At 36.3% G+C, this 144,179-nt stretch overlaps 3 protein-coding genes across 4 annotated transcripts; 2 read left to right on the top strand and 1 right to left on the bottom strand.

Annotated features, from left to right (window-relative positions):
• Nucleotides 1-10,402: 10,402 nt before the first annotated feature.
• On the top strand, nt 10,403-10,925 carry LOC112309359 (large ribosomal subunit protein eL21-like). The gene has a single exon (XM_045199559.3). The coding sequence runs from the start codon at nt 10,430-10,432 to the stop codon at nt 10,910-10,912; it is 483 nt and encodes a 160-aa protein (XP_045055494.2). The 5' UTR covers nt 10,403-10,429; the 3' UTR covers nt 10,913-10,925.
• A 19,618-nt stretch (nt 10,926-30,543) lies between these two features.
• On the bottom strand, nt 30,544-104,039 carry CTH (cystathionine gamma-lyase). Of its 2 annotated transcripts, none has more exons than XM_053921752.1 (13): nt 104,035-104,039; nt 51,618-51,792; nt 48,723-48,804; nt 48,118-48,213; nt 45,937-46,046; nt 43,502-43,633; nt 39,819-39,876; nt 39,278-39,355; nt 38,008-38,160; nt 36,209-36,330; nt 34,806-34,858; nt 31,404-31,542; nt 30,544-31,122 (listed from the first exon to the last, which is right to left on the bottom strand). In XM_053921752.1, exons 2-13 carry the CDS (start codon nt 51,783-51,785, stop codon nt 31,102-31,104), a joined length of 1,212 nt encoding a protein of 403 aa, XP_053777727.1. In that variant the 5' UTR covers nt 51,786-51,792; nt 104,035-104,039; the 3' UTR covers nt 30,544-31,101. The 2 variants fall into 2 exon arrangements, with proteins under 2 accessions (XP_053777727.1, XP_024421356.3); XM_024565588.3 differs by lacking the exon at nt 104,035-104,039 and adding an exon at nt 51,907-52,207 and having other exon boundaries at nt 51,618-51,791.
• Nucleotides 67,323-140,316, top strand: ANKRD13C (ankyrin repeat domain 13C). The gene is made up of 13 exons (XM_024565387.4): nt 67,323-68,437; nt 85,048-85,089; nt 92,618-92,722; nt 99,248-99,333; nt 100,442-100,487; nt 105,546-105,612; nt 109,749-109,893; nt 115,517-115,648; nt 118,803-118,964; nt 123,919-123,998; nt 127,902-128,000; nt 130,607-130,707; nt 138,049-140,316. Exons 1-13 carry the CDS (start codon nt 67,993-67,995, stop codon nt 138,177-138,179), a joined length of 1,641 nt encoding a protein of 546 aa, XP_024421155.1. The 5' UTR covers nt 67,323-67,992; the 3' UTR covers nt 138,180-140,316.
• The last annotated feature ends 3,863 nt before the right edge of the window (nt 140,317-144,179 follow it).

The raw sequence follows: 144,179 nt of genomic DNA, 5'->3' as shown, positions 1-144,179 counted from the left end.
TGAGTGCAGTGTGAAGACATCTGGATAACATCTTTTCATCATAACCAGCAACCCAGTTATGAGCAGAAGGAAATCCTTAGGGCAGGAAGTCCCAAAGAGGCTCTGAGAGAAAAGGGGCTGTGTAAGAAAGTGATGTGCCAGTGGAGAGAAATGCAAGAAAAATGTTGCAGAGGTAGAATGAGTAGAATTTGAAGATTATTTGAATACGTCTGTGGTGATAGAAACGAGGAAGGCTAAGTGAGTTAAGGTCAAACATCGCGTGCCTATTTCTTGCCTATTTCAACTTGAGTGTATATTTTTTGATGGGAGGAACTCTCTCAAATGTTTACATGCACAGTTTGCTACCCAATAAATATGAGTTCAATTAACCAAAGGAATCAATAAGTCTGCCATGCTAGCTGCCACCAGCCTCGTCTACAAGGAATTCCCTTATCTAAATCTAGAACCTACGAACTCCTAGGCAGGGACAACAGTGAGGCGATTGCCGGCCCAGGGAGGTGGGGGCAGGGGACGGTTGGAGATGAAAAAAGGTATAGGGGGATAAATGGTGATGGAAATCAATCAATCAGTCTAGATCTTAAGCTGTGAGGCACTTTCAGCATTGCTCCCATTTTGCGTACAAACCAACACTTGACAAAAGTGCCCAGATGACGAAAACTGGAAAATCAATCGACTCACAGTTTTATGAGGGAATGTGCTGATCCTTCTTTGTGTTATTATTAATCATTAGAGTTAATTGGGCGGTTCTCAAACTTCAGTGGGTATAAAATCGCCAGGAGGATATTTAAAAACACGGACTGCTAGCCCCGGAGTTTCTGATTCAGCTGGTCAGAAAAAGAGTCCAGAAATCACTTTGAGAATCACTGTCTTAGGAGGATGTTTCCAAAACATTGACTGATTATAAAAATCACCTACAATACTTATTAAAAATATAGCATCCCGGGCCCTGCCTCAATCTCCTGAATCAGAGATCTCATGGGAGGCATGCAGGAGTATGTATTTTTTTAAAGTGCTCCACATGATTCTTATACTCAGCCAAGTTTGGGAAACACACTGCCTTAAAGCATCTTTAGGAGGGTACTATTATTCTTATTTTACAGAGAGAAAAAGAGACTTAACAAGCTTTCATACTAATATACGGCAAATCCTGAACCCTTCCACTAGAGGGCTTATGCCATTGTGTTGGCTCAACGTAAAATGTTTCTTATAGGAAAGTACTGTGAGCATCTTGGTAACAGGAATTTTAGCTTATTTATCTTAGTGTCTCTAAAACCTGGTACTATGCACACTGAACACATAGTGAGAACCACACCTTGTAAAATAATGGTATGCCTACATAATTTTTTTTTAAAAAAGCAGCTAACAAACAGATTTAAATTAAAAAAAACACACACACAAAAAAACCCAGTCAGGTCAAACAACCACAAAATGGAGGAAGGGACAAATGAATTGACTAGAAAGTTAATGAAAAATTCTCAACTCAGTAACTCCTAGTAAGCAGTGAAAAATATAGATATTGACTTTGATACCAGGAAGGCATTTTACTATGTATTTTATACCTGGTTTGATATTTACCATAAAAAGGTATTATCTAGTTATGAAAAGCCTTAAAAGTGCCTTAAAAATTGTTACTAGATATTCCAAGATTTTCAGAAAATGAAGTATCACTGTTTGCATCAGGGTTATTACATACACAAAGGTCCTTAAAATGTTTTCCTCTGAAATGCTCCACAATTAGGTTGAATGGCTTTTTTAATATGCAGTATTTTAAACTATTTGATTATAAACCTATGTAAATAATAATGGCTAGCATTAGTCACTCCATAGCAGTAACACCAGGCCATCTGGGTCTGCAATTCATAAGCTTCACCACAGTGGCATGCCGTCCTCTGTATGTGCATAAAAAACTGATAGCCTCACGTAATTTATTTGAGTATCGCATCTCCAGTTGTTATTATTTGCAATACTAGAGGCAGATTCTAGATGGAAGGGGGAATATAGGAAGAATAATTGCTAAAAGAATGATCTCTCAGAGAAAGAAGAGCTAAATTTGGACCATACTTAAGCAAACAAAGAAGGGACAAGTGGCCACAACAGTTATAGGGACAGGAAACTGGCTGCCAGTTATTGTTCAGAGAGCAGTTTCACCGGGACAAGCAAATTCTGCCAAACTGTGCTGAAATTTTTCTCAATACAAGGCTCTCTGCAATGTCCCCCTGAGGATCTAGTCAAAGGCTCGTGTTCCTGGCAGTTTGGTGGATACTGATTTTTGGTGTTCGGCCCCACGTTCGCCCTCGGGTTACAGAATTTCAGCGTAACTTTAAATCACTGCCTCTCCATGCAGCGGAAAATCTGAAAGGACTCAGATGAACCTGAGAAAACACTAAATGTCCAAACCCACTGTGCTTCTCTTGCCGAGCAAACCTTGCTCCCATTCCTTCTCCTGCCTGAAGACCCTGAAATGACTCCACCTAGAAGGTGACAGTTCTCTCCAGTCTCTGATTTCCTGACTGAAACACACTCACGTGGGTAGAATGACATTTTAATAATAATAATAACAACAAATTGTGTTAGTTTTACAATGCTGGGTACACAACACAGTCATAATAAATATTTGTTGAATGAATAAACATAGACTTAGAGTATCAAATTCAGACTCTGGTAAGTCATATTATAGCAAGAATCTAATAGGCCCCGATACTTTCTTTATAACTTTGTTTTTCTATGACTGATCTGATTGAAGACATGATAATTATGCCACATTTATAAATGTTGTATCCCCTCTGTTCTGAACAACAAACTCTTCACTTTCAATTAATTAAAATAAGAAAGAAGAAAGATCTTCCTAATACAAGAAAAGCCCTAAAGTAAAATTAATTCTACCTACAGCTGCTTTACATTTTCTAAGATAATTTTATCAAAGTAATATGTGAATATAGTTTAAAAATAAAACAGGATCAGAAGTCTCATAAAGAAAAGTAACTGTATATTATATTTTATCTCTCCCCACCTGTTCACCTTGCTCTCTAAGAGGAAACACTTAAGTCCTTTCACTTTCATTTTGGTAGTGCCCATCAAATCCCAAAATATTCTTAGCCAGCTATTTTTTTATTTAGCTAGTTTACCTTTTATTTATACACTACTATATTGTATGGGTATTTAGATCTCTTCTCCCACCATCCAGCTATTCTCTGTCTCTCTCCCAACACAGTTATATAAAGTTATTGTTAAAATTGTTAACCTCTGTTTACTCTTTTAGGAATTTCTAAGCCAAGAACTTTACAATGATTACATTTCCTTTCCTGTATAGATTTCCTAGCACTCTCTCACTGTTTTTGTCCTTCAAAAAATTTAATTTTTATAGTAATCTCCTTTTTTTTAAGTTCAGCGGAGCAGATCCTCTATGAAATCTCTATTTTTTCCAGAGACCTTTTGTCTCGAAGTCTTTATGTTCCTGCTGCGAACCAGGCTGTGGGTCAGACTTAGCTCATGACCATCATTCTCTGGATTTTCTCAGACTGGGCTTCTGGGTCCATTCTTCCTCCTGTTCATTTATTTCTTCCTTTTACTAGAGTATGTTCTCATCAAACTTCATTGAAAAATAAAAATCATACAGGGGAGATACACTTTTGCATTCCTAATAATGTATTTGCTGTACCCCTCCACTGGAATTATAATTTGACTACATATAGAATACTTGGTTGAAAGTCATTTTCCTCAAACCTCTGACAATTATATCACTGCTGTATCACTAGCGCATCCTAGAGTAATTACTGGTACACACTTGGCACTCAGTAAATATTTGTTTATGTATGAATGAATGGATGAGATACTTTTTCAAAAGTCTTTTTAATTATCTTATGTTTCCCTCCATATTTCTGTCTTTTTCTCTTTCATTGTTGAAACCACCCTTATCACCACAAAATATGAATATATACTGATTTTTTGCCTGTTCATATTTTTAAAAGAGGCTTTGAAAATGCTGACTTGAAGGTACTGTGTATATGAGTGCTTCTCAAAATATGGTCCTTGGCATCACCTGGGAACTTGCTAAAAGGGCAAATTCTCTGGCTTTGTCCCATCCTTAGTGAATCAGCAACTCTGAAGATGGGATGGGGCCAAGAAATGTTTTTACAAACCCTGCAGGTGATCCTAATGCACACAAAAGTTTGCAAAGCACCGAGGCGAGACAAAGACTGGCGCCCATTGCTGTTGGGAGACTGGGCAGGGAGTGAGCAGGCACACGGAGAGATCTTTTCTGGGGCACTGTTTACTTTCTTCTGCAGGGAATCCTGGGTCTCTTGCCCAGAGAGCAGATACCTAACTGCTCTTGTTCTGCTGATGGCTGAGAACAGGACAGTGACCCAGTGATCAGTGGTCTGATTTGATACCAAGCTGAACAAAGTGACTCTCAGATCTCTAGAACGGCTGAAATTTTTGAACAAGGAGCCATTGTTCCAATTCCCTAACAGAACCGACTGTTTGGGCCAGGAATTCAGTTTCCTGTATCTCCTTTCTTAGACATATATCCTTTCCGTAAACTCTCATCACCTGAGGTCACCTGACTGTTTCTCTGTTCTTTCTACCTTCAAGTTTAAAATTATAAACATTTTGTCAAATATACACTATTTGGATTACTTGCAACTCAAAAAACTAAGCAGGTAGGGCATAAACTCAAAAAACAAAATTCCAGCTCTTCATTTTAGAGTACATTTGTACATTTCTTTCAAAGACCACTAGATGGCACTTTCTGCTCTGCTTATAATCACTACTCAGTACTTTCCTTTGGGACAAATCTTTAATGGAGTTAATTCCCTTAGCCTCTGGCGGCACCTCTTGGAGATCTGGTGAGAAAATGGTTGCATCTTGGTGACTCAGTTAGTCTTTGGTGATTCGTCCGTCAGTTTTGCTGTACGAGTAAAGAGATGAATAGTATCTTGTAATTATTCACCATTCTGCCACAAGTTCCATCCATTTTTACTTTGCCCAGCAAGCAATCTAAATGCTAAATTCCAAATTCAACAAAATACAATATAATTTTCTTAATCTAGTATTTCAGTAAAATGTTACTAACCTTGCCTCCCTGAGGATATTTCCCCCCTTGCAGTAGGGTCCAATAAAATGAAGTTCAAAAGTTAACGACGTTTCCTACACATAAAGCCTTCTAGTCCCATGCAGCGTAGTAACAAAGATCCTTTGGGTTATATAGAAAATGTGCTCCTATACGTTTAAGTAACGTGTAAATCAATATTTCATTGATCATTAGCACATTTCTTTTTTCTTATTTCCCTAGGTATCTAAATTTTACTGATCCTTTAAGAATTAGCTCAAAAAAAAAAAAAAAAGAAATGATTCAGTTCATGCTCCACCACCTCTGACAAACCTTTACCAAAACATCCCTCTAGCCTAAGCTGAGTTAGAGTCCCTCCTCAGGACTCTGCATACTTCTCACAAGACACTAACCACACTGTCTTAGAATTATCTTTTTTTTTGCCCTGGCTGGTGTGGCTCAGCAGATTGAATACGAGCCTGTGAACCAACAGGTTGCTGGTTTGATTCCAGCTGGAGGCACTTGCCCGGGTTGCTAGCCCGGTCCCTGGTTGGGGTGAATGCGAGAGGCCACCAATAGGTGCTTCTCTCACAGATCAATGCTTCCCTCACTTTCTCCCTCCCTGACCCCCTCTCTAAAAGTAAATAAATAGATCAATTTTAAAAGATTTATCTTTTCATGAGTTATACCCTCCTGAAAGAACAGAGCTCTGTTGTAGCCATTTCTGGACCCTGCATCTGTAGCACACAGTGGGGTGCCTGGTTCAATTTTCATTGTTATGCAATACAGGTCTTCAATTATTTGATCAGAAAAACTATTTGATCCTTTAACGTCTTTTTTTTTAAGAAGTCAGCAATCCAGTTAACTCATGAAGTATATTGCAAAGCAATATTGCTTAAAATAGGGTGCTAGTAGGAAGGAAAAAACTGGAATGGTAGAGATGGCCAGAAACTGAGCTACGTGACAGGTCATTTGGTTGCTTCCTGTCCTCTGCAATGTCATGGAGTCTCTTAAAATATGTGAGTTAGGTCATTTTAGATTTTTACTTAAAACCCTCACCTTATGTCACTAATTTATATCTTACTTAAATGACATATATTTTCATAACATGGAACAGTACAAAACACCCACACAGTTGCTACAGTTTTCCAAAAATTCAACTGCGTGAAAAGGCCAGACATACAAATTATAGTCACTAACATACAAATTATCACCCAGTTGTAACTTCACATGGTGAAATATAAATGTGTTTTTTTTATATTTAAATGTCAGCAAGTTATCTATTATTGGATTTGGGGATTTGAACTATGTTTAGAGAAATGAATAAAGACATTCTAAGCAGAGGTGGTAAAACCTGATCTCAGTAGAAAAAAAGGAACTTTACATTCACTTTTTTTAACATCTCAGAGGATGAACTATGACAAAAGTGACCACATGACTAAATACAAAGAGAAAATATTAACGACCCCAACTATGTCTTTTCAGGCGAAAAATGGTGAGCCTGTCTGAAGACAAGACATTAACCAGTCTTCTTGTTCTGCCAGATAAATTCTTGTTTTCAGTGTATAAAAGTGTACGGAAGTGACCCAGAAAAGACCCTCTCGCTGGACCGTGGCCGGCTTCCCGCCTCTCGTGCTGGCTCCCAGGCAGCCTGCCAGCAACGCTAGACAAGAAGCAGAACTGAACCGGAGAGAAAAGAAAATGAAGAATGTGACTGATCAGGACTTCTGCTTACAGGAAACCTGCCTTCTCAACAGCGTGTCCGGCATGAACCTGCAAAGAGTAAAACTATAAAATAAAATAAACTCCTTACTTGTTTTCAATCATGTCTTCACTAAGAGACTTAAATAGGCAAAATTAAATACTATTTTATTTCATTTCCCTGCATCACGCTGTTCGGAGGGGAAGCAATGGGTGGTATAATCCCCATTCTGGGGTGGATCTCCGTCTCCTGAATGACAGGGGAAGCTAAGTCAGTTAGTTATAGGAATCAGAAAGCCACGGGGTTCGAGTCCCAGTGACGACATGACTTTGAGACTTGGGCAAGTCATTCTATGAACTTTCCTATCTCCTGAAATAGTAATGATAGGGATAACTACTTCACAGTACTGCCACATGAGTCAGAAAGGTAATATTAATAACAGCCAAAATTTATAACCTTGGAACAGATACCCAGAGGGTAATTATTCATTGAGAGTTGGAATCATAATCTACTCTAATTAGTTTAGTCAAGAGAACTCTTTGACAACAGGCTTTCTTTTTGGAGAACAGGAAAAAAAAAGGGGGGGGAGGAGAGAAGAAAAAGGCCTGATTGGATGCAGTCATAAATCTTACTAATGTACCCAAAAAAGGTGGTCATAGTTCAGCAACCAAAGTCGGAAAGAGCCAGTGTTTTCTCAGGGAAGAATAGGATTAACAGAAGATCTGGGCTTTCTACTCAAAATGTGTGCCATCACGTGAGCATTCCTGAAACCTGGCTTATAAATTTTCTTCAAAAGGTCTTCAGCCTCACCCTCTAGTCACCTCTACCATCCATGGATGTTACCATGTTGACAATTCTTATCTACACTTATTGATATTTAATGACAAGTTGAAAATCTATATAACCGTTTTAACAAATTTTTGTACAATTTCCCAGAAATTTCAATTTGATTTTAAATCTTGTGATTAAACAAAATGTATATATTTGTTAAAGATAACTTCATTTAATTTATGATAAATGTTTGTAACAGAAAATTGAACTATTTTAATAACTAAACTCAGTTTTGTGTTGATTAATCCACCATTTTATACCCATTCTAAAAGTTTCCTTGAAAATAGAAAATATATAACTGCATATTCTATAGGTTACTGCATTTTTCCCAGTAACCTACTTGAAATTAAAGAGTACCACTAGAGAGTACTAATTCAAGACTCCAAGATGGTTGCAGGGTAAGTGGAAATTACACTCACCACCTCCCAGCACCAAACCAGAACCCTGTCCAAGTGGACCCGGAACCAACACAACCAGTGGTGAGCTTCAGACCACACCAGAGCTCCACCCAACTAACCACAAAAGCAGCACACCCAAAAGGAGATCCCAGCAGGCAACAGAACCTGCTGGAAATAACTCCACCTCAGGGTGCAACCCCTACACAGCAGTTCATATTCTGTGATACAGGTCTATTCTTACAGTTAGTCACTTGAGGGCTAACCCCTCTCATTAACAAGTCAACAGCATTCAAAACTCAACTACACCAGGAAAGTGCACAAACCCATACAACAGACATTCCTGGAGCGCCTAGCTCAGGTAACCTGGAAATGGCTCCACCAAGCCCATCAAGACACCTCAAACATAAAACTCCCAGACAAGTTTGGGAGTCTTAGCAAATCTGCCTGATACATAGAAACACACACAAAAAGTCAGACAAAGTGGAGAGACAAAGACACATGCCCCAAATTAAGGAACAAAAGAAATCCCCAGAAAATGAATTAAATGAAATGTATCAGATACAAAGTTCAAAACAATGGTTACGAGGATGCTCAAGGACCTTAAGGGAAGAATGGATGATCTCAGTGAGAACTTAAAGAGACAGTAAACATAAAAAAACAACAACAACATAGAAATCATTTTAAATGAGTTTAAATGATTTAGACCAAAAGGAGGAGGAGGAGGTAGAGCAAGAGTAGGAGGAGGGGGAGAGGGAGGAGGAAGAGAAGAGAAAGAGGAAGAAGAAGAAGGAGAAGAGGGGGGTGCTGGAGGAAGAGGAAGAGGAAGAGGCAGAGGAGGAGGAAGGAGAACAAGAAGAGGAAAAAGAAGGGGAAGAAGGAGAAATACACTTTAAAGAATGAAATGTTGGCCCTGGCTGGTGTAGCTCAGTGGATTGAGCACTGGCCTTTGAACCAAAGGGTCACCAGTTTGATTTCCAGTCAGGGCACATTCCTGGGTTGCAGGCCAGATCCCCAATAGGAGGCATGCAAGAGGCAACCACACATTGACGTTTCTCTCCCTCTCTTTCTCCTTCCCTTTCCCTCTCTCTAAAAATAAACAAAATCTTTTAAAAATAAATTAAGAACAATTGCTTCATTTAACTGTGATTTGTTTTCTAAATTTCTTCTCTATTACTTAGCACCTGGCACAAGAAAGTGCCCAATTACTGTCTGCTGAAATATAAAACTTTCAGGAAATTTCATTTTGAGGAGACAATCTTTAAAACCTCTTCTCTTCCTTACAAATTTTCCAAACTGTCCAAAACTCAATTCAATAGTACCTTCTGTAAGAACACTTCTCTAATTCTTCCAAACACAGGCAATCACTTCCTCTAAAGGACTCTCCTAATACACCATTTATATCTCTAGTATGCATCTAAATATTATACACATTATAATTACTCATTTATCAATAGCTGTCTGTGTTCCCAAATTTAGACATTCCTTTAAAGCAACAATTATGCCTTGTTTATCACAGTAGCTTCAACTCCCAGAGAGCCTGGTTATTAGAGGGATTATATAAGTATTTGAGGACAAGGAGGAAGGGAGGGAGGGCACAAACGAAAAGCTGGGCCTCGGTGATGTTCCCTGTCGCAGGAAGTCTGCAGGAGCACTCACACGACCCCACATACTCCCACCGCACTGCTAAGCAGGCATATATGGATGGCGATTTTTGTCTTGCTTATTGTTTTATCTCTAACTTGTGGTAGTTAAGAGTTTAATAAATATTTATTGAATGAATGAAGAAAAGGCGTTGGCCCTACACAAAAGATTGATAAGTTGAATGTACATTTATAAGTTAAAATGTTTACTAAATGAACATTTTTAAATGATTACCTGCTTTCAAAAGCTTTCTTGATAAATCAAACATTTATGCAAGTATCTGTCTTTTGTGTTCAAAGCACTGTATTCCTCTCAGAAGAAGTACATACTGTTCATTGCCTTAAAGGAATGCCTAACTAATAAGCAATGGCCTCATTTCAGTGTAAAAGCCACCAGTGTAGTCAGGCCCTTGGTTACCAGATTCAAAGGCACGGGGTGTTTGGGGTGTACGGATCTTTATGCAGTGAATCAACAAACAGAATTCTTGCTCCTGCCTTCAGGGCAACTGGAACCATTGCCCAGATCTGGCGGGGTGAGCAAGCGGCAGGGGGACAGATCTGGATAATTGGCTCAGGCGCTCAATTTGATTTACTTTGACCTGGAGGCATTATTTGTATATTTGTTTGGTTGCCAAAGAGCTTTGGGCAATGAAGTCTGTCAGTTACAAAGTATGAGGTGAAGGAAGAAAAGCAAAACTATTCTATCTTCAATTAGAGCATCATAGAAAGTAAAATTATAAAATGTTTATATTCCATTAAAAATATTTGACAATAAGCCTGAACCGCCATCCTCCAGTAATTCACCAAAATGACTAACACAAAGGGAAAGAGGAGAGGTACCTGTTATATGTTCTCTAGGCCTTTTAGAAAACATGGAGTTGTTCCTTTGGCTACATACATGCGAATCTACAAGAAAGGTGACATTGTAGACAGCAAGGGAATGGGCACTGTTCAGAAAGGAATGCCCCACAAATGTTACCATGGAAAACCTGGAAGAGTCTACAGTGTTACCCAGCATGCGGTGGGCATTGTCGTAAACAAACAAGTTAAGGGCAAGATTCTTGCCAAGAGAATTAATGTACGAATTGAGCGTATTAAGCACTCAAAGAGTCGAGATAGCTTCCTGAAACGTGTGAAGGAAAATGATCAAAAAAAGAAGGAAGCCAAAGAGAAAGGTACCTGGGTTCAACTGAAGCGGCAGCCTGCTCCACGCAGAGAAGCACACTTGGTGAGAACTAATGGAAAGGGACCTGAGCTGTTGGAACCCATTCCCTATGAATTCATGGCATGATAAGTGTGAAAAAAATAAAAGACTTTTATACTGATTAAAACAAAATTTTTGACAATAGATAAAATACTGAATAATTCTATCATTTTATAGCATGAAGAGATAATTGTGAAATATAATGTATCCATTTAACCAGGGTTAAATATTTATAATAAAAATGTAAATCACCCATGTGCTGAAGTTCACTTTTTGGCCCTTTCATTTCAAAATAAATCACCTGATTCTATAAATCTATATTTATTGTTACTGTTGGGTGTGAATGCAGAAAAATAATGCCATTAACTGGACAGAAAATATTTGCCAAGGCATTTCTCACCTATTAGGAAAGACAGAAAGCTAGTATAAAGGGAGATGTAAATGATTCTTAAATATTTGGAAACATCTTCACTATATGCATATTAAAACTATAATAAGATAGCATTTTTCATCTATCAAATGATAAAAATTTTGGTAAGTCCCTGTGTTGGCAAGTATTGGGGAAAGAGGCACTTCCATTCCTTGCGGGTATGAGTACATATTAATACACAACATTCACAGAAGACAGTTGGGCAATATCTCTCAAAATTAAAAAGCACGTAGCCTTTAGCCTAGCTAATATCGCCTGGTCAGTATTGTACTTTAAGATGATGTTTACTGGGAACAAATGCCAGTCACACAAAAGTCCCTTTTCTTAATAGAGTATCTTCTATCAATGTAATTATATGAATATGAGAACCCATCAAATGTAAACTTTAAACTATGATAAATATCGTTGAGATCAAAGTTTTCAAATTGTATCTTTTGTCATTTGGTCTATAAATTGTCATCAGATGTGTCCATTTTTTTTCCTTAAGTGACCTAGCAACCGCACTTGAAAAAAAGAGACAATACTAACCTATAACTATACAATACTGAACCCAAAATGTTTTATTTATCTTTATTCCTTTAGTGCCTAGTACAGACATAACACATATGAGGATTTCATTTCAGGTTTGATAAATTAATCTAGACACTGAATAGATTTAAGAAAAACTAGGGAACTACTGTTGGCAAGACTTTTTAATCTCATGACATCAGTGATTTTACACAGGGGCAGCAGGGGCAATTTTTGATTCAGAATCTAAGCAGAATTCACCAAAGCAAATTTAAAATAAGTCCCCTATAAATACAGCATGAGGAACAAAAACTCGTAACATCAGAAAATCACTTTTATGCATTAATGCAAATTAAAGACAGCCCGGGGTTTGCTGAAAATATTAAAGAAGAAATATCCTTGTGGAAAAGACTGTTCATATAGCCCTGACACTTAAAGACTGCATTTTAACTAAGTGCATAATCAGACTGGCTTGGTCATAGGAGTCCTAAAGAAGGAAACTGAGAGATTATGTTATGTGAGACAAGACATACAAAGCATGGGAAGCATGGGACATACAGAACAGAATAAAGATAGGGAAAAATGGAAACTATTTTTCTGCTCCAATAGATAATGGACATCACTAGATCCTTAGCAAAGGGAGTTGGGGGATTATTTCTGCAATCACTGGGAATCCTTTAAAGTCTGTTATATGTAAGTACATGGGGTAAACACTGCTTGTTACAACATTGTGGATTTATTTATTTCCAACAAGTCATTTTATTATTTTTATAAGTCCCCAGTTGGAGATGACAAAATAGTACAAGACTCCTGGCTATGTGGTTTCAATGAGAAAAGAGGCTACCTTGCATAATTCTCTTGTAATAAAGCCTAATTCAGTTTCAAAAGGCAATACATGATATTAATGTAGATTATTCCAAAGTGTTTTCTTTGAAAAATTAGACATGACGGATGCTCCCTGGCATTGGGTAAAGGAGGAAGGGTCAAGGGAGAAGATGGAGTGTGACTTCCATGGTTCACAACATGCGAACTATGGGCTTCACTTGGAAGCTGATGAAGCATCTGTGCTTATTAGAGATAAAGATTTGCTGCAGGAGAGAAGCCTCTTGAACGTCAACATGGTATGTTTCAAATTTACTGGATGCAGGAAAGCATTTTTCATATAATGTTAAATAACACCGAAAAACCTAATATTTCACAGAAGCTTTGGAAGAGTGCACTACTTTATGATAGTTAGAGATAAGGAGTAAGGTCCTTAGAATGTAATCAGATCCCAATAAACAGGAACTATTTTATCCCACCCCATATGACAAGCCTATTAAAGACAGAGACGGACAGTTAAATAACTAATATGCAGGAAGAAGAATATAATTTGAAACATACTGACTAGAAGGACTTCTTGAAAAGTTTATCTTCAAGAGTTTGGTCAAGGAGAAACACTACCTTGTACTGCTAAACAAATCAGAGGAGTAGGGAAACATGGAATGGCTCATGGAAGGGAACAAGACTTGAGTCATGTGGTTTCAGAAGGCACAATCTCAGCAAAAAGGCTTTAAAGCCAGAGAAGATGTTCAAGCCCCAGTAGGAAGTTTCCTGAAATAAGAACAGGTATAGAGTTAAGAATTGTGGTGTCGAGGAGCAACTGTTTTATGACATGACTGTGACTGTGACAGCTCCCAGACCCTCATTTAGATCCAGTTAGATCTGAGAAGAACAGAGATGGCTTCCTGTAAATGTCCTCAGAAACTGTCCAACATCTCCACTCTGCCCCAGATGCCTGCCACGTGGCTCAGAGGATCTCCACACCGTCTTGCAGCCTCCCAAGAAGCACCTCATATGTACGCCTCTTTCTTCGGTCTCTTGGCCCCAGGAAGTGTTACCTAACTCGTGTGTAGGGGAGATCATTGCAGAAATTAATTCCATTATACAAATATATATTAATAAACTGAACTTATGTCCCAGTTTGCACTGAATACCTCAGCATAACAACAAATAGCTTCCACTTTTACTCTCAAAAGTGTTTCAATTTGGGACCCCCTATCTACTGAACTCCTACCAGGTGTCATGTATACTAAGCAGTAACAAAATTAAAAAAAAATAGTGTGTGCCTTTCTATCAAAAAAAAAAAAAGTGAACAACCTAATTATAGAGGAAAGAATAGTATATCTGAAACAATCTGAAAACAATAAAATAATGTCTAGCACAGCAAATAAATTGCAGGAATAAAGCAGCAAGGGGAGAGGGTAGAATGCACTAGCATATTGTGGAGGCAAACCGACAAGCTGGTACCTAGACCCCAAACTTGACTCACTGTGTCCTTGAATGAAAAAGGTGTGTATACAGAGGTAACCTATTGGCCCCATACCCGCGACCTTCAGGCTGCCTCTGCGGCAAGGAAACTTAAACTACATCGCTCAATGGAACCTCAGTTTTTAAAGCCTGTTTCTTGTTATTAGAGTCCAGCAGTCCCAGCCTTCTTTGGTACCACGGACCGGTTTTGTGGAAGACCTGGGGTGGGGGGTGGGGTGGGGGGTAGACAGGAGGCGGAGCTCAGGTGAGCTTTGCTTGTGGGCCAGTTCCTAACAGGCCATGGACTGGTACCGGCTGAGACCCCGGGTTTGAAGACCTCTGTTATTAGATGATCAGATACTGCTTCTACATCAAATGTACCCCAAGTATAAACCAGGACCTCCTACAGTCTCTTCCAGAGCACAAGTGTACATAATTTAGGATTTTATTTATTTCCCCCAAACCGTTTAATTACCAGAAGAGAGCATGTTTTTGACACTCGGAAACCAAACTGTAGGACTGTTTTGCTCCGGGAACCCTTTCCCTGTCTAGGGGAGCCTCTGGCTCTTGGTGTCTGCTTCATTTTTTAGCATTTCAGCGGTCACTTGCTTAACATCAGCACCCTAAGTTCAATTTGTTCCCAGTTGCTCTTAGAGGTTTAACTATGGGAGGATTCTTAGAAAGTAATTCATTTTAACAAGTCTTCGTTCTGAGGCAAGCCACGGAAAAGCAGTTATGTGCTCATAAAAGCAGACTTTATTTAACGTCTGTGAAATATGGTGACCCAGGAGAGCACGGCACAGAACTCCACGGTGGATTCCAGAGGAAAGACACGATCCTACGCGAACATCCCCTCTGAGCAGCAGCCCTACTGAAGAAAAGAGCCCTTTTAGGTGGGTGCTTCACACTGCTTTTCACTAACTTCACACAGCAACTTTAAAGCCCTTCTCTGTCTGGAGTAATTATCTCCCATTTGCAGAGCAGTACACACAGATCTCACGGTCCCCCCGGCCATCTCGATGTGTACACTGGACAGCACTTCATGTGGCACCAGAAACAAGTTCCTCATTCAGCCAATGAGGGAAAAGGGGGAATATTTCAATTAAATCGCTGCATAAAAAGCTGTCCTTGGTGTTGGCATGTTATTTACTCAACAGTGACCCAAGAGCCTAAGTACAGCCTGCAATTAAAAGACAGTGCTAAGACAATAAACTAATAAAATGAACAAAACTGTGACTTGTGCAGCCTTCAACACTAATATTGTGTAACAAACCACTTGGTTCTTCATATAATACTGTATTTTGCTGTGTATAATACACTCCCATGCCTAATGTGCACTCATGTTTTTGGCCCAAACTTTCAGGAAAAAATTCTTTCATTTTAATTTTTTAATTCAATTATTTATTTATTTATATTTAGAAACAAAATCAATTATTGTTTTCCAAGGCATTATTTTGTGTACAGATATCATTATTACTTTCTAGAGTTACACTGTTAATGCATAGGCATGAATAAAAAATTGAAAACATTTGTATAGATACAGAATTAGTACCACCCATGTGTAATGTGCATCCTTACTTTTCCCTCAAAAATGTGGGCAAAAAGTGCATATTATACATGACAAAATATGGTAACTCCTGGTTGTAAAACAAAGTATAATATATAATATTTTATTTAAGGCAATAGACTTAAAATACATTACTTTAAAGTATTTTTAAAGAACAAATGATAAAATCTGAAAGGATTTCTAGGATCTCATCTAGTTCTAACATATAATCTTTTACATAAGGGTTTTGATCATTGTTGTGTATGTAGCCTGCTAAAAGGCATGAGAAGTATGTGGTGGCCCTTAACCATTGCGAATTGACTTTCTTAAGATTTCTAGTTTTTATTTTTAACTATTCAGTATACTATTTCAGTATACATTTAATTCTAGGAATAATTGCTAAATTTCTGCCACCATTTCTTTCAGGTGGAACAGATTTGAAATCAGCAAGAATTAACTATACACAGAAGTTTTCCCCAATAGATTGTTTTAATTAATTCTAATTTTTAATCAAAATGTTACATTTACATCTTTTTTTTTAGGTTCGTGCAATGCCAAAGGCTTATAAAAACGACAGAACAGTTCTGTGTTTCCCTAGCCTGCTGCTTTTCTTGTCCTGTTTGCAGTTTTCAGTTTCTTCATATTTACTTTTTTTTCTATCTTTGGCTGGCCTTCTTCCCTTTATTTCTCCAATGTTCTTATCAGGTTTTCCTGGGAGCTTTCAAAGCTTTAAATAGTATGTATGTCTCACTATCTCTTAACTCATATCTTAAAGGTTACTAACTTTCTAATATGGTAAATGATTTTACTCACCTTCTGTACCTTCTACTCCTGCCAATTATTCTATTCTCATTCTCTCTCTCTTTCTCTCTCTCTCTCTCTCTCTCATTTAAACCCAAATTCAGAAGTTTCATTATTACAATTATTCACCACTGCTGAATCACCTTAAGCATTATAATTACATTTCCTTCCTTTGTAAATTTGTGTTTCCAGAGGTTGATGATAGCCTCATCTTTTTATTTGTTTTATTTCCAACACACTCCAGCAGCTCTGTAAAATGCCTTGCAATACAATTTTCAATTCAAGCAATACTGCCAGATAATTTCTCAATTCCATTGTTTTGCCAGAGACAGCCCCCCTGCTAACCCAGGACGTCCTGCTCCAGTCCAGACTGTTATTCCAGTCATCCGTTATCTTGGGGGTCCCTTTTGCTGGCATCTTGAAAATTTCCTTCACCTCTCTTGGTTTGGGTCTGCTGCTTCCTAAATCCACAAGCTTTTTTTTTTTTTTTGCCTTTGTTTACTCCCTTATTTTGTTGAAAATGTATTTTTCAGTATCTTCCTTAGAAAGAAGGTATAGGAGAGGAAGGTTTGGGAGTTTACATATCTGACAATGGTTTTCTTCCACTATAAAACCTAATAATCTGTTATATATAAAATATGTCTTTTGTCTTTCAAATTCCTGTTGAGATGTCTGGTGTTATGCTATTTTGGGATGCCATCCTTTAAAAGTAAACTTTTTTCTCTTTAGAAAATTTTGGAGTTGTTTTGTTTGTTTGTTTGTTTTCTGGTATTGAAATGCCATGATGATTAACCATAGAAAAAGTCTGTCATTATTTTTTGTGCTAGAAATTTGGTGGAGTTTTTCAATCTGGAGCCATATGTTTTCAATTCTAGGAAATTTTCCAGCAATATCTAATTGATAATTCCTTTCTATTTATTCTAGAATTTATGGTAATAAGATGTTAAACCTCCAGAAATAAGGTTATCTTTATTCTATATTATTTTGTTTCTAATTAATGAGCGACATAGTTTTATTTTCTATCTAAAGATAATGTCTTTAATTTTTTGGTGTTTTTGTTGTTCTCTGCATTATCTCTGCTTCCTCCAATGATTTTCTTGTTTTCTGTTGTTTTGTTTTGACATCTCGTGCTGAAATCTTTACTCACGTATCTAGTGTTCCTTAGCTATCAATTTCAGGATCAGCAAATGTTGATCCATAAATCTAGTTCACGTTCTGTTTTTATAAAAACCTTGGTTTCACTTTCTCCAGAGATGAACTCGCCAGGGTCCTGTAGGAGCGAAGAGGTATAGTAACCTGATTAGCTAGCATGGGTGAAGAGGCCAGGTTAATCTAACTGCTCCTTTTACAGACTGTTAAATAATGCCCACTTTGAGCCTCTTTACATAGCACTGTACGAACATTCTGGAGTATCTGATATCTTCACTTCTTAAAGATTTTTCAGGTTTCTGCAGGGAAAATTAACTTGCTTGTCCAAAGGGAGATGGCTGTCCCCTCTGGAGGTGAAAAGTTCACCAATACTTACCTTTTTGGGCTTTGGAGAGCCTGAGGAAATGTCAGCTACACAACCAAGAGTTGGCTTAGGTGCTAAAATTACTGTCTTAAGGAACCCAACTCAGGATCAATACACCCTGCAATGCAAAAATTTCCTAGAGGCATCTTTACTGACTGAAGACAGACCCCATGAAGGTGAGTAAAGGTAGAGAAATAAAAATTCTAAAGATAACCTGGATGAAAACATCTGGTAGTGATGTTGCCAAATATAATCTAGAGTGTAATTATATGTCTGCTTGTTGACTTTTGAGAACTCCAGGTAATGTTTTTGTCTGCCACTGCAGCAAAGATGTCACTGACCTGGCCTGGCTGGTGTGGCTCATTTGCTTGAAGTGTTGTCCTGTAATCGAAGGGTTGTGGTTCGATTCCTGGTCAGGGTTGTGGTTCGATTCACGTTCGACACCCTGTGCAGGCACATGTGGGAGGCAACCATCTGATGCTTCTCTCCCGCAATGATGTTTCTCTCTCTCTCTTCTACGCTCCCTTCCTCTCTCTCTAAAAGCAATGAAAAAAAAAATGTCTTGGGTGATGATAAAAAAATACAAGCTGTCACTAACGACATTACAAGTAGCCCAGAGTATGTCCAGAGGAATGAGTTTCTACTTAGGTAGAAATCTCTTCTGCTTTCAGCCTGACTTGGACTGATTTTAGAGAGGCCGTGGTAATATTTGAAAATAGGTAGAATACCTAACCCAATTCTGCAAAGACTGATTTATGCTTAATAAATCCCACATTCTAGTTTAAAAACTACTCTGAGCTCAGGAAGACAGGCTTCATATCATGTAAGCGTTCTGCCCTAATTTTAGTTCCAGCTGGCCATGAGATGGAGGAAAGTGAGCAACAGAGAGGAAAAACAGACCAAGAGAAACACAGAGAGATGAAGAGATAGAAAAATTAAATTAATAAAAGATACACCTCTCATGAAATAGAGTAATCATAGACCTTCATTTAAAGACAATTTATTTTTTTAATTTCTAAATACCTTAATAGAAAAATAAGACAAGGCCCTTGCTCACCTAAGGCCTAGAATGAAAACATGAAGTGTATACATGTAATCCAAGTAATATGGGATCACAGAGGAGAGAAATTATTTCCAGCTAAAAAGACCAGAGATGACTTATAGGGGGATGGTTTGAGCTGGCTTGTAAAGGGTGGATTAGTTCACAGATAGTAATAAAAACAAGTTATGAAAATTCTGATTCAAAGAAAAGCAGTGCTTCTAGCAGATGAAGAGATATTTCAATTCTGAGGCTCTCAATGTATTAAAAAGTAAAGAAATGCAAAAATATAAGGTTATAAAAATGTGGTTCATTTTAAATATTCAATTCTGTATTGTTATGTCATTGTTACATTTTGGAACAGCATTAAAAGTTTAAATTTCAAACCCTTTTTGAATAAAACGTCCCTAGGACAAATGGTCATTTTGGCTTCCCACCATCACTTGCTCTCCAAATGGACTTTGGGATACAAAACAAAAGAAGACAAAATTATAACGTATGTTCAGAGGAAATAAGTGTGATCTTAATTACAGAAATATACAAGACAGGTTAGGTGGGTTTTGTCCCTCCTAAACCTTTAAGAAATGTTTAAGGAGGTTCTTTTAGGATAAAGAAAGCACACAAAATGTGATTTTTAAAAAATAGTTTAAAAGCATCTCTCTCCTTCATGAATCACTACCCTTATCAACTGCAGTAATAATGTATCTTCTCAGTACACTGTCTAATAGACTTTCTCCCACATCAGTTGTGATTCTCCAGCAAGAGCAAAAATTACTAAAGCATGATGTGACTTCGAGTGGCAGCAGAAACACCAGATCCTCTCTCTTCTGAGGGGCAGATTGAGAGAAGAAACAGCGCTCTGAGGGAAGAAGCTCATCTTCAACAACAAAAACATTCAGTAAAATCAGTGTAGATGCCAAAACTGACTGTTCCTAAAAATCACTATTTTATGTTTTATAAACCCAGTTTCTACTCACTACATTGCACACAAAATTCACCAGTCCCCCCCCAGCTTGTTCCCTATGAATATGTGCTCAGAAATAATCATAGCATTTTAGATGATGTTCACGAACCAATCAGCTTATCAGGCAAAGAAATTAGCAAATATATATTTATTTCTTTAGGTCTTAGAAGAGAACTGGTTGAAAAACACTAGGCAAGAAACTGTCAAAGGAACTGGAAGTGAGAGAGAACCAGCAGAACCTCAACAACTACAAAAAAAGCTCTGAAATAAATGAGGCGAAGCTTTTTCAGGATAAAAACAAATAAAAATGGAGATCCCTGAGTACTATCTGAATGATGTCTTATCTGATGTTCTATACACACAGGCATCATTTCAAAGTACAGATGAAGTCACAAGTAGTCTATATTTTGTTAGCTTAAGTATTTAAGTAATACAGAATGAAAGCGCTATTTGTTAGCTTATAGAGGATTTATAATTAGTGGTCGTTTTTCACGATGTTATTTTTCCCCATTAATGGAGGGGAGGAAGAAAGACTGGTGCCAGTGTCAAGACCCTCCTAATACAAGTAAGTTTTTCTAATAAATAGAGTTTAAATTACAAACATGTACCGTCAACTGATGGTCACTAGCACCAATCCCAATACCAACAGGAATCCCCAAGTTGGGGTGTGGTGAAGAAGGAAACCACGTGGTGCAAAGAGCTCAACAGTAATACAGCATGGCTGTGAGAACAGTACTGCTGTGGAACAGCTGCGCGGTACTACAGCATAGCCTTGAGAACAGCAGGCCACGGAACAGTTCAATTTTAAAGTGGCGAGGCTGTGAAAACAGCACAGCAGTGAGGCTTCTCCAGGGGCCAGTGGGGACCACGCGGCCCTGGGGGCTTTGGTGTTTCCCCTCCAACTTGGGAACCTGTCTTCGGTGTAAAGTGTGCTCCCCACATCCTAAGGGAGCTGGCTTATATAGACAGAAGTTCCCACCCCTGGTGCCTGATTGATCATAATAGAGACACTCTGATTGGTCAGAACTGCAAAACTTCAATGGGGAGGGGGGGAGAGCCTCAGTCCTATTGGTTGAAATCACACTCCAGGAACTCCTTTCTAAGGGCTGGCTCAGAGGGCAGGAAAGCAGTGCCGGCAGGCAGCTCAGTGCAAAGGCTGGCAGCCTAGCACAGGGGTGTCTCCAGAAGTACAGTTTGCGTGATATGCCCCTGTGCAGAAGTGATTGCTAGGCTCTGTTTTTAAAAACTGCTGCCCAGTTGTCCACTGGGAGCCCTTCTTAATAGGTGTCTTTTATTTCTCAGGGTTCACAGTACCATATGTTAGTCTCCTTTTGGGAACTTACCTGTTAGGCCTGTCTGTATTGGAAAGATTTATTTACTATCCCCCTCAGTGTATCTTAATAAGCTCTACCACGGCCAGTGATGGTACCTAATAGGTTCCAGAGAAAAATATGTGTTGATCAGAAGACACTCGAGACAACGCCCTTGATGATTGTGACATGTTAATTGCCAAAGGCCCCCAATCATTTACCCATTCCCCGTATCCTTACCCCTTGTAACGTGACTTTCAGCTCTTCCCATGGAAAGGGTGGAGTCTATTTCCCCACTCCTTGAATGTGGGCTACGCTTGTAACTTGCTTCAGTCACTAGAATGCATTGAAAGTGATGCTCTGTCACTCTGGGCCACGGCCTGAAGAGGTGTTTTGTGCTCCTACTTAGCACCCTGCCACTGCTCAGCCAGCAAGCCTGGGCTAGCCTCATGAGTGATGAGACATTTGTGAAAGGTAGAACTAACGCTGGGTAAAAAATTAAACAAAAATATGCCAGCTATGGATAAAATTTGGGTTTGAGGAAATAAAAGTGAGAATTAAGAAAAGTAAAGAGAATATGACATTGGTATATTACCTTGCATTTATTTACAAACCATCATCTTAGACATTTTTGAGGGAATTTGAACAGAGGGGGTTCATATTTGCTATAATTACTTTGTATAAATCAACTTAGTAGACTTTGTGAATATTTTAGTTATTTGATTTCCCCTTTTATATATTAAGTATGATCTCTTAAATAAATTATCTGGGAAAATGATTAAAACAAGGCAGAAGGAAAAAGGAAAAAAAAAACAGATTCCTAAAGTAATCTCTCCTGGCAACTGAGGAGGATATGTTTATCTAGACACAAACTTACTGACTCTACAATCTTGTGGAATATAATTGCTGAGAACTTCAGTGAAATATGTCTCAGTGGGTTGTTTTCTCTGAAGTTAGGGACATTTTTGTTAAGGAGTACCCCTCATTTCCACTCTGAGTTCATTGTAGCTTCCTCTTTCTGACACTATATTAATGAAACTCTGGGCATTAGACTAGAAGTACTTGAAGGCTTACCAAGGATTATTGATAAATCTTTTTTTAAAACAAGTAACCAAGAAAACACATTATCACAATTTCCAGCAACTTCCAAAACATTACCAGTTTGAAAAAGTCAAAAGTCAGAAGAGAAAAGGGTTTTGAAGTATCTTTTGCAATAGCAAAGCAAAAATGTATTCAAATTTGGCTATAACTGATGTGGGGCATGTTAAGGCAAGATACATACTTCTCTCCTATAGATTTTCCCTACACTGGAAGGAAAAAGAATCTACATAACTGTTTACACAGCCTTGGTGGAGGCTTGGAAACAAGAGCAGAGTTCTAGACAGAGCGGGGAATGGGCTCTGGTATTGGATCTACCCTAAGTGGCTACGTGACCACTTTCAAGTCCCTTCTCAAAACCATGTGCTCTTTCAATAATGAGTTCTTCTGTCATTTTTTTAAAAGCAACAATATAATTCTAGTACTAATTGTCACTGTTTGGGGACATATCTGAAATTGTGCCAAGCTCTTTAAAGTAAGTATTTTATCAGTTATTGTTCAAAATAATACTGGGAAGTAGGTACCATTATTATCCCTGTTTTAGCAATAAAGAAACAGAGCTTAAGTAATTTGCCTAAAGTTGCTTGTGAAAAATAACCAGGATTCAAAATTCAAGCCATATGGCTCCAACGTCCATACTCATAACTCTATTCTGTATTTGAAAAAAAGTATAATGTACTCTAGAGATAATATGTTAAAGTTAATCTAAAGTATACTTCACAGCTTTACAAAATATGTGATCTCACAAGTTAATGTAATCATAGTTCATAAACACTCACGTGCACATGATGATGGACCACATATACAGCAGGGGTCCCATAGGATGACAATGGAGCTGACAAATCAGTGATGCTGTAAGGTCGGGGCGCAGGCATTGCTCATGTGTTTGTGGTCCTGAGGGTGTAGACAAAGAGACCGCTCTGCCGGTCGTATGGAAGTATAGCATGGACAACTAGGAGTAGTACATAATACTTGATAATGAGAATAAATGACTATCTTACTGGTTTATGTATTTAGTATAATATACTTTTATCATTAATTTATAGTGTGTTCTTTCCACTTACCTAAAAAAAAGTTTTCTATAAAATGGTAAACCACGTTATACCAGCAGCAACCTCACACATATCGTGTTTCCAACATCTCTTGATTGCATCATTTTCTCTTGTGCTTGATTGAATCTCTTGTTGTTTTGGACAGGGACATGCTCTGCAGGTTTGTAACCTAGGAGCAATAGGCCATACCATACAGCCTAGGTGTGCAGTAGACTACCATCTCGGTATGTGTAAATATAGTCTACGGGGCTTGCATCACAAAATCGCCTAATGATGCTTTTCTCAGAACGTATCCTCATCATTAAGCAGCACATGGCTGTAATTATATTAAAACTGCACTTAGAACAATTTTTCTCCCCTTCTATATTGCTGATAATACATTTTTCCAGCAGCTTGGTAAATGGGGTAGTGGAGGACTGTACAAATCTGAAGGTTCTAATTTTTCCTCTTCACATGTACTGTTTCTGCCATGAATTTAGAAAATCTGGCCTCTGGCATCCAAGTTAAAAAATCAAGCTTATTATTTCAGACTCGCTATTTTAAAATTTGTGTCTAATCGCGGGAAACCAAGGTGCTGCCTCTGCAAAAGCCCTGCCTTGTTTTTGTTTATTATGAATTTCCATAAAATAAGAAAATGTCAAAATGGGAAGTTTGTGGGAGGCGGAATAGTGCCCCGTCCCCGCCCCAACAAAGATGTTCTTGTGCTAATCTTCAGAACCCATGATTATGTGACTTTACATGGTAAAAGGAACTTTGCAGATATGATTAAGGTCAAGGGCCTTGGGATACGAGATCATCCGCACTTTCAAGTTCAACCTAATCATATGAGCTCTTAAAAGTAAAGTACCTTTTCTAACTAAATCAGAGAGATATGCTAAAAAAAATTAATAAACAGAAGAGGAGAAATTCAAAGCAAGAGAGGGACTCGCACTGTTCGAGACTTTGAAGATGGAGAAAGGAGGCCGTGAGCCAAGGAATGCGGCAGCCTCTGACAGCCAGCAAGAAAATGGGAATTTTAGTCCTACAACCAGAAAGAACTGAATTCTCCCAAACTACCCAAGCAAGGAAGGAAATAGATCCTCCCTTAGATCCTTCAGAGAGAACATAGCCTGGCTGATCGTTTCTTGATTTTACTCCAGCAAGACTCACACACACATACACACACACACACACACACACACACACACACACCCTATGTGTTTTATTTCTCTGGAGAACCTTAATACAGTATTACACCTATAAGTATGGTAATATTTTTACATATAACTTGTAAAAACAAAAATATAAAGATATATAAAATTTCATTACTCACTATAAGTACATTTTTTCTTCTCTTTAATATTAGATGGGATGCTTTAAGCTAATAAGAGCAGCAGTAACAAGACAACAAAATAAAAACTGGTTTAAAAAAAAGAAAAAAAAGAGGAGGTAGAGGAGGCAGTAGGAGAAGGAGGAGAAGAGAAGAAGACATGTACCGGCTTGTGTGACTCACATGTACTGGCATAGATCTAGCCTCCAAGATAACTAGGCCCAGATCTTAAAAATATCAGCAAGGCCCCGGCTCTGCCCCTGTCTCAGAGATGTTCCTCCACGGTTTCGTTCGCACACAGGTGTTGCTGTTGTGGTGCGAGGTGGCTGCAGCAGTTCCACCTTACATACTTTCAGACTCAGACCATAGGGAATGAAAATGCATCTTTTCTGGTCATTCTCATAACAGTTCTTGGATTCACTGAAAGTGGTCTGGCTTAGGTCAGGTGTTTACCCTGAACGATCACTGTGGCAAGGAGACAGATGTGTTGATTAGTTTAGGTTTAATCTGAGCTCACCCCTAGAGCTCCCTGCAAAACCAGCAATCAGTAATAGAGGCAGGGAAGCTTTCCACAGGGTATACGTTGCCTGAAGAAGGTCAAACGGGTGCCAGGCAGCCAGAACAAGAGATGGTCACTCAGATTGCTTCACAAAATCACTCATTGCAATTTGGTTAGTTTGGCTTTTAGAAAAGCTATTCAATTTTCAAGAATCAAAAATATAAGAGGATACGTGGAATTTAATATTTTTCCCATGCTAAAAACTCATCCATAATGAAGAATTTATAATAGTTAATTTCCCATTTTGTCTCCTTTAAAACAAGAACAATTCCACACCCTTCCACCATATTACAAGGATCATTATTGTTTTTTGGTGGTGATTAAACTTTCAAACTTGCTTTCTATTTTCAAAATACTCTGTGATCATTGTATTAGCCACCATGTATGGGCCAGCCAGATCCTCTGGCATCTTTCTCATATTCAATTTTTTAAAAAATCCTCACACCAGTTGGTTGAAGCAGCTTGTGGTAAGCTAAAATGAAAACCACATCCCATTTTCCTTCAACCAGGATAACCAGTGTTCTACCAAGTAACAGCAGCAGAGTGCTCTAAATTAAAACACACCAGAAGTTGGATGGATAGTTTTTACTTGTCATGATTCCAACATTCAAAACACTGTATGTATAATTAAGAGAAAGGACTCGAAGGCATACAGACAGAAATTTCCCAATGCTTGTTGCTGAGCCGCAGGGACAGCTAACAGTGACTGAGCACCTGCCGCGCGGGTTCTTTGCATGCCTTACATGTCACTAATTCTCATGATAACTCCAAGACATAAACACTTATTATCTCAATTTACTTAGCATGACAGATATTGAAGCTTACAGCATTTAAATTATGTTGCTCAAAACATGGCTGGTGAGCACCTGTGCTGGGTTTTGAACTAAGAAAATTTGGTTTCCGGTTTGCTGGAAATAATGGAAGCCTATTTTGTTTAAAAAAAAAAAATCTCCTTCCAAATCCCTAATTCTCTAGAACAAAATCATTTTTGCAAAAAGAAAACAGTGTGAAGGAAGGAAGAAAGGAAGGAGGGAGGAAGGAATTTCATCATACTCTAATAATTGCACTGTAACCATGTTTAGTTTTTTGGATTAGCTTGGAGGTTGTTAGCTGTGGATGGACGAGGCATGACTTGTTACTTACAGTGAATGCTGTAGCACACAGCGGATGCTATAGTTGGCTTCAGGTCCCCTTTACCAGGTCAGGGCACCCACCCACACTTCTCCAGAAAAATTGCCATCAGCTAGCTAGATCCACTTCACCAGGGGGGTTCCCCAAATTCTCACCAACCACCACCACCTTCCCTGCCCCTCCCCAGCCCCAGTCCATAACTACTGACTGAATAATACAGAACTTTAAAGGCCATCCTCTTTGCCCCTACTCTGTAGGGTATTTATGTGGGAGACCAACCCTTGAGGAGCAGACCAAGACTAGACTTTGCTGGATTATTCATCAAAATGAAATAAGCAATATAAATAAAACATATGTCCATCTTATAGAGTCGCTATCTCATTCCCTTTCCAAACTAGAAAATAGGGTTTTCATTATGATGGCCTCGATCACATAACAATAACTCACAGTTTTTAGAAAGCAGATTTCTAGTCTGCTTAAAAATTCTGTTCTAGACTAAGAATGGTGCACTGGAACAATGAAAGGAGAGATCAGAAGGCTAGATGTACTCCTGGTTTTGCCAGTCGTTTTTATTAGCTGTGTGATACGGTGCAGTCACATAACCACTCAGAAATCTTCTTTCCTTCTCTGTAGATGGTGGATTGTATTTGAACCTTCTTACTCAACAGGTAGGTATGAGAACATGGAGCTAATTTAAAAAATTAGGTCTGGACTTTTTTCTAATCGCAGAAATGAGACATAAAGTATTGTAACACTAGTAGTGAACTCGGAAGTCTCTAGGCTGCATGTCTTCGGTCAGAGGCACACTCCCTGAAAGACCAAGAGTGTTTGCAGCATCTGATAGTTCTCAGTGGAACACATTTAAACTGATTTTGGCAGCTGCAAGTCAATATTGAATCAAAAGTGAATATTAAAAATATACATATAGCAATCTTTTCTTTAATTTTCTATTTCTATCCTAAGTTATTATATTTTTAATGTATTTTTTTCTTAGTTTGTAGTTATATTATGAAGCAAACAGAGTCCGTGGAGATAGAAAAAGTTTTTTATTACTTACTTGCCTTTGGATCATTTCTAAGACAAGTCTTCTCATTTTGAATAATAATAGTTTTGTTATCTCTTGATGACTTTTAGTTTAATCATTTACCACATTTTAAATTTTTCTTGACATTGACCTAAGAGATTTCTTGTGAAACATTTTTGTTCTCTTTTGTTTTATTTCTGAAGTGCATTTTATAAGCTTTATTTCCTTTTCCCTGAAATTTTCTTCAGGTCCACCTGAATAATAAAGCAGTCATATTACTTTCATGTCTTAAAATTTTGGGCATTAGATTTCCATCTTTGTGTAAAATAAATTTGTAGCTCCCAACTGTTTCCTTGGTCCTCTGTGGAATTCAGGTCATTTAACTTACTCTGTTGTTAAAAAATAAAAACAAAATATGTTTTAATTTTAACAAAACAATATTCCAAATTTTATTGTTGCATTTGTATTTTACCTTTTATATCTCAGAGCTAGTAGTTTTGGCACAAAATTCCAAAATAATGGAACATCTCCACTTCACCTATAATACAAGTCATTAAAAAACTAACAAAAAAGTACAAAGAAGAGTACAGCCCCACTTATTTTATTATGTAACTTGGAAAGTGGCTGGAAGTCAGCTATTAATAAGCTTAGGTATAAAAAAATACATGCATAAATTGAGTCGCCAGAAAAATGAGCTTGTTGTACTTTCCTGGCTCCATAAGGTTTTCTCTTAAACGTCACCTCTCTGTATAAAATAAACTTGGTGCTGTGTGTTACTTAAAATAATAAACACTGACTTTGGTGTGAGATATTAATTTCATTCAGAATTTCAACAGTACACATAGAAAACACAAGGGTAGAAGGAAATTTTGAATAATGAGCCATAAAAACCAACTCAGTTAACATAGCTTCCTGTAACTTCACGTAACCTGACTAAGAACACGGCAGTCCCTTTATGTCCCCTCTACAAAGGCAGATGCACTACAAATGGGCGGTGCCGTGCTTAAAAACTGAAGCATCATCTTGGTGTGAACTCTGCTAATGGAGAGAGACATGCTTGAAGATGACCAAAAACTGCGGATAAACTTCATAAATCCCGATGAACATAATGGTGCCTTCTCAGGCAGTCAGGAACAGTGCCCAGAACAGGGCTGTGATGGTTAATTTTATGTGTCATCACCTTGGCTAGGCTATGGTACCCTGGCTATTTGTTCAAACACCAGCCTAGGTGTTGCTGTGAAGGCATGTTTTAGATGTGATTAACACTTAAATCAGTAGACTCTGAGTAAAGGAGGCAAGTCTTTATAGTGTTTGGGCCTCATCTAATTAATCAATTGAAGGCCTTAAGAGCAAAGCTTAAGGCTTCCCAAAGGAAAAGCAATTCTGCCTTAAGACTGAAACAACTCTTTCAGGAATTTTCAGCCTTCCCCATAGATTTCAGACTTACCAGCCCCTACAGTCACGAGACAATTCCTTAAAATCAATCTCTCTCTCTATATATATACATATATGTACATATGTATATATGCCTATGTATTGAATATATATACATATACCTACATGTACACACATATACTATTGGTTGTTTCCCTCGAGAACACTAACAGAATAGTAGCTACTTACTGCTCACCAGAACCTCTGAGACTGAATATGCAAATGGACAATGGATAGACCACATATAAAACTAGAGCTTTGACCCGCAATCTAAAGCAACCTACTCAGAAAACAAACACCTTCATCTACAATAAACAGCCCAGGAAGCCAGCCTTTTAGAAATCAATCTTGCTAGAAACCTATTGCTATCTCTAGTGACAATCTAGGAAATTAAATCACTTCCATAACCATCAGCCCCAAATGGCCAGGACTTGATTAATAATTGACTGCTTTCCTAATTTTTGTCCCTGCTTTTGAACAAGGATCAACCATCAACTCTAAAGAGCCAAATATGTACCCGTAACCAATCACATAGGATGCCCCTCCTCCAATTAGCCTGCCTACAACTTCCCAAATGCCTGAAGTCTGATCAGGGTGTATCTGAAGCCTTCCATTTTTTACACAATATAGCTTTTCCACTCCTCCGTCTGCCTTTCGTGTTTACTTTTTTTTTTTAAGCATTTCTAACAGTGATTTAATGTTACCCATTTGAGAGTCATCTGATAGTTTTAAATAGGGAAATTTTAGTTTCTCATCCATATCAACAGATATTACCATTTCTATAATTCCTTATGTTCTGCTTGCCTTTGAGTCTCTGTCAAAACACAAGTAACAGTAGCTGACTCCCTTGCAAGCTCAGAATAAACGCCTCTGCTTTTCTCATTTGGCTGGTCTTTTGTTTATTTCCACAGCCCTAAGGTCCATAGATGGCAAGAAATCAGGCCCACCAGAAGCCATTGTTATATATGACCTGCTTCAAATGCCGCTACCTACAGACAGAATTTCCACACTCTACAGATATAACTCAGAATGTGGGCAATACACATAATTCAGAATGTATATTAGTATGAATTCCCCTCTTTCGCAGCACTATTATTAATCAAGTTCAATATGCTGTTTTTAAAACTGAAACACGTGATAGCAAACAAATAACTGAAAGCTTTTCATATAAAACAACTTTTAAAATGGAATTATTTGACCTATGAGTTATTGACAATGACTTGCTATGCGCTTAAACTATGAGACTCTGCATTAAGAATTTCTTTCTTTAGCCTCACATCTGTTTCAGAAAAAACCTAAAAGGTATTATTTCTCTCTGTAAAAGTGGATTTTGACCTGCCATGTACAGAATTTACATCTATATCTGCAAACACTGTTTGGATTTAATAGTCATACAATTGAATTTATAAAAATTAACTTAGGTGGGGGTGACTGAGACCTCTAAGAACTAAGAATTAAAAGGGCCCTGGTCCTGACTCTTGAGGATCAGTAGGGTGGGTGTCATCACACCAACTGAAAGGCAGCCAGTTCAAATCCCAGTTGAGGCACATGGCTGGGTTACAGGCCAGGTTCCCTGGTTTCGGTGTGCAAGGGGCAACCAACAGGCAACTTGTTTCCCTCCCTCCCCCATGTCTAAAAATAAATAAATAAAATATTTAAAAGGGCGCAGGAATACAAGTTAATTTCCATAATGCAGAAATATCACAACAGAATGCATTTGATAATTAGATTTATTTTTTTTAAATAGTAAACATAACCTTAAATCGGTAGAATTTCACAATAGACTTTACAAGCATTTGATTTTTGGCTTATAACAATTAGGAGCAAACCATTGCTTTAAGAGCCATCTTCAACAATATGGAAAAATCACACTTGATTTAAAAACATTCATTTAATAATTTAAATTCTCGAGAAAACACCAAAAGTGAATTATCGCCATACTGTAAACATGATCAATATAAATCTTAAGCTATGAAAAAAAATAGCATGATCCCAAGAAGCAACCCAAATTTTACCTCCTTAAGAGGCAAATGGGTACCAAAATTAACAAAAAGATATTAACAGAATTCACCTGTCAATGACAATACAGGAAAGAGGAAACTGTTTTCAACAGGGATGATCCCTGGAGGATTATAGCTGTGAAAGGTAATGAGGTGCCTTAAAATTTTCGCTTGAAAATTCTGCAAAAGTTCATTCGTGGTCTCTTCAGTTATTCAGATTTGATGATCTCTCAGGAAGCAACTTCTAATAGCAGTTCTGGTACGCTAGGCTCAACGTGCATTTGGAGGATGCTGTAGGAACAGTGCACAAGAAAAGTAGGTTAGTAAACATGCTGGCAATAACTTCACCTCCTCTCTAAGGACTCTTTCCTGAACACTATCACCTTTTAAATCTGGACTTTGACTGAGTTCCCTGCACATTTATACAACTTGTTTATTGTAGGAAGAGAAGAGAACACCTTTAAAAGCATTCATAGCGAGCCCTCCCTTTATAAATATAGTGATCCCCCCCCAAGTTTAAGCACATATCCTCATACACACACACCCACAAACACTAAAGTACTAAAACTTACTGCTGCCTTCAAAGCTTGATCTAAATCTTCCAATAGGTCTTCTTCATCCTCCAAGCCCACAGAGAGCCGAACCAGCGTGTCACTGATCCCAAGGGCATGCCTGTGGCTCTCAGGCACTGATGCATGGGTCATAATTGCCCTGGAAGGAAGAGTGAGCGAATTTTTTATCACTATATCCTATCAGTGGAGCCATATTTGTCTCATAAGTTGCGGTTATCTTAAATTTTTTTCTACTTTAAGTATCAAATTCTTCATGTGCCTATAATTTTTCACAGACAAAAAGCAGGAAATTGTTAATACTATGTTTTCTAGTCATTATTTTAACTGAAATCCGAGATCCTTTATCAATTTTATACCACCAGTAAAGTACACTCAGTCCAGACACTGAAGGTGCCAGTCAAGCACCCCCATGCAGGAGGGACAGACGTAGCCCCCTGGGTGTGCAATTTTAACACATTGCCTGAAATCACATACCCTGTGAGTAACCAGCTGGACTTACAAGAGGCCTCTTAGGCCAAAAGCTGGCCAGAATTAATTTCCTCTGGATCAATGAATCAATCCTGAATTAGGCTTTCTGAGGCAGATCTGGAAAAGGCAACCCAAGGTCACTAGTAACAGCCAGTGTGCGTTAGGAATTCCAGCACACGACCCAGCTGTAAAGGTAGAGCCCCTACCATGGATCAGGCACTATGGAATTGGGAAACCAAGAAGAGTGAGATATTTTCTTTACCCTAGATAACAAAGCCAAGAGCTAAAGACCATGATAATTCACAAAACAGAATAATTAACAGCAAATGCCAAATCCATACATACACAACAAGGACTGCCAGAGTTCGGAGGAGGGAGAAATCTCTGCGGGCTGACGTGTCCTGGAAGAGCTTACAGTCTTTCCGAGCCCTGACACATGCATCGCCACCAACACTCGGCCTGTCCCTGCACACTACCAGCAAAATCAACACCTAAGCTGCTTTCTCCCATCTCAATTCAGACCCATGGAAAGAAAATCTCAGTCATGGTCAAAATAAATGGATTTATTTTATCACTCTAATGGAGTTTTACCCACAAACATCCTCCTTAAAAGGTTCTGCCTTTTCAGGCTCTTAATCCCTTTAAAAAGCATGCACAGGTAGAAATAACTTAGGCCCCTGAGACCATATGACTTGGATATGAACCTCAGCCCCTCCACATACTAGCTGTGTGGACTTGTAAAACTTACCTGTCCTCAGAGTAGATTTCCTTATCTGACATAACAGTAGCTATCACTTACTGTGTGCCTAACGTGAGACAGGTACTCTAGGCCATTTATGTGCATAATTCATTTTTAATGGATGAAAATTGTATATAATATGTATCTCAAAAGTTTGTCACAGTCATTAACAAAAGGAACATACAAAAAGCACTTGCAAGTATTTGGAATGTACTTGGAATGTAGTAATGTAGGAGGTGGCTCATAAAAAATAACTCATAATGGTAGTCAACATTTTATTGGGCACTTAATATGAGTCAAGGCATTAATCTAGGAATTATTTTTCCTCATGTTCTCACAACAACCCTAAGAGCTGGGCCCAGTATTATCCACATTTTACAACTGGGAAAACTGAGGTTGAGAGAAGGTAGGTAAATTTTCTAAGGTCACAAAATTAATACATGTTTTCAGGCTGGGAGACCAGCCCAGTGCATAGTGGCTCTGCTTGCTTCCTCCCTCCCTCCCTTATTGCAATGCTGCACTAGTTGCAGCCAAGTCGGGAGACACAGAAAGGAGGGTGATAGAACAGACAAGCTCTGACCTAAATTCATTTGTCTACCGGCATCGGGGTTATGGCCTCGCTGGAGCTCCTGAGGACCAAGCAACTTTAAACCAAATCCCTAATCAAGTCAGGAGAGGTTTATTTTAAAAGCTGGCCTTAAAGTGACACACAGTTCATTACTATGAAAAATAATGCAATTTCCTGTGCTGAGTGTGCCCTCTTGTGCATCCAGACTTGCTAGCAGGCATTTCCTTGAAAGACTAACAAAACCTATAGACGTTACCTTAATTATCTGAATCATTATTTGGGCATCATATTTTTTTTAACTTTGTGGAACTTCCCGACTCTCCCCAGAAATGGTAAACTACTGTGAGATAGCAGAAAATGTGCCTAAATTTTGGTAATCCCTCCGCACAATGCTTCCAGAACATAGTTATTCCAGAAAATGTTTATAGAAATAAAAAGACAAAACATACCATGTGCACTTAGTACAGTTAGAGATTATTAGGTGGCCTGACTGGTGTGGTTCAGTGGGCTGGGCACCGACGCGCAAACTGAAAAGTCACTGGTTTGATCCCTGGTCAGGACACATGCCTGGGCTGCTGGCCAGGTCCCCAGTGAGACAACCAATCAATATTTCTCTCACACACGGATGTTTCCCTGCCTCTCTTTCTCCCTCCCTTCCCCTCTCTCTAAAAATAAATGAATAAAATCTTTAAAAAAAAAATTAGGTAATGCTGTTGATTGACCCCCTGCAATAATTAAAATATACGGTCACAGTAACATATAATGAAGCCGGGATATAGTTCAGGAATGTTTGATGGGACAAGCACTCAATAAATAATAATCATTATTAAGCCCATTTTATAGATTAAAAAAATTGAAGCTCAAAGTTTAAGTAATGGATAGAACAGACTCAAATCCAGATCCAGGCTGCTTTTAGCTCCCCTCACTGCAAAGCCTGAAGCCTAACATATTCCCATGTGACATTTGAGTAATCATCGGCAAAACCTTCTGAGTGTATTTCCTTGTCTGTAAAATAACATGCTATACTGTCTAATCTTAGGCTGCTTTATTCCAATATCCTCTGATGCTTTAACAGAATTAAGTTAACGGATTGGGTCAGATGGTGAAGGTCTAGGAGTAACAAGTTATATTTGAGGTTTACCTTGCAATCATGGAGCCATTCAAGGTCCAACAGAAAGAAAATGTACGTGATAATAACCAGTTGCGTCCTTTTCTGACAATCAAGGCACGGAGGTGTTTCATCAGAGACACATTCCCCGTTTGCCAGGGAGCCTTGAAATTAGCCCTTCCGGCACAGTCTCCAACCTCCCTTCCAGGGCGGAACGGGATAAAACAAGTAGGCCTGGGCCAAGGACCAGAAAGCCTGCCAGACAACTACTGCTGGAATCTCCTCCAGACCGAACAGGGGTAGGAGCAAAACTGGGGAGGACCCTGGTCAGTAGCCCCCGTTAGATTTCATCGGGATCTCCACTCTGTTGAGTTAGAATCTGTTCTGATCAGATAGTACCATGCTGTTGTGATCATTAAATATCTTGAACTACTTCTGGTATTGTCATACTCCTTTTCCAAATGATCATTATAGCTAACATCAAAATTAAAATAGGAAGAGAAAGAAAAATATACTTACGGAAGTTCAGCAAGACTCTCATATCCACCCAAGCTCTCAGCCAGAGTAAATAACTATGGCAAAGAAAATGTTAATTTAGATTTTCCACTGAAACAAAAATACAAAAATCTAAAAATAAATGTTTTTCACAAAATGGCCCCGGGACAGAGTGTGAAACATAGCGATTATGAATAAACTGTAAATTGGGCAAGAAAGAGAAAAAAATGAGAATAAAATCTGTAACAATGATTTTATTAATTAGACATATCATGTGTAAACTTTTAAAACATTAAAAGTTCATAAAGGCAAATCTCCTATACCTTCCTAATTTGGCCCTATAATTAAGTAATCCTGAACATGAGTTCTAAAGCTTCGGAATTACTACATTTGAGACCTAGCTCTGTGGTTACACTTTAAGTAAAAATATCTGAATGTCTAAACACTTACTCATTAGTATATATAACTTATTAAATTAATATATCCATTTAACTCCCCCCCCCAGAATAGAAGAAAAAAAGAACTCAGTTTTTGTATTCAGTGTTATAGTATCATAGAATTTTATAACTATTTAAAAAATTACTCTCACAGTCATATTCAATTAAATATACACTACTATCTTCCTGATTTTAGAAGTAAACAAATTTTAGACACCAGTGGGGCTTTGATTCACCTGGTAGCATCCTATTTAGACCTAGAGTATTTAAAATTCAGAGTGCACTGCGTGAGGTCAATGCAACCTCAGCATGGGGTTACACAGACCTCTCTCCCAGGACCCCTGAGAACTTCCTGCCACAGTGAAATTCAGACGCACGCCTCCCTTCCCTCACCCCAGGCAGATGCAGCCTGGGAGGCGCAGGGTGTGAAAAGCCATTCTTAGGCTGGATTTCAGCTTAGATGAGTGCATTACACTAAAGACACCCTACTTTGAGGTCTCATATAATATTTCCTTTGGAAAGGGGGTTTACTTTTGAATAAATTTGAAACCAATGCACTAGAACATTCTATCTCTCACAAATTGATGGCAGTATCTGGAGAGTTAAATAAATGAACATATCAGGTATCTGCTACCATACCAAAGTCATTTTCTAACCCAAATCACACATGATGGAGAGACTGGTGGGTGTGACTTGCAGGTCCCAAACCATTAATTTAGAGATAATGAACTGCTATGCCTTTCCTCAACAATTTACAAAACCAAATGGTTGTTACGGAAGAGTCATGGAAATTTAAAGTACAGCACAGGGAATACAGCCCATAATATTCTAATTACTATGTATGGTGTCAGATGGGTTGGTTTGATCACTTAGTAGGTTATGTAATATCTAATCACTGGGGTGTTCACCAGAAACTAATAAAATAATGTATGTCAACTGTAATTGATAAGTAAAAATGATTTTAAATGGAGAAAGAAGAAGAAAGTTTACCTTCAGGTTTTTGAGGAAAGTCTCGGCATGCTGAAGAGCGCCCTTAATGTAAAAGGTGACCATCCCAGGGCACCCCGTGCACTGACGCTGGCCCAGCTCATACTGAGGGTGAGAGGGCAGCCCTGTAACAAAGCCTCATTTTAGGATCAAACATGTAATTTCAAAACAAAGAAAAAAACCACTGCTTGCTTAAGTAAACTACAAATAAGCCTAATGATGAGCTCTGCACCACCCGACCGTCACAGCCGGGTGCTTGTTCTGGCTCCTGTCTCATCTCTCTAGTTTCCTTGCGACCTGTCTTTACTACGCTCTCCACACTCTGGCCACACTGGCTTCCTTTACTCCAGCAGTACCAAACGCTGTTTTCATCCCAGGGCCTTTTCTCCTGCTGTTCTATAACCCGGAATGTTCTCCACACTGACTGCCCTACCCCTTGCCAATTATATCCTTCTGTATTGTCTTACTTAATATCTGTCATATTCACCAGCCTAGTTCCCTGAGAAAATCAATGGTTTGTTGATCATTGGATTCCAGTTCCTAGTACAAAGCTTGATCCACAGCTGGCAATTAATGTTTAATGAATGAATCTGAAATGCCTTGTCCAAGCCTTGTAAACCAGTGTTACCTAGTCTTTAGGTCACAGCTCAAAACGTTCTTCCCTGCCTTCATTCAAAATATACACTTTTTTACCTAGGGTACATATAGGGTATTTAATCTCCTTTGTACAGAGCGAGGCAAAAGTAAGTTTACAGTTGTTCCTATGGAAATAATACAATAATTAATAAACGATCAGAATAAACTGTTTCAAGTACTCACTACTGTAAAACTACTTTTGCCCTGTCCTGTATTTCTGTCTTGGCTTATTAAAGTTATTTGAGGGTAGGGATCAGGCTTGTTTCTCCTGTATACCCAAGCCTATGTGGCTAGATACCTAAAAGAGATTAAAATAAATATTTACTTTAGACCACCACAATTTAAAAGACTGCTAAAATGAATTCAAACAGTAACATGTAAGTCTGGTAATTCCACATGAGTGTTTCTACAGGTTGTGAGATGTGAAGGAATTCAAAAAGGAAGTAAGAGAGCGTTTGGGGGAATTTTGGTACTAGGTATCAAGTCACAAATTAGGATGTATCAAGTTACAATCTAAGTTCGATAAAAGAGCTAATGCAGAATAGTAGACTAGCAAGGTTATGTGCAAATCAACTGGAAACTCGAACGTTGCAATCTCGGAATAGGTACAACAAACCTGCAAGCTAAAAACCAGCACAGGAATATCTAATGCAGTGATTTCCAACCAGCGTTGTTGAAAGAATTTTTAAAACATGCTTTAAATCCTGTACCTGATTATCTAGTTGGGGGCACTGACCTCTTTTTCCCTTAGATTGTCAAATAAAAAATGACAACAACCAACACAACAATAGCCACCCAGTGTGAATGAATCAAAATTTTACCTATTTTTTTGTCAGATTGGCAAAGGTACATTTTTTGGTGTGCTGCAGAATTTTAGTAATCTGGGCCATGAGATGAAAAAAGTTGAAAATTGCTAGCCTAATGCATAAGACTAATTTCTTACCATCCAAGCATCCAGTACCCTATGGGCAACACAAGGCCGGAGACCACGTGTATCTTCTTCACCACCAGACCCTCCACAGAGCCTGACACATGGCCATGTTCGTTAGTGAATGGCAAAAAAATATATGAAGCACCTAACTCACAAATAAATGTTACAGACACAGGATGCTTAGGATAACCCTTACAACCCGAAGAATATGTGCTTAGAAATCAGATTAACATACCAGGATAAATAACCTTTTCTACCAGAGGATTTGATTCCAGAAACTGAGCAACTGCCATTCCATTTTCAAAATGCTTCTTCATTCGGACTTGGAGAGTCTTCAGACCTCGATTGCAGAGGTAACAGTCAAAAGGAGAGGGGACCGCTCCAAGAGCTGAAAAATAAACATATCCTGGGTTAGTGTGAAGGTAAGAACCCACAAACTTCTCTGACCCCTCTTTTTCATTAGAGTGTCTCTGAGAAGCCAGCTACAAAACCCAATGCTTGAGCTTTTCTTTTTTGGGGGGGGTGGGGAGAAGGGATTAATATAGCAAATCAGAAGCATGAAAATGAAGCATCAAATATGCTCAGAGAAATGGGCTTTAAAATGAAAGGGAAAATGATTATCTTGAACCTATGCATAAACACAGCAACTTTTGGAAGATGAACATAAATAGTCCTTTCTATAAGATGACATACTGCGCATAGCTGAAACTTGCATTTCTTTGAAAAGTATTACGATATAGAGGGAAAAAAGCAGTCCAGCTCCTTTAATTACTGAATGTTCTACTGACATTCTTTTAGCTTTAATCTAAAGCAGGCTATGACTTTACATGCTACCAGGAAATGGAGCGCACTCCTACTTTTCATAATAAATGAAACATATCAAGCATCAAGTTTGGTTTTCCCTCCTTTTGATATTTCAATACTGATTTCCTAGAAGGGCATTAGTATCCCTAATTATGTTTGTATCTTATGTGTCTGTCAAACTGCAATAATTGATCAAAGTCTCTCTAAATAACTCCTATCTATACTGAGATAACTAAACAATCTCAACAGGAAGTGATGTATAGACATCTGTTCAAAAGTACAAGTTTATATCTTAAGTGCTATTTAAAATTCAATACAATTCCAGATATAAAAATATAATACAAGAAAACCATTGCATCAATGTTTGGGTTTTTTTTTTTAAAGAAAATATCCTCATTAAGTCTTGAAGCTAAAAATTCACTTGGGCTGAACCTTACAATCAAAATTAACATGGACTTGAAAAATAACGAAGCTCATCTTTTGTGCCATGTTGTGAAGCCCTGTTGTGCTAAACCACACCCCTTATAACCCAGTTTTCCCACTTTCCTCTAAATAGTCCATTTTTTACCTCTGTTTGTCATTTCTTTCTAAATTAGTAGAATGCTATTATTTCACAATATTTAGTGGAAACACAAATATTAAGTATAGCCCCTGTATAGCCCCTCAAGAGCATAAAATAACCCAGACCTTTTAATACTTACAATTTTGCAAGAATCGAAGCCTATCATGGAGGCTTTCAGAATTAACAGACACTAAGCCCATTACAACATCGCTGTGGCCTAAAACAAAACAAAAACTGTTAAAAACAATGTATGTTTTTTCATCAATTTATAATTTCTAAAATATGACTTTCACTTGAAAAGCTCAAGAATAAGCTCAAGAATAAAAATCCTATAGAATAAGTTTAAATAAACTTTATACAATTTGACAATAGCAAAAGCCATACTTAAAATAAGAAACTGAAAATCATATAAAAAGTAAACATTTCTTTTTAAGCTGTAAGCAGGATAAAAGTATAATCTCTTATAGTAAATTTTAATCTGCTTATAAATCATGAGCATACTTTTGTTTGCTACAAATAAAATCTTATTTTTAATCAAAGTATAATTCTTTTACTTTCTATAAGGGCCACAGAGAAAATCTGAATAATAATAGAATTAAAAGACCAAAATGTCAAGCCCTCCGCTCCTTTCATCGATCCATGGAAGAGAACATTCAAAGTACAGACTCTGCATGTCTTACCATTCATATACTTTGTTGCTGAGTACATGCAAATGTCAGCTCCCAGAGCCAAAGGTCGCTGAAAAGAACAAATGTTTTTATTTTAAATAAGAAGTCACTTGCAAATATTCTTCATTACTTGCCTATTTGCTATTATAACTACCATTCTTATTCTAATTTTTAAAAAATACATACACCTTAAAATTTTCCAGGATCTCTGATATAATCATTCCCCTTCCACCCTCCCCCAAATAAAAATACAAAGTATTGGATCCAATAGTCAATCCAACAGCACAAATCTTTGTAGGAATAGCAGATAAACTCAGGTCAGCAGGTCTTCTGAAACTTTCTTTAGAGTTGCTGACTGGCCCCTAAATTTATGACCTACAACAGAAATGTTGGTATTCTTATGATTCAGTAGTCATATAAAATAACTGACATAAACACTCCCCAATTGTTATGTCAAGTAAGATAAAACTAACCTCTTAGATTTTCAATCATTAAAACCTGACAATATATGGTGCTTATGCACTTGGTTTGCCATGACCTTGACCCTTAATTACTCTTTTAGTATATTAGTTTTGCCAAGTTTCATTCACTTATAAAGAAATTTGATTGGATTTTTTTCCTCACTGGAGATAGTCCTGCAGATTAATCCTTTAGTCTTAATTCATCTTTGCTGCAATCACCTTATCACTAAACAATATACTATCAATATCTTTCCATTTATATTTTCTTTAAAATAAGTGATGAGGTCAAACTAGATGATGTCTAAGGTCTCTTCCAGGACGAATATTCTGTAAACTCTTTGGTGGAAAGAAAAACCAGTAACTAACCTCTGCTGATCTCATCATGTGCCAAGAACCATGTAAAATACTTTACATAAGCCAGTGAAGCACTGTGCAAAATGCAGGGTCCAGTAGAAGTGAAGCTTGTCTGAGTGTGGTTGGAAGGGCACGGGAATGTCTCACAGGAGATGGACAGCAATTTGAACATTTTACCTAAAATGTCATATGGTGTTCTTGAGTGTCATAGTGTTAGTTATAGAATTACATGCTTGTGATTTTGTAATAAAAGGTTTTGTATCCCTGGCTGGCATGGCTCAGTGGATTAAGTGCCAGCCTGAGAAATGAAAAGTTGCCAGTTCAATTCCCAGTTGGGCACACACCTGCACTGGGGGCCAGGTCCCCAGCTGGGGGCATGCGAGAGGCAACCTATAGATGTTATCTCTCTCATATCAATATTTCTCTCCCTTTCTTTCTCCCTTCCTTCCCCTCTTTCTCAAAATAAATAAATAAAATCTTTTTTTAAAAAAGATTTTGTAATAAAAAGAGAAGCATTATTTGTGCCAGATCCTGTATTTCACCTAACTCAGTAAAATCAGTACTTTTACGATTCTAACTGTACAGATGAGGAAAAGGAACAAAGAAAAATAAAAGATTACTCAAATTTTTTAAAAAACTGGTAGAGCCAGGACTCACGCCCAGACTGCCTGAATCCAAAGGCTCTGCTCTGAAATGTTATGCTCATAACTCTGCCCATTTTGCCTTTTGTGAGACTCACAGAAGATCCAGAAGACAAAAGTCAGGCAAGAAAGAGAATATATCCAGTTTAATGAGGATAAAACAGTGAGGGGACCACGTCAGAAGATGTACTCTGTGGGATCAATACATGTGTTTGCCTAGGAACAATACATGTGGCTCTGATTAATTCAGCTGGAATGAATCCAGGTTGAAATAAAGCAACTTGTCATCCCTGTCATAAGCAATGCGATGTGGGCTTCAGGAAGGTAGAAAAACTGGACCTACTCTAGTAATGGTAATAGGAGGAAAAGGGCCAAGCCTGATGAGTAACAAGCTATAAGAATTCACGCCATCTCTTACAGGACTCACTGTGTCTCAATCCTATGCTGTGTGAACTGGCCTACTGTCAGGGGTACATGGACTAAGAAACTGAGATAAAGAATCTGAGAAGGAAAATCACCTGTGACAAATAGCTAATGCTAGCAGATTTTCACTCAGAAACAGACTACCTTATTGGGTTTTCTCTCACAACATGATACAAGAAGCAGCTAAAGATACAGTCAACACTCTATTGCGGTGGTCCATACCCCCAGATTCAACCAACCATGGATGGAAAATATTTGTAAAAAGAGTTACACCATTGCTGACAGGTACTATGTAGTTAGGCCTGAACTGGTTGCGTCTGTACTGAACATGTATAGACTTTTTTCTTGTCATTATTCCCTAAACAATATAGTATAACAACTACTTACATGGCATTTTCATTGTATTAGGTATTTTAAATGACCTAGAGATGAATTAAAGTATACAAGGCGAAGTGCATGAGTTATACACAAATATCACGCCATTAATATAAGATACTTGAGCATCTGTGGACTTTGGTATCCAGAGGGGTTCTTGAAACCAATCCCCTTGGATACCAAGGGACAACTGCATATATCATGGAGGCAGTGGCCCATGAAGCTATCTGAAGGCAATACCCTTCCTTCAGCCAGGAAGAGTATTTTAGGAAAGGAGAATAAAACATGGTAATGCCTTCTGCCTTCTGAATAAAATGAAGGAAGGTGAAGGACAGGCTTATAAATTACCAGAAAGTCAGCCAGTAACCCCAAGGCAGAAGCCTGGGCAGACTTCACACACCCGAAACAGAGGGAGGGAAATGTAAACGACTGAGCTTGTAACCATGGGCCTAATTGAAGAGCTGAAGAAAATGAGCAGAGGTTTCAGGAACTCTGTAATGAAGGTGAACTACGGGAAGTTTAATAAGAATGACCACAACGTACAGGCAGGAAGGAAAGAGCAGGGAGAAGGTAACGCCTAATGAGGAAAGGAAACAAAGTTAGGCTGCGCAGAGGAAAGAGAGGGAAACTGAGGAGAGGGTGGGACAGACAACTATTCGATTACAGAGATCCCAAAACTACCAACAGCAGCAAAATAGAAGAGAAAGGAAGAAGAATCTAGAAAAAAAAAGTAGGAGAAAAAAAGGAAAGACATGAAAGATAAATGGGAAGCTTTGGGGATGGGGAAAGATGTATGTAGAGGCATAGTTGGAGAAAAAGATAGTTTAGGAGGAGCACTCTAAATACTTATAGCTACAATGTGAAACATACAGTAGAAATTCATAATACAAATAAGGCAAAGGGCTATGCATAAAGGGTTATGCACAATCTATAGGTGCTGAGGGAAGAGAAACAGAAAGAAGGGAGAGAAATGCAGAATAATATGTGTGACATACACTGAGATGTCACTGAGTACAGATTTTCTTTTCCTTTTACTTGGAAGGTTGGTCAGATAAAACCATATTAGGGATGACTGAAAAAATAATATTACTAACTTGTAACCAGCACATAAACAATCAAGTCTCTACATGTGCAAGGCACTGACAGATACAATCACAAAATAAGGCCACATCTTCAGAGAGTTTTCATCCTAAGAAAACCTAAAAGCTTTAATTAAGACAACATTTAAAACCCAGAAAGTCCCATACAAGATATTAACCTAAGGAAAAGAAGGACCTGTTCACATTAAAATCAATTTCACACTCATAAAATCTAACCATAGTTACTGTTAGACATTAGAATTATAATTGGGTCTTTTCTACCACTGGTTAATATCTTTACAACCCGATTACAGTTGTCTGTGTAGTCCACTAATCATACCAACAATTTTATTTGCATTTACCTGGAAATATGCCGACATAAAAGTGTTGTCCACGACCAAAATAATGTCTCCGTGTTTATGGACGGTATGTGCACAGGCTTCAATGTCAATCATCTTCAGGATAGGGTTTGTTGGCGTTTCAACCCAAACAAGCTAAAATGATTCAGTAAATTATAAGAGTTTATGAAAAACACTGTACAAACATACATCTCACATCTTGTAACTGTCTGAGAGGATCTATCAGGAGAGCCTGGATGATGAAGTTGAAAGGTTCCAATCTGAATCTGAGCCCCCATAAATTTCTGAGAGGTCACAGCTAAGTAACTTGCCCTCTATAGTCCTCAAACTCTTCTTCTGTACATTGGGGTTGGTAATATTTACCTGATAGAGCTGTTGTAAGGATCAAATGAGATAATATGCATAAAAGCAGAAGAGTAGGCAAATTAATTATTGTAATTATTTTCCATAACAAAAGATGATGTATTCCAAAGACATAATTCAGTGTCTGGAAATTTTATCCTCAAAGATAACATATCTAAGGTATTTTTATTACCAAGAATTTTTATTAAAGAGAACTATCTCTAAGATGCCAAAAATATCCTCCATATTAACTTAAGTAATGCCAGATGCACGAGAAATTATAAAATGAGTGCCCAAGACCTGAAGAACATGGGTTTTAGAGTAAAGAAGAAAAGCAACACACACACACACACACACAGCACAAAACCCAGCTTCAGCTCACTTGAGAGAGAGAGAGCACCACACACATCTACACTCCAAACTCTGGCACGATTCAGGCACAGTGCGTGCTCGACAGCTATTGAAAAACAAAAGAAAAAAGAAAAAAGAATTCCGTTTGTTCAACAAGGTGGCACTGTATTGAATGACATTATCTATTGATTTCTTCTTAAAAGTTAATATTTCTTTTTTATTACATAATAAATGGGCAAAAACCCTAGAGATTTACTGGAGAAAAGATAAGGTAGTTAAAGTAATGTACATTGTAAAAGAATTGAATTATTTAAAGAATCTATAAAAATTATTTATGGGTTAGTATTTATTACTCCCATTCATTATTAAAATAATAATAATAATAATTAGCCCTGATTGGTGTGGCTCAGTGGGTTGAGTGTCAGCCTGCAAACCAAAAGGTCACCAGTTTGATTCCTTGTTGGGGCACATGCCTAGGTTGCAGGCCAAGTACCTGGTTGTGGGTGGAGAGAGACAACCCACTGATGTTTGTCTCACATATCAACGTTTCTCTCCGCCTCTTTCTCCCTCCCTTCCCCCCTCTCTAAAAATAAATAAATAAAATCTCTAAAAATAATAATTCAAATAAAAATAAGTAAATAAATACAAAGTAGATTTACAGGCAAAAAAATAAATGCCTAGTAGATTCACATGCAAAAAATCTACATTTTCAGGGGGAATAATATTAATTCAAGTCCCTAAAGAGACACTACCTAAAGTTCTGCTGACAAGGATTAATATACTCACTATTTGCTTTCCTTCCTTAGAAAGACAGACCAGCTATTTTAACAAGTATCTTTTCTCCCAAGAAAGATTTCAAAAAAAAACCCAAACAAGTCCCTTTGAAAATAAACCTTATTCAGTCAAAGTTCACCTTGGTGTTAATCTTTAATATATTTGTATGAAAAAAATTTTCACTTTTTAGCAGTCACTTCAATACAATCTTGAGTACAATTCAAAACTTTTAATCATTAGCAAAAAGTTGGAAAGGGCTGACTTAAAAAAGAACTGGTCCTTCTTTCACCCATGCAGAATTTAAATGAGGTCCCAAGAAAGAATATCACATATGCCATTCACCAAGGCACAAAACCCCTTCCGGTGGCACACAAGCTTCCCAGGATGGAGGCTAAAGATTGCTAGTGGCCCATTCTTTACTTCTTTTATTTTGCTGAAGTATCCCGTAAAACCCTTAAAAAGCCACTATACTTAGGGTTCAGGGGGCTTGGCAAGCTTCCTTTTCTGTAACCCAATTTCTGTGATGACTTCTGTTACCAATACTAGCTTAGTAATGCAGTTAAGAATTGTGTGCTTTTGCTCACAAAACGTTTTAACAGTTATCATGCACTGGGAACTGTACTAAGCATTCCATACGCTTTATCTCATTTAATTCACACAACCACCTTTCTGTAAAACAGATACAATTATCCCCATTTTGTAAATGAAGAAATTGAGACTTTGTTTAAATTATTTGCCAGTAATCACATACCAACTACAATTCAGAATTAGACTTTGAAACCCACTCTGAAATTTATGCATCTAATTGTTATGCTATAATACTAAGGAGACACTGGAGCTATTTTATTCTTGTTGATGGTTCCCAATGGCTTTTAATAAAATTTGTTATTCAAAAAATTATGTCCCCTGTTAAACAGAAATGATGAACACAAAACATCAAAGGGAAAAAGACAAAACTGATAACTGAATACCTTGGTTTTTGGTGTAATGGCTTCCTCTAGTAGTTCAGTTTTGGAACAGTCAACAAAAGAAATCTTTAATCCAAATTCAGATGCCACCTTATTGAAGTACCTGTTTGTACCTGAGACAGAAGAGAATCAGATGAAATGGAAAGGACATTGTGTTAAGAAAATTCATTCCTTATAATCATTAAGAATGTTAATGAGCCCTGGCTGGTGTGGCTCAGTGGACTGAGTGCCAGCCTGCAAACTGAAAGGTTGCTGGTTTGATTCCCGGTCAGGGCACATGCCTGAGTTGTGGGCCAGATCCCCAGTTGGGCGTCTGTGAGAGACAATGGATCCACGCTTCCCTCGCATATCATTGATGTTTCTCTGCTCTCTTCCTCCCTCCTTTCCCCTCTCTCTAAAAATAAATACATAAAATCTTTTTTAAAAAAAGAACAGTAATGATTATACCTTATTGATAAAATCACCGTAAAAATATAATGAAGTGTCAATTGCCAAGAAAAATACAACTAAGAGCAATTCTACTTCAGTTAAATACTTTGGCTATTACATATTGTAAAGAATATAAGGTTGGCTTTTTTTAAAAAAAGGTAGAGAGTCAAATAAAACATACTTGATATCTACAGCAAGTGGCATGAAGCAGAAATTGTTTCTCAAAACACACAATCTCTACTCTTCAAATATTAAGGGACATGCTCCACAAAACATCAGTATCTTTTTTAACAATTTCTTCCTATTACTCAAATCTAAAAGAAATGAACCAATGTCAATGAACAATGTCAATTGTTCAAAATGAATTTCAATCTGATTATACTTTGGTTATAGAAAAAAATGGTTATTATTCTGTGTACTTTCTCAATATTTTTGTTATGTGGTTCTGAAAGCTTTAATAGAAAAATGAGACAATGTAAATCAAGCTAGAGTTTATAGTGAAATAACATAAATCATTTATCGTAGTATAATTTCTTTTATAAGTACTGTTCTGGAATTTGATTTTTACATGTGCAAAATTTAAAGGGAAAACTGCTATTATTAATAGTTAACCAAAAGCAAACAAATACTCTGAACTTTTACACTGAACTTCTGATGTTACACAGAGACTGAACTTACCGCATTTTTTGGACTATAAGATACACTTACCCCCCCAAATTTGGGAGGAAATGGGGGTGTGTCTTATAGTCTGAAAAATACAGTAAATAACACAAGATTGAAAACTAGTATAAACAATTGTTACAAATCAACAGCAAGTTTCAAGATTTCATGCTATTTTTGCCATGAGGTTTTCATAATGCATTATAAAAGTAACAAAACGTTTGAGATTTTATTATTTCAATTCAACAAACTATAATAGGGACCTAAGACAAAATATACAGCCCTTCGTAATTTCTGATCTGTGAGTTCCTGACAGATTAAGTCTTTATTCAAATAGGATAATAATATTCTAGAAATCACATTTTAATTATTTGGAAGCATTAGGAATATACATGTATATTTGCCAAAAAAAATGTTGCTATTGTTTTGAACACAAAAATGAGTCTTGCTTAAGGTAGGACAATCTGTCTTCTTTACCTACCCACTCGCCACTTTAAGTAGCATTTAAACTCTTTAGAATGAAAGTTCTTAAATTTGGATCAATTGACCCACTTCAAGGGGTTGGCCCCCTTGACCCTAAAATTAAAATCATAAATGTTGGGTGTCATCTTAAATAAACTTTTTGGAGGAAGGGGTACATAACTTTCAAAAGATTTTCAAAATGTTCCCTAAAACCAAAAAGGGGGAAAGGGTAAAGGGGATGGGTAGAGTTAAGCTATTTTGAAAGTGACCTGGGTTACAAAAGTTAATCTTCATTGCTGGTCAAAATTTTAAATTATACTAGAACATTCTCCCTTTAAACACTGTCTTCCCTAGAGCAAAATATGTCTGAAAGTTGAACAAGCCCTACATCCTCATTCCAACAGCTTAAATAAAATTATTATTCTTCAGCCTCTCATACAAGCTGTTCCGAACATGGACCTGAGCATCGACGCTCCTCTCTGACCAAGTCTGAGCCAGCTTGGAGGTATCCATTATACCTCCAAAAGATAATAAATAATCAATAATCTTGGCAACATTGTTAATATAATTTAGGACCCACTTTATTATCTTTAAATATCAGTTGACAAAACAACAATGCGAGAGGTCACCTACCTCCATATACATCATCCATGCAAATAATTTGGTCTCCTGCTTTTAAGAGATGGGTAATAGTCATAGTGGCTGCTAAACCTGAAGCAAAGGCCAAACCTAAAATAAAAACCAAGTTGGAGTAAACCAAAAGGTCAGGCCAATAGGAAAAAAACACCTACAGTATTCACTTGCATTACTTTATGTCCCTCTCTCTGCTAATAGGACAGTCATCACTGCTGAGTCACCAGAAGTCCCCTGATGAATACCTTTACAAAACCCCTTTTCCATTTCAAAGACAAAATATATATATATATATATATATATATATATATATATATATATATATATGTAGGCCCATGTAGATATCTATATCTACATGAATATCAAATGGAAAAATCTGCCATTTTGCCTCTATTCATATTTATCTTTACCTAATAATTATACATATGCATAGTTTACCAGCTGTGGGACATTGGGCAAACAATTCAGTGTTTTAATAAAATAACAGTTTTGAACTAGCTCATCCTTTTTTCATTCCGGTTCTACATTCCGTGCTTCTGTGATTTTCTCTGTACATATAAGGATAGATTCCAGACTTCACAAACTTTGAATTGGAAATCACTTACTGTACTTAGCCCCATCCAGTGCTGCCACAGCTTTTTCCAGGCAATTCCTGGTGGGGTTTCCAGAACGGCTATATTCAAAACCCTGAAGAAAAGAAGTCAGAGTTCATTCTAAGAAATTTAAGTTTATTATCAGGCTCATAATAGAGACTACTCCACAACTATGGGTTCATTCTACTAAAATGAATTTCTATTATTTATTTATGACATGTCTTGCATTACAGGCATAACTGTACAGTGGTGTGGAGAGGCTCTGAAGTCAGCCAAACTGAATTAGAATTCTTTATCTGTCATTTATGCGCTACATGCCAAAAGGTAAGTTACTTAACATTTCCCAGAGTCGATCTCAATATCCTAAATGAGAATAAGATACAGATATCTAATTCATAAAATTATTGTGATGATAAAAAGAGATAATATATAATAAGCACTCTTCACGGTGCCTAGCACGTACTAACTGCTAGATAACTGGGTGTTTTCACTACTAGCATTATTATTGTTAGATTTACCTTCCTACCCATAACCTGGGGACATCAAGAAAAGGGGATCATCTGAGACAAGAGTTAAGCTAATTCTAACCTGTATTTCATTTCCTAATAAGTGATGCAAATTCTGTTTAGTTTCCAACAAGAAGCTATGAACGGATTCTACAAATGCTCAAGGATCAGATCTTGGCTCTATAGAAGTGACTCAAAAAATAGAGTTATTCTCGGCAAAGCATATCCACACATTACTTTTTAAAGTTTTGCATTGTTCTGTTTACTTGTGTGGTACCATGCTAGCTGTGTTCATCCAGTCATTTATTCAATCCTCATGATCCCTTTGAGGAAATAAAGCTAGATACAGTAGGGAATGTCACAGCCAGAACTCAAACCCAGGATTTACACATTGAGGAAAAATCCTATCATTTTCTGCCCTCCAGTCCCTCATCTCCAGCCTCCCCACACCACCACCCTCCCTACTATGGCACATAACAAAACACAACCATGCTTTACACCTTCATTTCTGAATCAGGAGCTCCCAGAATATTTATTTGTTTTGTATGCTTGTTTGTTTTTGACAAACTGAGTAGACATATTCTGTAGGGCTCCAGATAGTCTCATCTCTCCACACCATCATCTACTTGATGTGACCTGCAGTTGTACTCACCAGACAGGAAAAAAAAAAAAACCTGGTTGAATTCATGTGGCTACTACCACAGAAAGGTACCCCGTGCTTCTGCAAATATTAACTGTAAAGATTTAATGTTGTTGTGGGGGGGGGCAGGGAGCAGGGGGAGAAGTATATTTTAGAGGTAAATTCTTACCCTCTGGCCCCTTCAATAACTTTCCAAATGGAAATGGAGAATTAGATGCTTCTCATTCAGCTCCTCAAATTCTCTTTAGTGCTCTTATTTTATAAAGGTATTAAGAGGAGTTTATGGATTTTACCATCCCTGCTGGCTCTCTGAAAACATTGATTGATACCATAGCTACATGGTTAACTTTTGTGCTGAAGCTCCAGCAGCCACACATTCACAGAACCCTGCACCAGGAACCAGTCACATGCTTGGAAGACAGGATGTGCGTACACATATTGATTCCAAAATACGGTAGCTAGAGGTATCCTAAAACAATTGTAGAAATGCCCTTAGAACTCTACCTGACAACACCAAGGGTTAAGTCTAAAAGAATTTTCTTCAACTTAATATTACATACGTGCAAAAGAGGTTTTTAAAGTTCAGTCAAGGTTTAAGACCTACAAATTTCATTTAACTAACTTTTTCCTGAACCTCAGAAAGTTAATACTCCAAGATCTATCAAGTATGCTACACAAATGAGAAAAGGTATGCGATTAACAAAGAGGGCTCTCATAAGCCCTACATGTCATTTATCTATGACTCTGGGTCAGTTCCTTTTCTATAAAAAGTGTGTAATACCTGTCCTACCTCTAACCTGGTTGTTTTGAGGATCAAATGAAAAAATTGTAAATGTGAACACTATGCAATACCAAACTACTGACCACTTATAATGTACCATGCAGTTTAACATACATACCGACAGCTTATGTGGTAGGTACTATTATCAACCCCATTTACACAGAATCAGCCTGAGGCTTGAATAGGTTCAATAACTTTGCTTAAGGTCACCCAGTTCAGAAGAGGTGGTGTCAGAATTCAAGCCTAGGTCCTCTGACTACATGATTGGTGCTTTTAATCACTAAGCCACACTGCTTAAATGATGCAATGACTTGGGTTATTGCTAGCATTATTGAAGTAGAGCACAATGTAGCCTAATGCGTAAAAGCAGGGTTCCAGAACAGGGCTGGAATTCCAGTTCCACCACTTACTAGCCCTGTGGCCTTGGGCTTCTTGTCCCTAAATCTCAGTTTTTTCATAAGAAAAATGAGAACCTAGTTCAGACTAGGGCTGTAGTCAGGATTATCTGAGACTACACATGATACAGCACAGGAAAGTATGTATTTAGCACATGGCAAGTACTCACCAACTATTAATAATAGAATACAGCTTTGGGGATGATCTTGATTCTGAGTTATGAAACCCTTAATTTTTATCCGAATCACTTTATTTTTATCATTGTTATTGCTTAAAGAAATCAAGGAAGTTATGACCCTCAGCTATAAACTGCAAATTTGCCAGAATCTCATGAATTTCAGTCCAAATCTAGATGGCAACTTGAACAGACTGTTCCTTCTAGTCCTGCTTATCAAAAGAAATATGATCACTGGACCATCCAATAAAAAGCCTTATTGCCAGGAGGATTACGGGTGTAGCAAACATCCTTCCGGCTGCCTTCCTGATGTGTATGCCATTTTATAAGTTACTTGGGTTCCTTTTCAATTTGTAAACCATCTCTTTTCCCGCCCAACCCTGGACCGCCCCAGAGAGACCCAGCTCACCGAGTGCTTGCCGGGAGCCCCTTGTTTGAACGTGGTGGACATGGAGATGGGGGTCACTACAGCTCGGGAGGTCCATTGCTCTGGTTCCTGGCCCGCATGGATGGCCTGCGTGGCGAAATGTTGGAAGCTAGGCAGGAAACCGTGAGGGGAGACGTCTTTTTTCTGCATGCTAAGCTGCGAAGAAAGGAGAGAGGAAAACAGCGAGGATGATACAACTAGGAAACTGGTGCGTGAGGACGTGAAAGAGACTCAGAAGAATCAGGCGGAAGACAGCTAAAGAAACGCCTACCACCGGCAGCCAGCAGACCCCAGCCGGACGCCGGGACTCTTGCAGAGACTTTAGCGGCCTGGGAGGGATGTGATCCTCTTGGGGCGGAGCCAGCACGACCCAATGAGTGGAAAGCCTGACGCGGCCCCCGCTTCTCATAGGCTGAAAGTGGAGGCGTTGCTGGAGAGCGTCGCCGGGTCCGCCCTTCCCGGTGTAGATTGTGGCTTGTTGCGGGAGTCCGCGTTTCCACGCGGTGTGTCCCTGCAGGCAAAATTCAGCAGTCCCTGCCCTGAGGAAGCGGCCTTGCTTGTTCCTGTGAACCCCCTCGGGCATTGGTGTGACGTCGGACCACGGGTTCGCGGAAAACGTAGACAAAAGCTGGCTTAATGTTGAAACCTAGTAATCTATATATAGGCCGTACAAATAGCCTCCTCTCACTGCAGCCTTTGCCCTTGACCTTCCCCACCACCCAACCCCCTAGCCCCAGCACAATTTGTCCTGAGGGTGGGGCTGATGGGCGCCAGTGACCGAGTGGAGATTGTTTACAAAAACCGTGGCCAATTCTGTGAAGTTTGTAGCTTGGATTTTCTTTAGCCAAAGTCAGCGTGCCTTTTAAGGTACACTGTAGATTCCGTAATGACCCAGTACTTGCCAGGACTGAAACAAGAGAAAGGGTCTCCAAGCGAATTTCTGACAGCCTCCTAACAGCTGTTCACCCTTGACCCTTTTTTCAAGCATCATTATCTTCTTTTGAAGTACCCAGAAAAACTCTCCCCGGTGGAAAAGTCTGGCTTTGAAAAAGTTATTGGAACTTCAAATCCTTATCAAAAATCTCTTTTTAACAAAATCGACACACAATTGACAGCAACATTCTTGTAGGAGAAAGGAAACAGTCCCTTGGAGCTATGTTCACCACTCACCTGCAGCCAGAGCCCTGCTCTCACAGGATCACTCTTTTAAAACAAACAACAAAAATTTCCTTGTTCCCTAGACAGTACAGACTTGACCTGTTTACTATTGGGAATATTTTCTAGGACTAGGGAATTTGGGAATATTTCTCTTGCTGCAAAGCCTTTGGTAGAGGTCCGACATTTTGTTAAACCAATTAAGAAAAAAGAGAAGAAAAATAAATAGTTCTTAAAATTTTACTGGAAGGACTGAGGTAATTTACTTTTCAAATTAGCTTCAGGGGCACAACCATCAGCAGGCTTTTAGAGGCAAGGCAAAATGTCTTCACCTAGGGGGAGAAAGGATTCCAGAACACTAATATGTATTAATATACATTAAACTGATATTCTTCTGTTAAAAATCTTACATGTTGTCAACTGCAACTTAACTCAAGTGATATATAACTGTACATGGGTATGTTTATATGACATGATGCTTAGGCACCAGGAGGGTCTAAAACAGTCCTAATTAGTTTACCTTGGAATATTTGTGGAGAAACTCTGAGTTGCATAAATATGGGTGTTTTATTTAGTGTTATGGTAATAAAGGATCCTTTAAAAGATGGCACCAATATAAATGCTCTTTTTTACTCTCATAAATTTCAGAAACTTTATTAGATGGTAGCATAGTATCATGTATCTAGGATTCTTAGGATTCAGCTATTTTACTTGTAGGACTTTATCCTTCAGATGTATTCCTTCCTACGTGTATGTGAAGATGAGCAAGGATGTTCTTTATACCTATTTTTGCCATTTTTAATAACCAAGGAATGGAAAACAGCTTAAGTGTCCATTCATAAGAGACTCGTCAGTCAGTCTGCAGAATGACAAAGAAGCAGAAGGCTTATATGAGCTGGTATGGTGTGATCTCTAATTTCTGAGAACTTCAAAGCAATGTGGAAGCAATGCTTATGTTATTCATCTACTTTTGCAACAGTATATACCATGTTGCATTCATTTTAGACATGTATAGGTGGATTCATGTGTATAAAAATTACTCTGGTAGTAGAGGCCATGGATCTGCAGTGGAAAAAGTAATTTTGTTTACATTTTATTTGCTTGTTAAAATTATATTTCTTTGATTATGTTATTACAGTTGTTCCAATTTTCTCCCTATGTCCCCCTCAATCCAGCAGCCCCCACATTTTATTTGCTTTTGTGTTCCAGTTTTATACCATGGACATATATTACCTTCTCAACACTAATAATACCAAAAATTTTAATTTAAAAATTGCAACAAACAAGTTATTTAGAAAAAAACTTTTTAAATAGATAAAAGATACTTTAACTATAGTAAATGCTATATATTTGGGGCTGTGTGCTACGTTTTCATGTAAGTTACCTTGTAAAAAACAAAACAGGATTACCATAACTCTTACTGAAAAACTATTCATTCCTCTTGGAAATAGGATTCAGCATGGGTATATAATTTAGAGAAAATGAGAGAGCTCATCTTTTACATTTCTTTAAGATCTAATCCTTTTATACAACACAAGGGTCATTATTACATTTATAATAAATACTTTGAATAATAGTATAATAGTAATATGCAATATGAAAATAGCACTGTACTTCTTTTTTAAATTTTATTTATTGATTTTAGGGAGAGAGAGAGAGAAACATAACTCATTGTTCCACTTATTTATGCATGTATTGGTTGATTTTTGTATGTGCCTTGACCAGGGATCTAACCTGCAACCTTGGTGTATCAGAAGAATGTTCTACCCAGCTGAGCTACCCAGTCATGGCAACACTGTAATTCTTACATATATGAACAAAGGCCTCTACTACTCTCATTAAAGTCAGGCTGTGAGTGGTGATATTATGACTGAAGAGCAAAAACGGCACAGTAAGAACCTGGTAGCAGTGTTCATATGATGTCATTATGGGCAAGCATAAACATGGGCAATGATTTTGTTTTACCTCAGAAAAAAAGTTTTGCTTTTCATTAGACTTTTGCCAATGAAATTATGAGAAGGGAATTTGGGGCACAGTAGAATAAGACTTTATAGCACAAGTCCTTAATTTATGGGTTTTGTAGGTCACTACATTGGTCCAAAGCCCTTCAGATATCAGTTATGACACCTGCTTTCACTTGCCCATGAAAACAACTTTTAAAAAATAACAAAAAGAAACTGAATCTGGTTTGATATGACATAATTAGAAGTGTCAGCCATAAAACAAAACTCAACTAGGCATTCTGTCACCAAAAAGGATTTGCACAAGTTAAACAAAAGAATTGCAGTTCTGTGCTCAGGCAGCTCTGTTGAGCCACGTGTAGGTTGTCTGGACAAAGATGGAGGAACCCTTTATGGAGGAAAAGAGGAGGTTGAGGTGGTGGCTGTTCCAACTATGGGGCTATGTTATAAAATAGTGTTCTGACTGTAGGGCTCCGGTGACTGCTTAGTGTGTGAGAGCTCCTCCCATGGGCCCTCTCAACCAATTCCTGTGCAGGTTAAGGCTTCTGTCAGAAGTTTCAACAAAAGTGGTATATTTTGAGAATAAAAGTCTAAGTACCATTGAGGGAATTATTAAATTTAATACCAAGAGAGACACCGAGGAGTGAGCTTCTAGCACAACAAGTGCTTTGTTTTGAAGATAAGGTGCAAAAAAGACAAGTGACATGCTCATGCTAACTTATACAGTGGGTGTCTTATCTGAGAATAGATCAGAGCTTCAGACATTGGATAGGAGAAAGCAACCCAGAAATTATGAGGCTGCATTCCACAGTGATATAAAAGGATCCACAAAGGACTGAAAAACGTAACAAAGTACTGACCTGGGCATTTTTGAATAATGATTAAGCACCTGAGTTTTGGAGCCAGAATGCTTGAATCTGAAACTCAACCTGCTACGTCTGTGACCTTGAGGACTAGATTTTCTGAACCTCTGTAAGTCTCACTTCCTCTTCTGTAAAGTGAGGAAAATAGGAATACTTGACAGTTCTCAAAAATAGGTCTTTAGAAGCTCATGGCAGGCCAGAGAAAGGGTATGGGGCAATTAGGCTGAGTGGGTAGCACTTCGGTCAGAAAGCTAGTTTTTGATATTTACTATATTTGCAGAGGTATACTACACATCGATTATGTAGTCCAGTGGAGAAAGTGGGTGATAACATTTTTCACAGCTCATAAATCATCACTACAGAAATTAGGTATAAGAGTTATAGGTAATTTGAACTATCAAGACATTGTTCAATGTTCTTGTTCAACTGGTAATACAGCAATTAAAAATCTCTTGACTTTCTTGCTGACAATTTTATTTTTATTTATTTATTTTTCCTTTATTGATTCTAAAGAGAGAGAAAGGGAGGGAGAAAGAGATGGAGAGAAACATCAATGTGAAAGAGAAGCATCAATCCTTGTCCTTGCATGCCTTCTTCATGCAAAAGGTCCAGGAAGAGCACAAGAAAAAGTAGACTTTTCTGTCAACTTTTCCAGATTCTCTAAGAAATGTTCAGAGAGATGGAAGACCATGTCTGCAAAGGAAAAGTCAAAGATTGAAGATATGGTAAAGAGTGACAAAGTGTGCTATGACAGGCAGATGAAAAATTATGTTCCTCCCAAAGATTATAAGAATGGAAAGAATAAAAGATCCCAATGCTCCTAAAAGGCCTTCCTCTGTCTTCTGTTTTTTGTTTTTTTTTTTGTCTGAACATTGCCCAAAGATTAAAAGTGAACACCCTGGTTTATCCACTGGAAATAGTGCAAAAAAAAAAAAAAAGGGTGAAATATGGTCTGAACAGTTAGCCAAAGATAAGCATCAGAGGAATGAAAAGCTGTATAATATATAAATATTTTATATTCAATAAATTAGAAATGTGAAAAGGATTTTACTGTATACCATGCCAAGGGCAAACTGAAGTGGGAAAAAAACAGTCCTAGCAGACCAACAGGCTCAAAGAAGAAGAAAAAACCAGAAGATGAGGAGGAGGAAGAGGAAGATGATGTGGAAGAGGAAAAATAGGAAGATGAAGAATAAAAGACTCTCCTGTAATGATGTGTGCGGAGCATGTGAGTCCTCAGGCAACTGTTTTGCTAAGAATGTGAATTCAAGTGCAACTCAATATTAGATTCAGTATAAAAACTGTACAAATTATTGTATAGCTGATAAGATTGTAAAGGAAATATTTTTTTTCAAAATGCAGGTTGTAGATTTTTGAGGAGCTACTACATACAGTTAGATTTTAAGGTTTTAGATATTAAATGTTTCTAAATATTTAATGTTTTTTTTAAATTTGTTGATTTGTGTATTACCATACTCAAAAAAGCTCATAGAAATTGGTATCAATAGTAAATTTTGGGTTTTTTAGAATGTTGCATTTTGATTTTTAAAAAAATGTTGTAATGAAATAATGCATATTAAAAATATTCTTATTGTATTGAGTTATGTTTCTATTAGAAAACCAAAGATTAACCAGAAAACTTATTGTCTGAAACATTGTTTTAAAATGCTATTGGATGAACTTAATTTAAAAAATAATACAAATAGCCCTGGCTGGTGTGGCTCAGTGAATTGAGTGCCAGCCTGTGAACCAAAGGATCACTGGTTTGATTCCCAGTCAGGGCACATGCCTGGTTTGCAGGCCAGGTCCCCAGTGTGGGGCATGCAAGAGGCAACCACACATTGATGTTTCCCTTTTTCTCCCTCCCTTCCCCTCTGTCTAAAAATAAATAAATTTTAAAAAGATTTTTATCTTTAAAAATGCTACAAATATACCATATACAAAAATAAACTCAAGATGGATAAAAGACTTAAATATAAGTCACAACGCCATAAAAGTCCTAGAGGAAAACATAGGTAGGAGAATTTCAGATATTCCACACAACAGTATTTTCACCAATATGTCCCCTACAGCAAGAGATATAAAGGAAAGAATAAACAAATGAGACTTCATCAACCTAAAAAGCTTCTGCACAGCTAAAGGAAACATCAGCAAGATGAAAAGGGAACCAACCACATGGGAAAATATATTTGCCAATGATAATTCAGAAAAGGGTTTTATCTCCAAAATGTATAAAGAACTCACAGGACTCCACTCCAGGAAGACAAACAACCCAATTAAAATTTGGGCAAAGGATCTAAACAAACACTTCTCCAAGGAAGACATATAGAGGACCCAGAGACATATGAAAGGATGCTCAGCATCACTAGCCATCAGAGAGTTACAAATTAAAACCACAGTGAGATACCACTTCATAACAGTCAGAATGGCCATCATAAACAAATCAACAAACAACAAGTGCTGGTGAAGTTGTGGAGAAAAGGAAACCTTAGTACATTGTTGATGGGAATGCAGGCTGGTACAGCCACTGTGGAAAACTATGGAATTTCCTCAGAAAACTAAAAATTGAACTGCCTTTTGACCTACCAATTCCACTGCTGGGATTATATCCCAAGAATCCTGAAACATTAATTCAAAAGAACTTATGCACCCCAATGATCATAGCAGCACAATTTACAATAGCTAAGTGCTAGAAGCAACCTAGGTGCTCATCAGTAAATGAGTGGATCAAAAAACTGTGGTACATTTACACAATGGAATACTATGCAGCAGAAGGAAAGAAGGAGCTCCTACCCTTCACGACAGCATGGATGGAACTGGAGAGCATCATGCTAAGGGAAGTAAGACAGATGGTGAAAGATAGATACCACATTGTCTCACCTATTAATGGAACCTAATCAACAAAACAAACAAACAAGCAAAATAGAACCAGAGACTTGGAAATAAGGAACAAACTGACAGTAACCAGAGAGGAGGAGAGAGGGTAAAGACAGGGATAAAAAGGGAAAGAGCCGTCAAGGAACATGTATAAAGGACACACGGACAAAGCCAAACAGGGAAAGGATTGTGGGTGGGAAGTGAGGGTGAGTTGTAGGGGAAAGTGGTGGCAGGGAAATGGAGATGACTATACATGAACAACAATAAAAAAAGTAAAAATAATAAAAAATATTTAAATAATAAGCTCCCATTGAAGAACCTTGAAAAAGATAGAAAAATAATTATATTGAAAACCATGTAATTTGTCTTCTTTAGGTTTAATTTTTTATTTAATTTATTGGGGTGACATAGGTTAGTAAAATCCCGTAGGTTTCAGGTGTACAATTCCATGCTACATCATCTGTATATTGTATTGCAGCATTATTTACAATAGCCAAGATTTCGAAGCAGCCCAGGTAAGTGCCGATCATTAGATGAGTGGATAAAAAACTTGTGGTACATTTACACAATGGAGTACTACTTGGTTATAAAAAAGAAGGAAATCTTACCTTTACCAACAACATGAATGAACCTGGAGAGTATTAAGCTAAGTGAAATAAGCCAGTCAGAGAAAGACAAATACCATATGGTTTCACTTATTTGTAGAATCTAATGAACAAAATAAACAAACAAAATAGAAATAGACTTATGGATACAGAGAACAGACTGATGGCTGTCAAAGGCGAGGGTGTTGGGGGACATGGTGAAAAAGGTAAAGGGATTAAACACACACAAACAACTCACAGAGCCAGACAACACATAGTGACAACCAGAGAAAAAGAGGGGTGGGAGGAGGCAGAACACGACAAAGCGGGGATAAATAGTAGTGGAAGGAGACTTGACTTGGGATGGTGAACATCCCCAAACCATTTTTCAAATGAATCCATTTTTTTCCTATTAATCTCTTCACTGTCTAACTTTTCACATCTGTACATGGTAAAGAGGAATATGAGGGTGGGGATAATCTTAGCCTTGGTCTGTAATGACACATCTTTGGTCTTTGTGACCTTTCCTAATTTTTCCATCTTTCTAAGGTTCTCTTGATTTCTTGGCCATAGTCTCATTTGAATAGATGACCTAACCAAAGTAAGCAAAATCTTTAACAATGTCTTCATTGTCTAAGTTAAAGTTGTGAATTTCTTCTGTAGTCATAATTTTTGTCTTCTTGATGTTCTTTGATCTTGATGTATGCCTAATTAATGATATTTTTCTTCTTAATGTTCCATAGAAACCATTATCCTGAATTTGGTGTTACTATTCTTACACATTTGGTTTTGTACTTTAACTATATATGTTAACTCTAAATAACACAAACGAATGATCGAAATGTTAATAAGGCTGCTAAATGAAATACAAAATGACCAATTAAATTTGAATTTCAAATTAAAAAACAGTATTTTTTAGTATAAGTATGCCGCAAATATTGAATGGATATTTGTAATACTTGCTATATTGTCTCATATAATATTTGGGACATACTTATACTAAAAGTTGTTTAATCTGCTTAGGGTTGCCAAATGGTAGGGGGGTGGCTAGGGACTGGGTGAAAAAAAGTGAAAGGATTAAGAAGTACAAACTGGTGGTTACAAAATAGTCATTGGGATGTAAAGTGCAGCACAGGGAATACTGTCACTAATGTTGTAGTAACTACACACGGTGTCAGGTGGGTTGTAGAAATATTGGGGGATCCTTTCGTAAAGTATATAATTGTCTAACCACTATGCTGCACATCTGAGACTAATAAAATATTGGATGTCAACTGTCATTGAAAAATAAAATTAAAAATTGTTCAACTTGAAATTCAAATTTAACTAAGTGTCTTATAATTTTATTTGATAAATCTAGCAATTCAAGGGGTGAATGGATGTGGTTGCTCTGCATATACATGCATTAATGGAAAATTGGAGACAGAGACACAATAGTTTAGAGGCAGTTTCAAGTGATAATAGTCTGAACTCAAGTATGGCCAGTGCAAAATCGAGAGATCAATTTTAGAGGTATATCAGAGTTGTAAAGGTCAAGATTTGGTGACCGGTTGAATGTGGGGCTAAGAGAGAGGAAGGAGTTAAAAATAATGAAGGTGATATACAGATCTGGCCACTAGGATTGCTGATGGAGACGACTTCCCTATTGCACACGTTGAGTAATGACCCTTATCCATCTATTCCATTTAATCTCTTACGTACCTTCCCATTGTGTTTTAACCCCTTCTTTCACTGACAAACCCATTCACATCTGTGTCCCATCTTTTGTTCCAAGCCTTTGTTGGAGATCTCAAAATCATTTCATTTGTAAATGTTGCATTTTGTCTTTTCCCTTTCATCTCATAACTTGTACTCGTTATGCTCCTGGCATCTTCCGTCCCTCCTTCTTCCCTACCCTCCAGAAGTCTGTGCGTCTTATCTGTCTCAGAGGACTTGCTTCCTTGTGGAGCTTCCACAGCTCTTGGTTCTGGGTTTCCTTGGCAACCTGTCTCTCTGATTTTCTCTGCTTACTTAATAGAAATCTGACTAAATCACTAATTATCACTGGTAAAAAATAGTAAAAGGAAAAGAAAATGACCAGCATTGCCTCTGAGAAAGGAAGTGTGCCATTTTAGAGACAACAGAAAAACACTGAGAGCTGGGGAGATGGATGTGAAATGTGTGAAGAAGGTACAGATTTACACGGTTTGTTATTCTCATTGGGCCATGCACTGGCAGTAGCGCTGTCAGGGATGTTCAAGATGATAATTTCATTAGCTAGACAGCTGTATCAGCCATCCAACTAAAATCCTCCTAGGCCCAGTTCAAATGATATGGAGTGTAGGACATCATATTCTAGATTAGTGTGAAAATATGAAATACAAACCTTCAGAGAAAAAGAAAAAAAGGTGGATTAAACCTGTTCTAATGTTTACATTAAAAATATATCAGTATACAGCCCTGGATGGTGTGGCTCAGTGGATTGAGCTCCGGCCTGCGAACCAAAGGGTCACTCATTTGATTCCCAGTCAGGGCACATGTGGTTTGCAGGTCAGGTCCCCAGTTGGGGGCGTGGGAGGGACAACTGATTGATGTTTCTCCCATCTTTCTTTCTCCCTCCCTTCCCTTCTCTCTAAAAATAAATACATAAAATCTTTAAAAACAATAAAAATAAATAAAAATCTTAAAAAAGAAATACATTAGTAGACAACGTAAGAAAGATTAAGTAAGATTACTAGCTGCTTATCTTAATTTTAAGTTTGTTCACACATTTATAAAGTATAACCAGTGACATTTTATTATTTTGTACAGTACACTCTATATTTCATACTGTGTTACTATCACTTTTATTAAATGAAGACACAAGGATAAGGATTAGGTGCTTTGTCTAAAGTTAATACAAATACATATATTTCTGCCAAAATTCAGAAATATTCATTCTTAGAACCAGGGTTAATTCTCTAATTGTTATTGGCTATTAGTGAATAATAAGGCATTTAACAAAATCCTCATTAGAAAAAGTTGAAGGACACACTTATCATACTTCTTTCAGCTATTCAAGGCAAGCAGATCATTATTTGGTTTTCTTGTCACACCAGGAGGGAAATTAGTAAGTGAAGCCTATAAGATCAGAATGTTTTCTAGTAAATTCGATAATTGAGTTATATAGTAGAGTTGTTTCATTTCATTTTTAAATCTCTGGGAGCCGTACTTTTCCTGCCCTCTCATGTCTTTGTTTCTCCATCGTTCTTCTCACCCGATTCTTATGAAATAGTTTTGTAGTTTTTAGGGCTTTGGCCCACACCCCCCAGGCTCAGAAATGAGTGTTCCTTGGGCAAAGCTGATCAGGGTAACCTCTGCCTCAGGGATTTATTTGAGGCATCTCAGGAGTGAGCCAATCAACATGCTCCTGCGCACAAGGTTTGGACAGGGTCCTCTTACAGATGTCCGGCACCAAACTTGTGCTCTTGGGTCCTCCTTCTGGATCAGAAGGGAGACACAGGGCCTCCGTTGCTGCTGGCTGCGGTCTTGTGTGCTTGAGTGAGGCTGGCCTTCAGAGGATGCTCCAAACAGGGAGAGGCTTGCTGAGAGTTGCTGAGAAAATCGCATGTGGTTTGGAGGTGGTCACCTTTGAAAATACATCTCCTCACCTTTCTGTTATGTAAGTCAATAAATACCCTTAATTTAGGCCAGTGTCAATTGAATTAGTGTATTTATAAATGAAAAAAAATCCAAAATGATATAGCTCCTCTTGGGCCTCATATAAGCATCCATCCAAGAAGAGTAATAGTCAACTTCAGTATAATCAGATTGGGATTATTTAAATTCATTTAGCGTCTTATCACTTGGTTTATAGTTGTCTTGGTACATTGTAGATACTTTAGGGTTTTATGTTCTAATGTTTGATTAATTCTACAGCTGTTTATTATTAATATTAAGCACTCACTACTTCACTATCTGTAAGGCACTGTGCATACAGCAGTGATACACAGAGTTCCAGTACTCAACCAGCTCAAAGGACTAGTTAAGGAGGCAGACAGAATATCAAAGAGGGATGCAAAACTTAAGATGGGAAATTAGAAAGGTGGCCAAGAAGGCACACCTGACTCAGAATGATGGGATGTTTGATCGGAAAGAAGGGTCGGAAGGGAAGGTGTCATTAAAGACTGCTAAGAAGGAGTCAGTAACTTCGTTTGGACCTCTTTGGCAGTATGGTGAAGCCTAGGGCCCTATTTTCAGAACAGTGTTCTTAAATGCATACAACACTTTGGATTCAATGGAAGTATGGTGAATTAAAAAAGCTATTGAAATATTTTAAAAATAAATTTGTGATATAGTGAAATATGTGCTTCTTTATTAACTCATTGAAGAATAAGACCTAAGGATGGGTATAATTATTAACATAATTTTGAGGTAGTGATGAGTGTAAATTGTATTTTGAGTTTTCTGCAGCAATTGTAATGTGATACAAAAATATCTGTGGTTTCTTTTGGTTGCAAACTCATAACTGTTGCTAATACTATGTGGTTTATGGCCTACAGTCATAATAGGATGTGCAGTATTTTATTTAGAAGTTTAGTTTTGAAACTGGAAAAGTTGGCATTCATGCTTCCTGTCACTACCAGAACCAATAAATAGAGACAAAGATTGAATATTTATTCAGATGCCAGCAACCTGAGGAGGCTAGTTCCATACCCTCAAAAACTGTCTTAATATCTTCAGCCGACCTTTCTATCAGGAGAAGAAAGGGTAGATAAGGGATTTAGAAAAGAGATTAATCAGAAAGGAATTGCAGCTTAGGGGTGATTTTCCGTCTGTGTTCCGTCCTTAGAACACAATAGCTCAGATACCCTGGGACATTAGGTTGACCTCCTGGAGTCATGTGGTCATGTATTCCAGTTCCTGGAATAACAGCTTCCCATGGGCATTGATCCCTTAAGTCTATCAATTGTAATTTAGGCTAAAATCTTTGAGTCCCTATCAGTTTGATATAATTTCTTAGATCCTTGAATTATATATCAAGTTTAAAAAAACAAACAAACCCTGATGCTAAGAAGAGATAAAATTTGAACGAATTTGAGACAGACTGAAGGAGGTATCTAGGTGAATGAAGCAGAAATGAGTTTGGAACATATGCAACAGCATGTGCAAAGGTATGGAGGAGACATGAGAGACAAGGGACTGGCAGCAGATTGCTTTGGTTAGAATGAAGAATGAATTTGACATTGTGGTAGGAAGTGAAGCTGAAATGACTGGCAAAATCTCTTGTCTTTGGGAGATGGGTTGACTGTACATTATGGTGATTAAGTGTGATCCTGTCTTTAAAAAATGTTTTACATATATATTTATTGATTCTCTTTTTAGAGAGAGAGAGAAACATTGGTGTGAGAGAGAAACATCAATTGGGTGCTTCCCATACATGCCTGATCAGGGACCGAACATGCAGCCTAGGTATGTGCCCTGACCAGGAATGAACCCTAAACCTTTTGGTGCACAGGTAAAATTCTCTGCAAACTCGCCATTGCCTAGTGTGGGGTCCAGAAGGAGTCATCTCAAGACATGGCTCCGTGGTATGCAGATTGCTTTGAGCTAAAGTAAATTTTAACCTCAGGCTCAAGAGAAACTGCCCCCCTTAACTATCTAGAAGAATTTGAATTGGAGCCCATAAGAGATTATTAGAGATAACGTCTTTTGAGCTATCTATAGGGCAAGGCAAACTTCTGTTCATTAAAAGTCTGTTTTTCTTATCATCCTGCAATGACCTTTTGAAGTCCCTAAGGGACCCTAAGTCATCCCTAGCTCTGGATGTCATATATACCTCAATCACCCGTTCTGTCTCTGAACCCCTCATGCCTGTGGGGTCTCTGACTCATGTATGTGAGGTTCCCATACATATGCAGGTATTAAATATGGTTATTTTCTCTTGCTAACCTGTCTCATGTCTATGTGATTTATTAGACCAGCCAGAAGAACCTTGAGGGGAGAGGAAAGTTTGTTCCTCCCTCATATTAGCATATATACTCCAAGTTTCATACAGTTGCTTTTGGTAATTTAGCTCAGCTTTTCTTCTTTTCTTGCTAGTCTCATTTACCATCGCTTTCCCTGTCACGTACTATGCTCTAATGATTCTCAAGATCATGCTATATTTATACATACTTTTCTCTTTACCCATCAGCTGAATGATCACTTACTGTGCCTCAGCTGCCTGAGCTGCAAAATGGGGGCAGTGAGTACCTCATAGACTTGTTGTGGGGATTAAATCAAATTGTTACTGACACTTGCTTGGCACAGTGCGTGACACATAGGAAGCTCTCAGTGAATGATATCTGTTACCACCTGTGACATCCCTGTCCCTTGCCCAGTTGGCCAACTCTGATACATTCTTTGAAGCCTAACCTGGACACTATTTTCTCCAGAAAGATTTCCCGATCGTCTGACTTTCACTTCCTCCCGATATAATTAATAATTTTCTCTTCCATATTATATCAGGATCTCATGTCATTTCAATTCTTGTATTTTTCACACTGTTTTTTAATCTTATATTTCTATATCATTTTCCCTATTAGAATGTGGAGCTCTTAAAAGTAAAGGCTGAATATTATTTTTGATGTCTGTAGCATTTGATTTTATTGGAAAGACACTTAAAGGAGTTTCCACACCTCTCCATGAGTGGCAGCCACTAATAAAGTACTTGTAAATTCTGGATCCAGTGATACTTTACAGATACAATGGTAGACTCATTTGGTTCACGATCTCATAGTCTCTCATTACCTGAATTACTGCATACTTCTTCAAAAATTAATATATTATTTTTCTGCTTAATAAATTGTAATATTTTCTCTTTGTAAAAAGACATATAAGCAATGCAGGGAATATGTGATTTCACAATTCCATCTTTCATAGTGAATACCACTGTTAACACTGTGTGATGTAATTGTCCGGATTTTTACATTCAAATATTAACACATTGTTACGTTTATTTGATTTATGCATTATTCTCTCACTTTCCCTGTCTCTAGAGTAGCCCCCTTGTAATCTATTCTTAATACACACTTTTAAAAAGTATGATTTAAAAATCATTTTCTAAAACGCGAATTCATCATGCTATTCCCATTTACCATCCCTAAAAATCTATCCATTTCTTTTTGGATAAGTCTAAACTTTTAAGATCACATACAAAGTCCTGCATGATGTGACACCTTCTTTTTTCTCTAGCCCTGAAATCATACTTGACTGTGTTGAATTCCAGATTTGAGGCATTGGGCAAGTTTTTTCAACTGTCAAATGAAGATTAAAAATGATACTTATCACAAGGAGATAATATATAAAGCATACTGCTGGTTTAGAGTTAACAATAAATACTGGCTATTGTGGAAGAACAAAATGTTCTTGTATACATGTATTATATATTTATATGTGTTCAGTCTCATGTTTTCTGAGTAGGATCCTTTGAGGTGCTGATTGGGTAATGCTTGAACATAATCGGAACGACCCCCACCCTGCACCAAAAAAGAAAGACAAGGAAGAAGGGAAGAAATAAATTTGAATAGGTTTGAAAGAAGATGGGAGGTGAAAACCTGAGTGGCAGGGGAGGATGAAAAGAAGCCAGTTCCCAGGGGGTTTGTTTTTGGCGGGGGTTGTCGGAGGGTAGGGTGGGGTGGGGATGGGGATGGTAATAAAATTTAAGGTAGAATAGATTTGAGAGAAGCAGCTGTCTGAATAAATGGGACTTTGGAGAGATAAATGGGTAACATATTCAGGAAATTTTACTTCCTTCCGCTCCAGTTCCCCACCACTTAATTTTGTCAAGGCATTATGGATGTCAAATTTATATTCTTTCGGTACTTTACGCTGAGTCAAGTCTGGCCATGAACTAGTCCAGTGATGTTCCAATTACACAATCGTATTTGCCATCCTTCAGCGTCCACTCCACATTCTTAATCTCTGACGCCTGCCGGAAATTGATTCATCAACAAACATTTGAGTGAACTCCTCTCTTTCCTTCTGCTGAATAGCCTTTTTTCCAAGGTCAGACCCAAAACTCTTTTACGGTGACTTTTCTGACACTCTAACACTAAAATTTTTCTGTGTGTGTGTGTGCGCGCGCAAGCTAGGTCCCCGCAACCACTTCATTCCTCGGGTAGTTAAATGTAGAACCCAACTGTTTGACTATCTTCCTTTACTGAGCTCCTTCGAGCCAGGAGTAGCGTTTTATAAATCTACTAGCTCAATGCATGGCACGAAATAGATGTTTAGCAAATGTTTATTGAATGAATTTTCTGTGCATCTCAGTGACATCACATCCTGCGTACAGGGACGTCAATCTGCACTCCTTTGCGGGAAGCCTAGATGTCGGAAGGTTTAAGTCATTGTTTATAAGACGCATCAAACATTCAAACGCAGGCTAAGGTTTTTGAACGTTCACTCCTGAAGCGCGACCACAGAGAGGGACGGGTCTCGCTCTTCTGGCTCAGAAATCCCAGCTCGAGGCGGAAACACGACGCTCGGAAAGTGGGGGCACTCGGCCACTCTCTGCGAATAGGAAGTGCGGGGGAGGGAGCCTACTGCTCACCTATCGCGGTGTTTCCTTCCCCCTCCCCTCCCGGGGAGCTCTCGCGAGAGAAGGCAGAGGAAGATGGCTGTGCCCTGTTTTTCGGGGTGAGGCAGTGGTGGCTATTGGAGCGGCGGGGGCCGGGATCGTGGTGTCGTGGGTACCTTAGCACTAGCTCCCCCCAGCGAGCGCGCGTTCCTTCGTACCTGGGCGAGAGCGGGCTCTTTTTCCTCCGGGCGATGCGTTTGTCCCGGGCTCGGGGGCTCGGTGGGAGTTCATGCTGCGCTGGAGGCTCCTGGCCACCGCTCTAATCGCCCTGTGCCGCCGCAGCGCCTACTCCGTCGCCGGCGGTGAGCCCCCCGGATCCCCTTTCTGCCCCTGGCGGCGATGACTGGAGAGAAGATCCGCTCACTGCGGAGGGACCACAAGCCCAGCAAAGAAGAGGGGGACTTGCTGGAGACTGGGGATGAGGAAGCGGCGGCTGCCCTCGGCGGCACCTTTACTGGAGGCAGGATCGGCACGGGCGGCAGCGGCAAGGGCGGCAAAGCCTGTCATAAGATCTTCAGTAACCATCATCACCGGCTCCAGCTGAAGACAGCTCCGGCCTCCTCCAATCCACCCGGCGCGCCGGCCCTGCCGCTGCATAATTCCTCTGTAACCACCACCTCCCAGTCCCAGACTCTTCTAGGGGGCACCAACCCCATTGCCGTCGCCGCAGATGGAGGCGTTTGCCCCGCACACTACCCAGTGCACGAGTGCGTCTTCAAAGGGGATGTAAGGAGACTGTCCTCTCTCATCCGCACGCACAATATCGGGCAGAAAGATAATCACGGTGAGGAGTGCTCGCCCCTCTCCACCTCTCCTTCCCCGAGCCGAGGGTGCGCCTCTGGAATCCTAGGCTCTTGTCCAACAAACCTTTCTTTCCTTTGCTTATCATCCGGGCCAAATGCCCGTAAATCATGATGCATTCACTAATAGCATGCTAGTGGTCAGGGGATTGGTTCTTGTGGGTGCAAAGGAATGTTTCCTCCTTGCCCACTTCAAAGTTTCTAGTGAGAAGCTGCTTTGTGTTTGAGACAGACCTTCAATGTGTGTTGATGCTTGATTATGAGAAATATTAGGTTGCTTCTTATCCATCCTGGCTTTCTTCCTTCGTTCATGAAACTACATTTCTTTCTCTCCCCATCTCCCACCTTGGGATCTTGAATTTGGACTTACATATTGCCCACCTACCTTCATTAGCTAGATACAGAGTCCAACTTGACTGCAACTGGTTGTGATTCCTGCCTGCCAGGTTGCCTGTTTCATAGTGGGTTTTTTGGTTTTTGGTTTTTTTTTTAACGCTTTAAGGAAACTTGTTTTGATAGAGTGTCTACACTTTGCATTTAAGATAGAATATAGAATGCTTTGATTTGTGAAAACCACACAGTTTAAATTTGTTGGCATTTAGAGCAAATAAAGTGATTTCTGAGTAGCTAAAATTTTGTTGGAGTAGAGTTTCGAGTTTTTTGCTTGTTTTACTTAGGCGGTCGCTAATAGTAATGTTTCATCTTAATGACTGCAACTAAAAGTAGCACTGTGTTTTTTCATAGTAACTTCCTCATAGCCTATATGACAAAGTAGAGTGTCATTTGTTATTCAAGGACTATATTTCTACTTTTTGCCTTACCTTAACTCATCAGCTGATTTTTTCCCCTGCTTTTTAGTTCTAAAAACACTGATTGGGTTAACTTTTAAAACAACAGTAAATTTATTACGAAAACGAATGTAAACACTGATATTTTCACCATTTCATAAATAGGCCATTTAAACTGTGTAGTTGGCAATTGCTCTGCTTTTAACTGAGCATGACTTTTTCATACATTCAGTTAGAACACTCGGAACTCTTTGCTCAAAATAATATAACAAATTAATGAAACACTTACTTATGGAATAAGCTCCACCAATCCTATTGGACTCCAGGCTTCTTACGTAAAATAAGGGCAAAAACTGAGATAAAGTAAGATTTCTGTTGTACAGTTTTCTAACAACTGCGCTTGTATTCTGAATTTAATGATATTGTAATAATATCACTACCTGTCATTTATCATAAATCAAATCCCCAAAAAAGTTCCTGAAAACCGTACCCAGTTTTTTTATTCCTACCTTTAATTTATAGAATTATTTTACTACTGTTGCAACTAGCATATCATTATTTGTTGATGGAAATTATATTTTAACTGTTTGGGGAAGAGCTTTTTGTGGGAGATATAATGTGGCTTCAGTCAATTATTGAGAAGTTTTTCAGATTTGGACTTCATAAAAGCTATGTTTTATTTTAATAGCCGTTGCCTTTGAAAGAAATGTCCCTGAAAACAATTCAAAGATTTTTTTTTGAGGGATAATTTCTTTTCAAATAAGAGACACAAATATGACCAAGTATGGTAGTATGGTATATTAGAACTGAATTTCTTGAGTGATCATAAATAATACTGAGTGGCAGTATTATTGGGCTTCTATATTCTGTAATGCAACATTTAGGAGTTGGTATGTTAAAATACAAATTATTTGCAAAGTAATTGGAATCCTAAGTATCCCTAAACTCTTTTCCTTATTCCACTGAAATTCACTTCTTAAATTGCCTTGATGTACCAAATGTTCGCATTGTACTTAGCTACCCTTATATTGTTGATATTTCTGATGAATGTAACCAGGGTTCACATACAAGTGGAAAGGGTAATTGTTTTTTCCCCTGCAATGTACATTCTCATGTCCTGTGTAGTAAGGTCTGCTTGGAAGAGCGGCTTGTATTTAATGTGCTGCTGCTTTAAACCCTTTCCCCAGTAGCTGCATAATTTCCCCATTATATTGTTACTTTTACTCGTGATTTTTAGTAACCTGGATACTTTATTTATATTTTTAGAATGCTTTTTCTTTCAAATTACAACAGAGTACTCATACCGGTGCATAGCAGAGCCGTGGAGTCACACCACATCGTACCATGTAGTTTTATATTCACTGTAGAGGTTCCTTCCACAACGTTATTATGATATGATGGGCACCATCATATCATCATAGATACAGTTTATTGAGTGTGTCAGCACTATGCTAAGTGTTTACATACATTTAATTCTTACAGTAACCCTGCAAAGCTGATAGCTTTATCCTATTTTAAAGGAAACTTTTCTAAAGATCATTATCCTATTTTAAAGGAAACTTTTCTAAAGTTGCACATTTAGAAGTTGTAAAGATGGGAAATGAACTAATAGCTATGACTCTAAAGGCCATGATCAACATCTTTGTAAATATTTCTATTCATCAGGACCTACTGTATTTCAAAGAAGTCAATTCTAATGTGTCTGTGATAGTTTACAGCAAAGTTCTTTAATATAGACTTTCCCATTTAGTCATTATAACAGTCTTGTAGAGAGATTCTGCCATCGGAGAGCTCTCAGAGTTTTTATGCAGAGCCCAAACCTCTCACTCTTATTTGTTCTGTGTCTTTTTTATTTAATGGTAAGATAAATGGGCTCTCTCGCTCACATGATAGCCGGTTAGATGTTTGACAAGAGCTATCATGTTCTCCTTATCTTCAGGTAAACATTTCTAACTTCTGTGTCCATTCTTCATATAACATTGTTTATAAAGTGCTTAGAATGGTCCCTGAAACGTAGTGCATACCATATTTTGCTGCGTATAATGCACACCCATATTCCTTTGTGCATGATATATAGGGTTATTATACCCATTATTACACGCATGTAGTCATTATACCTATGTATAATGCGCATCGTTATTTTTCCCTCGAAAATTTGGGCAAAAAAGTACACATTGTACATGGCTAAATGCGGTACTGTGTGTATGTTATATAAGTAAGTGAAACTCTTAATCATCTTTGAGTGAAACTAGTTTTTTAATTTTTCCTTTTTATTGCCAAATTGAATAGGAGCAAGGACAAAAGTTTTTGTTTTGTGGCAAAATGTTGGTTGAGTATGAATTGCTTTTCTGAACCATCAGTTATTTTGAAGAATACTGTATTTGGATCCAAACACATCTTTTGAAATATAAGTTAAATATAGTAACACCCGTAACATTGTGTATACTATGTTCAAATTTGCTAAGTGATTGTGACTCATATATTTAGTAACAGCTTTTTTGGAGTGGATAAAAAGATCCATTACAGTAAATGTACCCAAATTTATTAAACTTTGTATCTTTGGTGTATCCTTAGTTATACAGCACCTTTTTCTCTTTTGCATAGAATTAAGGTTTAAGTCTAAGCCCTTTTTCACATTGACTTAAGATTTTTTGGGTCACTTTTAGCCATTGGTAGTTAAACAAAGCATCCTGATTTTTACTTCCTGACTTTTAGAATTGAGAATGTTTGTGAAGCATGTGGAAGATTTTCTTGATTTTGACAGCACTTTCTATTTGTTAAACATGTAATTTTGTTTTTTCTCTTAATTGAGTTCAATATCCTTAGAAGTGAAGCAGCTTCTCTTGGCCATAAGTCAGAAGCTTTTAGTTGCCACAGTGATGAAAGTTGTTGATATATAAATTGCTCAGACCAGCCTTTTCTAGATTGTGAACAATTTCTGATCTATTCTGAGAGATTTGGCAGTTTCTACTGACTTTAATTATATTGCCTGGCATGTGAAATTCCATCTTCGGTGTACACAGTTAACGTTTATTTTTACTGAGTTGTGTAATCTTCCTGAAGCTATTTCACACTGTGATTATAAATCTCAAATTTAAGTTAAAATTCAATTTAGAGTATTCCTGCTAATGCAGGTAACTCATTGAAGTGATAAGGAAATGGTTACCATGTGTAATATCTCTCTGCCTGGTAGCTGGCAGATTTCTTCAGATGGGGATTTTAAAACATCTTAATTTTGAAAGATTAAAAAATGTATGTTTGAGAATTGAAGCAATAGGATAATCTGGTGTTCATATGGTATGTTTATTCTCCTCTATACATTTAAAAATTCTTTGTGATTTTATCTGTTTTTGTCAGTAAAATCTTAATGATAGGTGACGCAGGAGAATAATATATAATATGTCTGTGTGAAGAGTGACTATAAAGCTAAACTTTGCATGGCAAAAAAATCTTGAACTAAGCCTCCGGTGAACAGTTACAGCCATGAGGGTCATAATGACAGCACATCTTTAAAAGAACATTAGTTCCTGAATATCTGTTCCCGTGTTTTGTAGACTTTTCTGAACTTTGGTTTTGAAAGGCAGGCCTTATTCCTTCCCTTAGAAGAAGAGTGGTTTCTGGAGACCCAAAATAATCCATTAAGTGTTACACACCTTCATTGGATATGTGGGTGATAAGGTGGTGAAGCCTGTCACTCCGCTGACCTGTTGGGTTGACTCAGTTGATCTTAATGACTATATGATATGACCTTCCGCCTTTCATCTCTTCCCCCATGTGCATCTCCAACAGAGTAGGACGGTCCGTGGATTACGTGGTTTGTTTCCTGATGGCATCATCATGAGCACTATAGAATGTGACCTACCGATTAGAATTGTAATATGAACACATCTGCCTCGTGAGAGGGAGGGGGAAATCCTCTCCTCCAATTTCCTGAACTGAGCTACAATAGGAGTAGGAATTCTGACCTTCCACGTTGGGCAAAAAGGAAGCAGAAATGAGCAGTTAATGACAGTGATACATCCTGGGCATCCCCAATGAGGCAGGAGAAATCTGGAGGGCTCACTGGAGAAATGAGTATGCTTGCCCCAAGGTACTGTCACTCTCAAGTCATAGAAATCTAATGCAGAGTATAGTGTAATTGTAAGGATGCTTTGGATTCTGGAAAATAAGTAGTTTCTGAAAAATTGGATGGGGGCTGGGCAGATACACACTTTCTGTTCATATACCATTTATTTCACTGGAAGTGAGATGGAAGATCAGTTTTAGAGCAAGACTGAAGCATATAAAATTGGGTTAGGAAAAAGAGAAAAGGTGTTTTTTCTACTTGAACATTATGAATGGTGCTGTCAGGATATGTGAGGTTTAATTTTGTGGTTTAGTGGAATTTCATCTATTCTTAAGCCTGTCACTCTTGTTGAAGTCCTGGAGATTATCTGCACAACTAGCAGGTCATCTCTGTGTTTCGAATCAGATTTGAGTTGGAGACCATGCTTCTGTAAAAACTGGTTTTTATGACATTATACTAATTACTAAACTGCTGAAATAAGTAGATACTGGAACATTATATTGGAACAATATGTAAGTAGATAGTGGAACAATGTACTGGAACATTATAACATCCAGTGGGAGACTGCATTTGAAAATATTTTACTCTGAGGGCTCATGTAGTAATATGAGACCCTCAGATAATAATAATAGCTATTAATAGCAACATCTTGCTCTCACTTTTGGTGTTAAGTATCTTCCAGCAAAAGACATTTTTGTTTTTGAGGTTTAGATAGGACTTCACTTGAGATTTATCTGATAGTTGAATTTTTACTGTCAGTCTGCTACAAGAGTAGGTTTATATGACTTCCTGAAAGTTTTCTGTAGTTGCTAGTAGTGTAACTGAGTTCAGTGCATTGGACTCTTGGTGGTAGATATCTATCAGGCGTGTTAATGCACGCTCTCTCTCACTCAGCACTCTGCTGAATTCCATAAAAGCATGTGTGCAGTCTTGCGTATCTTCTGCGTATCTCTCCTTTGGTAGGCTTTCATAGAGAATCTTGTATAGACCTGCTTTGTCCTGGGGTGAAATTGTTTTTGGAAAGTAAAAACAGATTTTAACACTATTCTGATGGTTCTTTGTATTATATTTTTATTTCCTTTGTTCATTCTTTCATATAACAGATATATACTGAGCTCCCAAGATCTGATAAACAGTGTTTTAGGTACTGGGTTTACAGCAGTAAACAAAACAAAGTTCCTGCTCTCCTGCAGCTTACATCGTTAAAGAGGGAAGGTAAATAATAAACAAAGCCATAGATATATGATAATGATAAATAGGGAGTAAAATATAGCAGGATGAGAAGAACAGAGAGGATAGAGAGGAGGGGAGGTAGTAATTTCATTGAGGTCAGGTTCAGGGAAGACATCAATGATAAAATAAATTTAAGCAGTTATCTAAAGGAAGTTAGGGAGCAGAGACATCTGCCACAACAGTTTCAGACAGAGAATAGCAAATGCAAAATTACCATGTTCAGGGAATAGGAATAAGGCTAATGTGGCTGGAACAAGGGGTAGATTGGTAGGAGATAGGAGATTTGAGAGGTAAAATTTTTGCAGACCATTGTTAAGGATTTTGGCTTTTATCTAAGCAACATAGACACATTTTGAGCTCTTTGAGCAGAGGAATAATACTGATTTTAAAAGGTTCATTCTGGCTGCTCTGTGATGCAAAAGCTTGAGTGCGCAAGGGTGAGTTTAACATGCTATTTTAACAAGTGAGGGTAGCTATGGAAATAGAAGGTAGAGTTGGTTTAGATTTGAAGATGAATTGGATGTAATACGTGCTGGTGTGAGTTTTAGTACATAGGACAGTACGATTTATGAGAGATAATACAAAAATTCTCTCTTACTACTTACTTGGATGGGACTTGGAAGTATCTGTAGAAGCTGGAGCTATGTTAGTTCTAGTACTTGTAATTTCCTGCTTTGTTCCCTAGTTAGGGGCACTTCGAGTCAAAACTATTTTTGTAATAATACAAAGTCATTGCTTGCCTTTCTCACTGTGCTGACATTTTTGCTTGTGGCACAAAAGCAGTAGCGGATAAAATTGTTGGAACCTTAGCATGAATCAAGGAGCCAGACTGCTAGTAGACATTGTATTATTCACAGTCATGTACTTGCAGTTTTTAAAAACCCATTTTTCACCATGACCACGTAGCTCAGTTGGTTAGAGCATGGGCCCCATATGCTAAGGTCGTGGGTTCAATCCTGGGTCAGGGCACATACAAGAATGAACCAATGAATGCATAAATAAGTGGAACAACAAATCGATTTCTCTCTTTCCCTCCTTCCCTCCCTCTTCCTGTCTTTCTCTGAAATAAATAAATAAATAAAGCCATTTTTCTTAATGTTATTGATGGAGCTATAGAAATGATTAATTTTACTGTCTTAATCTCTAGTATATATCTTTTTTAATATTCTTTGACATAATATGGATTATGCATGATGTTATTCTGCATCTCTCTGTTATTCTGAAGAGGGAATAAGGGAAAATAGTTATGCAGTTGTTTGAGTTATAAGCCACACTGGCTGCTTTTGTCACGGAACCCCATCTTTACTTGAAAAAAAAAGCTTACAGACAAACTATGGTTATTTCAGTTTGTATATTTGGCAGACATTTTCTGGAAAATGAATGAAGTGAGGCTGTGCCTTCAAGGAACACAATTGCCTGTATGTATTGCCAGTGAAAAAAATTGAACTCTGAAATGAAAATTAGCATTTGGGAAAGGTCGCTGTCACTCTAAGCTTGACAGTTTCCCAGTATTTAGACTGTTCTGGCCAGATTGGTGATATTACCAAACGTAATTTTTAAAATTTCATTCTGTATGTGGTAACAAGTGTGATCTTAAAATGTATGGGTATCATGTCATGTCATGTCATGTCCCTGCTCAAGACCCTTTAGTGCCTTCTCCACTTTAAAAGTAAGTTCATATTTCTTACTGTAGTTACAGTCTTTCATGATTTGGCCCTTACCTACTTCTCTGATATAATTTTGTACAAACCTCTTCTTTTCTCTGCGTCTGGCCTTACTTGGTTTCTTTCAGTTCTTTGAATATGTCCAGGTTATTTCTGTCCTTTGTCTGGAATGTGTTTTTTTCTCTTTCTTTCATTTCTTAGTTCCTACTTTTAGATCTCATTTAAACATCTTTTTGGAGAGATTTTTCTGACTGAAGTATCAAAAAGTATGTCTTCCTTTGTTATTTTCAATTGTAGCCTTTTGTTATTTTTCTTAGCACCTATCACAATCTATTTTGTTTTATGTTATAATTATCTTACTGTCTTTTATGCTCCTGGAGGGCAGAAGTTATTTTTAACTTGTTCATGGATGAATCTCTTAATGTCTAGCACTATGCTTATCACATAGTAATGCTCAATAAATATTTACTGAATGAAAATGGATTTTACTTCTGGGTAAAATGTTAGAGAAATAACGGAACCTGCGAACTCGTCTGACTTGTTAATATAATAATGACACCAGAATCACCTAAAGTAGACTGTGAGAGAAATTTTTAATAATCTAATGTGGTTACATATAGGAATTATATTGATGACTGACAAGTGTTCTATTCCGGAAGCAATATAATATGACATGAAATTCTTACTGATTAGAACAGGGGTCTACAAACATTTAAAGAACAAGACAGTAAGTATTATAGGCTTGCAGGACATACCATCTCTTGCATAAAAGTAGCCATAAACAGTTAATAAACAGTCAGCACATGGCTCTGTTGCACTAAGGCTTTATTTATGCTATAACCCTGAATTCAGAGGATGAGAAACTTTTTCGTGTGGTAAACAGATGGCAAGAGTGATTTCGTGCCCTACGGTAAGCCTATCCCTTCCTTTTCTTTATTCATTGCTATCATTAGGGCCCATAATAGGAGAAAAGAATAAGATACAAGCTATTGCTGGTATCTTATTTTGAATAGAGATATTCACACCAAGAAGCAAGGGGTCAAGGAAGCTTATTTATTAGTCCAGGACTAATGAGCGGGACTAACATTGGTGATGGTTATTAAGGCAAAATCAATAGTTTAGTAAAAAGGTCTTTGTAAGGAGGACTTCTGCTTTTAAAAATGTTAGGAGTATGAATGAGTTCTTACTGCAGTCCTACTAACAACCTTACTTGTCTCCCACTTTTTAATTAATTAATTTATAAACAGCTTTTTACAATATAATTCATATATGGTACAATTGAATCATTTAGAGTATACAATTAAATGATTTTAAGTATATTTATAGTCGTGCAACCATTGCTGCAGTCAATTTGAGAACATTATAATCACCCTAAAAAGAAACCCTGTACCTTTCAGCTTTCACTCCCCCAAACCCCTCATTTTCCCTAGCTCTGGACAACCGCTAATCTGCTTTTGTCTTTATAGATTTGAATGTCCTGGATATTTCATGTAAATGCAGTTACACAGTATGTGGTCTTTGTGATTGGCTTTCTTCACTAAGCACGTTGTTTCCAAGGTTCATCCATGTTGTAACACATTTCAGTGTACTTCATTCCTGTTTAGGACCGAATAATATTTCACTGCATGGATGTATCTTATAATATTTATGCATTCATTAATTAATGGACATTTGAGTTGTTTGTACTTTTTGTCCATTGTGAATAATGCTGCTCTGAATACTTGTATATAATTTTTTGTGTGCATGTGTTTTCGTTTTCTTAGGTATACCTGTTGGTGGGTCATGTGGTAAATCTGTGTTTACTGTTTTGAGGAACTGCCAAACCGTTTTCCAAGTGGCTGCACCATTTTACTTTCCCAACAGCAGGGCTTGAGGATTCTGCTTTCCTTGGCAACACTTATTCTCTCTCTTTTTGATTATTGCCATCCTAGTAATTACAAAGTGATATCTCATTGTAGTTTTGATTTGTATTTCCTTAATGGCTAATGATTTTGAGCATCAGTTCATGTACTTGTTGTCCACTTGTATATCTCCTTCAGAGAAGTGGCTATTCAGATTCCTTCCAATTTTTAAATTGGGTTTTAAAAATCATTTAGTTAGAAGAGTTTTTTTATGCATTCTGGGTACAAATATAGGATTTGCAAAGTATTTTCTTCCTCTCTAAGTTGTCTTTTCACTTTCTTGATGGCATCCTTTGCAACACAAAACAATCTAATTTTGATAAAGTTCAATTCACTTTTTTTTTTTTTTTTGCTATGTTTTTGGTGTATCTGAGAAACTATTACCTAATCCGAGGTCACGAAGATGTACTCCTTTGTTTCATTTTCTAGGAGTTTTGTAGTTTTGTTCTTACATTTAGGTCTGTGATCTATTTGGAATCTATTGATGTGTACATCTACCTTTATGCAATTATATACTGTATTATATCTGTGCTTTTACAGTAAGTTTTGAAATTGGGTAGTGAGTCCTCCAACATTGTTATTCCTTTTTTAAATATTGAAGCCATATCACACTGAAAAGAGTCCTGAAAAATGGGTTAGAAATTTGTAGGTGAAGAAAGCACAACTCTGTCTAGTCTTCCATGTTAAAAAGAATCCCCCACATTACATTCAAATGTAAGAACAATTTATTTTTGGGAAATAAAGATATTCCTGATTAGTCAGAATAAAGAGCTTGTAGGATAATAGCAAGTAATGAAATTGCAAAGTTTAGCAAAAGACAAACCAATGAGAACCTGGGGCAACACTATTGAGTTCAGACTATGGTATATCCTATAGCTGATGTTCTAGAATGACAATTTAATTTCAGAATGATATCTCAAGTCACACTTACAGGCTAAAAACCTCTTCATTATGGAAGAAAGCAAACCTGTAGTAATATTTAAAAATGAAGTTACTAATTAAAAATTATATATATTAATTTTCAGGTATTAGCATTTTTACAGAGTCTCTACATCAACAATTTTGCCAATAAAATGAGCTACACATCAAGAAATCATAGATAGGATAAAAAAAGATTTGGTTGCTTTATTGAAGGTATTTATATAATATATGATTTACCCCAATCTCATAATTGGACAAAACCTGCCAAGATGATTCTTTTTTTTTTTAAATTTTTATTGTTATTCAATTACAGTTGTATGCCTTTTCTCCCCATCCCTCCACCCCACCCCAGCTGAACCCACCTCTCTCCCCCACCTCCAACCTCCCCCTTGGTTTTGTCCATGTGTCCTTTATAGTAATTCCTGTAATCCCCTCTTCCCACTGTCCCCCCGCCCCCGGCTATTGTTAGATTGTTCTTAAGCAAACAAAATATAACCAGAGACATTGAAGCCAAGATGATTCTTACACACACACATACACACACAGACACACACCTCTTTTCCTCAATAAAGTCAGAAGAGAATGAGAATTGTTGTCAAAAACAGCAAGATAGTATTTTATGTAGAATTTATGAGACACAAAGAAATTCACTAAGTTTAAATTGTATAAGTAATTTTATCAAAAACCAAACAATTATATCTTCATCTTAACCATTAGGAACAAGAAAATGGCAGACTTTGGGATATTACTCACATTATGGTCTTCAGAAATAAAAATTTGAAGTACAAATTTTTCATTAGTGCCTGGCAATATACTGTGTTTTGCCATGTATAATGTGCTCCTGTGTATAATACACACCCACACTTTAGCACTATGCATGTATAATGTGCATCCTTATTTTTCCCTCAAAAACTTGGGCAAAAAGTGTGTATTATACACAGCAAAATACAGTACTCCTCAGTTTTCACACCTTAGAACTCACCTAGTTGAAATATGGAAACCACTGATACAATTTTTTTTAGGTGGTGAGCTTCTTAATATGTTTTATTTTTTCTATTAAAATTTTGTTGATTATACTATTACAGTTGTCCTGATTTCCCCCCCCCCCCCCCCAGCTCCACCCAGTATCCCCTACTCCCTTAGGCAATTCCCCCACCATTGTTCATGTCCATGGATCATGCATATAAGTTCTTTGGCTACTCCATTTCCTATAATGTACTTTACATCCCCATGGCTATTGTGTAACTACCTATTCATACTTAATCACCTCACCTCTTCACCCATTCCCTCACACACCCATCTCATCTGGCAGCCATCAAAACACTCTCTGTATCCATGATTCTGTCTCTGTTCTTGTTTGCTTAGTTTGTTTTCTAGATTCAATTGTTGATAGATATGTATTTATTTCCATTATTCATATTCTTTTTTGTTTTTTTTCTTAAATAAGTCCCTTTAACATTTCATATCATAATGGTTTGGTGATGATGAACTCCTTTAGTTTTTTCTTGTCTGGGAAGCTCTTTATCTGCCTTTTGATTCTAAATAATATCTTTGCTGGGTAGAGCAATCTTGGCTGTAGGTCCCTGTTTTTCATGACTTAGAATATTTCTTGCCAGTCCCTTCTAGCTCCAGTTCAGTTCCAGTCTCTTCTCAATACTTGGATAATAATTTTAAAACAAAAACTTGACCATTTTACACTTACACTCAAAAGACTGGAAGCACTCTAACATGGTTTAAAACTTTCTAGATTATGTTCCTTCTGTTTTCTTCCTCATTCTATATCTTATCTGAACTGCATACCATATTCTCCATTAAGCCACGTTCTCGTGGTTTTACACACATTTTGTTAATTCCTCATCAATATTCCTTGCCCATCTGCCTGGCATATTAATACCTTTCAAAACAAAACATCATGTTTTCAGTGAAGCCTTCTTTGGTCTGTCCTAGGCAATCATACTCTTCCCCCAAAGCCCTCTGTACCTATCTATTTAATGCAGCACTTTTCACACAAAACTTTGCTTTTAATTTGTGTAAACATCTGTCTTCTTCATTAGATGTCAACCTCAGGATGACTATTTGGTTAATTCATGTATAACAAATGCTTCGCATACAAAACATTCAAAAAAGTCAATAAGCATTTGTGAATAAAGGCATGAGAAAAAGCTCTTAGTGTAGCAACCAGCCTTAAAAATACCAATAGTTACAGAAACCTAATAATTAAAATGCAACAGGCATTACTGTAGGCAAGGATTGCAAACTCAAATGTTTCCATGATTATGTAATGTAACTGGAAAAGCTTGGGTGCTTTTTCCTAAATGGTTAGAGGAATACACTTGTGAAAGCACATGGCCCTGGAGGTTCCTTTGAATAAACACTTATTATCAGTTCACTGTCTTAAAGACAACAGTACTTAGGTTTTCTAATTTGCGTTCATTTTGACAGATTTTTCCAGGATTCTGTCCATGTCATTTAAATTACTCATTGGCATACATTTTGTTCACAAAATCCTTTTACATTAATAACATTGAAATTTGTAGAGATACTCCTCTTTCATGTGTGTGTTCTATTTTTTTTGATCAGTCTGAGGTTTATGCATTTTTTCAAGAACAAAGTTGTAGTATGTTGCTACAAATGTTTCTCTAATAATTCCTGCTTTTATTTTTTCTATTGTACTTTGGTAAAATGAACTCAAATTGAAAAATTAAGCAATTTAAGTTGTTCTTTTTCTAATTTCTTGAAATGGCTTGTTAGATTATTGGTTTTTCAGCCTTTTTCCTAATGTATCTTTATTTTTTTATTAATGATTTCTAGCTTAATTGCACCATGACCAGGGAACAGACAACATAATTTCAATCCTCTGAACCATGTTGAAATTTATGTTACATGGTCAAATCTGGTCAATTTTGTAAATACTTTTTCTATATTGAAAAGAACATGTTTTACATCATTACTGTTTTTTTGTCAGATTGTTGTTGCAGGAGGAATGTTAAAATCTCCAACTGTAATTGGGAGTTTCTATGTCTTGTAGTTCTAGCAGTTTCTGCTTGATGTATTTTCAAGCTATGTTATTTTTTTTAAGACTTTATTTTTAGAGAGAGGTGAAGGGAGGGAGAAATAGATGGAGAGAAATACCAGTGTGTGATTGCCTCTCATTCTGGTGTCCCAGCATTCAACCCATGCATGTGTCCTAACTGGGAATCGAACCAGTGACCCTTTGGTTTGCATGCCAACACTCAATCCACTGAGTCACACCAGCCATGGCTCAAGCTATATTATTAAGTACAAATCAAATCTTTATATTTTCTTGGTTCATTAAATGATTTTTTATTAATAAGTATCTACCTCAGATAATGTTTTCTGCTTTGAAATCTATTGTTATGTTATAACTATATTAATATAACCTATTATGTTAAAACTATAACAATTTTTTGGATATATGTTTGTATAAAATATATATTTCAATTCTGTCACAATCAGCTATTATATATCATTATATTTCAAATGTGTTTTCAACTACATGTAGAGAAGGGTTTTTTCATACAGTACAACAATATTTATCTTCTAACTGGAGCACTTACTCCAGTTTCATGTAGTATACTTACTGATACACTGGCGTTGAAATCTACCCCTGTTTTACGTTTTCTCTTTGTCCTGCTGGCTCCCTGTTCCTTTTTCTCTTCCTTTCTTACTTTCATCTAGATTGATGATTTTCTTACTTTCTTCTAGATTGATGATTTTCACTATTCTTTGTAGGGTTTTTCATCTGTGAAATGAAAAATAATATATTTTTATTTTACTATTCTTTTCATAGTTATTCTAGCAATGCACTGTGTCAGACAGTAGTTATATATGATTACTAAGCATTGGAAATGTGACTAGTCTAAATTGACTGTGCCATAGTGAGATTTTTAAAACTTTGTATGAAAACCAAGAATATAAAATATTTAAACAATATTTTATATTGATCATCATATTAAAATGTTTTGGATATACTGGGTTAACTCTTATTAACATTAGTTTTATTTATTTCTTTTTATTTTCTTCATGTGGCTTTTAAAAAATTTACAGTTAAATATGTGGCTTGCATTGTATTTCCATTAGCACAGCTCGAGAGTTTACAATATATATACACAACCTTGATTTATCACAGGCTAATGTTAAATATTAAGTAGCACATTACCCCTCTTCAGAGTTACGCAATTAACTCAGAATACTAACTTCATTCCCTTTTTCTAGACATCAGTGCTACTGTTATCTAGTCCCATAAATTTTTATTTTTGCGTTATAGAATCAATATTTGTTTAGGTTTACTTACCATTTTTGTTGCTCGTCATTCCTTCCTACATCTCTAACCTCTCAGCAGAATCATGTTTCTTCTATTGAAACACGTCCTTCAGTATTCCTTTTAATGATAATCTGATAAGTGAATTCTCAGTTTTTGTTTGTGAATGTCTATTCAACTTCAGACTTGAAGGAGATTGTACTAGGTGTAATATTCTTGATTGGCTGTTATTCAGCATTCTGTTTGGTCTTACAGATTCCTCTTTTGTTGAGAAGTTAGCTGTAGGACTTTTACTGCTCCTTTGAAACTAATGTGACTGCTCTCTTCTGGCTGCATTTAAGATTTTTCTTTTTAATATTCAGTCATGTCACTCCAATGTGGATTCCTTTTTTTTTTTTCTTTAAGTCTGCTTAGGTTGGAATTCTTGAATCTCTAAATTCATGTCTTTTGTCAATTTTAGAAAATACTCACCTGTTACCTCTACAAATATAGCTTTAGCCACATCTCTCATCTCCTGGGGTTCAATTAAGATAGTACTTCTCTTACCCTTTTTAAAAATATTTCTCTTTCTGTCTTCTTCATGATCTAAACTGTGATTGTAGTTATATTTTTCTGTTAGAGATTTTCTATTTGGTTCTTTTTAAAATATGTGATTTAATTTTTATAGTTTCCAGTTTTCCTATAAAACATTCAAATTTATCTTTTATTCCCCAGGAACATTATAAATATTTTTACTTAAAATTTCTGTCTAGTAATAATTACAATAAATGAGGCTCTGATGGGTCTGTTTCTCTTATTGTTTATCCCTTGTTCTCACTCATGTTGTTCAGTTTTGTTACAATGCTGATCATCTTTAAGTCTCTTAAGAAATAATGAAATATTTGGTGGTAAAATGTCACTACGTTTACATCTAATTTTCACAGCAAAAGTAACATATGTAGCATGCTAAGATAAAGCAAAAGATAATATAGATATGGATAGGCAAAATTAGGTGCTCTGCCCTGTGTTCCATTATCATGCTACACTCCCTTCTATTCTAATAAATAATATAACAATGATTTATTTTCATATCAGTCTCTAACAAGACTTTTGACAACTTGAGGATGGGATAGGGTCTTACTGATATTTATCTCCAAGACTGAGTTTAATTTTTTTTTACCCTCATCTGAGGACATTTTTTCATTGTTTTTGAGAGAGGGAGAAAAAGAGTGAGACAGATAGACATCTGTATGAGAGACATACATTGATTGGTTGCCTTCTCATATGCACCCTGCACAGAGATCAAATCTGTAACCTGGGTATGTTCCCCCAGGTTGGGAATCGAATCCATGACTTTTTGGTCTATGGGAGGATGCTTCAACGAACTGAGCCATACCGGCCAGGGCAAGAATGAGTTTATAGTAGGTATTTAAATTGTTTGCTGAATGGACAAGGAACAATATGATAGAGAAATTAGCAGCAAAGGAAACTTGAAATCTGGAAAAGAAATCCCAAAAGCATAATGGGTGTCTTTTGGGGTGTGGGTGGGCCTGGGCTGGCAGAGGGAAGAGGAGTTGGATGCATTATGTTTAGAAACTGTGGCATCCTCTGATTTTGAATTTGCCATGTGAGCCAGGATCATTTTAAGCAGTCACACTTTGCTTAAAATCTGTGAGTGAAGTTTATGAAGGAGCTGGATCCACTTTAAAATACATGCTTTCCTATGTTTTTACACTAATTTGATTTCTTTTTAATTTTAGGAAACACTCCTTTACATCTTGCTGTGATGTTAGGAAATAAAGGTTAGTAAATATTTTCTTTTTTAAAATTTAATGTCACTTATGTATAGTCAGTTTTAAAATTTTTATGTGAATTTTGTCTCTTGAGTTTTATAAAGTTAATCTGATTATTTTATTTGCTAATTGAACTTAGGATTCAGTATATCAAAAACAAAAAATATTTTCTCATTTTCTACAGTAATTTTTTCTGAGTTAGTGGAAATCTTGTGGTAATCGTTATGCCTTTTTTAACTTTTTTTCTTGGTTATTTTATCAAGCAGTATTTTGTAATTTCAGGAGATTTATTTTCATATATTAAGGTTTATTAATTATTGTAATACTAGTATTCAAAGAGGTTTTAAAGGTTGTTTAACGTGGATTGTTTTGTATATCAAAACTCTTAAGCCTAGTCTTTTGTATGGTAGATGATTGTAAAGATTTAATACTTGTTTATTCTTTAATTAAACAAAAGCAACTCGTAGATAGGTGATTTAAAAGTTTAACTTTATAAGGCTATTCCAAGATGCCATAAAATCTTACTTATCTGGATTCTTAGTAATTCTGAAAGGAGAGGATTCCAGGTAGGTGATTGGGAACCTTTTAGATGTATTTGCTATATTTTTTAAAAAATCATATACTCTTGATTTTTTTAAACAGGCTTATTAATATTTAAGATTTTTCAGATCTAGATGTATTATTATGAACATTTGTTATTGTTATATAGTGTCATGTAGTTGTTGGTATAAACATTTGATCTCATAATACATGCTGATTCCAGGGGTATTTCCAGAATTTGTTTTGTTGAGAAAAATAATTCTTCTGCTAGTTTGGTTTTTAAGTTCATATGTTAAGTAAAGCATATGGTTTGCAGGATAATTTAATTTTGATTGTAATTATGTATAAATTGTTGACTCAAATTTTTATTTAGTTATGGTGGTTTTCTTTCCTGCCTGCAAGGAGTAGATCAACTTGAGTAACTTAGACATAAAGAGACTCATGAAGACGCTACCTGTTGTAGAAACTCAAGATGTGGTGACTAGCTACGTCTCAGGAAAAGCATAACCAAGACAGTTTGAGAGATCGGCTATCCTCCCTTCCTTCCTCCTTCCCTTCCTTCCTGCTTCCTCCCTCCCTCCTTCCCTCTCTCTCTTCCTTTTGTTATCCATCCATCATTGGTCTGTCTCTTACGGTGCATAGGGTATTTATTTGATATGTATGTAATACTCTCCCTTTTCTTGATTTATTTTTCAGTGTTAACGGAAATTGAACATGACCCAAAATAACTGTTCTAGAATCCTAAACCTTCATGACTTTCTGGTTTCAGTGTTCACCATCGACTAGTTTAGTTTCTTAGGTTCCTGAATTTCTGAGCAATATTTTGGTTGATTTAGTTCATCTCATTCCAAGCCACAGGGGTGAATGACTGGCAAGCTCATGAATTATTTTTGGGATATACTTCTGTGAAATTAGCTCTGGCTAGGCTGGCCTAGGGTGAGAGTTGGAGGTAGGAGAGGGAATCAGAAATAGAGAGAAAGAATGTTTAGTTTAGCAGCAGTGTGGGTAGGGCAGGCCATGATGGTCATCTCTAGTATGGCTATACTGATGAACATCTATCAGATATAGTTAGCTAAATTTGACCAATAAAAACTTAGGCTTTTCCGAAGGACATTGCAGCAGAACTTTAGAAAACACCTGAACTGTACCCATCATTTACAATATGCTAAATGGGTTTTCTTAGTCCTTTACGCTTATTTACTCATTTAACATCACAACCATTAACCCCATTTAACAGATGAAAAACACTTAACCTCTGAGAAGCTACGTGCTTTTTCCAGAGTAAAGTAGCAGGATTTTGACTTGAACTTGGATTATCTTGTTCTAGAGTTTGGATTCCTATCATGCTGAACTGTCTTGTTCTCTTTTCACTGAGAACCATTAAAAAAAAAGAAAAGATACATATCAAAGTTAGCTAACATCATGCTTTCCTCCAGTTTTCATGGCAGACATAATTAATTGGACACTAAGACTGATTACTCTCTTACATTTTGCACTTTAATAGTAAGTATGGATTTAGCAGGATTCGAATGTGAAATGAAGCACATCTTCCATTCCATGTCTAAGTGTTCTGACATTAGGTGGAGGAATTGTTACACTTCATCGTATATCAGCCTGCACAAAATGTGTTTCACAGAACATAAGTGTCATGGGATATTGATATTTCCAGTGAAACATTGTCTCCAGATCTTACCAATTTGGAAAATAGTTAATAAATATTAATAAATATTAAGCAGTTTTCTTTATTGTGGACCTTCTTATAACTTTGATATGCTAATCTGCATTCTGACCCTCTGAGTTGTTGGGAGAGGTGTTGGATAGAGTCATTGTCCCTTACAGTTATTTGCTCTTTTTCACAAGCATCTTAACACACGAGAATTCTCTGGAACGTATTTTGGGAAACAGATGATTCATGATCTGCAAATCATGTTGGTATATGCTCTTTCTGAGTCTTTTTCATAATAGACTAGGTTCGGCAGTTAATATACTGACCCATTTACATTTGTCCATTTATATTTTTCCACTTGTATACATTTTTTTGCTTTTTTTGTTACGGCCTTTTAATGTTTTTGGTATTTGGTTGCACAAGAATGAAATGGAAATGTGTAATAGAAGGTAAAACATCTACCTTAATTCTGTAAATTAATTTTGCATAATACTGTTCTTCAGTCTGTGCGCTTTTATTTTCTTCTTTAGAGATATATTACACCTTTTGTAATTTCATTGTTGAGGGGCACTCTCTGTTTTTATACTTGTTTGTAAGCACAGAATAAATTCCTAGGGCAATCAAATAGTATTTATTGAGTGAGTTAAAGAGAGGACTGTCATAGGACTTTTACACTTGTATTTACTTCTCTGACTCATCCTACAGAATAACCTTATCTTTTCACCTTCGAAGTCTGATTTTTTTGAACTTCTGGGTCCATTGATCATGTTGGCCATGCTGGCAAGAAAGTTTTTGAACTATGGATTTTAGTTAAAATGGATTATATTTAAGGAAGATTTCAGGAATCTTTATAGATGAAATAGAAAACTAATCATTAGTTCTTATACTTTGGTTAGACATCAGAGATATATTCTTCAGACCACGTGCTGCAACTTTTAACTAATTCTCAGTCTTTTTTGGATATGCAATTTAAAATGTTTTTCCCTCAGATAAGTCTAGGATTATTCCAACTCTCATAAGGGTATCTCTGGATGTTCTGTTTTGTTTCCAGCTATTCTATTTGTCCCATCCACCCTCTTTACATTTTATCACCTTTATAACTTTTACTTATTTATATGTGACTTCTGTTCCTCATGATTTCATTTTGTCCACACTACTCCATTTTTAACTTCTTTGTGCAACATTTGTGCATTCTTTAAGCCTTGGTGCCTGGTTATTAACTAACTTACTTTTTTATTCATTTTTTTTAAATTATAGAGAGAAGGCATTTGATTGATCAAGTTTTCTTTTTAATATATGAAACTGTGTCATAGGTCATTGGCATATCTGTGATTATCTGACTATTCCTAGTTGCTCATTTCTGTGTCAGTTGAGTTGTGACTGGTGAGTGAAGGGCACCAGTTCAGCAGGGTCTGTGATGTATCAGAAAACATAGTTGACAAGTCTAGCATATGTATAAATAAATCATACTAATTCTATACCTTAATTTACACTGTTGAGATACAGCTTTATATACTTGTTGTGCATCTAGCTTATTAGTATTCTTTTTTTAATATTTATTTTATTTTTTTTGCTTTTAAAAAAAACTTTTATTGTTGTTCAATTACAGTTGCCCCATTTCCCCCCTAAGATTTATTTATTTATTTATTTTTAGCGAGAGGGAGAGAAATATCAATGTGCGAGAGATAAATCTATCAGTTGCCTCTTGCACACCCCCAACTAGGGACCTAGCCCACAACCCAGGCATGTGCCCTGACTGGGAATCAGATCTTTTGGTTCACAGGCTGGCACTCAATCCATTGAGCCATACCGGCCAGGATTGCTTATTAATATTCTTAAATTAAATTTTTTCTTTAATGATTTTTAAATTATTAATAAATGCTTGTTGAAACAATTGAACTAACACAGAACAAAGATGTACAAGGGTGGGCAAAAGTCAGCTTACAGTTGTGAGTACACCAAACACAGAGTTAATAAAGCTATTGTATGCAGTAATCATAACCTGCATGCCTTCTTCCATACAAACAACTATAAACAACGTTCTGCCCACCCCTTGTATAAAAGCATCATATTTTCTACTTGTTTTTACTGATTGTAATGAACATTAATAGCCTAATGAGTATCCTTGCACACCCTCCTTCATATAACATATACGTAGAGGCTTAGTTTGTTTTTAACTGAAGTTAAATCACTACATACAGTACTTTGCCATGCTTTTCTTTTCACTGAACTGTTTATCATAAAATACTTGTACAAGTCTGTAGATACCTATTCATGTTTATGCTTCCCTAACTTCCTTTATGTGCACACATACACACATATATATAAACCCCATGGCAAGTTTCTTAGGGGAAGGTTCACATTATTCATTTATGTGTTTATAAAAATTCTTTTTATCTCATCTATCATTTTCTCTCCTTATTAACCCCCATCTCCCAGTAAACATGCTACCCTGTGTTAACCTGCTGGATATTATTCTGTACTTTTCTCCATGCTTATAAACTTATATACAAATATGTGTGTGTTATCTAAGTACACACTCATATATGTACAGTATTTTGCCGTGTATAATGTGCTCCCGTGTATAATGCACACCCATGGTTTTGGCCCAAACTTTCAGAAAAAAAGTCTTTCATTTTAATTTTTTTTAAAGATTTTTATCTATTTATTCTTAGAGAGAGGGGCAGACGGAGAAAGAGAGGGAGAGAAACATCAACATACAAGAGATACATTGATCAGTTGCCTCTCGCACACCCTTAACTGGGGACCTGGCCCACAACCTAGGCATGTGCCTTGACTGGGAATCAAACCTCTCGATTTGTAGGCTGGCACTCCATACACTGAGCCATACCAGCCAGGGCTCATTTTAACTTTTTAATTCAATTTTTTATTTATATACAAAAGCAACTATTGTATGCCAGTGTATTATTTTGTATACAGATACCGTTATTGCTTTCTAGAGTTACACTTTTCATGCATAAGCCTAAATAAAAGAATTAAAAACATTTATATACATATGGAATTAATACTGCCCATGCGTAATGTGCAATGTTATGTTTCCCTCAAAAATTTGGACTAAAAAGTGCACATTATACACAGCAAAATACGGTAGTTTTTTATTCCTTTTAAAAACATGGATGTTCCTTTAAGTCTGTTGGGATAGTTTAAATTCATTCCTTTAAAAAATTCTTGTATTTCTTTTTTCTTTCAACACTTTATTACAAAAAATGTCAAATATACAGAAAAACTGAAAGATTGTCACAATGAACATTGAAATACTCTCCACCTAAGTTTAGTAATTGTTAACATTTATCGTATTTATGTTATCTCTCTCTTTATCTTAGCATGTTACATATATTATTGTTGCTGTGCCATTTGAAAATTAGATGTAGACATAATGGCATTTTACCACCAAATGCTTCAGTTTGCATCCTGTAGGGACATTTTTCATAACTGTGATGTCATCATCACACCTATGAAAATTAATAGTATTGTTATATCTGATATCTAATTAGGATTTGACTTTTTTCAGTTTCAAGTGTCTGTAAATGTATTTTATATTGAACCAAGATACCATTGAGGTTTACTCATTGCATTTGTTTTATTTTAATCTAGATAAGTTTGCCCAGCTTTTTTCTTCCTCCTTTGTAACTATTTGAAGAGTCTTGACCAGTTAATTTGTAGAATGTCCCTCATCTCGGATTTCCCTGATTATTTTCTCATGATATTATTTAACTTTTTTCTTATTTTCTGTAAATTGAAAATTAGCTATAGAGGCTTAATTAGATTCAGTTAAACATTTTTTGAAAGAATACCGCATGGGCAATGTTACAAATTTTATTACATTGCATCACATTAGGAAACACTTAATGTCCAGTATCTCACTATCAATGCCACTAAGTTTGTTCTCTTGTTTAAGAGCTATCTCCAATAGCTCCACTTTAAAGGAACATTTTTTCTCTTTATAATTTGTGAATAATCCTGGGATGATATTTTGGTATCACATGACTAGCCCATTTTCCAGCACATAGCTTTTTACCTATTGGCTTTAGCATTCATTGAGGACCTTCTCCTAAATCAGTTATTACATTGGGGTTATAACATGCTGATTTTATAGTTTCGTTATTTTATTTTTTTAGCTTTCTAAATAAGATGTATTTTTAAATTATGCTTGACATACAATATTATATTAGTTTCAGGTATACAGTGTAGTAATTAGACATTTATATACAAAGTGCTCACCCCAATAAATCTAGTGTCTAGTACCTAACTGGCACCATACATAGATATTACAATATTAGTGTCCATATTTCCTATGCTGTAGTTTACATCCCTATGACTATTTTTATAACTGATAATTTGTACTCCTTAATCCCCTTTTCTCATTCCCCTCAACCCCCGTTTCATCTGGTGATCATCACTTCCTTATACTTATGAGTTTGTTTCTGTTTTATTTGTTCATTATTTTGTGTTTTTAAGCACAGTCATATGGTATTTATCTTTCTGTATCTGACTTAATTCTCTTAGCATAATACCCTCTAGGTCCATTCATATTGTTTCAAATGGTAAAATTTCATTCTTTTTCATGGCTGATTAATATTCCATTGTATATATGTACCAGATCTTTATCTATTCATCTGTCATTGGGCACATAGTGTGGTTCCATATCTTAGCTATTGTAAGTAACACTGAGATGAGCATAGGGGTGCATATATCTTTTCAAATTAGTGTTTTGGATTTCTTTGGATAAATACCCAGAAGTGGGATTGCTGGGTCATATGATGGTTCTCTTTTTAATTTTTTGCCCTTTCTTTTATATTTTGATGTCATTTGGGCATATCAATTATTTTTTTAGTGTGTTATGCATATCCATTCTTTTTGATGCTTACTTTCCTAAATTTGGTCAGAGGCTAATCATTTAAGCTGGCTCCTTTGTCCTTTTGATACGACTCTATTCTTAAAAATGGCTGCATATTACTCCATTATGCTTTAGTCAGTCATTATGCTATGGTGGATATTCACTTAGTTTCCAGTATACTTGTCATAATAAACAATGCTGAAGTGAACATTCTTGCCCTGGCTGGTGTAGCTCATTGGATTGAGTGTGAGTATGTGAACCAAAGGGTCGCTGGTTCAATTCCGAGCAGGGCACATGCCTGGGTTGTGGGCCAGGTCCCCAGTATGGGATGTGTGAGAGGCAACTACACGTAGTACAGTATTTATTTTATAGATCATTTATATTAATTTGGTTTCTTGAATTTTTATGTAACCTTTATATTGAGATTCTAAAAACTGCATGATGTTTGATATTATTACCACTTTGTGTTTCAGAATGTGCCCATTTACTTTTGGCTCACAATGCTCCAGTAAAGGTGAAAAATGCTCAGGGATGGAGCCCGCTGGCGGAAGCCATCAGCTATGGAGATAGACAGATGAGTAAGCAATATAATTACTGTTGCTCTCCAGTCTAAACATACAGAATGATGCATTTGGAATACTTTTCATGTAGTGTAACTTCCCACCTTTTGAAAAGTTTGCAGTTATTTATAAACATATATGCATTACTAGGAACTTGATTACTGGGTAATACACAAAAACAATTGAGGAATTATGTTTAAAAGTTTGTTTATTATTTTTTTCTTCTTACAGCATTCAGCCCTACTGGTGGTACTCTTCAATTTTTTAAAAATTCATTTAGAATGAAAGACCTTTTTAAACACATTGAGACCTAACTGTTCTTTCTGGCAACTGCTTAATTTTTTTGGAAGAGTAATTGGAACTGAAAATAATCGGTGTTTTAATAACAGTTATCTATCTGCTTTAATTGCTGAAAGTGAGGAAAAGTCTGCCTCCATTTTAGTCTTTAGAGAATTTCCAAAAAATGTCACATACATTTTTTACAGTATATGGAGTGTTCAGTTATTCCACTCTCCCTCCCCTTATACCTGTTTTTTCCCAACTTCATATACAGGTCTTATTTTTGTCAAAACACTTCTCAATAATTGAAAATTTTATAAAATTTAAATCTGGATGAATGAGAATGTTTCTGGCAATACTGTCTTTTTATAATTTGAGGCTGAAAATGACTACTTCAGTCTAGCTTTGTAGAAGGAACTATAAAAATTTTTGGTAGTTTTAATAAAGAAAAGCATAACATTGAACACTCCTGGGATGTTACCTGATTTAATTTTATTTTTGATGCTAAGTTTTGGGCCCTTACAGGCTTTTTCTTATGTTTTAGCTTTACATGTAATCCACATATTACATCTTTGTGGAGTTCCTGAACACCTTGGGCAACTTTTAATGGTGAAGTTAGATTTGGGTTTAAGATTTAATGTGAGAAAAAAATTGGGATAGTTTAACAACCATAGGAGTGTATATATATTGTTATTCATTGAGAGTTGTCCTTCTGGACAAACATCAAGAGACCCTTATGAGAGCAAGAAATTATACTAACTCTGAATTATTTCAGGGAAAAGATAAAAATATACAGCTCTGAGAAACTGAGAGTGAGTTCAGAGTTGCAGCAATTGGTCTGAAGGAACTTGCTCTAATATATCTAAATGATTAGCAGAGTGGAGAGGAAACCAGATGGGTTCCTGGATATCTGACCCATCTTGAGACTTCTATGACTTTAAAGGGTGTTCTCAGCATTAGTGAATATTTACTTAGTCCTTACTATAAAGAATGTGTATATAATAAGATGTAGAGAATGAAGTCATGTTTCTACTCTTTAGTAATTCATAATCTATGGGAAGGCCAGTAAACAGAGTTTTCTAAGAAAATCAGTTACTAGATATTTAGTAAAAATTCTAATGTAAAAATTGAATCACATAGTATAATAGTTAAGTCTGGTTTTTAAAGTGATTTCTATAGAGTGATATCTTAGATACACATTCTGAATAGTATCCCATTGCCAATCATTTATATAATTGTGTGTCAATAATTATTCAGACTTATATTTCCAGTACCATCACATGAAAGAGAAATATTTACTAACTTAAAGGACTATTAATTCAACAACCCTTATGGTAAATGTTTAGAAATATTAATGTGGATGTATTTATACCAGTGTTAAACACATCTGTACTTTGAAAATTTTTAAATTACTATGATTTAAGTTTTTGATTATTTAGCTTATATTACATAAAACTTTTGTGGGCATGAAATATAAATTATTAGCCAAAATTCTGTGACCTGTTTGTCTCTTTGGTCTGATTTCTGCTAGTATTTTTGTGCTACAGAATAATGAGCTAATGCTAAATTTCTTGTCAGAGGCTATTTAGAATTATTTCTTTTAAAACTAATAAAATTTCAAGGTTATGTTGCTTTTCTGCCTTATAATGGTTACTTGGTGAACACTGATCAGCCCAGGCCATTATCAGGGGAGACAGAGATACATTACAAAAGTCTTTTTCTAACTTACCCCTCTCTTCAGCTTTCCTCTGACCTAGACTGCTAGTTTCGTATCCACACTGAGACCTAGCTGTCTTTCCAGGAGAGACTTCCTGCGTAGTCCGTGCAGATTTACCTTATAATATGTATGTTATGGTAGTTTTAGGAGTTGTATCAGTCTGTGTCTTATTTTGTAGCACATCAAAGGTTAGTTTGGAGGGAAAGAGGCGGCAGTGCGTACTGACTGGCAGTCATGTCCAGAAGTGGCAGTCTTTTGATTTGGGTTTCAACTTTATATTTCTTCCTGGGAGAAGTCTTTCCTCAACTTCTGGAGCAGAGTAACTTCTCCTTTTCATATATTTTGAAGTGGGTCACTCTTTTCCTTTGCAGCATTCAGCACACTTCTAGTTAGTTGTTCAACAGTGTCTGTTCCCTACTCTGCATCCTGATGATTATAAGCTTTGTGAAGACTCAAGTCCTATGGAGGCTGTCTTATTCATCCTTTTATCTCTGGCTCCCCGACAGAATCTGGCCTGTATATGTGTTCAGTGAACAAAAACAGCAAACAAAATTTGAGACTACAGGAATGAAAATATTTCTGTAAATTATTAGGATTTGTGTTTACCATAACTCTCCTATGTTGTTGAGAACTTTATTTTTTTCTTATAAGAAAGTAATGATATTAATTATAGAAAATTACAAAATTGTAGAGAAAAAAGTAAGGAAATAATTTTACCCAGAGATAATCACTATTAATATTTTATTATAAGCATTCTTTAGTTTCTTTTTCTGGTCATATTACTCTTTGATATTAAATAAAATAAAATAACCCTTTAAAAATTTCTATACTTAGAATGAAGATCAAAATCTCTAACTTGGTTTATAAGATCCAGATGATGATGTCACTTTTTCATCTTCTTTATCTTGTTCTTTCTACATGGCTTTCTGTGAGTCAGCGTTGCTAGACTTTTAGTTTGTCATAGTCACACATCGTTTGCCTTCTGTCCCAACTTACAGTACTTCAGATCTCAACTCCAGCACAAGGAGCCTTCTCTGCTCATAGAGTGTGACAGAATTCTACCGTCACCCCCATTAGGCAGTAAGTTTCATTAGAACAGAGTTTGTCTTCTCAGTATCTACCAGATGCATCTGAAACATAGCAGGGATGCACCACTAGCTTTGACATTGAGGAACTCATTGTAGTTTGGGGAGAGAGAGCAATGAATATTCAGTAGTGTTCTGAAGCATATATAAAGTGCTAGGGTGAAGCAGTGGGGGGAGGAAGTAATTCTGGTTTTTGTAAGGTGTGGGTTATTTGAGTGGACTCTCAACAGATTTTAGGGTTTAATAAGGTGGGTAAAGACATTCTAGCCCATAGAAGCAGAATATTAGAAAGCCTGGAAATATGAAAAACAACAAAGCATATTTTAGAGAACTGTATTTCAGTGTGGCTTGCTAAATAAACTACAAGGCACACGTGGGTGAAGGGATGAAAAGTAGTTTTGGAAGATGAAGTTGTAGTGATAAAGGGGATACACTGAGATCTGCTTTATATGGTATTCAAGGTTTTGATCTCAATATCCAGTCATTGCAAAATTCCAGAAGACTTCAAAGCAGCAATGGAGATTATTGGATAAAACCCAAGACTTTTTTTTTCCAGTGAGCATTAAAAGAAGTAAAATATTTTTATTCTATTTCAAAAATATTTTCCCATTACATTTAGTCCCCTTATACCCTCCTCCCCCCTGTAATCACCACACTGTTGTCCATGAGTCCTTTTTCCTTTTTGCTCAATCCCTCTACCCCCTAAAAACCCCAAGACTTTTTAATTGAGCGGGAGGCAATAGGTTTTTAGGAAAAAAATCTTTAGATCAAATGTGGTAATCTTGTTTTAAAGAAGAGATACCATATTTAGAGAAGAGATAGATTAGAAAAATAATCACCCATTGCCAATTCTTTCACTTAGTTTATCTCCTGCTAGTAGTAGAAGGATTAAATTCTAAGATCTTAAATATGGATTAATGGTGATCTCATTAATTAATTGATGTATGGAATATAGCAGGAATAACATTATGGGATTGGATTAATTAGGTGTTAAGCTGGGTGAGTTTGAGTGATATATGATACATCCGGGAAGAACTGTCCCAGTAAGAAGTGGAAAATAGTTAGACTGGAGTATAGAAGGAAGTGGAGGACAGAAGCTACAGGTTTAAGTAATGCTTGGAGCAATAGGGAGTAGTTTCAGGAGGTTTAGGAATAATAAACTGAAAACTTTAAAAATACTTTTTATGGGAGAAGGAAAGAAATTGTTAAATTAATTGTGGTTTATTGGAGTTCTTCATTTGAGTTTTTGTATGAAGTCTATCTAATACCATCCAAATTCCCTAAAGCTAATTTTATCTTCATTATCAATGTTAAGATTCTTACAACATGGAAGTACAAATAGTGAGACCTCAAAAACATACTGGTGATTTTGTGTAATTGCATTCTGAATATTTGTTTCTGCTTCCATAGGAGAGTTTGAGTTGAAATAATTTTTTAAATGTCAAGTCTCAAAGAACAGGAATCTTTTGCATGTATTACTGTGACATATATTGTTGATGTTGCTACCTTTTTAATAATGTTTGGTAATTTTTATGTCATTTTGTGTTACTTACAGAATGCCTCAGTCAGTTACAAAACAACATATTGAGGTGATAAAAATTATGGCTCCTGCTGTACATTAAGATACCTTTTCAGTCTAGATTGAATTCTTTTCATTTTTACATTCAGTCTAAGGATTGAATTCTTTTCATTTTTTACATTCTAGCAGAGGTCCATTTCAATATAAAGGCAAGAGAGATTGAATAAATATTTATTAAAGTATTTGAGCTTATAGTGAGGAAGAAAAGCTACTGCATTTGGGTAATAAATATATCTCTGATATTAGAGTTAAATTATAACAAACATGGAGGTTAACCAGATTCATATAAATTTGAATCTGTAAAGAATTTTAATGATTATCTTGAATTGAAATAATATGTAATTTATAAAGAAAAAAACCCATCCTAGGTCCCAGTTTTTCAATTTTGCTGAATATCACTGGAAACTTGTACAATTGGGCACTGAAATGTAGACTTGTATTTGGGAACTGTTGACCTAGTTCACAGAGCTAGACTACGTCTCATGTTCTCTGACTTCTAGGTCTCAGCCTCTTCTGTCCTGAAAGACCTTTAGTAATTTAAACATTGTTCTATGATTTTTGGCTTTTTAAACTATATTGGAGTTATTTATTGTTAGACCTGTGGTTAAAAGAAAGAATAAATTTTACTGTTCTTTAGAATTCTTCTTTGGCCTTTTACTAATTTGGCCTATGCAGAGAAAACAAATCTTGTCCAAGCTTTCACTACTGTCTTCTTTCTATTTGTTTGTTTGTTTCTCTCTTTCTTTCTTTTTCTCTCTTCCTTCCTTTCCTTCCCTTTCCTTCCTTTCCTTTCTTTCTTTTCCTTCATTTTCTTCTTTCCTTCTTTCTTTCTTTCTTCCTCTTTTTTCACCTTCTGTTTCTGTCTGTATTCTACATAGGGTTGAAATACTTTATAAGAATGCATACTGTAAAATAGAAAACAATAGTATTTATATATATATATATATGTATATGAAAAAATATGTCAGGACAAGGAGGAAATCTGCATGTGTTGATGTATGAGTATACATGTTTTACACCTCAATGCATGTTTTTCTATCTTCTTATTTCCAGTGTAGTATTCTCACTTATTTTAATAAATGTTAGGGATTGGATGATTTTTGCTAGTCAATTCTAGATGTTCATTCTAATAGATAAAAATTATATTTACTTAATTGTAGGTACACTAGTAAGGAATTTATATTGAGCCTTTACAGTAACTTCACATAGTAGATTTGACTTTATTCTTATTTGACAAATGAAAAAAAAAAGAAACTTCTGTGTGGGGAAATATAGTAAGTTGTCCGAGTTTACACACAGCTATTAAGTAGTAAAGCTGGGGTTTACACTTAACATGTTTAATAAATCTCAATCTCTTAACTATTGAGAAAACATTAAGGAGGTCTTCAGGTTTATTAGATTCAGAAGTTATTTTCACAGATAGAATAGGATTTATTTTTATACATTTTTTTTCTGTATTATTAATAGGTAAGAATACAATCTCTGGTGAAAAAAGAACAGGTACTCCTGGTAACAATTGTAGATAATTATGTTTTTAGAAAAGTGGTATTCAGTGGGATTTTTGAGATCTGCTGCGTTTGAGATATTTTAGATTGGTGTTACTACAGGATATTCCAACATCTGACTGAGGTTGGTAAATCTTGGCTCAGTCAGTACATAACCTAAATTTGTACAGAAAATTAAAAACTAGGAAAACTAGTGCGATTTAATATAAATTGATGTTGAGGTATCTCGTCTCAATTTTCCTTTGGAACCATACAGTGTTACTAAACTTACTTGCTAACTTATTCATATATCTTTCAATATATCTGTATAAAAGCCAGTAGTGTCTTCTAGTAGGGTAAAATCTATTTTAAATTAATTTTTTAAAATTTAAATCTTAGTTACAGCTCTTTTAAGGAAGCTTAAGCAGCAATCCAGGGAAAGTGTTGAAGAAAAACGACCTCGATTATTGAAAGCCCTGAAAGAGGTAGGCTATATTTCTTTGTTGATTTTGCACCCCCAAAATAATTGTAAGTGTAGTTTTTAAACATTTTTAAAAATACAGTCGAATTTCTCACTAATGAGTAAGGGTCAAAACATGGTAAAAATCCTGCTTAAAATAAGCAGTAATAACTTAACAAATACTCTGATTATACTCTTATGGGAAGCACCATTTACTTTGAGCTAGGAAAGTAGGTAAAGAAGTACTGCTTGCAGTACATTAGATGAGAGCTCCAAAAAAGAAAGGAGGTAGGACATAACTAATGGCCATAATTTTTCTTTGTTCTTTGGATTAGAAGATTCTCTAAGAGCTGAAGCTGCTGCTCCTATGAGGAGCAGTTTGCAGCTTCCTTAGATGACAAAACTTTTTTTGTGTCCTACCTCATGACAGTAAGAGCTGAGGGTGCTTGCACAGAAAGTTTGATTGATTTTCTGCTATTTTCTTTTGTATTTTTTAAAAGATTTTATTTATTTGTTTTAGAGAGAGGAAGGGAGGGAGAAAAAGAGGGAGAGAAACATCAATGTGGGCTTGCCTCTCATGTGCCCCTTGTTGGGGACCTGGCCTGCAACCCAGGCATGTGCCTTGACTGGGAATCGAACCAGCCACCCTTTGGTTCATGGGCCGGCACTCCATCCACTGAGCCACACCAGCCAGGGCTGGGACATTTTTTTTAGACCATTATGAGGCTACACAAATAATTATTTTGGAAATCATTTTTTATAACCCTCTAAAGTTATTAACTACTTTTACAATAATACTAATTGATACTTCAGTTATACTGAGAAATGGCATATTTATTGATGCAAATTTAAATGTCAGTTCCAGATGCGTTTCTATGCAATTAAAATGTTGTTATAAAACCTACAGTGGTGCATATTTTCCTGTGTAAATAAATGTTTTGATGAGTGCTATTGTAATATTTTATTTTAAGTAATAAACATTTTTCTTTTTAACTCCAAACATTGAAAAATTTCTCTTCTTGTCTATAGACCTTTAATGATAACAGATTTTTTTTAAAAAGCAAAATGTTAAGTAGAGATAACAGCTGTTAACTAGAGGTGCATTCAGTAATTATTTATATTTCATTTCTCAGCTAGGTGACTTTTATCTAGAACTTCACTGGGATTTTCAAAGCTGGGGTAAGAGTATGCTATGTTTTATTATAAAATATGTACACATGCAGAATTGTGAGTGTAAAAATAACTATTATATAGAAATGTTAACATAATAAATTTGATACTTGCCATAGGGAAAATTAGTGTTTTCTATCACATTGAATGTAATGGATGTAAGGCACTGGAGTGGTATTTAATGATCTCAACCTTGTAAGTAACTTTTATAATTCTTATTTTTAAGATTAAAAAGTTTTGTGTTTTTAAAAAATATAATTCAGGTTTAAGTGTTATACTAATTTAATATAAGGAATTTTCAGAGGGAAGGGAAGTATAATTATGAGATTATTAAAATTAGTGAATTTAAGGAAGTTTGAAATATAGTACTTGGATCCCTGAATGTGCAAAATTTTGTTAACATTTGATTTTGCATATTTAACTTTCAATCATTTTTGCCACTTTTACTGCATCCTTACAGCCTCTGTCTTAATATACTGTTTGGTTGCACCCTGTTTCTGTTATTATGAAAGACTTTAATTTCTAGATATTTTACAGTCATTGATTTTACCTTGGTAGGTTTCTTTTTTCCCCATATTCCAAATAAGAAGTTTGATCCCGTGACCTTTACAAGCTAAACAATCAGCAAAACAACTAAATTTTGTTTAAAAAGTTTCTTTTAATGTAATCTATATCTAGGTTGGGATATAATGAGCTTACATGTGTTTTTTTAAGCATCTGAATTAATTTTTATGATACAAAGATATAAAGATTTGAATGTTCAGTAATATTTATCCCTAAAGTAATTGTAAAAATAAATCTTACAATAATTATAAAAGTAAATCAGATATTGACAACTATAGAAGCTATTGTTAACATTTCATGCTAATATTTTCAAACCATTTGCAACATTTACAAATGTGTGTGTGTGTGCGCACAAATATATATATGTATATACTAAGTATTAGGGTTTTTTAATGGACTCATACTATGTCATTATGCAGTTTGTCATTCTTACTAATATATCACAGGCATCTTACCATACTAGCTGATGAGGAAGTACTTTATTTATTTTAACAGCAGCATAATACTGTACAGGCATGGATGATTAAAGTTTTTCTAGTGTGTTTAATCTCAAAATATAGAGTTTTAATCCTTAAATAAAATTAGTTCTCTCCAAAATCGTTACAACTTTAGCTTGTCAGGCTAGTTTTGGCTCCATCAAAATTACACGTGATTTTATTTTTCTGATAGGCCTGTCTTGCCTTTATGCTTTGCATATCATTCAGAAATCCTGGTGTACCATACCACTGAGAAAAAAGAGATCTGAAGCAGCTTTGTTTAATAAAAGAGCTCCAAGTCAAATTGGTCTAAAGCCTGAATGCATTTTTTCATCCTATTTTTCATGATCTGCATAGACCCCCATCTTCCTTTGTGACTTTATACTAGGGTTGTTCCTTGAGTGTATTGGTTCTTTAACTGATTTTCTTAGTAATATTGGTGATTTAAATTCCAAAGTAGTCAATTTATCTTGCTGAGCAAAATGTGTTAAAATATTTTAAAAGTAACACTTCAATTGTGTGAAGAAATAGAAATGAATGTAATCATTCCTGAAATTGTTCATATATCTGTAGTTATAAACATATTATAAATGTTGCATAAACAAATTCATGATACAACCACTGAGGCACTTATTGAAAGTACTGATTCTTTGAGAACTTGACTTTGACACAAAAAAGTCAGCACATCTGTTTCATTGCTGATAAAGGATTTTTCTGATTTCATGTCTAAACTAGCACCTGGAGGCTAGATTTAGTTTAGACACTTTGGATTAAAAAACACTGGGTAATTTCTATTATTAGATTTGATTATCAAGCTTTATTCTAGAGTTTAGGCATGTTTCTTCTTGTCAAAACCACTAATAAAAAAAATAACAGGCCACCCAGAAGTAAGGGAATCTAAGAAATATTGAGATCCCAGGGATAAGTTTAATTCAGAGGTAGTGGAGTACACACACTCTACTCCTCCTCATACTGTGTTATATTCAGTGTTTGGCTGAAGATAGCCTCAGCCGTGGTTAAAGTAGGGAGAATAATTGCCCCATCTGTTGTAAATTTTCGTTTTGATGAGTATGAAATGAAATCATGTTTTTGAAGGAAGCCCTATATATATTGTAAAATGTCAAATAATTTATAGTATAATAATCATTACGTCAAATTTAGAGTTAGGCATATAGTACTTTTCAACAGAAAAACTGATAGTTTAAAAAATTTCTCTATCTTATAATTTGTAGAGCACCCACCCCACCCTATATATTTGGAGTTGCTATTTGCATATTATGGATAGAAAACATTAGGTTTACAAATGTTAATTAAAATCAGGGAGTAAGTGATAGCAAAATCAAAATTTAAATTTAGAGACTCTTATTCAGTTCAGTGACTTATGCTACCTTCGAAATACAGTGTCAGACTCTCAGGTTATACAGAGATAACAAAATGTAGACAGCTTAATTGTTCAATTTACACAAGAAGGGAAAAAGTCATCACAGAAATGGGAAAATGTAAATTGCTTTATTTTTAGAATGCATTAATAGCAGAAATTTTTTTTGCTTGATACTATTCCTTCTTTTTTTCTGAGCCTTTTCTTCTCAATCCCTCAAATCCCCAAGCTTCTTTTTTTTATATCCTGATTTATTTTACATAAACATTTAACATCTGTAAATGCTCTTCAAAAAAACATTATTTTCAGTTACTACAAATATATTTCCTCCCTCCTTCCCTCCCTCCCTCCTTTATCCTCACCTGAGGATATGTCTTGTTGATTTTAGAGAGAGAGGAAGGGAGTAAGAGAGAGAGAGAGAAACACTGATGTGAGAGAGAAACACTGATCAGTTGCATCTTGTACACATCCCAACAGGGGATCAAACCTGCAACCCAGGTATGTGCCCTGACTGGCATCTAACCCTCAGCCTTTTGGTGTATGGGATGATGCTCCAACCATCTGAGCCACCTGTGGTCAGGGCTCTCCTTGTTTTATTTTTAAGTGGCTTTCTTATTTGCTGCATTAGATTATGTTCTTGGGATTATTAATGAAATAATTTTGAAGTTGTGTTTATGAAAAATGACTTCTAAGCTGCTTTTTTCTTCGCATTCCTTTCTCATTTTCTGATTTTTTGATAAGTGGATATTGGTATATGATTCTAAATTTTGTCTCTGTAGGTTACTGTACTATTTCAAAAGATGTAATAAATTAAATTAAGTAAATTTAGAGTGTTATATTCGTCTAATCATCTTGTTTATGCTACATCAGGTACTTGAAGTCAGGAAAAATGGATCCCAAATAATGATCATGAAAGAAGAGCTTTGACCACTTACATAAATTTCTGCTATTATTGTGCTTTTCAACTTCTGTTGTTTCATATCAGGAATTTAAAAAAAAATTGATGCAGAGAGAGGGGGAGGGAGGGAGAAAGAGAAGGAGAGAAACATAGACCAGTTGCTTCCTGCACGTGCCCCGAATGGATATGGAACCTGCAACCCAGGCCTGTGCCCTGACCAGAAATCAAACCTGCGGGATAACGGGCAGCCAACTGAACCACACTGGCCGGGCAGAAAAAATTTTTATCAGAAAATGATTTTTTATATTCTTTGACTAGGGTAATTCTTAGTGGATACTCTATTCTTTTTGGGCAGTAAACTTGTCTTATTTTTGTACAAGAAAATGTCTAGAAACCTGTCTTCATTGCCGGAAATAATTTTGGATTCAATAACTTCTCACAATTTTAAAAAGGCATTGATATGTTAAGTGTACCCTTAGTGTTAAATAGAAAATATTGATGCTTTGAAAAAGTTAACTAAAAAACAGTCTTTAATTTTCGCTGCAGTTTTCGTTTCTTTCTAACCCTGGTTGATTTATCACCCATTTTGAACACTGAATTTTAAAAAATACATCTTTAATATATTTTACACACACACTCACACATGCTCACATACTCACATACACATCTGATATCTTAATTTCAGGAATTTTGAGCTTCACATTTTTTTCTTTTTTCTTTTTTGGTATGTGGTAGTTTATTATGGGCTGTTGGGCGGATTTAGTCATCCATAGAATGACTCTTATTTCCCCCCCAACATAGTAGATAATAAGTAATAAAAAACTATCAGAAGATAGCTGTGATAGGAGTGTGCACAACAGTGGAAGGTAGACATCTATAGGTAAAGAGTGTGATTCCATTGTATACATTTTGAAACTGAGGTACAGTGTGCTTAAGTAACCAAGGTCACATATTTGGGGTTCAAACTCCAATTCAGTTATTTAGCTTTAAAAATGTCTCTTCCTCTTATACACATTACTTTCTATTATTTAATCACATTATATTTAAAGGATCAGATAGGATATAGGTACGCCTAGTTACCCCTTCAGGTGGGGTTAGTTACCATAGGTCATTGTTTTTCTCATCTATAATAATATTCTGCAATATGTACCATATTTTGCTGTGTATAATGTACACTTTTTGCCCAAATTTTTGAAGGAAAAATGAGGATGTGCATTATACATGGGTAGTACCTGAAATACCTTGTACCTGGTCTTGTGTTTTGTAATTGATTATTACATAAAATTTCTTGTACCATAATATGTTCAAAAATAAATGCTAAAATTCCTCTATAATACAAAAAACAAGTATCTAAATATAAATAAAATGAATTAAACATTAGAACTGAAGGTATTTTTCCTGAAAGTTTAAGCCAAAATTGTGAGTTTGCATTATATACAGGAGTGTATTATACATGGCAAAATTCGGTACCCACCAGTAGCATTATATCAACTCTGCTAACTGTGTGGGTGGGTGGGCAAGGGTGGTGGTGGGGAATGTGGTGAACTATGTAGCAAACACAGTTAAATAATAGATACTTGAAGTTGCTCAAAATTGCTTTATATATTGAGTGGTAAAATGCTATTTTAAAGAAAATTATTATAACTTTGGTAAATTTCTAAAATGTTTGCATTACTCTTACTAACAAAAAAATTTGTAATGTTTCAGAACTTAAGTTAGTTAATTTTATCTTTTATTTTTTAAAAACACAGTGCCTTTACTTTCCCGAATTCTGCCTTCTGATGCTTGTAAAATATACAAACAAGGTATCAATATCAGGTAAGGTGACAATTTTTTTCTGAGTAACAGAAAATTGAGATTTAGAGGAAGCTTTTCTTTTCCATAGTAACAGCTTACATTTGGATGTAGTATTTTATAACTTAAACATGTTATACATACATTCACAATATTTTATCTCATTCAAGACATACTACAGATAACTAAAGGCATAAAATCTTGACCAAAACAAAGGTATTGTTCTTATTCACCTACAGAGTATCTAGAAGGCAAACAGTGAAGATCATGATGTAATATTAAGATTTAACATGGTGATCTCTATGGTCCTGGCTTTTTAAGAAATAAGGGATACATAGGAAGACCTAACTCTTGTCCTTTTTTCTCCATCCCTCTCATACCCTTCTCTCCTTGTCTACCCATGCATGAATCTATTCATTCACCTATTCAATCATTCATATCTATTCTAGTGAACTCTTTAAGGCTAATTTTAATTTTCTTCTGTTTCCTTTTAAAATAAGATTGATGGTTAGGTCTTATGGGAAATCTATTCATTTTACTCATTTTAGCAATTTTACTTTTATCATTCCCTATATCTTTAGCCTTATGTTAATATAGGTATATTTATAAATTAAGTACATGGAAGCTATATATAATGCTAGTGAATATGCTAACTTATATGTATATATACATGTATATTAGTATGTCTATAAATTATATATATAATATATATGTATGTGTTTATACATTTCCAGAATATTAATTTGAACATATGAGGGTCTAAAACTGGAAATGTCTTGAAATATTATTTCATGTAAACTGGTTTATAGATGAGAAAGTTCAGAGAATTAAAGTGATTTTTAAAAGATCATATTGCCCATTAATAGCTGAGCCAGGACCTGACTTCCTGTCCTTTCTCACCATGTCACAAGGCAGAAATTTTAAAAAATCAATTTTTTATAAAATTTATTATGTAATATGTTGAATTGTAGTGAAGAGATAACCTTTAGTTTGAAACAAGTTCTCAGGTAATTATTCTCAAGCAGTAGAATTTGGTTAAATAATATGTTTCTGTGGTTTTGGTTTGTAAAAATAACCTCAGATGTTTCTAATTATGAAAGTTCTCATGGACATTAAATTCATGGTAATTATAGAAGCCTGGGAAAATACAGAAAAACATAGAAGAGAAACTAGGAAAGGATTTGATACTGATGTAGATTTAATTCAGCAGCCAGTTGTTAGCAATGTATTATGGATTCATCAAAAAATTATTTGTCATTTTAAAAATGTTTATTATAGGCACTGACCAAAGATAGTAGATAATTTGGAAGAATAATATTTTCTTTCATGTGCTACTTTAAAAAAAAGGTGAGTTTTAGTTTTGTTTGATTTTTAGAAATAGGGAAAAAAGGTACAACTTGCTTTTAAAAAATTGTTTCACATTTATATTTGACTTTTGGAAGTAGATTTTATAATGAATATTATATAATGAGAATAGATAATAAATAAAACCACAAAATGGTTAATAAGAGCCTGAGGGGAAGCTACTGTAATGTAGCAAGACACTCACACCTGGGGCTTACTAGCAGCTGGCACTAAAGCTCTCGTTACCAAAGTTTTACCACATTCATGGAGAGGCTGGATTTTAGGATGTTTGGTAAAGGTTTTTTGCATAAGTGACAAGAATTGACTTTTAAAAAATCTGTTAGCATTAAATAGAAACTTTCAAATTTAAATGTCATTGGATGATTAGTTTCTTTTTAAAACATCACTTCAAATCTGAATTTTAAACTCTGTTCAAAGGAATTTTTTCAGTTTACTGTATCTCGTGACAGCCATCTGATATGTAAAATACCTTCTCTGGTGTCAAGGAGAGAGTAATACTTTAGTAAAAACAGGAACGTGTGAGCAACTTTATTGTTGGGAATACTAAATAAACATTTTTACTATTAATATTAATAATTTTAGGTGATCTGTATGTACTGACTGAAATGATCATGGCAAACTTTGCCTTTTCAGGCTTTTCCTGTTTCAAAGACACTCAGAGAAGCTTTCAGAGAAGGCTGTATTTCCTTGTCCAGTGTTATTTCACATTTTCCAAGTTTTTATATCAGGAAATATTTTGTATTCCAGTCTTTTCATTTATATAAAGAATTTTTTTATAGCTGTTACATGGCAAAAATTAAAAATATTTAGGTTCATAGGCTTAAAGCCAAGGGCAAGGGCAAGGACATTAAAATACCATCCTGAGAAATTTTATCATTGTGAACATGTGTGATGTGTACCAGGCAATCTAATATGTCAGGGATATTGCAGAATATGTAGTAGGTACTCTAATTTCAATTCAAGTTACAGAAACACAGATGGAACGAAAATTGACTGGACTGATTTTAGGTGTGACTACATATGGGAGCTTAAAAATCACCATTTGCCCCATCTGTCTTTGACCCTTTCCTCACTGTTTCCACCCTTGCCCCTTACAGTTCACTACCACTCTCATCCAGGGTGGGCAAGAATGGAATGAAGGCAGAAGACTCTTCTGCCCCCTTTTTAAAATGTTTGTTTTTGTTTATTTATTTATTTATTTTATGTGGGGTGGATAGTTCCCTGGTAGTTGAAGTTTGGAGTCCAAATAGGGCACACACATAAAATGATCTGTTTCTTTTTGATACTATGGGTAGTCCGTGCCCTATGAAGGTTGAGAATAAGCCCCTTTCACTGGCATTATTCTGTCTCATGACACATGTACAAGCAATGACAGGACAGGTCAGTCGTGCAGGCACTAGGAGTACAAAGCAGACCACCAGAAGAAGACCAGGAGCTGGAATTCAGCTGCAAAGCAGCAAACAGGGCTCACCCCTGCAGGAGCCAGTGACTTGATTTTTTCAGTGCTTCCTGATTTCATTCTGAGGGAGATTTTATATGTATAAAATACGCCTCAGAAAAGAGCCTGTTACACATAGGGTTATCAAATTTCCCTATTTGCTCTGGTTCATCCCAGTTGTCCTGGTAAAATTATTAATAATATCACTTTCACTTTTAAAATGTATAGTTTTAGTGATATAATTCTAGTTTTTCTTTGGATGCAGCATGTGAGATTATGTTCTATTTCTCAGCTTTTTCTGTGGAAACCAAGAATGTCCATTCACTTTGCCTTTACCTAGGTGAAAACTAACAAACCTACAAAGTAAAGAATTCTTACAATTGAATTAGAAACTCAATAGCCAGGGTAGATCTCTCACAAAGACTTAAACGTGTTTCCTTGGATATGATCAGAATCTTGTAACAGATAGTGTCAACCCATTTCTTAGACTAAGGACCATGTTTTGAGCAGCTAGTCAGAGGGGTCCTGAAGTGATCTTCTACAAAGCCATCACAGACTGAAGGACTTCAGGGTAGTTGGGAACTTTTCCATACCAGTATTCTAATTTCAATAACTAGTGATATGTGGAATTTATTTGAGACCAACTCATTGGGGTCGACCTTGCCAGGTCTTGGTTACCAAAGAGCACAATAAACACACGAGTGTGTGAATCTGTGAGATTTTGACACAGGAATGACCCACAACATTTTCAGGCTGTGGAGATGTTGGAAAAGGGAATGCTAATTGAATCTGGGAAGTCAAACAGAAAAGCCAAGAATTTGGAGTAAGTTAAATGGGTTACCAAGTGGAAGGATGAAGCAAGTTTTCGTAACTGATGGTTAGGTATAAGGCATAGGTATAGAAGACTGGACACACATTCCTTAATCCAAGAATGTGGTATATCCATTGCTTTACCTCTCTTACATGCCCCGTGGAACCAGTAAAATGGTCTTAAAGGGATCAAAGAATGTTAGGTCTTTTTCTGCCCTTTCCAGTTGTAACTTTTATGGAAATAGTAGGGAACAAGGATACCTTTAGGGAAATACTTCAACACTGGGGAAACAGTCTTCCTGCTGGGTTAATGAACTATGCATTCAGAAAAATGAAATATAGGTAAAATGGAATATATTTAAATATTCTTTTGGTGTTTTTTCTTAAAAATAAGATATTTTAAATTTAGCTCTTATCTCTAAATTTGATTTTGAAATGTTGTATTAGTATCTTAGTTTGATTTTAGAAGGAACAAAACTTGTTTAATTGTCATATAGTTTTATTGAAATTTATTTGTCAGAATTTCTCATCTAACCATCTTTCACAGGCTTGACACTACTCTCATAGACTTTACTGACATGAAGTGCCAACGAGGGGATTTAAGCTTCATTTTCAATGGGGATGCAGCACCCTCTGAATCTTTTGTAGTATTAGACAATGAACAAAAAGTTTATCAGCGAATACACCATGAGGTGAGCATATTTTCGTAAGAATATTCCTCTACATGGTTTTTTAAAAATGTCTTTGTATGCAACCACGCTTCAGTGTAGTTGTTGTAAAAGGCATAAGGCATAATTGGGATGGTTCAATCCTAAAGCTTTCGTTTTTGCACTACTAAAAATTTTTTTTAAAGTTATCCTCTGGTTGTCATCTTGACCAGTCAGTTGAGTCTGTTTGCTCATAATTCAGTGATGATCTGTTAGTTAAATGAACTCCATTTTCCCTTAGTTCTCATATGTTGAGCCTGTGCTGACCCTTTTACCATTTATTATCTTGCTACCTTAGCTTCTTTTAGAATGTTGCTGACCATCTCTGTCTCCTTAATAGGAACACCTCTTTTGCTTTTCTGTCTGTACCCTTAATGTTTCTAACTCTTCGGCTACCTTCCTTTTATCTTTTCCTTCTTAGAGTACAAAATTATCTCCCTTCTGTCACATCATAAATCCATGTTGGTATTGCCTCCACAACCATCAGGGAAAACCACAGGCACCATTATCCTCATCCTTTGTTCCCTGAATGCTCCTTTCCCTGCTTTTAGAGATACTGGAAAGAGAAAGCTTTCCTGGCATCTCTATATCATTGATAGTCCTACAATTTTTTTTTTTTAGTCACCATTTGTTTTGTCACTGTTGCTTTTTTAATTTTGTTTTTATTTTTCTCCACTTCAATTCCCCATATTGTCATTCACCACATCTTATGGTTCCTTCCTCAACATCTCTTAGATTAGACCTTCCTACTACCATATCTATTGATGAGACCTTAGTTACCTTGTACGTGTACTATTGAAAAGTAGTTTCCTAACTGGCACTGAACAATGAAGATTTAGATGGGAAGAGCAGAAGGTATTCCTTGTGGAGCACACAGGGTGAGTAAAGTCAGGGAAGTGGGAATGAGAATGGTCTTTTGGGGAAACAGAGAAGCGATCTATCTGACTGCAGTGAAGGTTTCTCTTATTGAGTATGGGAACATGGTTCATGGAAGGCCTTAAAAGCCAGATAAGATAAGATAACTTAGAATCCTATGTAGTTGGTAACAGAGTCATAGATTCTTAAACAAGGTATTGATATAATCCAAAAGTGATATAAGTGAATTAATCATATGTGTTTCTTTCACTTTCCCTCCTCCCCTCTCTTCCTTTCTTAAATATTTATCAAGGACCTAGTAAATGCTAGACACTGTTAGGGACTATGGATAGTGGTACTGTATTGATAGTGTATATCAATTGCTATCATATATTAGTATTACATTAAACATTAATTGCCAGCCGATTGGAACTATTATTTAAGTACACTAATTAAAAAATACTTCTCGTTAAATTCTTAAAATAACCTGTCAAAGTAAATACTTTTATTATCTTCATTTTACACATGAGAAAATTGAGGCTTATAGATGGATGTTAAATGGCATTTGTGAGGTCACACAGCTAGTATGTAGGATAACTTGGGATAAGGAAGAAGAGATTGGAGGCTGGGAAATTATGTGAGAAGTTGTTATGGTTATACAGTTGAGAGGTGATGAGGATCTTGACTTGGAAGGCATACCGAATAATTAAAAAAGAGAAATTATGACTTGCATTTCCAAGAATGAAATAATTGGACTTGCTAACAGATTGGGTGAATTAGGAATTGTAAGGATTTAAGGGTAAGTGTAGCGATTCTATCCTGAAGAGTGGAATGATAGTGGTTCCTCTGATAGAATTGAGGGAAAGGAAATAGATTTGGGGTTTTGGATGATGCTCATTTTGAGTCCATTGCTGAAATCAGTGCACTTGTTTCAACCTCTCTTTATTAGACTTCTCTGAAGTATTTGCTTTTATTGATAACTCAATTCCTAAAATTTTCTTTTCCTTGTGATTTGACTTTGTCTTGTGATTTGGTCAATGGTTCTCTTCCCCTCTCCATCTTATTCTCCTTTGCTTCTTCCTTTTTCTGTACTCACCCGTAGACTTTTCATTTGCTTCTGGTGTAGTCATTTTTACAAACTGGTAGAATACTCTCTTCTATTCCCATACAAAGTATATATTTGTATCCCAGATAGATCTTCTGAGTGGAGACCTACCTGTAGAAATGTCTAGTGGGATATCATGTATGTCTCCCAGGTAACTTCATAATTTAGCTCATCTGAAGCTAAACTCATTATTTTCCCGTCTGCCTGCCCTTTCTTCCATATCCCTTCTTTTGGTGAATGACATCATTCTCTATTCAACCAGAAAACTGGGAGTTGTTTTTGACATTTTTTCTTATACTCCATGTTTCTTAATTAGAGAACATTTGTGGTCATTTCTGTCTTCCTATGTTTTATAAGTATCCCTTTTTTAATTCATACTGCCAATGCCTTAAATAATCAATTAATCAATTAATTAAAAATTTTTTGGTTTTGTTTGTTTTTAGAGAGAGAGGAAGGGAGGGAGAAAGGGAGGGAGAGAAACACTGATGGGAGAAACATTCATCGGCTGCCTCTCTTATGCGGCCCATCTGGGGACTGAATCCGTAACTCAGGCATGTGCCCTGACTGGGAATCAAACCTGTGATCTTTCTGTTTGTGAGATGACGCCCGACCCACTGAGCCACACTGGTCAGGGCAGTGCCTTAATTTAGATATTATCTTTCAACTGACTATCACAAATCTCCTACATGACTTTCCTGACCCCCTTCTTGTCTGCTTCTGAATTATCTGATATACTGGAGATAGATGGAACATTGAAAACAAATTCATGAAACCTGCCTTCTTTAAGAACATTTTAAAAGTTTCCTATACTTAAAGAGTGAAATCCAAATTTCTTAGCATGATACGGTTCCTTCTGTGATCTGGTGTTTGCTCATTTTTCCAGCGTTTTTCTTACTTTGCTGTCTTAGATACCCTAGTACTGAACTCTGAAATTTTTTCAGATATACCAGGCTATTTAGCACTTTCATTTCTTTGTTCACGTTGCTTCTCTTCCTGGCATGCCCCTTTTCTTGCACCCTTACAGCTGTGGGGCACCTGCTTGGTGTCACTTCCTCCCCTGACCATTGTTTTCTTTATGCTCCCACTGAATCTGGTACCATAGAGCTGCTTCTGCTGTATTTGTTTATGTGGCTTTCTTCCTCTATTGGGTTAAGCTCCTCAAGGTTATGGGGTTCATTTAGTATTCTCTGGTTCCTAACACAGCATCAGTACATTCTAGGTCAGAGTGTGGCAAACTCTTTCTGTAAGATAGAGATAATAAATATTTTAGATACTTCGATATATTTGCTTGTCACAACCACTTGACTCTGCTGTAATTAGCATAAAAGCAGTCATTGTCAATATGTACATGAATAATTATAGCTATATTCCAAGAAAACTTTATGAAAACCGGTAGTGGCCTGGATTTGGCCTGCTGGCCATAGTTTGCTGACCTTTATTCTAGACTCATATTTATTAAATAATTTGACCTTGCATATTAAATGAGAACAGCATAGCTAACTAGGCATAGGTAGGTTGGACATATGGTACTCAAAGAGAGCAGAGACTAAGGCTAGTGGAGTTAATATTAGCTGATGTTATAGTATTGATGAGATCACCAAAGGACTGGTATTTATGGTATGTATATGTGTGTATTTTATACCTAAAAATTACAGAAAAGCTGAATTTTGAGCAATAATCCTTAAGGCAATACTTGTTTATTCTAATATGCATATATGTGTAGTAACTGTTCAATAAATGTTTTTTGAATGAATGTAATTAATAACAGGTCTTTTTTCAATGACGTGGCTACAGTTTATGATTTACAGAAAAGTTCTATTCTAAAAATTCATTAAAAAATAAGGTGTTTGAAACTCAAGGTAAATTTCTTTAACGGTGTTATATGTAGTGTTGTTCCCAGTGTAATAAATAAAATCCTACTTGATTCATAATATATTTGAAGGATGTCTGACAGTTCTGTACAGCCTATACTGCTCAAATTTTTCTTTAGAAAGTTGTATGTAGAATAGGTTGGGTTACCAGGAATACATTTTTACCTTAGCATTAATGTCAAGGGTTTCCACTTCTCACTTGTAAGCAAGAGTGAAGGAAATGTTACTATCTCAGTCCCAAGGTATTGATGTTTTTTTCTGCCCTGGCTGATTGCCCAGTTGGTTGGAGTGTTGTCCAGTATACCAGAAGTTTGAGGGTCCGATTTCTGGTCAGGGCACATACCTGGGTTGTGGGTTCAAACTGTGAGTGTGAACTAGAGGCAACTGATTGATGTTTCTGTCTCATCTCTCTCTCTCCCTCTCTCTCCCCCCTCCCCCTCTCCCCCCTCCTCATCTCTTCCTCTCTCTAAAACAAACAAAAACTCGAAAAATATCCTTAGGTGAAGATTAAAAAAAATAAAAGAAGTGAACTATATCTGGGTAAAAATTTGGTAGTGAAGCCTAGAAAATGGGCCTCTTGGTAATAATAGAAATCAGGAAGTATAAGAAATAGACCCTCTAGCCTTGTAAACCTCTTCAGTCAACTCTCGTTCTTCAGTCAGCTCTCTAAGTTCTGACCTTTTTTCTTCTTTTTTTTCTCTCCTTAAGACTCTTTGGTCCTTCCTTGGCTGGTATGACTCAGTGGGTTGAGCCTGCAGAACAAAAGGTCACTGGTTCAATTCCCAGTCAGGGCACATGCCTGGGTTGCAGGCCAGGTCCCCAGTTGGGGCTGTGTGAGAGGCAACCAATTGATGTATCTCTTGCACATTGATGTTTCTCTCTCTCTCTTTCTCCCTCCCTTCCCCTCTTTCTAAAAAAGTAAATAAATAAAATCTTAAAAAAATAAATGTATGTGTGCCTTATCAAAGAGCAACTTCTATGTTTCAAAAAAAAAAAAAGACTCTTTGGTCCTAAGTATCAGAGACTTTCTTGGCCTGTTGAAGAATAGAACCTCATCTTACACCTGCTCAATTACCCTACTGTACCTGACCATTGGTCTTATGTCTCTGAAGCAGGCACATAGCTTTCTTTTTTTTCTCATTTAAAAAATATTTTTGATCACTTATTATGTGTCAGCACTGGAGAATATGCCAGAAGTAAGGCTACTTAATTTAGAAATCATAGCTTGATACTTATGGATCTCTTCATTATTTTTTCCTACAAGAAATATAGAGAAGATTCCTTCTGGACTGCTTTCCTTTTTTCCCTACCTCCCTCTCTCATTTCTTCTCTCTCTCCCCCCTTGTTTTCCCTTTCACTTAGAACTGTTGGGAAAGAAAGGCTCAAATGATAGTCGTGGGTGTTTGGATTGAAAAGAACTAAAGTAAGATTCAACTGTGTTGAAACAAACTGAAATGTCCTTCATATGGACATTTTGCCTCAGACTTGTCAACTTAATTCTTTAAGTAACCTTTTAAATCACTGTACATACCCTGTATTTCTGTAATGGGGGATCTAGTGTTGTTTCCACTACGTATCTGCAATAGTACACATAAGAGTACTATAGTTCATGTGTCCTGTATTTGTAGATTCATAACTAGTCATAATTCTAATTTATTTAGATATATGTAGTTTAAAATTCTGTAATTGTTTTTAGAATATTTTCTTATTTTCATATGTCATGCTAATAACCTTTGAAAACCTAGATTCTTATATTTAACTTTTGCCCCCACCTCAGGAATCAGAGATGGAAACAGAAGAAGAGGTTGACATTTTAATGAGTAGTGATATTTACTCTGCAACTCTATCAACCAAATCAATTTCTTTCACACGTGCCCAAACAGGATGGCTTTTTCGGGAAGATAAAACAGTATGTACAAATCTAGATTTTTTAAACTTTAAAAATTGTTTAGTATTGCTGCCAAAATAATGTGTGATGGAAGTGCAGGAAGAATTGTCTTCAAGTAGTTTATTCTCTCCTCTTTGAATCCACAAAGGGAATTGTAATGGTTGGTTACTTATAATTGTAATGGTTGGAAAATATTCTTACAGAAGTCAGGAGAGAAAGTTTAGCTCATTTGAATTCTTTTTTTTTCCCCTTTTTAATTGTATTTTTTTTCCATTACCATGTAGTCCCCTTATATTCCTCTCCCCTACTAACTCATTTGAATTCTGTGTTGGCAAAGATTCTCATTAGCTGCCTTGCTATATAGTTCCACTATATTTCTAAAGATTTATTCCTTAGGAAGACCACAAAGGGAGTACGCTTTTGAACTCATTTCCCTGGACCTTTTTTTCTTTCTACTTTTAGACTTCTGAACTATTTACTTATCCAGTAGCTGATTTTCAGTATTCTATATAAATGACTAAAATTAAATATGCTTACATTTCTACAACAGCATCATTAAATTAAATCTTAGTGGTGGTTTCCCCTTTGTAAATGGTAAAGGTTTTTCATTATTACTATTTCATCTGTCAGCAAGAAGTTACATCAGAATACTCAAAATATACTCAAAAATTTTTTAAATTAGACACATGGAGAAGCATTTTATAAAATTTTAAAGTCAAGAATAAGTAACCAGATCAGGTAAGAGCCAGGACTTACTGCTTTTAAACATTATTTTTATCTTATATTATACTCAGTAGAAATGAATATAATGTTATTAGAGAAACAAAAACAGTCTGTATTAGTAGACAGGGTTCTCTGAGAAACAAAAGCAATAGGAGATCTCTCTCTCTTTCTAAATATCTACCTATATAGATGTAGGTATATACATATATAGATACAGATATAGGTATAGAGACATAGGGGTCTCCTATATAGAAATATAGATGTATAGGTAGATATTTAAAGAGAAGGAGAGAGGGATAGGGGGAGATTGATTTATTTTAAGGGATTGGTTCATGTGAATGAAGGGCACGTCTGAGATCTATAGAGCAGTCGGCAGGCTGGAAATCCAGGGAAGAGTTGATGTGGTCTTGATCTGAAATCTGCAGTCTGGAATCTCAGGCATGGTTCTGTGTTGTCGTCTTGAGGCAGGATTGCCTTTCCTTTGGGAAACAGGGTTTACTTTAAGTCCTGCAGTTGATTGGATGAGGCCTACCCACATTATGGAAGGGAACCGGCTGTACTCCAAGTGTACTGACTTAAGTGATAATTACGTCTAAAAAATACCTTCACTGAAGCAGCTAGACTGGTGTTTGACCAAACGATTGGGCACCATAGTTTCCCAGGTTGACATAAAATTAACCATTACACAACCTTGCACATAAAGCTTGACCAATACTCACAAACCCTTCTGCAGGGTTATCCATTTGTATATCCTTCAGACCTTTTTTATGCTTTCCATAAATATATATCCATAGTAATATATAGCCTTAGTTGTTGATATTTATTTTTTCATAAAGTATCATTTCTATTTTTGCAACTCCCCCCTCACTCTTTAATATGTCTTAGGAGCTTTTTCTTCTTAGTATTACTACTTCATTCTCTTTAATAACTGCACAGCAGTCCATAGTATGGGTATATTGTAATTTATCTATCCAGTTTCTTACTTTTGGACATTTAGATGAATGGATACACATTTGTGTCCAGTTTTCTGCCATTATGAATGATGTTGCATTTACCATTCTTTTACATTCCATTGCAGTGTCTGTTATAGATAGCAAGCAATAAAAATGGCTGAATTATGGGAACTATACACTTAAAATTTTTATTATTATGATGGTATACTTTTAATAAATGCTTTTGCTTTATAAGATTTAAAAACAGCTACTTATCACCTGAGTATTAAACTGCCACAGAAAAATCCTCACTCTGAGTCTAGGCTCATTAACTTGCCTCTCTAAGCCTATGTGGCAACAGATAGCATGATAGGGTTTCCAGTTGTGAGAGCCTACACTGCAGTCCATTTGTTGGCTTAAAGTCTTGTTTGTACTCTGTTCTTCTGGACAGCATTAGAAGGATCACTTCAAGAGAAGATAAAAATTGAAGCTGCTATTCATCTAGTGCTACTGCTAAGCAGCTCAAAGCTCTTGAACAGCATCTAGGTGATCTTCTTAAATCTTTGACAGGTAAGGAGGGAGTCAGTAATGCTTATGGTTCCCATTTTGTAGGTAGAAACAGGTGCAGAATGCTTTGCTTTCTGTCACTGGTAAAGAGGCCACCAAAAGCAAGGTGGATATGGAAACAACTCTAAACACATAGTTTTGGAATGCTAGGAAACAGTAGTAAGAGGGAGACCAAGTGATTTGCATGCAGGTAGAAATGGGAAGCTTGCTTTCCATCATGTTGTTTTGAAGAAAGCCATTGCAAACTCTGACCACCAGCTGGGTCTGTTAAAAGGGTAAAGGTTGGTGTTGAAGGAGGACCTCTTTGAAAGGCCTCAAATAACAGATCTCTTCTCGATGTCCCTTACACCTCTTGAGTTTCCCTGTCCCCAGTTCCGAATATAGACAGTTGTACTGTATTGGTGAGCTAGACTGCTCTCTTGTTCTCTCTTTGTTGACAGCAGCAAGCAACTGTAATTTCAGGTTTTATGCTGTTATAGAATAGAATATTGGAACAGGTGAATAATTCTAGTTGTACTAGAGACTTCTGTGTGACTTAGACTATTTCTTTGCAGTCCACTTTCTTTTCTGTCTATAAAATGGGAACAGTAATTATCCCTGACCCCTCCTTGTTACTCATAATGTTTGACTATCAGCTAAAGTTTTCAGACGCTTTGTGTTACTTGCGAGTACATTCTAAAGGAATACTATGTGGTATTTTTATTTAGATTAACTAACATACATCAGAGTGTTTTAAATTTTCTTTACAAATTTAAAACATAATTTTATATATTAATCTAATAGAATACATAGGATATTGAGATATTTCAAGTGCCAAAGGAATATGTATTTATACCTTAATGTTACATGTTTATGGAGAAACAGGTATACATGTATGTATATTACTTTGAAACTTTTAAAATGTAAGACAAACTTAATTTTTTTATTATTTTGAATATTTGATTGTGTTTTAGGAAAGAGTAGGAAACTTTTTGGCCGACTTCTATCTGGTAAATGGACTTGTTCTAGAATCAAGAAAAAGAAGAGAACACCTCAGTGAAGAAGATATTCTTCGAAATAAGGCCATTATGGAGAGCTTGAGTAAAGGCGGAAACATAATGGAACAGAATTTTGAGGTATCATTTCTAATTTATAATGTTCTAAGGAGAGAGGGGGTTGACTTCATTCCTGACATTTAGTGAGTTTATATAAGTACACTCGTAGGTTTTGTTGGCTATATAGAGCTTTTGTTTATTTTTTTTATATGGCCTTGAGTGATATATTTTTGTAAATCTGTACTTGGTCTTTGAGGCTTCACTAACAATTAGATTATATCATTTATAAGTGTGAAACCCAGTGTTAATTTTAAATCTATGTCCCTTTGCATACATTCTTTTTTCTACTTCTCCAAGTGAAATCATCTACAGCTTTGAAGGCCTAAATAAAGGCCCACTTACTTATGAATCATTTCTAGGCTATAACTTTCCATAAAATTTTATTCAGTGTGTGTTTTTGAAAGCATGCTATATACAAAGAATTGTGTGACAGTAGGGAAAGGGGAGGGGAACTTAGGGAATACAAAAGTATGTAAGACGTGTTAACGGCCTCCACAATGTTATTCCCTAATAAGATGAAGGATGGGTTCTTTTTTTAAAAAAAATTTTTCTATTTATTGACTTTAGAGAGAGAGAGGAATCTAGAGAGAGAAACATCAGCTTGTTGCTCCACTTATTTATGCATTCATAGGTTGGTTCTTGTATGTGCCCTGACTGGAGGTCAAACCTGCAATGTTGGTGTGTATCAGGACGATGCTCTAACCAACTGAGCCACCCAGCCAAGGCCTAGGTTCTTAAATTTATTTTTTATTTTGACAATTTTAGACTTACAGAAAGTCCTAAAATAGTTCAAACAATTTTCGGATATCCTTCACTAAGATTCTTCAAATGTTAACATTTTACTAAATTCTAAAGAAGTGTTTCTCAAATTGCAGGATAGGGACCTCCTGGTAGATGATGAAATCAATTTTAGTGGTTTGTGACCACCCTTTTTGAATTCAAATCTAAGCAAAGATAGTAGAGAAAGACCAGAGCACATCACACACAGTACAGGGTCATTATTACTTTATGAAACAATAGTGTCAAGGAGTATGTGTTTTATCAATATGTATATGTGTGAGTTCTGTAAAAAGATTCAAAGCTACTATGAGGAGGCTTACATTTCTTGAATGCTTAGTCTCCCCCTATGGTATTGTGCCAGGTTAATGTTTTAGGGGTAGACAGACTTTTCAGAATGATGTGCCAGGTTCCAGCTAATTCATGGTAACACTGTGTGTGTATGCCAGGAAAATACTTTAATGTTTAGAAAGTGCATGTATTTAGTGAATCATCCATGGTTCAGTTAAATCAGCACAAGATGTAAAGTGTTTGAGAATCCCCATTAAATGTTTAAGTTAAATTTATGATCATGCTAGTTTAGCGTGATCCTGCACCCTTCCTGCCAGATCCTCTTTGTATTCCTCATTTCTCTTTTGGCTTTGGGATTGAGTAGAGTTTCACCAGACTTAATTTTTCAGAAGCCACCTGGTATTTAATGATATCTTGATCACTACGAGATAAAGGACATGACATGTTCAAAAATAGAAATGATTTGGGAGAGGAAATGCTGAACTCAAATTTTGACAAAGCTGCCTCCCTCCAACATTGTTGACCAGACAAAAAGGCTATTTCTTCAGACTTACATTGTGATTTAACTTTTATTAAAACTTATTTTTTAAAAATGACTTTGTTGTTGTGCCGGTTATTGCTACCTTTGCTTAATTCTGTCAGCACACCATTTTGGGATGAGTGCATGGAACAAAACCTTTTACAATACCATTTCACGGGCTGTTTGCTGATTGTCTCTGCTTGTCTGATTTGTCTATATTTAAACTTCCAGTATCCTACTTAATTTTCTTTAGGGCAGATATTGTGACTTAATGCACTTGAATTGTTAAAGTGGTCTTTAAATGGCATTTTAATAAACTGTAGTTTTGCACATTGAAATTAAGACAGTTTAATTTCAGATAGCTATGTAATACAACAAAGTAATATGAATTAAATAAAATAATTAAGATTTTTGACTTCTGGTAAGAAAGCAAATAAAACAGTTCCCATGTGAATCATAGCCCCTTGAACTTTACAGGTTTTTTTTTTAATCCACACCCAAGGATATGTTTTTATTGATTTTAGAGAGAGAAGGGGGAGAGGGTGAGAGGTAGGGAAGGAGAAAAGGAAAGGGGGAAAGGAGAGAGAAAGAGAAAAGAAAGATTGATGTGAGAAACATCGATTGGTTGCCTTCTGCACCTTGACTTGGGATCGAACCCTCAACCTTTTGGTCCACTGGACAATGTTCCAACCAACTGAACTACCTGGCCAGGGCAAACTTTACAGTTTTTGATGAATATTTAAATCAACTTTTCAATTTCTACAAAAAATAGAACACTTGGTAGCATTTTGATTAGTATGGTATTGAATCAATACATCAATTTCTACATAAAAGTCTGCTTGGTTTTTGTTTATTCAACTTTTTATTTTGAGATAATTGTAGGTTCACAAACGTAGAATGTGTAATGAGGTTGAATGATCATGTTTTCATGTGCTTATTTGCCATCTGTATGAGGTCTGTCCAGAAAAGGCCCAGCCGTTGATAATATAAGGGGAATGGTTTGTGCGACATCATTGTAACCTGGCAGCCAAGGGGAGTGGGCTGGAATGCACATGCTTGAACAATGATGACCTCACTGTACTAGTCACTGGGGGCTGTAGACACTGTTGAGTGAGCATGTGTACTGTGTGGTTGTCACATTCAAAATGACTAAGTGAGTAAAGCAATGAATCTGCACTTGAATCTGCATCAAGTTTGCAATAAGCTTGAACATTCCTCCCTGGAAACTATTTGGATGATTCAGAAGGCTGCAGCTGTGGGCAGCTGGCGATTGGCAGGATCATCAGGACAGTGTGCCCACTCATGCATCATGTCTCAGGCAGAGTGTTTTGGTGAAACATCAAATCACCCAGGTGACTCACCCACCTACAGTCCAGATTTAGTGGCCTGCGACTTCTGGCTTCTCCCAAAAGTAAAATCACCTTTGAAAGGGAAGAGATTTCAGACTGTTGGTGAGGTTTGGGAAAATACGACAGGGCAGCTGATGGCAGTGTGGAGAACTGTGTGAGGTCCCAAGGCACCTACTTGGAAGGGGACTAAGGCATCATTGTCCTGTGTACAGTGTTTCTTGTATCTTGTGTCTTCTTCAGTAAATGTCTCTATTTTTCATATTGAATGGCTGGGTACCTCCTGTATAGACCTGATTTATCTCATATATTGTTTGGACATTTGATAGGAAAGAACTGATGAATTACAATCAAATTATTTTAGAGTCCAATTATAAATAGAATAAATTTAAAGAAAATATTAGTTCTATCAGATGTTCATCTATACATATAATTTGATTTCATTGAATGTGGCAAGATGCAGTATGAAAGAACATCAAAACTGAACTGAAAAATCTGATTAGAAAGAAGATACAAATAGCTGTCTTTTTTCTTCTCTCCTAGACACAGAAATTTATAAACACAGAGAAAGCAGCATGGACCTGATACCAGTTTAATTATATTTGACAGTGGGCATTAAGAAAAGATACATTTGTATGCATTTTAAACATAATTTTGAGAATACAGTTCTTTTAAACTTAAATAATAAGCTTTTTAGGAAAGATACATATAAATAAACATGCATAGTTAAAAAATAGGTGATCAAAAAAGTAAAGGGAGGGTCTATAAAATTCAAGAGACAATCCCATTTTAATGGTGAACTGTATTTAAAATCTCAATAAAGTTTAAAAAACATATGCTAGTATTAAAAATTAATGACTGCTTGGTTGGTCATAGCTGGTAATATAAAAATAAATTGGGTGTGGAAATTGATATTTGCTATGAATTTGCAAGTCATGTAAACATCGGTTATTTACTCAAATGCATGTATTTTAATTAGTGATGATTATAACAAAACATTATATTGGGGAGTTACAAGTAATTCTCCAGTGCCTAATCTGAATGGAGTGCCATAAACTCTAATTCAGCTTCTGTAGGTTTAAAACTGATATCATATGCACCTCAACAAGTTTTTTTTTTTACTTATGTTGGTTTAACACATTGGTGTTGTAAACATGGGCATTGTGTTAAGTATTTTCCATTTATCATCTCAATTAATTATTACAGTGATCTAATGAGTGTCATTGTTCCATTGTACAGAAAGGAAAATGAGGTTTAAAGAAATGAATCTCTCAAGTCAAAAAGCTAGAAGTAGCAAAGATGGGTTTTCATTCTGTGAGGCTTACCCCAAGCTGTTCTTGCTCTAAGTTGTTGCTTCTCTAGAGTGATCCAAATTCATATTTAACAAAGACAAGGTGTAAGTTTTAAAATCTGTCATGACCTTTTACCAGAGTTGTTGATCAAATAATCAGTCTACCTGTGTTTTGCTTTCATGTAAATAAATATGAGCCCCAGTCCCCTAGTCTGAATTTATTATCCATAGAAGATTGCTCTCTTTTCTGAACTCCTGCACTAATTTTTTTGAAAGCTCATTTGGCTTTTAATCGTACCATATTTTGTATTTCTGATTAACTCTTTATGTCTGTATTTTTTTTCTTTGAATTGTAAGCTCCAAGTCAGAGTTCGTTTTTATATTTCTCTGTAGTTACCATGTTCATTATCTAGTCTAATGCCAGGAACATTTTAGAAGATTAAAACATTGAATGAATGGATTTTATTACTTGATAACTTACCTTCATATTTGAGATTTAAAAAATTGATAATAAGTATTACTGATAGAGCTTAAATCACAATGGAACTATCTTGGAATTAAATTCTCAAAGCATTATATTGAAGAGATGAAACAGTTTAGTAGTTTAAACAGTTTATTGTATTTTTTTATATTTTAAAAAATGTCATTTTTTTCCTCCCTCCCTGTCTGTCTCCCTCTCTCTGTGTCTCTTCACTGTGTGTCTGTTTCTCTCCCTATCCCTCTGCCTGTTTATTTTTTTCTTTTTGGCAGCCGGTTCGAAGACAGTCCCTTACCCCTCCTCCTCAGAACACTATTACATGGGAAGAATATATATCTGCTGAAAATGGAAAGTAAGTGGGTTTTTTGTTTTGGTTTCATTTATTTTGTATTCTTTGGTTTTTTAAAGAATAATTTGTAAAAATGTGAGTATTTAGGTATAAAATTGAGAGAAAATTAGTAGTACTTTTGTCTGGAGCAGTTCTTTTACCTTTAAAAATACGGATGCTCTGGCCAGGTGGTGGTGTTGGTTAGCGCATCATCCCATACACCAAAAGGTTGCTGGTTCTGGTGAGGGCACATGCCTAGGTTGTGGTTTGATCCCTGGTTGGGGCACTTAGGGGTGGCAACCAATTAATGTTTCTCACATTGATGTTTCTCTGTCTCTGTCATTCTTCTCTCTCTCAAATAAAACATATCCTGAAGTAAGGATTAAAAAGGAAATTTTGGCCCTGGCTGGTGTGGCTCAGTGGATGAGTGCTGGCCTGCAAACCAAAGGGTCGTTGGTTCGATTCTGAGTCAGGACACATGCCCAGGTTGTAGGCCAGGTCCCAGGTTGGGACACTGATGTCTCTCACCCTCTCTTTCTCCCTCCCGTCCCTTTAGAAGAAAGAAAGAAAGAAAGAAGAAAGAAAGAAAGAAAGAAATTATAGATTAGGCATGATCAGGGTGAAGTATCCTCAATTATGTGCACTCTTTGACTAAGTTATAGAGTTTTCTTTTTACTTCCCTACTACCAATTTACCTGCTCTAGAAAACCTGTAGGACATTGTTCTAAGGAAATACAGTGTGAGGAATTGCCCAGTGACATTGCTTATTTGAGCTAACTTTATGGTGCATTTTTATATTCTGTTACTATCCTGGATCTTTAGCATGGTTTGTAAAGACATTCACTATTCATCTACTTTTTGTTTTTCCAAACTCATTTCCTGTCATTATCCCTGTTTTCCAGCCTTTGCCAGACTGCTGCTCACCATCCTTAAATAAAACATTTGCTTAATGTTATTACTAGCACATAGTTTGTATTCAACATATATTTATTGAGTAAAGGAATGATGAATGGTAAATATTTTGAATGAATCAATAAATAAAAAGTTTTTTTTCCTGGCCAACTGTGTGAAATAAAGTACAATGCTTTATAGAAAATGTTATTTTTTTAATATATTTTATTGATTATGCTATTACAGTTGTCTCATTTCCCCCCCTTTATTTCCCCTGCCCTGCACACCCCCTCCTACCTGCATTTCCCCCCTTTAGTTCATGTCCATGGGTCGTATATACAAATTCTTTGGCTTCTCCATTTCCTATACTATTCTTACCATCCCCCTGTCTATTTTCTACCTACCATTTGCGCTATTTATTCTCTGTACCTTTTTCCCATCTCTCCCCCTCCCACTCCCCCACTGATAACCCTCCATGTGATCTCCATTTATGGAATTCTGTTCCTGTTCTAATTGTTTGCTTGGTTTATTTTTGGTTTTGCTTTTTTTTAAAGTTCAGTTGTTAGTAACTATGAGTTTGTTGCTATTTTACTGTTCATATTTTTGATCATCTTCTTTTTCTTGGATAAGTCCCTTAACATTTCATATAATCAGGACTTGGTGATGATGAACTCCTTTAACTTGACCTTATCTGGGAAGCACTTTATCTGCCCTTCCATTTTAAATGATAGCTTTGCTGGATAGAGTAATCTTGGATGTAGGTCCTTGCCTTTCATGACTTCAAATACTTTTTTCCAGCCCCTTCTTGCCTGCAAGGTTTCTTTTGAGAAATCAGCTGAGAATCTTAAGGGAACTCCTCTGTAGGTAACTGTCTCCTTTTCTCTTGCTGCTTTTAAGAGTCTCTCCTTATCTTTAATCTTGGGTAATGTAATTATGATGTGCCTTGGTTTTTTTCCTCCTTGGATCCAACTTCTTTGGGACTCTCTGAGCTTCCTGGACTTCCTTGAAAGTCTATTTCCTTTGCCAGATTGGGGAAGTTCTCCTTCGTTATGTTTTCAAATAAGTTTTCAATGTCTTGCTCTTCCTCTTCTCCTTCTGGCACCCCTATAATTCAGATATTGGAGTGTTTAAAGATGTCCTGGAGGTTCCTAAGCCTCTCCTCATTTTTTTGAATTCTTGTTTCTTCATTCTGTTTGGTTGAATGTTTATTTCTTCCTTCTGCTCCAAGCCGTTGATTTGAGTCCCGGTTTCCTTCCTATCACTGTTGGTTCCTTGCACATTTTGCTGTATTTCACTTTGTGTACCCTTTGTTTGTTCCTTCATTTTGGGACTGAGCTCTATCAGTTCTGTGAGCACCCTGATTACCAGTGTTTTGAACTGTGCATCTGACAGGTTGGCTATCTCTTCGTTGCTTAGTTGTATTTTTTCTGGAACTTTGATCTGTTCTTGCATTTGGGCCATTTTTTTTCTCTCGGTGCACCTGTTACATATAGGGACAAAGCCTTAGGTGTTTACCAGGGCGGGGCAACTCGTGTTGCCGCGTTGTGATGCAGTATGTGGGGGAGGGTCTGAGAGGGAACCGTGCCTCTTGCTCTGCTCTCTTGATAGTTTTCAGTCACTTTCCCCACTACCCAGAATCAAATTGGGCCCTTCTGGTGCTGATTCCTGGGTGGGTGGGTTTGTGTATGTCCTAGACCCCCTAGATCTCTCCAACAAACTCTTCTGTGAGGCTGGGATTTTCTCCTGCTGCCGCCTCAACCCCCACAGGTGTTTCCAGTCACAGGCTTTATTTCCTCGAGAGCTGGAGCCCTGGGTAGTGAGTCTGTCTTGCTCCCCAGTTATTCCTCCTGGTTTATCCACACACACGTGTGGGATTGTCCAGTGTGCAAGCCGCCACCTCCCCGGGTCTACCAGCCACGCCTTGCCTGCCCCAGTCCTCCAGCTGCAGCTTTGCTGTGTGTCCTCTCTGCTGGCTGCCCATCTCCGCCCCTCCTACTGGTCTGGATGAATGTGTCTTCTTCAACTCCTTGGTTGTTGGATTTCCATATAGTTCAATTTTCTGTCAGTTCTGGTTGTTGTTTGTTTTTAAATTTGCTTTCCTTCTTTTGGTTGTGCAAGGAGGCGTAGTGTGTCTACCTGCACCTCCATCTTGGCCAGAGGTCAGAAAATATTATTTTCTTTTGGTAGGCAATAAAATACTACGTATCCCCATGCTTAGGAAGAAGTTGTAATGATTACTATTATTTTTTGTGTTGAAAGGTTTATTGCACTTTTCTAACCTCTCCAAAATGTTTTCAGTGTACAGTATTCTATAATTAATATAGAATTCTTTATTGTTCATATCATTTCTGTTGATCAATGCTGAGAACTGTGGACCATAAAAGAGATTGAATTGTGATTTTAAAGACACACAATGATATTCTAATTATTTTTTGTGATTTGCTTTGTTCCTAAAAGTGATTATTAACATCATATCCAATGTAAAATTTGTTTAGTTATGATCATTTTTTTCTGAACTTTTTACACTTTGTTACCCTTGTTTTATTTCTTACACATTTCTCATTTCCTTTTAGTGTAATATAACTGTATTTTGCTGTGTATAATGTGCTCTCACGTATAATGCTCATCTACGTTTTTGGCCCAAAGTTTCAGGGAAAAAAATCTTTCATTTTAATTTTTTAATTCAATTTTTATTTATATTTAGAAACAAAATCAATTATTATATTCCAGGGTATTATTTTGCATGTGGATATCATTATTGCTTTCTAGAGTTACATTTTGAAGACATAAACATAAATAAAAGATTAAAAGCATTTATATAGATATGGAATTAGTACTACCCGTGTATAATGCACATCCTTACTTTTCCCTCAAAACTTTGGGCAAAAAAGTGTGCATTATACGAGGCAAAATATGGTAATTTATTTCTATGCTTAGAATAAGCAAATTAAGTGCCATCGTAAGAGGACAGATTCTTCCTAAGAAGATGATAGCACGTGGAAAAACTTTACTAATAGATATATTTTTCCCTTTTAGAGCTCCTCATCTTGGTAGGGAACTGGTGTGCAAAGAGAGTAAGAAAACATTTAAAGCCACGATAGCCATGAGCCAGGAATTTCCCCTGGGAATTCAATCGTAAGTGTGTTTTCAACCATGCAAGTTTATGAAAGAAGTGACTAAACCCCAAAGGCTATAATAATGTTTGCATCTAAGTAGTTCATTTAGGGCCTTTGAAATGCAAAAGCAAATAGCCATGGCTTTGATAGTGTGTGCACCCTTCTAGAAATTTTCTAGTTCTCCAAATATTAACATTTTTATTATTTTAACCAGGTAAGCGTTTGAATAGTTTTTAATTATAAAAATAATACATAAGTACTTACTTTTTGTAAAAAAAAATCTTAACAGCATGAGAGTGTATGGAAGAAAAATCAGTTTACTTTCACCTTACCAGTAGTTAATAGGTGAATAGTTTATTTTCATCTAGTTTTTTTCTATGTATTTTTGCATTTTTGTAAAATTGGCATAGTCTATATTTTGTTGTGTGAGTTTTTTTCTTTTAAAAATGAGTGTATCTTGTACTTCCTACAATTACTTTTTAGTGTATCTTTTTCTTCCCTTGGTATTTTGCAGTATTGATGTATTGTCATTTATTTTATCAACCCCACCACTGATAAACATTTTGATTGTAGTTTGTCATTGTTATAAACAATATTTCAGTAGATATCTCTCAGAGTTGTACTCATCAGAAGCTCACTAAAAAAAATTCATTTTGGAGCACTTTTTAAAGTGCTGGGGGGCAGGTGCTGCTTGATGCATGAATCGTTTAATTAAAGCCTGTTAGATCTTTAAAAACAATTCAATTTTGGAAAAAATGGGTGGAATAGGAGAAAGATAGCTAGAGCTTACTCTGCTAGAACTGGAACTTCAGGCTCCTCACTAAAGTAGGAGATGAATTAAAGCCCCAGGGTGTTTTCTTTTCATAATTCCTTCTCTACCAATCTGGCCTAACACATTAAAACAAATTATCATAGAAAAGAGCAGGACCGACTTTTGTCTACAAAGTGTACGTATTTCTCAGACTCTGCAGTAGCCAAACCTGAGAAAAGTAGATGAAATGCACTCAGCGCTCAAGCCGAAGATCGGAGACGGAGCTAGACACATAGTTCCCAGAAGATGTAGGAAGGGAGTTAGCCACACAAATCTGCATTATTGTCATATTTTGGACCCAATTAACTAAAAAATGTACCAGATTTACATTCTAATAAAGAAGAAATGTGGTCAGTAACAGGATGCTATCAATTTTAGGAGATATCCCAGTATGAGAGATGCTAATATATGAAAAAAATGGGTGTATTAGAACCTATAAATGTAGCATTTATAATGATTTCCCCTGAGAAAAGTAAAGTAAGGAATATAGCATGTAAAAGCCAGACCAAAAAAATCACTCTAGAATAAAACATAGGTGAAAGAAAGAAGAAAATTCTTTGTAAGCGCTATAGGAAAACACTAAAAGAATGAAATGAGTAATGTGGATCACTCTAGATGAGATGGTAATAGAATGAAATGAAAAAGAGATTGTAAAGCTAAGGAAATAAATTAAGCACTAAATAGGACTATTGCAAAGCAAATACTTTAGTAACAACAATGAATGGAATAGATGTGGCACAAAATTAAATTTTGATACCTCAGTGAATGCAGTGAAAGAAGAGGTTAAAGTAATTAGAGACATACTATTTATTTGTGGGGGACAAAGATGGTTCAACATAAGGATCCTTGGTGTTCCACTTATATAGAAAGCTTCCAAAATGCAACTAAAATAGCATTCTAAATATGAAAAAAGAAAATTTCTAAGGAAAACTGAATCTGTAGCATAATGTTAGGCTTTAAGAAAATTGATAAGAATGATAAGTAACAATAATTATCCAATGAAACTATGTGACTTTAATTTTCATTAAGAAGTCTAATGGCATTCAGGCAGAAAACGGGTAAAATACAGCCCGCTCTTAACATTTCTTCACATGTTAACATTTCTGAGGCAAAGAAAGTGTGATCTGATAGCATATCTAGCTAAGATATCATTTACATATCAAGACAATTTAAAAAGAAGAATTCAAGAAATCTAGTAGCCATGGGCCCTTTTTGAAAGAAAATAATACTACTTGAAAATGAAATCCATTAAACCAAAAGATGAAAGGACAAGCTGCAGTATAATGCAGTACTGAATGCTAGGAGACATTATGAAATTATAGTTCAGAGGGAAAGAAGTATAAACTGAAGTTTTATGCCAGCCAAACTTCTCTTTCAGAGAGCAGAAAAGATACTTGTTTATCAAATCTGCGAGAAATCAAGGAATACTATGCACATAAAATCCCTTCATACACAAAAAGTTGACAGTGAAATTTAGACACCAAAATAGTGGAGCGAATTAAAGAGCATGGGAATGTATAAACTTTAGGAAGAAGATGGGTGTAATAAGACTTGAATTCATTTAAATATAGACCTAAAGTCAAACAACTATGGAAATTATGACTGCACAATAAAATGTAGAAGTTAGAAACTTTGACATGGTAGAAAGAATCATACAAACAAAAATTTCAGGAGAAAGAAGGTGGTATCATTTTGTCATCCTTATTATCTTCAAGTTAGTAATAATGTCTAAGTTTGAAGCTTGTGGTTATAAAACAATGTAAGGACGTAAAGCAGTCTGCTTGAAAACATTTTTTTCTTCTTCCATTTTTCAGAATATTGAATGTTTTGGAAGTAATAGCTCCCTTCAAGCACTTTAACAAGCTTAGAGAATTTGTTCAGATGAAGCTTCCTCCAGGCTTTCCTGTAAAACTAGGTAAGAGAAAAATTGCTTGTAATTTCCATAGTTATTAGAAATATGGAATTGTTTACTAACATTTAATAAGATACATGCTTTGAAGGAAAATGAATTTCATAGTGAAACATTTTAAAATTTTTTGTAATTGCATGTTTTGATATTCATCTTCTGTGAAATATATAAAGTGCCAAATGAGAGTTCTAATTCTACTTGATTTTAATTAAATGTATGGGGTATGCAGATACTTCATACAAGAGGGTGTGGGTAAACTTAATGATGTACTGTGATAAGGTCTTTAATGTGAAATATGGAGACTAGATTTTAGCAGACTCTGAGTTTCTGAACAGTGAGAGTGTTGCTGGAGTCAACACAACAGTCACTATTTATAGATAAAGTGATACTCATTCACTCTATTTTCAAATATTTAAACTTAATTTTATCTTGAGCACTGATCTTTAGAAACAGTAAACTCTATTTTTGTACATATTTTTCTTCTTAACTATATCAGAAAACTGGGAACAAGAGATTGTTAACAAGGTACTTTCGGAGTTTAGGCTTATATTTAACATTAATTTAAGCTTTAGAGAGTGTTTAATACCATCCGTCAATCCAGCCGTCAGATATTTGATCAGTGCTTGTTATGTGACAGACGCTTTTCTAGGGATAGAGACTGTAAAAGTCCCTGCCCTCCTGGTGTTTACATTCTAGTGGGGGAGAAAAATAAACATATAGTAAATACAAACTTTATATAATTCCTCAGATATATTTTATCTTGCTTCATTCAGTATTAACTGCATCTCAGAATAATTAGGCCAAAATGCTTTACTCCCAGAAATAATGCTTTCATTGCTAAAAGTTAAACCTGACCTACTCTTACCAAAATTGGAAAGCATTTTGTGGATTAAAATGGATTTTAAAGCATGTTTTCAAAATGTCACTAGATTCCCTTTAAAAAGCACTGGGATGTCTACTTGAAGGAATGATTAGAAAACTAAAGCAATAAAGAGCTGTGTGTTTGAGCTATGGATAGGGACAATTATGTGAGCATTTCTGCAGAAGCTTAAAATCCCACTGTAATTCTCTGTAGCTAGAAAATGGCTCAAACATTGGACTCCTTCTTTCTAGGTACTTTAAGAAGCACAGTGACAAACTAGAATAGAGGGCAGCAAAGGAATACATGAGATTCCCATACTTTTCAGACCCCATGTTTATTATAGATATATATACAAAATAAATATTTTGATTATACGGAAAGAAAAAAGCCTATAGTACTTCTTTGAAGGCATTTCTCTGATGTAGCCTGACATTCTTTTTCTTTTTTAAGATTTTATTTACTTTACTTTTTAGAGAGAAGGGAAGGGAGGGAGAAAGAAAGGGAGAGAGACCAATGCATGAAAGATACATTGATGTGCCCCTCTCACACGCCCACAACAGGGGACCTGGCCTGCAACCCAGGCATGTACCCTCCTGGGAATCAAATAGGTGGTCTTCCGGTTCACAGGCTGGTGCTCAATCCACTGAGCTATACCAGCCAGGGCTGTAGCCCAACATTCTGTTGTTTTTTTTTTAATATATTTTATTGATTATGCTATTACAGTTGCCTCATTTCCCCTTCCCCCTCTTTATTGCCCTCTGCCCTATACACCCCCACCCACCCACATTGCCCTCCCCCCCTTAGTTCATGTCCATGGGTCATACATACAAGTTCTTTGGCTTCTACATTTCCTGTACTATTCTTTACCTCCCCTGTCTATTTTCTACCTACCATTTATGCTTCTTATTCCCTGTGCCTTTTCCCTATTTAGCCCCTTCCTGTTCCCTGCATATAACCCTCCATGTGATCTCCATTTCTGTGATTCTGTTCCTGTTACAGTTGTTTGCTTGGTTTGTTTTTGTTTTTGGTTCTGTTGTTGGTAGTTGTGAGTTTGTTGTCATTTTGCTATTCATATTTTTGATCATCTTCTTTTTCTTGGATAAGTCCCTTTAACATTACATATAGTAATGGCTTGGGATGATGAACTCCTTTAACTTGACCTTATCTGGGAAGCACTTTATCTGCCCTTCCATTTTAAATGATAGCTTTGCTGGATAGAGTAATCTTGGATGTAGGTCCTTGCCTTTCATGACTTCAAATACTTTTTTCCAGCCCCTTCTTGCCTGCAAGGTTTCTTTTGAGAAATCAGCTGAGAATCTTAAGGGAACTCCTCTGTAGGTAACTGTCTCCTTTTCTCTTGCTGCTTTTAAGAGTCTCTCCTTATCTTTAATCTTGGGTAATGTAATTATGATGTGCCTTGGTTTTTTTCCTCCTTGGATCCAACTTCTTTGGGACTCTCTGAGCTTCCTGGACTTCCTGAAAGTCTATTTCCTTTGCCAGATTGGGGAAGTTCTCCTTCATTATGTTTTCAAATAAGTTTTCAATGTCTTGCTCTTCCACTTTTCCTTCTGGCACCCCTATGATTCAGATATTGGAATGTTTAAAGATGTCCTGGAGGTTCCTAAGCCTCTCCTCATTTTTTTGAATTCTTGTTTCTTCATTCTGTTTGGTTGAATGTTTATTTCTTCCTTCTGTTGCAAGCCGTTGATTTGAGTCCCGGTTTCCTTCCCAACAGTTGGTTCCCTGTAAATTTTTTTTAAATTTTACTTTAGGTAGCCTTCATTTTTTCCTCTAATTTGCGACCATACTCAACCAAATCTGTGAGCACCCTGATTACCAGTGTTTTGAACTGTGCATCTGACAGGTTGGCTATCTCTTCATCACTTAGTTGTACTTTTTCTGCAGCTTTGATCTGTTCTTTCATTTGGGCCATTTTTTTTTGTCTGGGCCCACCTGTTAGGTAGTAAGGGGCGGAGCCTTAGGTATTTGCCTGGGCAACATGTGTCCGCTGTATGTGGGGGAGGGGTCTGAGGGGGAACAGTGCCGCTTGCTCATCTCCCTGCTGGTTTTCAGTCACTCCCTCCACTACCCACAAGCAAATTGGGCCCTTCTGGTGCCGATTCCTGGGTGGCTGGTTTTGTGTACGTTCTAGGACCCTGTAGGTCTCTCCAACAAACTCTTCTGTGACGCTGGGAGTTTGTTTCTCCCGCTGCCTCAATCCATGTAGGTTTTTTCAGTCAGAGGTTCTGAGGGTTTATTTCCCTGCTCTGGAATCCTGGGTTTTTTTTAGTCTGTCTCGCTCCCCAGTTGTTCTCCCACTTTACCCATGTGCAAATGTAGGGCGGTTTTTTTAGTCTGTCTCCTCCAGCTGTTGCCTTGCCCGGTCCCTTAGTGGCCGCCTTGCTTCGAGTCCTCTCCACCTGGTTGCCATCTCTGCCCCTCCTACCAGTCTGGATGAATGTTTCTTCTTTAACTCTTTGGTTGTCAGACTTCCATACAGTTCAGTTTTCAGTCAGTTCTGATTGTTTTTTGTTTTTAAATTTGTTGTTGTCCTTCTTTTGGTTGTGTGAGGAGGCAAAGTATATCTATCTTCTCTTCCATATGGGCTGGAAGTCTACTTTACTCTGTAGCCCAACATTCTTAACAAGGGATTGAAAATCTTTTGCTTGGATACTTACAGGTATCAGAAATTTGCTTACCTATCTCTTTCTTGTCTCTTCATTGTTCTTTTGAACTAACTATGGAAAACTCCAGGCCTAGGTCAGCTAAATCTTCTGCCATTTCTGTTTCAGTACTCAGGCTAAAAAATACAATTAAGGGGAAATTTACAAAAATTCGGAAATTGTTCTTTTGACAACTGCATGTTTTCAAAATCAGCCAGAGCTTTAACTGCTGATTATGAATGATCTTTTATCTGATCTGCTGCTGCTTCCATTTTGCTTAGAGGCTAAACATGAACCTGTTTTACCCATTCCCATCTCTTCTGATACTTATTCCCATAATCTAAACAAAAGACTTTTGCTCTCTAGTTACAAAAAAAAGACTATCAGAAATGAGAACTTCCTCATTACTTCCATCCCTCATACAGACTTTTGTGTCTCAAGCTTTATCCTTTCCTTGTCTTTTCTATAATGATGGAAGTAGTGCCCCTCTTCTGAGCCTGAATGACCTCTTCATTTGTACTATAGGTCTATTCTCCCAGCTCTTTTAAAAATATTGCTTTACCAGTCTCCCCATATTTGCCTCTTATCTTTCAACTCCCTTTTCTGCTGACTTTTCCTCTTTGCTTTAGGCTTTGTTCAGGTCTTTCTCCTTTTAAAATTCAACCAACCAAATAAAATAATCCCTTTAATTTCACCCTACCCAACAGTTGCCTTTAATCTCTACTTTTCATAGCCAGGCTACTTTGAAGTCTACCTTTATCTCTCCATTCTTATTTTCTATTTACAATTATATTATGACGGGGGAGAGTAGAGGGACATAAAGGGAGGCAAGATTTCTCTACTTCACTTGAACTTACGAAGGGATGATGCCCAGGAGCCTATGATAAGTTAGTTATATGTAATGTGTACCAGGACAACCAATAAAGAAGGTACACTAGGAGACATACTCAAAAACACTGTAGAGAAATAAAAATGAAATTCTAGAAAATGGACAAGTAACCTATAGGAAGGCAAGAAAGCAAAAAAAAAAGAAAAAATGGCAGGCTTAAGTCTTAATATGTAGATATTTTTATTAAATATAGTTAAAGAGACTTTAAAAGATAGAGATTGACAAAATGGATTAAAAAATATGGCTGAACTATATGCTGTCTTTAAGAAACTTGAAATATAATGATATAGGCAAATAGAATGTGAAAGAAAAATGGAAAGAATGTATGAACGGGTAACAGGACTAGCTCTATTAATACTAGACAGAGTAGATTTCAGAGCAAAGAAAACTACCACAGACAGAGCGGGATATTATATAATGATAAAAGGGTCCATGCACAAATAAGAAAAGCAATTCTAAATTATATATATACCAAACAGAAGAGCTGTAGGATAGGTGAAATAAAAAAATGAAAGGAAGATTTGAAAACTTATAAATGATGACTTCAGCACCCTTTTCTTAATAGTTGATATAACAACTAGACAGAAAATCACTAAGGATGTAGAACAAGTATACAACAACATACACCAAAAGCATTTATAGAACAGTCTACCCAACATCAGCAGAATGCACGTTCTTTTTTTTCTTTTAATTAATTTATTCTTGAAATTTATTTATTTTTATTTTTGTTCAACTATAGTTGTCCTCATTTTTTCCCATCACTCTTCCCCACCCCACCCACCCCCAGCTCCCACACTCAATCCTACCCCCCTACCCCGTTGGCTTTGTCCATGGGTCCTTTATACATGGGAGCATACACATTCTTTTCAAGTGTCCATAGAAACATTTGCCTAGATAGGCTCTATCCTGGGGCCATAAGACAAACTTCAATCAGTGTAAAAGAACTGACATTCATTTACAATAGAATCAAATCTCCAAACACTTGGAAACTAAAGAACATTCTCTTAAGTAATTTGTAAATCAAAAGTGAAGTCTAAAGTAAAATAAAGGATTATATTGAACTAAATGAAAATGAAATTGCAACATATCAACATATGCTGAGAGGGAAATTTATAGTACTAGATAAATACATTAGGAAAAGGAAAAAAAAAAAGGCCCTGGCCTGTGTGGCTCAGTTGGTTGGAGCATTGTTCTGTTCACAGAAAGGTCCAGGTTCATTTCCTGGTCAGGGCATATACCGGGGTTGCTGGTTTGGTCCCAACTGAGGTACATATAGGAGGTAACTGATAGATGTTTCTCTCTCACATCAATGTTTTTTTTCCCTTCCCTCTAAAATCAATAAAAAATATATCCTTGCGCAAGGATTTAAAAAAATAAAGTGTAAAAAATTTAAGCTCCTACCTCAAGAACTTAGAAAAAGAAGACCAAGATAAACCCAAAGCAAGCAGAAGGAAGGAAATAATAAAAGGTGGAAATAACTGAAAGAGAAAGCAGAGAATGTATTGAGAAAGCCCGTGAAGCAAAGAGCAGGTTCTTTGAAAAGACCAATAAAATCAACAAATTATTAGCAAGATGATAAAAGAGAGAAAACACAAAATACCAATACAAGGAATGAAACAGGATATCGCTGCAGGCTTGCAGAAACCAAACGTGTAGCAATTGCAGGAAGGAAGAAGGGGAAAAAAGGCATTCATAGCAGAAAGGAAGAAATAATGCCTTCTCCATTTGCAAATGACATGATTCGATAAGTAGAAATCCCAAGATTCTACAAAAAAAATTGAATTAATAAGTGAGCTGAGCAAGATGGCAGGATACAAACAGTAATCAATTGTATTTTTCTATGTTAGCATGAACACATAGACACCAAAATTAAGAATTAAATGCTATTTGGTAAAAAAAGGAAGTATTTACATGTAAATCCAGCAAAAACATGCAGTATTTCTATGCTGAAAATTACACAAACTAATGGAAGAAATGGAAGATCTAAACAAATGGAGAGGCATACCACGATCATGGATTGGAAGACTTTCTTGTTATGCTAAATTTCATCTGCTAAAACTTAAGCCAAAATATGTTACTACTCTGCTCACACCACCCATTGGCTTCCCATTTTATCCAGAGAGAAAGCCAAATACTTTTCCTGACCGTTATCCCACTTGACCTGGTGCCTTTTTTCCTTCTGACCTCATCTGCTACTAATCTTCCACTGACTCACTTGGCTGTAGCCACACTGGTCTTCTAGCTGTTCCCAGAATAAACCACTTTCTTTTTAGGGCTTTTGTATTTATTCCGGGATTTTCTTCCTGTAATATTCCTTCCAGGAAGGAATTTCCTTCCTTCCAGGCAACTGTGGGATGTTCTTATCTTTGGTCTTTGCCGAAAGGCCACTTTATTAAGGGTTTTTTTTTTTTTGAGCACCCTCTTTAAGAACTCCAATCCTCAAACACGGGACTCCCTATCTCCCTGCCATGCTTTATTTTTGTCTAGATACGTAGGCACAATTACTTTTTTGCTTATTTGTTATCTCTGTCTCCCAACCAGAATGTAATCTCCATAAATACATGATGTTTTTCTCTTATTTACAGTTGTATATCCAATAACTAAAACTTTTTCTGAAATATAGTAAATATTTAGGCTTTGTGGGCCATTTGGTTTCTGTCACAACCACCCAACTCTTGGAGAAGATTGGGAAGCAATGGGACCTTGAAATTTTGATGTAATTCCTGATGCTTTGTTGTCTTTTTCTCCTCACCAATAGCCAAATCCTTCTCCAAAACACACACTCAGTAATAAACATATTAGAATTGGTCTGGTGCTTGAATAATTTTTTTTTTACATTAAAGGAGTATAGATAACCTCTCATAGTATTTTATAGTCTATACACAGATTAACATTTATTTCATTTTACAATGTCATCATTGATTGTCCTCTAGATATACCTGTGTTTCCTACGATCACAGCCACTGTGACTTTTCAGGAGTTTCGGTATGATGAATTTGATCGCTCCATCTTTACCATACCTGACGACTACAAGGAAGACCCGAGCCGTTTTCCTGATCTTTAACTGATGTGGAAAGTGATGCCACCTAACCAAGGAAAGCAAGAGAATGCAGAGACCTCAGAAGTGAAGCAAAATGGAAGGGACACATGTTTTCAGTGAAGAAAAGGGAATTACAGGAATTGACACATCAGTAATACGATATGAAATGGGCCTCTGAGAAGAATCTCAGCAAGTTTCCTGATGTGCCATTTTCAGTCTTTTTAAAAATATACATATTATAGTGTAATAGTTTGACACCTTAATGACCCTAAGTACTTCTTATGTAAAACAGCTATGAGTGCTGTGATTTGTTTTTAAAATTTTTACACTTCTTGTTGAAATATATATGCATATAAATATATCTATAGTTATATCTAAAACACTCCTGGACCATTAACATAAATTAAATGTCTTAAGAGATATGAAGTCCTTTTACACTTGTCATCTTATATTCAAGGTGACATTTATAAATATTCCTTCAAACTTTGTTTTCATAAAATGTAAACTATGTAACTTTATGTATAGTTCAGTAATTTGAATGTTTGTTCAATATAATGAACTAGAAAGGAATGCAATTTTCTGTAGATGAATGAACCAAATGGTACCCATTAAACAATTGCATTTATATGTTGCAATACATTTCAGAAGGAGCGTTCACTCTGCAGGGAATAAGGTACCTCCTTTAGCACCTTAGTGCAATTCATTGTGGTGCTATTTGTTTTTACCTGAATTCTTTCTTCAATGGAAAATGTTTGTTACTAATCTTCCTTTCATAGAACTTCTATTTTTTTTCTAAACTTGAGTTTTAAAGTCGTCTTTTGTGTTCATTATAGGGTATGGCTAGCATGCTTAAAGATAGTCTTCTTCCAAATCTCAGCACTTTAAAAGAATTCCAAAATTTTAAACTTGTTCCTAATAAGTACATATCATTCTGATCGTTTTGTTTGTTTTTAGTGGAATAAGGATGCGTGTCAGTTTTAAGGAACAACCCACATTTTGGACATCCCTACATATTTAATGCTTTCAAAGTTAGGTAAAAACATTTTTATATGCTAACAGAATTATATTTGTTATAAGTTAAATTCCAGAAATGTACTCAAGATTGATAATTCCTACTGTTTATTTTTTTAAGTCACAAAATATTTATTGGTTTTAATTATCTTCAAAATGTTAAAATCATGCATTACTCATTTTTGCACTTAAAATTATTCATGTTTGTTCCAAGATGGTTTAATGGTCCAAGAATGAAAATAAATTAGGGAGAATAATGTATAACATATGTTATGTTGTATTAAAGAAGTTAGCTAAAGAGATGATTTTAAAATGTATCCTGATAAATGTGTCAGAATGCATTTGTCAGGGTTTTTAGAGTGACCAGTAGTTTAAACTTTTTCCAGGATTTTAAATAATTTGAATGAATTTAGAAACCTTTATTGAAAAGATGATTATTTACAAATCCAAAGCATCAATCATAAGATTTTTATAATAAACATCTTTAAAGCTGCATCTTCCATGCTGATAACATATTACATTGCATATTTTGACATTTTATTAAATATATTTTATAATGAAGAAAAATAATCATAGTTAAAAATTCAAAGACCAATTACTTACTACCTGATGTGGGTCTGTTGAGTTTTGTGGAAAGAGTTGGTAAACCCAGACTAGGTATATTGAATACAGGTGGACCCCAATTATTTTGGGCATGCTTATAGATCAAGTGACCTAGAGATTGAATTACCCTGTCAGTGATTATGTGAGGTTTGAAACACCGAACGGCAGTCCTCACTGTCGCTTTTAAGCTCTCTTACTTTGTGAGAATATGATATACTTTCAGGAATAAACTATAGATTTTTTTAAAATTAGTACAGACAACTTAGTGGGAGGAAAAAAACATGGTAAATTGCAACTTGGAATTTGTCAATGTCCTGAAAGCTGTGACTATTTTGCTGGGGTACACTGGAGGTAGGAAGACTACTGAAAACTTTTGCACTTCGATTTTGTTTTTAACTCTTATCTTTTTCTTTCATAAAGAATAGTATAAAGAGATGATCCATTCCAAATGTCTTTTATTTGATCATAAAGGACAAGCAAATGTCAGTATCTCTTATGATGGTAAAAACAAGGAAGTTATTAATGCAAATAAACTTTTCACATTAGACTTTTCAAAATGTGCCTTTTAATCCAGTTAATCAATGAAGCTATATATGCTGTGTTTCAAGGAAGTAAATCAAAACACCATATATTTTAATAATTCCACATGAAAAGCTAGATTTTGTAATGTAGGTCCTTAAAATTGTATATGCGTTCTATTTGTGATTGAAGAAAGGTTTAATCTTGGGGGACTATGAAATTGGTCACCTTAAATGGCTATTTTGAAATGTTCAACATTCCTGCCACCAGTGTGGTATCAAAAGGAGATGTGATTCTTGTCTTAAATCCCTACAGACAATTTGCTTCAGTCTGTAGATATTCATAGGGAATCGTCAGAATTCATAAATAGGGGGCATAAGGTAGATCTCTGATTATTGTGAATCTAGGAACATATGGTCGTCTGGAAATTAACACATTTCAGAGAAGCTAAGAGCTGACAGAAGCTGAAAAACAATTCGGTTCGTTTCTTCTTAGCCCTGGTATTGAGCCCCACTTACACTAATAGAAACGGGTTTTTATGTTGTTCATGCAGTTTGTAACTCCCACCTTTAGATAGGGTAGTGAGTAATGATTACTTAGCGACCCCTCTTCACTAGTTTTCACCAAGTTTACAGCAATGATCCTGTCTCAGGGGCACAGAAAAGGGCTGCTGCTGCAGTAAATATTTTCCGATTGAATTAAGGGTGCTTCCTTTTGCTCATTTATATTACTCTTATTTGCAATCAGCATGATTGAGAAAGCTGCAGTAGAAAATCAGGTGAATTTGAAGCCCTGCCTTTAAAATTGAGAGAAGTATTGCTTAGTATGGAACACAATATATCTCTGCTGTTAACTCTAGCAAAAGGTATCTTAACCATGTTTTCTCAAATGAACAAAACGTAGCCTTATCAAAGTTGCTCTACATGGAAACTGGAAACTGACAGTGAAACTTGCCCCAGAGACAAAAGGACAGAGGTATCACACCAATTGTAAAGACAACAAAATTAAACTTGGTAAAAGCCCACCATTTGCATACTGTGAATTAACAAACACTACTTTTGCAGAGCCTTTTATGTCAGAAATCTGGGGCAATAGTAAGATCTTAGATTGCCATCTGAAAATGTCATCTCAAGTATTAAATTGCATTTTCAGGTCATGTGACCCTTTTTACAGTACTACCTCGTAATGAACTTCTCAAATTATAAGCTCATTTTATAATAGTACGATTAAGGTCATAATGGCACCTGTGGTACAGCTACAATCTCACTTTTGCAACAGCACCTGCGAATACCTAAACAAAATCTCCTAAGGGTTTTAAAGAAAGGTACGTGGCAGGCATTCCTGAATTTGATGATGTTTTGCAGGTGAAAATGACTAAAACGACAAAAAAATAAAACCCACCACCTGCCTATACATTTCATGGTATTCTTGGTCACTAAAGATGGCTGGCAGTGACTGGCTGGGGTGCTTTAATGGAAATGGGCGGTGGAGTTGAAGAGAACTGAAGCTGAAATTTTGTATGCACATTGTGGCTTATCTGCTGGCACCTTTGGGAGGAAGCAGAACCCAGGCCTGCAGTTACCCAGCACTTCTCCTCCTTCAGCCTCTCGGACTTACAGACTAGGTATGTGTGTTTAGTTTTGCGATGAAGGGTCCTGGCTTCTGCCTTGTCACCCAGGTCAGAAGCAATGAGACTGGACCTGAGTTTCGGCCCGTTCTTGGTTCCACCTTGTGCTTGTGGCTCCAACTTACTCAACCTCTCCAACTGTCCACCCTCCCTTCCCAAATGCCTGTTGGCTTCAATCTCCACTACCATGCAAAGACTATAACTTCGAGACTACTTAACCAGCTCCCACAATTAAGGTCAAATGACCTGTAACAAACCTTTTTCTTCTGCTGCTTTGATTAAATGCTGACTGGTCAGAAAAGTGTTTTTAATCTACATGCTTCTGTTCCCAAACTTGATATTTAAAGAGAATTTTTAACATTCCATTTTGTGACTGTAGACCTTTCTTATGCATAAATCATCATATTTTAACCAGCTTTTAAGAAAAAGACATAACTAATTTCGGTGTCACTAGTTTCGTGACAGTGCATTGGGAAAATAAGTGACATTTTGAAAAGAACGTGAACATGTCACTTCCCCAATTGTTTTTTAAGGACATCACTTAAAAATGATGTCCTTATTCTGTGAATGGTCTTAGATTGCTAGTAGTCAGTATTTTCTTTTTTTGCTAAGAATTTCTAAATGAATTCACATGCAGAGAAAATGGCAGCAAAATTAAAACAGTAAAAAAAAGACTAAAAAATCTACAACTCCAGAATTGGTCTCATTTAGAAACTACATCTACTAATAAAGCCTCAGGAATAGACATTCTGGATGTTCTTAGAAGTACCAGTTGCATTTCCATTACATCCATACTTAACCAAAGAAAAACACAATTGTATGTACTTGAGAAGTATTATTGATAGCACAGGAATGAAATGCATCAGCTAAATTTGAGACAAAAGGACCAAATCTCAAATCCATTTTAAAAGCTGTCAATCTTCAAGCAGCACTGACCCTAAACTTGTTAATCTCGAGCCCAAATGACGATGGTGGTATTGTTTGCCAGAGGAAAAACTGGCTTGTGAAGTCCCTACCAGAGAGCCACACCAGAACTTAACTGTTAAGATTCTACTTCGGTAAAATCAGTTTGTACTGTTCCAGTAGAAACCTTGTTTGTTCTGTTCCTAAGTACCCAACATTGGCCTACCTTCCACACACATATACTGTAATCACTACCCAGAAACTTACTGAAACTCATCTTCACAAAAATGAAAAGGGCAACATGGCCTTTTTAGTCTTATCTGCCTCACATTTTAGTGCTTTGGCTAAAAACATTACCCCAAAATAAATCATTGTAATTTTGAAAAGCTCCATAGCAGGTACCATTTTTTGACCCAGGCAACACAGGCCTGCACATTAATTCCTAACTACCAACTACACTGCAAGGCAGGTACCAATCCTGTTTTACAATTAGGAAAATGAACGTAAGGTCTCCCCAGCTGTAAATACAACTGAATCTCATGACCGGACTCTCTACACAGCCACTACCTCCCATTCACTCCTGGAGAATTTAAGCAAATAAATAGGACAAACATTTTTTCTAACAAAACCACCTTTATTTTTTAATCAGTTACTACTAAATACAGAGCAAAAACTCAGTGTGGAGGCAGTGTTCACTTGACCTCAGCTGATTATCTGTGTTGAAGGCTTGTCCCTGTCCAACCCTAGGACTGTGCATAAAATGTTCACTGAAAAATAACCTAAGTATGGATTCCCTTCACTATGGTATCTGGAATCAGTGGCACTATTTTATAGCCAAAAGTTTCTTAATCCCTTTAGAAAAGTATGTTTGTATTCACTGATTAAAAGTGAGGAAATAGACTGAGTAATACTAGGTTTAACCAGGTGAAACTGCCAATATTTTACTTGTTTTTGCTTTATAAAAATGGCAACATCATATGGTTCAACCTTTATTTACTAAAAAAGTTTTGTAAGTTTACGTAAATGTCATTTGCTATCAACTGTTTTAAAATGATTATTAGGGCCATTACTAGAACTTCGTAGACAAAATTCCATTTGATAAAATCTTTAAAAAGTTACTTACTACAAACTGTAAAAACAATGCTGCTTTTCTATATGGCATTTCAATTTTAAAAGTTAAAAAAATTATCAAACTTGGGTAAAAACTATACTTCCAAGTTTCATTTTCCCCTTAACCCCAGCCACTCTAGCACTGTCATAAATGAATAAATATACTATTTAGTATTGTACAGTAGATACATACCATTGACAGCTACTACACTGTTAATAAAGGCAAATTATCTCACTGGAAATATAAATTT

The sequence above is a fragment of the Desmodus rotundus genome, chromosome 3 (assembly GCF_022682495.2).
Source record: "Desmodus rotundus isolate HL8 chromosome 3, HLdesRot8A.1, whole genome shotgun sequence".
NCBI classification, from domain to species: domain Eukaryota; kingdom Metazoa; phylum Chordata; class Mammalia; order Chiroptera; family Phyllostomidae; genus Desmodus; species Desmodus rotundus.
This window is presented reverse-complemented; position numbering and strand designations above follow the sequence as displayed.

What these genes read in the sequence shown, in the direction of transcription:
- LOC112309359 (XM_045199559.3), top strand. Translation starts at nt 10,430, where the DNA reads ATGACTAACACAAAGGGAAAGAGGAGAGGTACCTGTTATATGTTCTCT.
- CTH (XM_024565588.3), bottom strand. Translation starts at nt 52,044, where the DNA reads ATGAGAAGCGGGGGCCGCGTCAGGCTTTCCACTCATTGGGTCGTGCTG. An exon ending in GGGCTCCCGGCAAGCACTCG is followed by an intron (nt 48,805 to 51,617) that starts GTGAGCTGGGTC and finishes TCTTTTCTTCAG; the next exon opens with GGTTTTGAATATAGCCGTTC. An exon ending in GAGAGTCTTGCTGAACTTCC is followed by an intron (nt 31,543 to 34,805) that starts GTAAGTATATTT and finishes TCTTCCTTCCAG; the next exon opens with GGCAATTATGACCCATGCAT.
- ANKRD13C (XM_024565387.4), top strand. Translation starts at nt 67,993, where the DNA reads ATGACTGGAGAGAAGATCCGCTCACTGCGGAGGGACCACAAGCCCAGC. An exon ending in AAACAAGGTATCAATATCAG is followed by an intron (nt 105,613 to 109,748) that starts GTAAGGTGACAA and finishes CATCTTTCACAG; the next exon opens with GCTTGACACTACTCTCATAG. An exon ending in TTTCCCCTGGGAATTCAATC is followed by an intron (nt 128,001 to 130,606) that starts GTAAGTGTGTTT and finishes TCCATTTTTCAG; the next exon opens with AATATTGAATGTTTTGGAAG.